We start from the raw sequence: 141,172 nt of genomic DNA, 5'->3' as shown, positions 1-141,172 counted from the left end.
GTCTGCCAAGGAAGGAGGCACTGCTGACACCCCTTCCTCTGTAAAGAGCTGTTATTGCTACTGAGCCAACACTGCTAGGACTAGGCAGTGTCATTTCAACACCAGGCTTGCCATGGTGTTCGTCTAGCCCTTTGGAGTCAGATGGGCTGTTGGTGGTCATAACTTTGCTCTTGCTTCACCCAAGAGAGGAGCAACTCTCACTTGGAAAGCCTGGCACACTGGCTCTGCAACACCAGCATGGCATCCTGCCCCTTGCCTGTACCTCTAATTGCAGATTAAGGCTGACAGGACCATCCAGGTTCTGGCCGTAGTGCACGGTCAGGGAGCAGGACACACTCCGCATCACCACTGGGATGTGTCCACGGCACAGGGTGGGAGAGGAGGAACAGAACCATTAAGACATTCACAGGCAGTGGGGCAAAAACGTATGGCTGAGGGCCACAGCCACTGTGCAAGCAAGCGTTTGCTGGTTTGGGACCCAGAGGTATAAACATGCTCACAGACAGAGTGTGCGCTGCTGGATGCACCCACAATCATTTTGTTACGTCCACCCATGCCTCAAGTCCAGGAGACCTTTTCTGTTTGGTGGCAACTTCCAAGGGTTTGAACGGCACTTTTGTGCTAACTGGAGCAAGACATTGAGAATGGTTCTTACCTCCTGAAATCATGCTGAAATGTCCATTTGCTGACTGAAAGAAGAATGACGTGCTGCAGGAAAGCTGGACTGGTTCCTGGGGCTTTTTTCTTTTTCTTTTCCCCCAGGCCAGGATGTTCTCAGCATTGCCAGCGGGGCTGGATCCTTTGCCTGTCAGACAGGCTGTCTGTGTAGGATAGAGGGGTCATAAGTGCAAATCCCTACTTTATCAGGCAGAAAATTTATTCCTAAGTCATGCAAAACAAGGATTTCATCATTCTGAGACACTGACATGTCTGTCCTTGTTGCTTTTTAAGTTATTCCTGGAAAACCATTGCTGAAACGGATGTGCTTACACAGAATTCTTCCATTCCAGTGAAAAAACATTCTTCCATTAAGCCAATCTGAGTAAAAAAAAAAAGCTCTGATCGGTCTTGTTTAAAAGCTGCCCTCAACCCCTCCCCTTGGGATTATATTTTCTTTTGGATACCGTATTCTGATCAAAATGCACAAGAGTGATGGTAAGAGCATTTTCATTGCTGATTCAGAAAATGCTTTTCATCAGCTTCTTAAAGATACATCAGTACTAAAATATGAAGGGCCAAATTCCTGCCTAATCTAAGCTGGCTTCAGTGAATCTTTACAAATTTATATCCTTGCATGCATCACAGGTTGAGAGGTTTAGGGCCAGAGGGGCCCTTGCTTGCCCTGCAGCTTGGCCTTATGCACGGAATAGGTCAGAATTCCACACACACCCCCCCAACGGCAATTTCAGCAAGCTCAAAGGTACTAGGTGGGATGGGACGTGCCCATCACTGGTTTAGAGGCCAGTATCCCCAGATGTCCCACTGGACCGCACTATGCAAGGGGCACCTCAGCATCACTTTGTGCATGGAGGTCCAGGACCAGCCCCGCTGGGCAGGCAGGAAAGGGCAGCAGCGAGCAGGCTGATGCCTTTCGGAGAGAGCCCAAATCGCCAGGAAAAGTAGCCTCCCCTTTGGCCAGCCTGGCTACCTTTCCGGCGCGCGATGCTCCCAGCAGCCCAGAGCCCATCTTCTCCCTTTCACGCCCCTTGCTGCCTCCCCCCTACCCTCAGGCAGCCGCAGCGACACAGGAGCACACTAAGAAGTCCTGAAATGTGGGGTTTTTTTATTGATTATTACAGACACATCTGCCTCCAGAGGGTTTAATGGTACTTGTAGGCCAGAGCATGGGCCACCACGCCGACCAGCTTCTGCCAAGTGGCCTGGCAGGCAGGGGTGAATTCCTTGCCGAAGTGTGCGGCCAGCACAATGATGAGGATGTCTCCCAGGAGCTGGAGAGGAGAAGGAAGGAAATCAGGTCAGCACAGTGCTGAGCACCCCTTCGCCCTGCAGAGTACCCAGGGATCAGGGGCTGGAGGGAACCCGGCTCTCTGGTGGGTGCTGGGGACTGCGACCCAGGGAACCTCTGTTAGCCAAATTCTCCGTGCAGGAAAATACTCCTGTGCTGACCATATGCACCGGTATCTACCTCCTCTGTCTCTGCTTCATCTCACACTTGCTTTTTTAGCCTCTAGACTTTATTTCCAGACCTTTTCTGTCTTTTTTCTTTTTTTTTTTTTTGTCTGCTGTGAAAACCCATGCCTACTTGAGCAGCGGGTTCGGTCAGTACCTGCTACATCCCCCGAAGTCAGGCTTAAACAGAGACTGAAACAGAGGCCATCAGCCACTTCCAGCCCCCTCAACCCCTTCCAGCCTGAACTGCTCCCACTCTTCACGCACAGTGACTTCTCAGCAGGACTTCCCACCCCCAGCCCCACTCAGCCTCACGGCATCCTTCTCCTGCTTTTCTCAAGCCACGCCTGCACGAGCCTCCAGGGTTTCAGAGCATCTCCCTATATTTGTCCCCAGACCTCTCACAGCCTAGAGCCTGGCATTTCCCTGCCATTATCAAATGCCCAACCTTCCCCTCTTCCCCAGTTTCCACCCAAGCCAGCCCCTTTCTGTTTGGTAACTAAAATACACGTTATTTATGCTTGTATGGAACCCTCCAGGCACTGAGATACTCTGCAGGGTGGAGGGAGAGAGGGTCAAGCCCTGAGCGCAGCTCACCCTGAAGTTCTCGGGGTCCACGTGCAGCTTCTCGCAGTGCAGCTCGGACAGCTTGGCGTAGGTCGCCTTGAGGTTTTCGAGGTTCTTGACGGCTTCCCCGAAGGAGGTGAGCACTTTCTTGCCGTGGGCGCGGACCTTGGGGTTGCCGATGATGGCGGTGGGGCTGGAGAGGTTCCCGAAGTTATCAAAGAACCTCTGGGTCCAGGGGTAGACGATCAGGAGCCTGGGGAGAGACGGAGGGACACAAGCAGACACAGACACTGTTAATGCTCCCAAATGCAATTGCCAGAGCTTCTCTAACCAGGGTGCAGCTGAGCGGATGCCCAGGAGCTGGACCTACCTGGCCAGGGCCTCGGCACCGCATTCCTCCACGTTGACCTTGCCCCAGACGCCGGCGATGAGCTGCTTCTCTTCGGCTGACCAGTGCACCATGGTGGCAGGCGGCTTTGCTCAGAGCTGCAGGAGGACACAGACCCCGTAGCTGAGCTGCAGACCCCACGGAGGCTTTTATCCGCTGCCGGCAGCTCCTCCCCGTCCTGCGCTGTGGGGTCATTGGCTGGGGCCGGGGTGGGGGTCCCCACCAGCGGTGGGTTGGTCTGTCCATGGAGTGGTCAGTCTGCAGTGAGGTGTGGTCTTCAAGGAAAAAGCCCTGTGACTTGCTTAACAGGCAGGCTCAGGACACAATACCTTCTTATCTCCCTCTCCTTCCCCCTGTGACTGCCTGCTCACTGCAGGCATGCACATGCCACCCCATGCCCTGCATCCTGCAGCAGGCACTGACCCACGTGCAAGGAGCTTTACAACAGCTTCATGCTGGCAGCACCCAACCTTTGAGTACTCTGCAGGATTTACAGCCTCTCTAAATTTGAGGGGTATTTCTCTGATGGGATAGATGACCTGATTTATGAACTTAGGCACTCCACAGACCCTTCTGCACAGGAGCACACTCTTGGGGATGCTGAGTGCTCTTGCCCTTGGCTGCAGCTCTGCAGCTCTGGACACACAGGCTCTCAGAGAAGCCCCTCTCCATTTTCCTAGGCAGGCACCTTTCATCAGGAGAAAGTGTGGAAAATATCAGCCTGTCAGTTCAGTTCCTCCACACCTGAACCGTGTGCTGGAGATCCACGGATGTGCAGCCATGCTTGGTGTTAATGAAACAGAGATCACCTCCCTGTGCTCCAGGTTTCGAGGAATACCTGTGTGGGATGCCGGTCCGGGGCAGGCTGTGACTGGGGGCAGGCTCCTCGGCTCTTTTGATGTGCATACAGTATTAACAAGGCAGGCACTTCACTGGCCTTTCCCTGCTGGGAGATTAAATGCCTTGCGCAAGGACAGCAGGACCCACGGTGTTACAGCCAGACCAGCAACATCCATTCCCACCAGCTCAGGGTCTGACCAAAGGCTTTTGGTTGACTCTGGGCGTCACTCTCCCGTTGAACTACACAGGTGTTTTCCTGTTTTTCAGCCTTCAGGTGAAGTTGTGCTCCCATGCTCAGAAAGAGAAAGCCAGGATGCATGAGGTGTAGGGCATCCTGACAAGACCATGGACTTCGGGTCTGTCTGTAGGCAGTCTAGGAGGTTTCATCCAGACCTCTGACCCATCCCAGTTACAGATCGATACTGGTCCATTGATCTCACCGGAGCCACGCTGAGCAGTGGCACAAGCCCGTCACTACGATCCAGTTGTGGCGGTTCACGTCTGCAGTCATGCTTCAGCTCCTTGCCGCAGCGTCCTAGGAGGCATTATTAATTTTTCTGAATTTCTGAATCCTAGGCAAGGCCCACAGGCCCCTTTCAGCAGCAAGCGAGCCGCCAGAGTGCTCTGATAACACAGCGTGGAGCAGAGGCTGCTCAGTGCAGATAAATCTATCGTGCAGGTGGCCAGCGCTTGCTTTAGTTCCTTACCTAAAGAGCAGGCACACGGTCACACGCCTTCAGTTCTTAAGGAGATCTGACGACTTCAGAAGTTGTCAGTTTTCAATAAGACAGGACTCAAAGAGTGAAATCAAATATGTGCAAGCCTAAATTCCCATCATGCAGATATTCCCATCATGCGAGTCAGCCAGCCCATACAACTGAGCACAGAGCTGACCAAAACAGCTGTACGCTCAGCTGGGGGATGACAATAAATGACCTAGCATGGTCTTTTCATTTATAACTTCTCTTGTCCTTTAGTCTGCATTTCCTGGCAGACCCACATTGAAAATAAAATCCAAGCTACATCTGGGTCTATTATTAGCAATGCATTTGCCTCATCTGTGATAGGAGTCTCATTTTCAGCTCTGCAGAGCTGAACTTTAAAAGAGAGAAGATAATGATGCTTTTCTTCTGCATCTGAACCAGCAGCATGAAAAAGCTCAGGGAGGGGTGGCAGAGAGCAGGAGGAGTGTGAAGCTGGGACAAGCGGGACAACATCAAACACAGAGGCTTGGAGGAGAGTATTAACTGCAGTATTAATATTTAAAAAAATGTGATTAATAAGTGCTGGTTTTCTGGACTCTGCAGAAAAGCAGGCACAGACGTTGCCTGTAGCGAGAAACCTGAGGTCCTGGTCCCACGCTTTGACCCGTGCAGGGTCTGGTTTTACCGGTGCAGTTGCGGGAGCAGGACCGCTTCTTCACAGGGTGGTTAATGATGGTCACAAAGAGCTGAGGGAAAGGGGAAGGGGGAAGGCAGAGGAAACAGGAGGAAGAGAGGCTGAAGTCGTTCCAGCTGTTTCATCGAGGCAAGCTCATTTGGTGCTGCTCTTCCGTATTGATTCCTTTTAATGGCTTGTTTTATACCCACAGCAATTCTTTAAACTCTTTAAATCCCATAGGACAGGCACTCATAGAAAGGGAATAATAGCAGGTGAATCAGCCAGCTAATCGGGTTAGGGTCATATCAGAGACTTGTATGCCTCTGGATGTGGACAGTCCATAGTAGCAACGACCTTTTACAGCCAGTCTGGGCTGTAAATTTATATATGAGCTTCAGACTACTCCTACCTCACTCGTCCTTTTGGCTGTGTCCAGTCTAGTACTGGTGCCTTGATTTAACTTGAAGGCCAGAGCTAACTTTCCACCACCACACTGCTAACACAGGTACCCTGTAAAGGCTTGCTCCAGAAAATGGTGCTTGGGACAAAAGGGGACTTCAGGATACCGTCCAGGTGAACCCCAGATTTGGGACCAGAGCAAAGCCTTACATAATGCTCACAGACCAGCAGGAAACCAGGGGAGCAGCTGCTATAAACTCATTCAGGATGTGGTCAAGGACAAATTCAGGGGAATGCAGAGCAGCAGCAGGCTGGTCTGAATCACCATGACTTATACAGCTTTCCCTGGTTGGGACTGTCTGGTTACTAGCCTGAACATGAAAGCCAAGGAGAATTTCTGAAAATGCAATTTTTTTCCTTAGGAGGGAAAGGGAGAATAGGAAAGACCACAAACAGAAGAGCTACGGGTGCACCACGGTGGAGATCCAGAGCAGATTGAAGTTTTGCAGCAAGCAGGCAGAGAGCTTGATGTTATTACCGCGAGGAGAGTTATCTAATTTAGCTGTGGCTCATCGCCCGAGGCACTCTGCTTTCAACACAAAGACATTTCAAATTGTTTCTGTGCCGTAACAATAAACTAAGAGAAAATATAACTGCAGGTTACATGAATGCCTCTCTGCCCCTAACGTGGATCTCTGATTTCAGGATCCAGGTTTAACCCTTTGTACCCTTTAGGTCTGACTCCAAGAGGTGCAGAGCACCCCTTGCTCTGACTGCTCTGGCCTGAATTTCATGCTACATAATGACTTACTTACCATGCAAGCGTGGGCCTCCGTCTTTTAATTGACTTAGAGCCTTTTACTGTATTGCTTTAATTTTGTAGGAAATCTCCTGGGTCTGAAATTTGGGTCTCAGGGGGCACTGTCTGGAGGTTGGGGACTGGTTGCAACAGAAATGCACAGAGGACCTCCAGGGCATGGCAGGAGATGTGACATGACCCTGTTCATACCTCCCTGTCCCTATATCCCTGTAAAGGGATTCACCAGGACATACTCAGCCTTAAAGCCAGGCCAGTGTCATAGGCTGTGGGGTGTTCAGAGCTGAGGAAGGTGAAGGGATGAGAGGCACAAGGTCAGGCGTAAGAGCCAGGATATTCAGGGAAAAGCTAAAGATTTAATTAATCAGCTTCTGAGTTATCCCTCAACACAAGAACTTGGGCAAAAGCAACCCAGAAATAGGCAAAAGCAGCTTTTTTATTCGTGATGAGCTGTCTCCAAGACAGTCTCATTTAAGGCAATGTTTTTCCAGCCTACAACTGAGTTGATGGTTTGCTCTCACGCCTCACCCTCGCTGGGGTATTCATCTGCTCAGCACAAGAGGGACACAGGCTCCTGGCAAGAGGGTCCAGCCCGTGGCCTCCTACCAGAACCTCTGCCCTGGGCTGCAAAACGAGCCCGCGCGGGGTCTGGGCTGGAGGGGACACCCGAGTGGGACAGCTGGAGTGAGGGACGTGGTCGGTGCAGCACTTCCCAGGGTGCAGAGGAGAAGAGCAATGGGGCAGGGGTTGAGGGAGCCTGATGGGGTTTTCCAGCTGTGACCAGGTGTGTGATGAGTCTCCATCGCAGCACAGTGCACACTTTGCTGCTGGACCGTGCTGCACCATCGCAGCACCACTTCTCCCAGAGCAGGGCTCTGCTTCGCTTTGCCGTGCTGCGGCCGGTGTAACATGCCCGGCCACAGCAATGTAGCACAACACCCAACTATCAGCCTGACAGAGGCTGGTTGGGACCCCACCGCCCTGGCCGTGCCCAGCTCCCCCTCTATCACCCATGGGCAGCCCACTGCCGCCCACACCCTGCGAGCCCCGCACCAGATAGCTCCTCGCCACCCTCACTGCAACCCGAGATAAAAGCCAGCGCCCGGCCGTGCTCAAGATGTGACAGGCTGTTTTCTGCCCCTGGATTTAGCAGAAATGAGCTGCATTATTAGTGGGGCTGGGGTCCGGCTCTGCTGCCTGCTGCCGTACGGACAGCCGTACAGACATACCTCCATCCGCACATCAGCTGCTGCCATTTGCTAGTCACACCAGTGTGCAGTCCTGGTATCTATGGGGTAAATTGGGTTGTCCTATCATTTTTTCTTTTAGGGCTGGTGAGAGGTGTTACAGGACAGGATTTCAGGATCTTCTTCATCACTGCCCAGTGCCCAAAGGCAGCATTCACACCAGAGCAAAGTGTGTACCAACACAGCTGGTCAGGAGGGTGGGAGCTGACTCTTAGTCACCAAGCCCTCCCCTCTGCTCCTCTAGCCACATGAGTGTCCCTAAATGTCTGTTCCCCAGGGCCCCTGGGCACTGCCAGAGCAGAAGGTGAGCAGAGGAGAGAGAAAGGGATGGAAAATCAGACCCACAGAAAAGGCCCTTTCTGGGGTCTCCTGCCCATGCAGATGAAATAAGTGATTAACACAGGATAACACAGTGCCATGAATTATGGTGCCCTGGTTAGGAAACCTACAAAGTAAAAAGCTCTCAGGCATTGACGCAGCCCTGCGTGTGACACTGCGTCCCTGTGCTCACACATGAAAATCCTGCAGTGCAGCCGCACTCCTGTCTCCCGCTGGCAACTCAGCTGAACTGTGGCTAATCCGAAAGCCCTGATCCTTGGTGGTTTGCAGTATCCCTGCGGTCCTGTGGGCACAAACAGTGTCTGGAGTTGGGGGCTGTCCCGGTGCCTTTGCCTTCCTGTGACTCCGCAGTCTGGCAGGTCAGTGGGGAATTGCCCTGGACTCAGCTTTTTTGCAAATGCAGCTCTGCTGATGCAGGGCTCAAACTCACAGCTGTCAATTCAGGAGAGCAGAAAGTGGCCAGAAAGACCCATTGCCCAGGGCTGAACCCTGGGTTCTTTACAGGCCCAGGAAGGGAAGAGGCACAGAGCTGAATAGGTGCTGGCAGAGGAGGTCAGGATCAGCCTGTGGAGCACAGAGGGTCCGGGCTCGCCTGTTGTGGGACGGGCTGGGGAGGGAAACCCCCGCAGGAGGGAGGCCAGCAGTGCCAGGCAGGTTGGAGGCCATCCTCAGCACCTTAGACAAGAAGCGTGAAACCTCTGGCTCTGAAGATCATGGGACTTTTGCAGTGCTCTCAAGGCACGCGTGGCTCCAAATCTCAAGAGCAGGCACCAGCCGCCTCCTTCGCTCAGCTGCTAATGGTGTCCAACTCTGCCTTCCTCCAACACTTACCACAGCCCTTGCCCATGCTCGTGCCTTGGGCAGCGCTCACGCCTGAAAGGTAAGGCTGCTCTTCTGGCCTCCGCACATCTGTCCTCACCTGCGGTCACTAAGGGAGCCCAGGGCTCCTTGGACAAAATGAGCCGAGTCTTGCTGCGAGACAAGCAGAGGAGCCCGCTGCTCCGGGAAGATGCTTGGTTGTACCCGCGCTGGGCAGAAGTACAGCATGGAGAGTAGGTACCTCTCCACACATTTAAACCCCAGAGACTTCAGAGTAAGGGCAAATGGCCTCACTTCCCCCCCTAACAAGACTGCAGCATCCTTTTTTCTAAGGAGCAGGTTAGCTCCAAGGGACCTAGCCAGTCCTCCCAGCACTATGCCTGCTGCAGGTCTAGCTGGCTCTGCCCGTCTTTGCTTTGCAGAGGCTCCCTTAGCACAGACCCCCCCAAAAAAGCCCCCAGCACTGGATGGGAACCACGAGAGCTGTGTCACAGACCTTACAGTCCCAGGGCGCTTGCTAATGAAAGGTGGCCCTGTGAGCAAGGAAGGTTCCTATGGGACCAAGAAGTGGATTGCTGAGCTCAGACATGGACTTTTCTCCTCCTGTTTGTGGCATAGGACCAGCTGGGTCAGGGACACATTTTCTGTATGGGTTACGTTCCCCTGATGCCTTTCAAAATGTTAATGCTGGCAATGGACAGAGCCAGACCTGTTTCTCTGCCGGGACTTGGTTTTAGGAAGTCAGAAAGGGAGACTGGACACCAACCTGGCCCCCACTGCTTATTCAAGTAGAAGAAGTGGCTCTGGAAATGGGATGGCACCTGGGGCAATCCCTTTGCAGCCACTGAGCAGCTGTTTGAGGGCTGCCTGTACCATGTACCCCTCACAAGGGAAAGCAGCCCCATGCCCTGCCTGGTGCACCAAAATCCTGTGTGTGGGGCAGCCCTTAGAGAGCCTCTCTCCAGCTGTCCCAGCAGAGGCCCTGGTGTTCGGCAGCTCATCCCAGCACCTCTGTGGTTGCAGAACCTGTGGGTGAACCAGGGACTGGCCTGAAGGTTGTTACTGATGATGGTTGGACTTGATGATCTTACAGGTCTTTTCCAACCTTAGTGATTCTGTGATTCCGCAATTTTGCTCAGGTCCCCACCGCACCAAGCCATCATCCCAGCGTCATGCACTAGGCAGAGCCCCTTTCTCCCAGGGAGTCCCAAGTAACAGCATCTCTGAAGGGCTGAGCTGAGACCGAGGTCGGGGAACGTCCCACAGACCCTGTCTCACCCCAGCCCAGAGGGACACGTTATTTCGAGGCTCCTCTTCAGACATCCAGGCAAAAAGGCAGCTCTGACGCCAGCATCGCCTGCCTAGCAGTCTCAGACGTGGCTCTCACTCACATGCCCGGGACTCAAGCCTGTTTTCTGCAGCGGGATGTTTTAGCTATTTCTGCCGTATTGCTGTGGTGGGCTTTCCCATCATAAATCGAGTGCAATGAGTTTGCACCCGCGGCAGGGTGCTGAGTCACGGCAGCCTCTCCCAGCCCGGCTGCAGCACGGGGCTGCGGCGGGGCGATAACTTGCGCGGCACAAACAGGAGCCCGTCTGTGCAGAGATAAGGCAGCCCTTGGCTGAGGAGCAGCATTCCCTTTTATGCTGTGTCAGACTTCTGACGCGGCAGAAAATATTTCTGCTGAGGCAGTGTGGCAACCAGCTGAAAAATATATAGATTTTTTTTTATTATTATTCTTAGCAGAACCAGGAGAGAGAGGGAGGCTCTGGGTCACCTGGGCAAGTGTGGGCTGCTCACCCCCGCAGCAACGTGGTTTTCATGACTGCCCTCCATCCCTGGGCAGAGCCCATGGCAGGCTCAGGTGACTCATATTCCCAAAGGGACGGTGGGACATGTCCTGATAACCAGCCCCTCTTCTCCATCCTCCCCTCTTGCCCTGTTGCAAGTCTGTGTGTTGGCAGAGGGAGTGAAATGCGCCAGCTGCTTTTGAAACCTTTCCTATTTCCATAGGAGAGGGAAGCACACCACTTTGCCTCCCCTCCCAGGGAAAGGCGGGATCAGAGGGCTCCCCTGCTTTCATTTGCACTGGCCGGCAGGCAGAGCTCCTTGCAGGGAAACTGAGGCACCGAGCAGGGCAGCTGCACCCAAAGTGTCACGAAATGCTCGTGGCAGAGCAGCGTCCCCCTCAAGAAAGGGGGATGTTTGCCGTCCCATGCCCGGCTCCTACACCAGGGATACAGCAAGATATAATCTTCCTTAGCCAGACTTTCGTTAGCATTCCAGCTGGAAATTGATGCCAGGCCAATGTGGTGTTTGTGAAATGCCCTCTCGACCGTACTGAGCACGACTCCTTGCAGGCGGGCACTGAGCCTGCTGTGCTCGGGGCAGGCTCTTGCATGTGCCTTAACGCTGGCCTCTTTCACTGGGATTGAGGAGCTGTTGGGTACATGTGGTTTAGGGTGATTCAGAGCACAAAACATTTGCATTCGGAAGCATTACGCTGTCCAGACTGAGCTCCAGTGTATCGTAAGGCACAAAATTCACCTGGGATCTCCTGTCATCCCAGGAGCTGGTGTTTTACATGAGCCCCTTCCAAACAGGCACACAATCAGGATTTCAAGGCACCATTGCTGCCCTGGGAAGCGCCTTTTCCTTCATGTTTGAAATGTGGCACTCCTGGGAGCAACCCCTGTGCCGGTTCATTCCTAAAAAAAGCAACAAACCTTTGGGCTGATGCAAATGAAAGCAAACCCTCTTTTTCCAGGCTGGGAAACTGAGGCACGGGTTTAAGGAAGGGAGGGGGAAAGAAAAGCAAGGCTGGCCAAGCCACCCTGGGAGAGTCGCTGGGGCAGACCCGGCTTGGTCCCCCCAGGACCCTCTGCCTCCCCGCGAGCCCCCTGCGGCACTGCGTGAGTTGTGCATTTGGCTTTGCCCCGGGGAAGGTGCATTGCAGATGCGGGGGCCCGGACCCACAACGGCAGACCCCATGCCCTGCACGGGTCCACAGGCGGGTGCAATTTCGGACTGTGGCAAACCCGCTGCCGTGGGAGGGTTCCTGCTCCCTCTAGTGTCGGTGAAACCCCACGGCGTGCCGAGGCCAAACGGCAGGGCAGGACGGGGTGAGAGGGGAAACTGAGGCACAGCCCTGGACACCCAATTGTGCTGCCAGCCCACGAGCATGGGGCAGGGAGATGCCTGGTGGTACCAGGGCTCCCTCCAGACCATGTTCCCATCAGTCACTGGGATTTCCAGAGGAATCCGGATGGCTTCCTCTGGATTCGGATGCCCCAAATTCCTCTTCCATCCAGAGGATTCGGACGCCCCAAACCCTTCCCCAATCTGGGTGCAGATTTTCCATCCAGGCTGTGTTTGCTGCTAACCACTGCTAATCTGGGGCTTAATCCAAAGCCATTCTGAGAAGTACAACCCAGGTTTGGTTCCCCGTGTGACGAAGGGCCGAGGAGTGCAGAGCAGAGCTGGGGGGAATGAGCTGCCTCACCTACTCCAAGGCTTGACTTATCCCACTGATTTCCAGAATGTTACCAACATGAAGCCAGAGCAGCAGTGCGGCTGCTCCCCAGTGCTTTGCACTCTCATTTGCACACCAGCAAGGTGTGTGAAAGCACCTTGCACCCACCACCCCAAATCACCCGCTGCAGGTCTCCAGCCCACGGGGTCAATCCTCTCGTGGGGACAAAGCAGCATCAGAAACAGCCCAGTGGGGCCGGGGAGGGAGCGGAGAGCCTTGCGAGGGGCTCGCTGCTCCCTGTGCACACAGCAGACCATCCGACTGGGCGTGAATTTTGCTCCTGAGCTGACCTTGGTGATAAAGAAACGGACCTTGGGCATTAGCGTGAGGCACGTGTGCGGGGCCGCCAGCTGAGAAAGGGGTGAGGACGGTGTCTCCCTGCCCCGATAAATGCCTTATTGCCCTATTGCCGGCACAGCATGAAGCTGTGCTGCTTCAGTGAACCCCTTCCCCAGTTTAGTAAAGCTCTCTGCTGGCAAATCCAGTTTTGCCTTCTCGGCAGCTGACTCCCAGGAGGAGGGCTTCACCCCGTCTCCATCAAGAGCAAGACATCTGGCTACTGCATTTTCTGTCTTTTCTGGGCTGGGACCAAGTCCCTTCCCACATCTTCCGGGTCTGAGGAGATGAGCAAGGACAGACTTTTCCCTAGTTCCTCCCTTTTCCTCCCCTGTACCCCTTTCAGCCTTTGTTCTGACCCTGTAGCAGCACTCAGGGACTCTCACATACACCTCTTTTTAATGGGCATCACCCACAGGCACAAGCATTTGAGAGGCTGATACTTTCTCATTGCATGCTCGGCCACAGAGACAGCAGACCCATTTGGAGCTGCTGCGGACTGGGAAAGCTCCAGGTCACCTCCCGGTGCCTTGGTTTACAGAAACTGGCTCAGCTCTGCTGCGCTGTGTGTGTATGCCCTGGCGCAGGTGTGGTTGCCCTTTCAGGGAGTTTATCTGCCACCCCCTAACCCTGCATCTCAACTGGAGGAACTGGGAGCAAGGCGCAGGCACTGGGATGAGGTCCTGGCCGATGCAGTAACCTGCAGCAGGGGTTACCAGTGCTGCAGCAAGTCTGCAGTCAGCCTGCACGGGCTGTGCCTCTGCTCGGCCAGGGCAGAGGGAAAGAAAGGGCTGTACACCGCTGCTGTCCCCTCGGCTGTGAGAAGAGTCAGTGGTGGTGCCTGAGCTAGCGGTGAGCAACATTCCCTCGTGATGGCCCACGTGGACTGCGGTTTTTGTGCGTGGCTGTGTGGAATTTACACCCAGGATGTATCCAGGATGGGAATATGGTCTGCTTATCTCAGTTCCCTCTGAAAATAAGGCATCTGCCACCACTCCTGGGCCACCACAGGACACGCTGCGATCAGTCTCAGAGTCTCGGAGACCTCAGGGCTGGTGCTCAGCGGCAGAGCTGCTGCGGCTGCCGTCTCCAGCCTGGCTTGTTCCCCGCGGTCAGCCGGGGGCTTTCTGATGGCTGCGGTAACAAACCTCCATCAAAATGACTGCACAAATGCAAACGGCTTAGATATTTAAGATTTTCCTAACAGAATTCATCCTTGCAATAAAAACACATTCACCGTATCCCTGTGCACCGTATTTCTTCATTACTATTTTACTGGTGGGGAAAGACAGGCCCCAAAGAATACAGTAATAAATATAACTTTAGATACTGAAATCTGACCATCTTCATCCACGCTGAGGCTCTTGAGCTACAATGTTCAGCACTAAATATTCCATTTCTCCCCCTCACCAACAATGGCTATTAAAGCATTTTGTTCTCATCACTTCCTCTAGCCAAATGAAACCCTCCCAGGCATTTATTTTATTATTATTATTGTTAGTATGTTGTTTTCAAAATGCTTCATCCATCAGTGCACCAAGTGCTGCGGTTAAATCCATTCCAAGATTTAGGAAGACCCCCACGAACCTTCTGCCTCTCACAAGAACCCTTCTGAGGGCTGAGAGATTTAAATCATACCTAGACATGCTGCTGACCTTCCGGATTAAAGTGTAACTGCGACACTGCAGGAGTGTCCGCTGTCACACGATAAGGGCATAGCAAGAGGTCTGTGTGTGGAAAACCCACAAAGAAGTGGTGGGAATGGAGGTGGATGTCCCAGAGCACCTCTTCTGGTCCAGCCCAACTCAGCGTGTCCCCCAGGTGCCTGCTCATGCCCTGGTCCCTGAGGACCATCTCACAGTGCTCACTCGAACCCCATTTCCCTCTCACCGCCCCAGTGGCTGCACTCAGGGGCTCACGATGTGCCACACCCCAAAGCACCCCAACGAGAGGACTGAAAGCTGGGTGAGTTACTGCAGGATCTCAGAGTGACCCAGGGCAGCTGGAGGGAGCTGGGATGCTCAGGGAGGCATTTTGGGGACAGCCAGGGGGGAGGCTGCTGAGTGCAGGCTCATCTGGCCTCACCTGCCAGAGCAGTGCTGGGCTCCAGGGTGCACTGCTTCTAACAGAGCAAGCCAAAACCCCGTGCCAACATGTCCTTGGTCTTCACCCCATACCCAGTGAGGCCAGGGTGGTCCAGGCTGGCCAGCAGGACATGGATGTTGGTCCTGAAACAGTGGGTGAAGGAGAAGAAAGCTGGAAGGTGGAAGAGGACAGAGATGCAGATGTTGGACCATGCTGATGTGGGTCCCACAGGGACCAAAGAGCTTGAGACAGGTGTTCCTGGAAGGCAAACTCGGCACATCTTGGAGAACAAAGATGTGTGACCTGATACTGAAGATAGCATGCTGCACCGGTCAGGAAGGCAGCTGTCACACCATGGACACTGCTTTTGGTTGTGTCAGCACAAGCCACCTTTGAATGGCTCCGAGATGGGTGGCAGGGATCAAGTGTACGCTGTCTCTTCCAGTACAGGAATTAGGAGCCCTCCGAAGAAATGTGTTCAGAACAAGCATAAAGTGGTGGCTCTACATCTTCTTGCCATTATGTGTTGCAGTTACCAAAATTCAAATTCAGGAAGAAAAAGTTCTTCCTGAGCTATTACATATATATGAACCGGTTCTGGCTCAGGAATGCCCTAGACAACAAACTGCTGAGGGCTGGGGAGGTGCTTGAGGAATTACTAAGCACACTTGCTTTGTTCTTACATTCTTTTCTTAGCATCTGCCTAAGGCCACTTTTGGGGACAGGACACAAGGCCATATAGCTCTGGTCTGCTCCAGAGACCAGGGAGCTGTTCCAGGGTTTCCTTCCACATCCACAGAACTGAAGTAGGGCTGGGAACAACATTTAGGACTCATCTGCCAACCACCCTGCCACAGAGCTGGAGCTCCTTTACCCAAACCATGCCTGGCCTGGCTCTCTGGGGAGGGGGGTGCCGGGAGGAGGAGAAGGACATCTCTGGAAGGGGTCTCCAGGGTGCATCCCCTGCCGCCATCAGCAGATGGTGCGGTGCAGAGCTGCATTGCATGCCAGGGTGGACCTGGTGCTGTGGGGGTTAACGCATCTGCTCTGAGCACTGAGAAGAGAAGAGCCCTCCTGCTCCCAGGCCAGCCCTCTCCCACGGGGGGATTGCTCGGGGGTCTTCCATAAATCCTCTGCTGCTGTGAGCCCTGAGGGTCAGGAGCAGGCTGCTTCCTCGCAGCAGAGCCGGTGGGAAGCTCAGGATGGTCGTGAGTGGGGCAGGTGAGTGGGCTCTTTGCTCCGTCGTGGAAGCTTGCACTGTGCCACTGACCAGGGCTCGGTCCCGACTCCTGGCAGACGTGGACGGGGTCCATGATGCTTGCAGCTGCAAACACCCCTCTCACCCTCCTGTGCGCCGGCTCATTTCAGCTACCCGAGGAGGGTGTTGCTCCAAGGAGCTGGGCTCTGTCCCCTTTCAAGAGGGCTGGCACGGAGTCGGGGACCTCTCAGAGATGCCAAACTCTCACGTTTCCCTGCTTGCAAAGGGGAATATGCAGCCCTGCATCTGCTCAGAGAACCACTCTCCATGCTAGAGCAGGGTGCAGCCCCTTTTCCACTCACAGCTTTGTGAGGACACTTGTTCTCAGTGAAATCCTGGGGTGAATCGGTGGAATTTGTCTTTTTCCAGAGTACATAAAACTGTAAGAGTTAAAATGAGTCATCACTTAGAAAAGCAACCAAAAAGATTCACCCTTCTGTTGTGCTCTTCCTGACAGGCTGTGACATGTGAGAGCTTAGTATGGACCTGATCTCAAATTTGGGAAGGTCTTGCATTCTGCCAGTCCAGACCCAGCTCACGCTCTGCCTGCTTAAAATAGCGATACTCCCTTGCTCCAGTGCATGTTGCGGTGGGAGTGTGCCTTTTTGTTGCATAAAATGTGGATGAGACAAGGAGGTTCCCCGGTTCTTCATGCACGCAACTGATGCAGCATCCGTCTAGCACAGTCTGTGTAAAGCACAGTCAGAGCTGTGGAGGAAGAGATGGGGCATACCAGAAATTTAGGGCAATTAAAAATGACCTCTGACAGTTCCTGTACTCTCAGCGTGGAGACTGAACTGGGAATTACGGCTGCTTTAACTGATCCTGTCAGATGTTTGTGTCTGAAGATAACTTTCTCCCATAACTCCTCCTCCTTCCCCTCCATGTAATGTAGGGGATGATCTTTGATAAGCTTCTCTTGAGGACTAGAGAAAACTCCCACACATTGAAGTCTGTAGCCTTGTGCAAGCCCAGGTCGATCCATGGAACTTGTTCTGTCTTTGCAGTTATCCAAGGGTGCTGCACGGGGCCAGAAACCTGTACACTGAGACAGGGAAGGGCAGAGAGATGCTGTGGAATAGAAGCTTTATGAATTTGAGGAAAGAACAACAATATTTCTGCAATTTTTCTGAATGGACAGATAGATCTAGATATTTCTAAAGGTAATGGTTTTACAGTTTTTTGTTTCAAATTCTTTTCTAGACTTACAGGTCGATACCCTGTGGTAGATGGTCCTTCAAAGACAGGCGTGAGGACCCAAGTTAGGCACGCAGCAAAGCCTGCAAGTACCGTGGGGAGAAGACTCTAGAGATTACAGTCCTTGAGTCCTGTCCCCATCCTTCCTGGCAGCATGAGGCAGCATGAGTTTACAGAAAGAAAACTTTCTGTAAAAGCAGATCCATCTCTCCTCCCTGTATTTCTAGTGGGAGGATGTCCAGAGACCTCCTGCTTTGATACAATGTCCTGGTAATTTCCAGCTTACCTTTATCTGTGTACAATTTACACACGTTGCTTTGTGAGTAATCACTATCCGTCAGCTTAAGTAAATCTTTTTCCCTCCGTGTGTTTGTAGATGGCCTGTGTCTTGTTGGTCTAAAAGGGCCAGGCCCTACTGGTCTCCATTCCTAAGGAAGTTGCTATATTTCCACAGGCAGACCAGTATCTGATCCATTATCAGCTCCTCTTCTTTCACTGGAGATTCCCAGCAAAGCACAAAATTCAAGATCAGCCCTCTCTAATTGCAATGTCCCTTCCCTCTCTCAATTTGCATTTACACAAGCACTCATGGACTTTTTTTTTGGTTTTAAGTTGTTTATTCCCCTGCTATACCAGGCAGCCAGAGCTAGATCCTGCCTACACCGGGCATGCAACGCATACATATGTTTTCTGTCTGTGCATGGTTTCTGTGTCAGAGCGTGCATGCAGGGGGAGGTGAGCATGCTCAGACTGTTTCAGTACATCTCCAGCTAAGCTTTGCTGTAGCACAGGTTTTCTGGTCTTGGTGATGCCTCTGATCCAAGGCTTCAGACTGAAGGGCTCCCAGACTGTCCCTATTTCTTACTGCCTGTGCGTGGTTTGTGACCCTGCTGGCTTTCGTTCCAGGGCAGCTATTCAGGGATGAGATGGAGCATCCTTGTTTCATCCCACCCAGGACCAACAGCAGCCAGACCAGGACCCTATCATTCTTTTTGGGTGGCTTTCCAGCATGGGAAACCACTCGGATGTGGTCTGCTGTTCCCCTCTGCTCTACATACCTCCTGGCACTGCTGGGGAACTTGACTGTCCTTTCTATCATCAGGGCAGAGCGGAGCCTCCACACACCCATGTATCTACTCCTTGCTATGGTAGCTGTGGCCGACCTGGGCTTGTCCACGTTCACATTCCCAACCATGCTGAGGATGCTGTGGCTAAAGGCCAAAGAGATCAGTTTTGGCACCTGCCTTGCCCAAATGTTCTTCATTCACTCCTTCACAGATATTGAATCTGCTGTCATTCTGGCGATGGCATTCGATCGCTACGTGGCCATCTGCAACCCCATAGGATATTCCCCCATCCTCACCAACTCAGTGACCACCAAGATATGTGTGGCAATCATTGTGAGGATGGCCCTTGTTCAGTTCCCACTCCCAATCCTGCTGACCCGGCTGTGTTTCACCAGGGTCAGCAAGCTCTCCCATCCCTACTGTTTGCATCCAGACATCTTCAAACATGCAGGCTCAGATTATCTATGGCCTTTTTGTGCTACTCTCCACACTAGGTTTGGACTTGATCTTTGTCCTCCTCTCCTATCTTCTCATCCTTAAGACCATCCTGAAATTGCAACTTGGAGGGAGCGTCTCAAAGCCCTCAACACCTGCATCTCACATATCTGTGCTGTCCTCGTCTTTTTTATCCCCTGATCTGTGTGTCCATGATGCACCGGTTTGGCAAACACGTGTCCCTCCAGGCCTACATTTTCGCAGCCAACATCCGTTTCCTTTTCCAACCCATCCTGAATCCTATCGTTTACAGCGTGAAAACCAAAGCAATCCGTAGACGGATACTGAGGATGATCTGCCAAAGAACGATCCATAAGTCCAGGGTTGCCATTTGTCAGTAAAGCCAATATGATGGTCACTGCCAACTGTCTTATGCAAGGTTCAACCCCCAAGAAGACCAGCCAGGAGAGGGGAACATGCCAGACTTCTGCCAATGTGAGGATATGTGGCAAGTAAAGATATAAGAAAGGTAAAATGTATATGGAAGGTAAAGGATACCTAGATACCTGCAATGTAAGTACCATGGTTTGTAAGGATATCTGGTTAATGGCTCTTCAACAGATAAACAGAGACAAAAGACATGAAAAATAACAAAACACACCTACATACACAAACCCAAAACCCCAGGAGATAACAGAGACAATAACACAGACCACAACCTTCAGGTCAGTGACTGAGGAGTGGATGGAGGTGCCAGGAGAAAAGAGGTTCAAGCAGAACTTCTGAGAAGACGGAAAGAAAATTATCATGGGTCCCCTGAGAAAGAGCAGACTTAGTACTGGATATTCGATGGGGCATGTGTAAAACTTTATATGGGATGATTTAAGGGGCTTGTGAGAATGTGCAAAATGTATTATGGGATGTTTAGGAGAAGGAACAAAGAGGAGGGAAAGGAAGGATCCAGGTGGATTGGGAAGGAACCAGCATGGGAAAATGGAGCGGGACTGGTAAAGGGGCTGATGGAGTCTAAACAAGTTGCTGTTCAATGCACTCTACAGGCCATGCACCTGACCACAGCAGCCTGTCCTGTCTGCTCATTAAACTCACTTCTGGCTCTTTTCTGAGTGACCTCGCTGTCTGTGTACAGGGCTACACGTGTGGGATTTGGTGACAAACAACAAGCTGGACTAACTGATGCATGGGAGGGGACCAGAACCCAGAAAGACCCAAGGCCAGATCTGGGGAGTGGACAAACGAGTCATAGAATCATAGAATCATAAAATCATTTAGGTTGGAAAAGACCTTTAAGATCATCAAGTCTAACCATTAACCTAACCCTGCCAAGTCCACCACTAAATCATGTCCCTAAGTGCCTCATCCACATGTCTTTTAAATACCTCCAGGGATGGTGACTCAACCACCTCCCTGGGCAGCCCATTCCAACGTCTGACAACACTTTCAGTGAAGAACTTTTTCCTAATATCTAGCCTGAACCTCCCCTGGTGCAACTTGAGGCCATTTCCTCTTGTCCTATCACTTGTCACTTGGGAGAAGAGGCCAAAACCCACCTCACCACAACCCCCTTTCAGGCAGTTGTAGAGAGCGATGAGGTCTCCCCTCAGCCTCCTCTTCTCCAGGCTAAACAACCCCAGTTCCCTCAGTCGCTCCTCATCAGACTTGTGCTCCAGACCCTTCACCAGCTTCGTCACCCTTCTCTGGACACGCTCCAGCACCTCAGTGTCCTTCTTGTCGTGAGGGGCCCAAAACTGAACACAGTATTCGAGGGTCCCAGGATCTGGGCATGGATCTGGACAGGCTTCAGGTCTGCTGCAGGGTTCGAGGGACCCACGGACACAAGAGTGACTGTGAACCAAGCGGGTGAGGGTCGTGTCCTGTCCTCACCAGCCATTGAGGAGGAACGGGGCTTGACCGTGCTGGTCATGTCTACGTGAGCACTACTGGTGTCAGTGCGGGTGCCAGGGCAGGCACTGCTCTCTGTGACGGTCCTTTTGGCCACCTGGAACTGTGTGTGACCCCAGGGAGACCAGGCTGGTCACTGGACATTCGGACTTGGTCCATTGTATGTGAGGTGGAGGATGCGGGTGATCAGGAGCAGAGGGGGCCGGGTCTGGCAAGGTTCACCCTCTACGGACACGGCTGGACTGGCATCCCAAACAGGGGGCTGGTAATAGAAGCAGCCCCCCCAGGTCTGCAAGGGGAACCCTCTATATCAAGCAATGGCTTTTGGACTCTCAGATATTAACCAAAAGTATTGTTTTCTCTGTAAAACACAAGTGCTTTCCTCCCTAGGTTTTTCTGTGTTTCACCTGGAGCATTTTGCCTGGGTTAGGTTACAACACCAGATTTCTTGAAATAACTGTCATTCCTGAATTAGCATGAACTAATTAGTATGCTGGAGTTTCCAGAAGGCACTGCAGCACAACGCCTCCTCAGACTGGCTCATTTAGACTTAGAGGATTGATTTCTTCCCACTTGAGCTGATGGGGTAGCGCTGTTTCAAAAGGAGCTGTTCTCTTCCAGCTGAGCCAGAGGTGCGGGCACTGTATGAACTGATGGCCCTTGGAAGGACATTTTGAAACAATTTAAACATTTAAGAACTGTTTTCATGTTTTCTGCCAGTGTTTGTTAGGGACTGTGCACCCAGCACTGTAACAAGTAAGATCAGCATGTCCTTAGGAGCAGTGTTACTGGGAACTATCAGTATTTTAAGAAGTGGTCCAGTGGATTCCCCCAGCCTTTCCAGGCTCAGACCCCTTGGCATACATCTGTATAACCCATGAAGACACATATATGCGTCCTCCTACGTATAATAAAATTGCAAACCCCAACTAAAGACCCTGGAGACCAGTAATTCTGCTTCTTCCAGTATTGAAGTTGTGGGTTGTTCTGGTGAGAGCTTCAATCAGACACCCTTCACCCGAGACCTGCTTGGCAGAGCCTTGCTCATGGGTGAGACCCGCTGCCCTCAACCTCAGAGCTGTCCTCAGACCCTCTCCCTCGGGGAAGAGCTCTGCAGCATGTTGTGGGCAGCAAAGGTTTCTACAAGCTCAAAAAGCAGCAAGACAAATTCACAGGATACCAAAATAGCCTCTCTGGCTGACGAGCCCCTGCGCTCTTCTGTATTGAAGAGCATGGCTGCATGTTTGCCTTGTGCTTAAAGCCCCAGGGATCTGCTGGTGGCCAGGCTGTTGGGTGAGACAGCCCTTGCACTAGCTCCTTGCAGCACTCCCATGTTGGCGCAGGCTGAGCTGAGCTCCGCTGCCCCGGAGCGAGTCCTTCCATCCCGACTTGGGAGCCCAGAGGCACCAGCGCGGCGGGAGCCGGACGCCGTCTCGCCAGCCGAGAGCGTTGGCAGCAGCACTGGGGAGGTGTGAAGCCAGGATCCTGCAAACTCCCACTCCCCTTTCCCCGGGGGGGCTCTGCCACAGCTCAGGCCGACCCCCCCGGGGAGGCTGCGGGCGGGCGGAGCGCGGCTCGTTGCTTCCCTCTGCTGGGTGCTGCGGGGCGGGATGCGGGATGCTCCTGGTCCCTGTCGCCCCCAGGCCCCGGTGGCCTCAGCCCACGGTGGGGAGCTCCTCATGCAAACAAGGAGGGGGGCATATCTCCGCTTTGGAGACCACAAATGAGAGAGCAAATCCATGGGGTCGCGCAGGTTGCCCCATGCCAGAGGCACCCCATAGGTTCTTTGCCCCATGTCAGGACCTTCACGGAAACTTTGTTTCTCCTTTTCTTCTTCCTTTTCTCATTTTCCTCCTTTTTCTGAAGCAGGGAGACAGTCCAGAAGTGAAGTCTCCATGAGAGAGAGAGAGGGTCCTCACCTGAGTGGCTGCTGAAGGCATTTTTCAGAGGAACCCCAGTTAAGCCTCTGTCAGAGAAAGGATGCATGTGCACAGAGACCCCCACACCACGCGCACCCCCGAATACAGCTGCTGCATTCAAAAGGTAGCTGTGCTTTGATTTTGAGAATTTTAGGTTGAAAACCCAAAAGCTGAGGAACTTAAACCCCATGACTGCTTTTCAGTCCTGAGCTTGCCGCCAGTGTGGGACAGGAGAGAGGAACCCCTGAAAGCTGCTGGGCAATGCCAAAACCTGATGTCTTTGGGACTGCTCTAGGTCCTGGTCCCTGCATGCAGGGTGACAGAGAGAAATGAGGTGAGATCAGTCCCCCACCCTGAGACCCTCTGAGAGCCATGTGCCACTGCCTCACCCACAGGGAGGGATACCCAAATTAGGTGTGGGACATAGATAATTCCAGCTTTACCAATACGAAATTGATTTTCAGGCATTAGAAAGCATCAGTCTGCCTATGCCACAAATATGTCAAGTGGATCCCTGAGGCTTGAGGACCTTATTTAATTAAAACCATGAATCCTTACACTAGAGTCAGTCCGAGCCAAGGGTTATGTGCTACAATATCTGTGCTGCAGCTGGACAGCCATAAGGCATGCACATGCCAACAGCTGGTGACAATGACTTTTTGCAAATATCCCAATTTTGGGGGCTTGAAAATCTAATCTTGAAATGTGATTCCCAAGATGTCAGGTCACAATTTTCCTGAGAAAGAATAGGAAAAAAGAAAGAAAGGAGGAAGAAAGGAAAAAGAAAACATCTGGCTGAAAAAGAAAATATCTGGCTAAAGTAAATCTGTCTGGTTTTATTTCAGCAACTAAATCTAGATTTAGTGCTTAATTTAAGGTACCCAAGTTTGACTTTCTTCGTACTTTTATTAGTTTCCATTCCCCCACAACCTCTTTCTGCTCACCCACTTGTTGATCATTCCCACTCTTTGTTAATATTGGATTTTCTTTTTATGCCCCCAAAGAGAGTCCTTGCAGATTACAAGCCAATGCTGAGCGTTCAGACCAGGAATGACAACGAAAGCCTGCTGCAGAGAACGGACACATTTACTGTATTAATCACACTGGTGCTGGAAGCAGCAGGGCTTGAACACCCACAGAGGCAGGCAGAGCAAGGCTAGAGGCAGTGATCGCAGCAGACACTGTGTCATCTCCGTAGGGTTGGCTGGAGGAGGTCAGCATCACTCATCCATGTGTCTTCAGCCATCCCACCTCATCCCAAGCCCGCTGTGAAGGAGATGATACAGCACTCTGAAGGCTTTGTGCGCTCCGTCCCATGCCATAATCTGCGGAGGCAATGGAAGGTAATCTCTCACCAGGCAGCTCACATTAAAGGAGTTCCACTCAAAACCCCAGTAATTTTGTATACTTTCCATCACATTTGTCTGAGCAGCACAGACCAGAGCTCTGCTGCTCCCAGCTGCATGTGAGCCCCATGGGGACTCAAGGGGAGCATATAAATATTGCCACCTCCCTGCCCCTCTCTGCAGGTGTCCCCTCAGGTTCAGCGGCAGATATCCTCATTCCTGGCTGTCACGGGAGCTGGTGAGTTATTTGCAGTAGCTGTCATCTGGCAGGTTTCTGTGGCTGAGGTGTCTGATTTGAACTAGAAGGTGAAATTCTGCAGTTGGGAGAAACTCCCCCAGACCGCTCCAATCTGCAGCTTTAGGCTCTGAGAGGAGAAACACCATTTTCCAGGCAGGGTTTGTCATGTAAATGCTGCTACTTCTGCTCCAGGGTCCTTCTCTGACCTGAAGGTGTGCTACCTGCGGCAGCTACCTGCAGGAGAGTTTCCCAGGCTCCACCTGGATCAATGTTTCATGCAGGAGATCACAGCCTGGCTCCGAAAAGCTGACATATACCTGATGACCTCATGCTGCCTTTCATGTATAATTCCCAATAAGGGGACTGGGATGTGCTTTCAAAGAAGCAGCAGACTATCAGCAAAGGTTTCCGCTATCATCACCAGGCAGATTATTGCCAGTGAAGGCAGCCGGAGACCTAGCCCTGACCACCCATTGTCTGTGAAGGGTTCGTGGCTCTTCTTCACATTTCGACTAGTTTGGCTGATGCTGCTCTCACAGGTGGCTTTGTTATTTCTCTGGAGATATTGCAAATCACCTTCTGGGTAGGGCTGAGCAACTTGCAGAGGAAGGGGAAGCACAGACAAAAGTCCCAAGGTACCACCAAGGAGAAAAGCTGCAGCAGTTCCTGGCATGCCCAGAGAGGACTCTGCACACACAAACCCTGTGCATGTTGGGTCACTGGAGGATTTGGACTTGTTCGGTGCACATCTGGTGGTAGATGTGGCCAGCTGAGGCCAGAATAGGAAGATGAGACACAGTGTGGGGCAGATTACACTAGGGCAGCACTGCTGGGCTGTTATTTTGCCCAGCTGCAGTGCAAATGCCCCCCCACCCCATTATGCTCTGACATGAGCAAACGCTGAGGATCCTGACCTCCTCTGTGCAAACTCTGTGCCAGGATTGCACAGCTTTCCTGTCAACAGCCGTGCTCTGCCTTAGACCTTTGCTTCTGAATTTGCTTTAAAATTCAGCGGCTGTTCTGCCTCCCCGGCACACGGTTGTTCCCTGAGATCACATACTCTGCGGGGTGCTGATCTTCCACTCTGCTTTGTTCTGCACCGGTTCGTGGATCATCCTCTCATATTGATGCGATGCAGCCATCCGTAAACAGCCTTCTTGCCCTGGATGCTGTGCGAGCCTTCCCTGCCTTGCAGGGATCCTAGTCTGCCATCATGTGAAACGTGGTGTGAATGAGTGAGGAGTGAGGTGAGGTGGGTACTGGAAGAAATAGCACGTTGTATAAAATCAGCGTCAGTCAGTCCCAACTTGTCTCCTGCCTCATATGCTTTTGGGTGCTACAGAATAAAAGCACAATAAATAACAGCAGTTGGAGCTAGAGGGGCTGGATTCCTGGGTGCACAAGCTGGTGCCAAGCTTGTGAACTTTGATAAATCCATTTGCTGGATTTCAATATCTGAGTCTACGAAATACGCTTTTTAGTTTATTACTTGATTTGGAGTCAGTGTCTCAAGCACGCTTACCCGGTGTGTGGGGGAGTGATTTTTTAAAACATGTCAGGAGCCAGAGAAATAAAGGGTTCTAGGGACACTCAGGTGGGGTTTTCTGTATTCTGAACTGTGCTTCCCACCTCTTCCCCTATTTTCACTTACAGGGAAGGGAGCCCAAACTAATTCAGGTATCATCCCACCATGGCGACTCTCAATCAAACCAGCTTGCAGCCTGCCTCCTTCCTTCTGCTGGGCATGGCAGGCCTGGAGGACCTGCACACCTGGCTCTCCATCCCGTTCTGCCTGTTGTACATCGCAGCACTCCTTGGCAACTTCATCCTCTTATTTGTCATTGTGACGGAACGAAGCCTGCATGAGCCAATGTACCTCTTCCTGGCCATGTTAGCAGTGGCAGATCTCGTATTATCCTCCTCCACAGTGCCCAAAGCCCTGAGCATATTCTGGCGCCTTTCCAAGGAGACGTCTTTCCACGCCTGCCTTACCCAGATGTTCTTTACACACCTGAGCTTCATTGCAGAGTCGACCATTCTGCTGGCCATGGCATTCGACCGGTACGTGGCCATCTGCAACCCTCTGCGATATGCCGCAGTGTTCACGCACTCGGTGATAGCCAAGGTAGGGCTGGCTGCAATAGCCAGGAGCTTTTGTGTAATGTTCCCAACAATATTCCTCCTTCAGAGGCTGCCATACTGCAGACACAGCATTATGCCACACACCTACTGTGAGCACATGGGCATCGCCCGGTTGGCCTGTGCCGACATCTCCGTTAACATCTGGTACGGCTTTGCCACCACCCTTCTGTCCCCAGGCGTGGACATTGTGCTCATCGGGATATCATACATCCTCATTCTCCGAGCTGTCTTCAGGCTCTCGTCCAAGGATGCCCAGCTCAAGGCAGTTGGCACCTGCAGCTCTCATGCCAGCGTTATATTAATGTTCTACACACCAGCATTTTTCTCATTTTTCACTCATCGATTTGGCCACAATGTCCCCCACCATGTTCACATCCTGTTGGCCAATCTCTATGTGCTCCTGCCACCCATGCTAAACCCCATCATCTACACTATGAAAAACAAACTGATTCGAGAAAAGGTGTCCCAAGTACTCTTCAGGACTGGGCAAATGCGGTGACAGGGATGCTGTTCCTTTGAAAGGAAAGCACGGAGAAATGGTCTGGACCAAAGAAGCAGAGTGTGTGCATGTGAAATAAATAACCAGGTTTCCTACCTTTTTTAGACTCAGCCCAACATCACTGCTGATCAGATTTCCTGCTAGATGTTTCCTCAGACTAAATTGAAACACTAATGAAAAAGGAGAAATTAGTGGGGAACCATAGACCAGAATTCAGGCTGCTGCAACCTGGTCTTATCCCATTACCATCAGAGGTTTATCGATCGGTTTGGTTGGACCTACATGCTGATGAGATGCATGTTTTCTGCTTGGACTCTGCTATGTCCAGCTCCCCATTGAGTGCATATTTCTATATCTTGTATCTCAAATTTTTCAGAAAATATCAAACATTTTCCTAGGTATAAGCTGAGAAAAACATATTGTGTTGGAATAAATGCAGGAATCAGAATCCTTTGACCTCTTCAGTGCAAGCTAGATAAACATAATCAATCCTTTAATTATTACTGGTCTTTCCTACTGCCAAGAGTCAGCACTGATCCCTTTGCACCACTGAATTTTTGCTGATTTGTAATAGTTGGACATCTGCCCCCAAATGAGATCTTTTTCAGGAAAACAAAACCAAAACCAGAAGTTTTAATAAATGGGGTGAATTATTATAAAAAGGTTTGTGGCTCAAGGTTTTGTATCTTCCCAAGAGCCACATGCAAGACCACGCAGGTGAGCTCATCTCTCCCTGCGCGATGGGAGCACCGATGTTTGTCGTCCCCTGCTCTGCATCCCACGTAGCTCCCGATGCTGAGCAGGGGTTGAGCTGCCCCTTCAGACCCTTCCCTCCCACCTGTGGCTGGCAGGATCTCCCTTCTCCAGAGACCTGACTCTTCTCGTTAAACCTGGAGGCTCTTGATATCCCTATGATTGTTCCATCTCTGTCAGACTTGGTGGAAAATAACTGGAAAATGAAGAGCATAGGTGGGAGCTGACAGACAGACAGACACAGACACATACACCTTGCTTTCTTTGATTTACACAGGAAGGTGAATCAGATGTAAAAAAATATGAAAACTGGAAGAAAGGGGAAGTTGATAGGGATTAGTATGAATACTAATGTAGGAAGTGTGGGAAATTCATACAGGGTTTTTTTTTTCACACAGCAAAACCCATAACCAAGAGAAAGAAGGACTCTAAGAGAGAGGTTTTCTAAGCAATAACTGCAAAAAGAGAATTAAGAAATTACTTGGTCACTATATGGACAGTGAAACTGTCAGTCAGGGTAGAAATGCTCAGGAAATGTTTGCCTTGAGGAAAAAGCCAGATGCTAAAGGTTTACCGTATGCAAATGATGGAATATTTTCCCTCTAGGAGTCTCAAAAGAAGGCGTTAAAACAATAAGCACAGGAAGTTTCAGAGATCTGCAGATGATTGGCATTGAAGAGTTTTAAAAGACGCTGCCCAGGGACAAGGATTGCTCACACACAACTGAGTGCAGGCTCGTGTCAGAAAGCACACTTGCTTTCCTGCTCAGCAGGTCCCCTTGGTCCCTGTTGGTTTCTGATTTGATTGCAATATTGCCGAGCAGAGACATTGTCCAACAGGCAAAACAAGGCAAAAAAGGCAAAAAACCCATATAAATTCCTCCCATTTGTGGGGCAGGAGCTGAGGCAGAGAATTACGGAGAATTACGTCATGTCTGCAGGTGATGGAGAGCTTCTGAGGAAAGAGGGCAGCTCTGGCAATTTTCTGGAGGTGCTGCAGCCCGGGGCTGGGTAGGTGGAAAGGAGAAGGTGGAGCAGCAGGTCACAGGGCCAGGAGAAGCAGCTGGAGCAGAGTGTGTTGGGAAGGGAAGGTGGGAAGCCCACACTTGGGACTAGTAAGCATCCCTGGGCAGCCCGGATTTCCTAGAGACATTTTTGAAGTTCTGCTGGGATGGGGAAGGGCTGGGGCGAGACCCCACTTCGGACTGGAAGTCTCTCCCACTTGTGGACCAGAAAATCCTTTGTTTCACCATCCCCAACAGAAGCAGATACAAGAAACTCCCCAGTCACCATCGGCATGGTGATGAGAAATCTCGTGGACCTAGGACAAGCAGGATTGGTCACGTAAGGCAGGGCTGTATGATGAGTAGGGCTAGATCACAGCAGGGAACTTGGGGTGATAAAACAACTCCCTGAAATTCATAGATACATAAGGATCAGCCAGAGACCTCTGTGTGTTAATCCAGCTCTGCCTTCAGCATCCAACGTGAAATGAATGAAAGTGCCCCTGAGCAACCAGAGCCCGAGGAATTCCTCTTTCCCTTGAAGGCATGCAATTAGTAGACCGCTAATGCTCTTCCAGGATGTATCTTGACCTTGTATATGTCTTGTCCTTGCTACTATTTCTGTCCCACAAAGTTGTGCATCAGCTCATCCTTTCAGGGTCTTGAGGAGAAAAACAGCGTGAAGTATGGTTCAGCCTTCCCATGGCACATGCCAGGAGATGGCAGACGCAGAGCCTTTGCTCAGAAAGGTGTCTGGAGGCAAAACTTGATGAGCTCACACCAGCATAATGGGTGTAAAATGCTGGTGGAATGGGACATTTGAGTGCCAGGCAGCAAAATTAACTCCCCTCTGCTCCAAACCCTGTTTGGTTTTTTGTTCACATGAAAATAGAAATACATGATAAATTCATGGATTAATCATGCATGCATTACTAAGGGAGGAAGATCCCCAGTTCTCTGTGGGCTGACAGCCCATCCTGTGCACAGGCAGCAGGGTTTGGCATGCCCTGGAAACACCGGGCTCATGGTGCAGTTATATACCTTTACTTCTGTGCATGAAACCCCGGGTAGACCTATGGCAAACCCATCCTTGTGGTGGGTCTCACAGCTTATCGAGTCTGTCTGAGATGATTCATCCAGCAGAAATGCCACCTCGAGGACTTCCCTTGTCAGCTCCTCTGCAGACGCACAGAGCTGGCTCTTAAAACTGCCTATCTCATGATAGCCTACATTTGCTTTTGCTGGTTAGTCTTTAACTCTCCTTTGTACCCACTGAGAATAACCATTCTTACTGATAACGCCTTTCTGACCCTTGTGATGGCTGTGTTCCCTAATTAACTGATACAAATTGCTGGTACTCCTAGCATAATATTGGTAGATATATCCAGTACTCTGCTGCAGCATTTTAAACTTTATTGAAGTATTTATTCCTTCTTTTTTTTTTACGAAAGCAAGCAGACAGAACATCATTCTCCATTAGACATTATTGTAAGAGGAAAATCAGTAGAGGAAATTATGTTTGGTTAAAATATTTATGCAGTTACAACACTCAGAGTTATATGCATTTCTTCTAATTAATAACATCTTACGTGTGCAATGCAAGAAGCCGCATCTGACCATGAAAATGGCACACCTTTCAACTGGAATTTTATTGCCCGAGTCTTAGCAGTTATTCAAGTTGTCACCAGGTGATGAGTTTGCCCTTAAAATTTTAACCTAATTCTCATTACCTTTCCGAACTGTGTGACTCCACTGCCACCTGCAAGGCTTTACCCACCCACCTGTGCAATCACCGTCAGACCCCTCAGCTCCGATGCAGCTCACACCATGACTGTAGAGTCACATCTGGCTTCTTGCAGCTTTCTGGTGGTCCAGGTACAGATCTGTTTGGTTTTCACACTGTACACAATCAGGTTCATCATGGTGGGACCAGCAAGCAGATGTTGGCCATGTGGATGCGAACAGTGGAGAACCATTTTTTCCCGAACTTGTGAATCATGTACAATCTGATCACTGCGACGTCAAAGATTAGGACAGCACAGATATGGGAGGTGCAGATGTTCAAGGCCCTGGACCACTCCTCCTTGGATGCAATACTCAAGACAGTCTTAAGGATCATGATGTACGACAGAACAAGTAACAGTGAGTCTAACGCCATTGAGAAAAGAGCAAACAGTTAAGCCATAAATGCTGCTGTCTCATAAATGTCAAATAAATGTGACTGAGCCACACTGATGATATCCTGATGTAGACAAGAAAGAGTGCAAGAGATCATTTACCCAGCGATATTGCAGCATCTTCAGGAGAAAGGAGGCCGGGAACACCAGATGGATGGTCAAGCCCATTCCAGTCTTGGTGCCATGGAGTTTGTCAGGAGGGATGCATGCCTCAGGGGTTGCAGATCGTGACAGAGAGGTCAAAAGTCACAGCCATGAGCAGAGCAGATTTGATGGTGGAGGAGGTGTGGGTGAAATACTTCTAGTTGAGGTATGCGTCAAAGTGGACGGCTTGGTAATAAAACCCACGCAGCCCGGGTTCCAGCATCTCCAGTCTGTCACTGTCTGCTGTACTTGGAGACCCAAACTGGACCCAGTGCCCAGACATGGTCTCACCAGTGCTGAACTGTTGGGGAACCGCTGCCCTGCACAGCCTGCGTGCCCCAGCACCCCCAAAGACCCACCACCGGCCACCTTCACTGCAAGGTCTCCTGGTGATGTTGGGGTAACTTGCACCCATCAGGACCCCAGGCTCTTTTCCACAGATCTCCTTTCTGGCCAGACAGTCCTCATGCAGAATAAAAACACCAATTATAATGAAATTTAAAACAAAATCTGTGAGACAAATCTATTCAGACCCAAGGCCATCTGTGGCAACAGCACACTACGTCCTCAAGCACCTGGTTTTGTTTGTGCTAATTATCGTTAATAATAACTGACTGTTACAACTCAGCTGTATATTCGAACTCTGGGGGATTTACTTTCTAAGCAACCTCACATTTCATAATCCTTGAAACATTCTGATTTCAGTGAGAGTATCAACCCACAACCATTTCTATTTACAGTCCTACTGTCTCAGCCATCCCAAATAGCTTTGACGCCCACTTACAGCCTCCTCTTCAGGCGCTGTGATCCACATAAGTCACAGCTAGCAACCCTCTCATGGAAATGCCTCACCCACCTCAGTTGGGAGTCCCTCTGTTACATATAGTAAAGCGATTTTTTTTTCTTTTCTGGAATTTCCCATGGAATGAAAAAAAAGTCTCCTGCCAGGCTTGATTGTCAATCAGTTTTGAAAGCCTTTTTGTCAGAAGTGTGATATCCATCCTTCCCAGAGAGACAGACACGCAGATAACCATTCATAAAACACCTAGCATTTCCAGTAGCACTCACAAAATTAATACAGCCGGCTGCTGTATTTTTCACCAAATCATACAGTTCACATCTGAAGTGGGGTTGAAATCTAAATACTTAGAGTTCAGTTTATCTTATAATCCATGAGAAAGTAAAAACGGAAAAGCTGAGGAAATGAGTCAGTAATCAGATCACATCTCTCGTAGAGCGATCGCGCACGTCTCACAGGTGAAGTTGCTCTGGATGCATCCCAGCGCGACGTCCCTCCTCACAACACAGAAAGAGCTTCTGCTTCTGCTCTTTCCTCCCTCCCTCCCCATGGCATCTGAACAGCAGCAAAGAGGTGAAATTTCTTTCTTTAGTAATACTTGAGGCTGAGATGAGATCAGTCATCAACCTCAGTATATTACTGTGAAATAGAAACGGTACTGTTGCCTTTAACAGAGTTTCTCCAGATTCACGCTAGCTTCACTGAACAGTATCACGGTCTAAATGTGAATAAGGGAGGACAGGCTATGCCTGTCACTTCAGGTCCCACCATGCTCAAATGACAGAGCACGCTCCAAACTCTTCAAGTAATTGGGAAAAGTTTCAAGAGCAAGATATTAGTTAGCTTTCTGTTGATGACTAAGAGCAAAGTGAAGAATCTGGAAGATAAAACACATCAATAGAGTGAATTTTAAGCAAAAATCTGGAGAGATGGCTGCCTAGACAGATGTTTTCTTACACAAATAACGGAGTGCCTGCTGTGGCCAATGCAGCAGAATCAAAGCCTTCTGCTTGTCGTGATCTTGGTGTTGTCACTAATGGGTGATGTAGGCCACTTAAAGAATCACCATCAAAGCTATTAGCAAAAGTGGTTTTAATATGATGTTGTAAAAGTGCGACTTAACAAAGTTCGATGGCAAGGTTCACTCTCTTACTGCATGGAAGAAACATACAAAGGAGAACTGAGTTACACTCGAGTTAGAATGATTCGCAGAGAGACCCGAGATGCGAAGTGAGGAAGACCCTCCCTTTGAGTCACAAGGTTCAGAGTGGACCCCCTTGCTTTCTAAACTCCTTCTCAGAGAGGAGACTAGGTGCATCTGTGTCCAAACCTAGTCTCAGACTTGGTCAACCGTTTATGTCTAAAGGATTATATATGCAAAGTTTATGTAATGTTTCATTAGCATCAACTCAGCATGCAATCAAAGTTACCAAGGCAAAATCAAAGTTACCATACTACAAGGTTTTGCACAATATCGGTCACTTACCAAAGATCTGCCATTGATGAAAGGTCTCTCTGCCTCGAGGAGCAACCTTGAGGGCGTCCCAGCTCAAGGGGAGATCGCCGCCATGCAGCCACACTGCCTAGCAGGGAGAGCTCAAAGAAGGCTCACTTAGGCTGTCATATTTATGGGGTAAAGTGGTTGGCTCGTAGTCAAATTACATGTGATGGGGAAGGGATGCATGAGACTCCTTGTACCCACAACTTTCTTTGTTCCTTGATAAACGAGTCTTGGAAAAGCCACCTGCTATTCATGTGTTAATGGCATGACGGGTGTTCCAAGCTCATATGCATCGATGCTCACTGTGTCACCTGCTCCTTTGTGGGTTTTCGGAGAACAGATTGAAACTAGAGGAGTTCACAGCCTGGCTACAGCTCAGGCCTTTACCTCCTCTGGAGCCCGCACCAAACCACCACCACTCTGGTCAAGGGGTCAAGCGCACCCGTCACAGGCGTAGCACTAAAAATCCCTTAAATGCGTTTTATATGAGAGGTGTATGGACTCCTGAGGAAGGATTTATCACATAGCATGCCAGTCTCTGTAGTGATTTACTCAGCTGGGAGTCTCAGCTGATATTTATTGCTTTAAATTGCGGATCACCTTTAACATTGCACAAGCAGTGAAACACTCCCTGTGTTCATTCAGTCTGGAACAGTCTTTGCCTGTTTCAACTTCTGTGCTTAATTTCTTTTAATCTCGTTGATTGCGAAAGACAGAAATGGATGAACCCACTTTACAACAGACTGTCAGTGGTTCACAAGTACCCTCCAGCTGAAGGGGGGCTGTGGCAAGGCACACCAGGCACTGGCCCTCTTTAAACAGAAAAGCAAACATTGTTATACACTTACGCATCTTCCCGATACAAACCTCCCATGTTAACGGTTTCAATAACACTAATAAATCCAAGGAGTGCAGACTTCAGATCTTCCAAGCCTTTTATATACATATATGTAAACGCAGTAGTCGGATCACCAGATAAAATTCTGTCCTTTATGGTATTTACAGGTACAGCCCTTCTGCTGGACCCTGAATCACCACCGCAGGGGCCAGGTTCCTCTTTTAGGCTCACAGCAGGCAAAGCGCTCCTACCTGCACATCAGGAGGATGCTTTGCTGCATGCACGATCTCTCCCCCACCATGTCCCCTCCATCCCCTGGGGTGGGTGTCTGCCAGCCTCCCTCCTCCTGTCTTTTGGGGAAACCAGCAATGTGCAGCAGGTAGACAAATGCTGGGGTCTCTGCACGTTGGCTTCCCACGTTAAGATCAAAGCAATCTTTAAATCTAAATACAGGTTGAGAAGAAGAACGCTGAGATGAGCGGCTGGGTCTGTTGCTCCCTTCCTGCCTGTGGTGGGCTGTCAGCATTCTGTGGGCTGTACACCTCACCCCAGAGAGGCCCCCGAGCTGGTCCCACAACCTGTCCTGCCCTCCCAAGGTGCAGAAGGCAGCTGGACCCCATCATGGCACACAGCATTAACTGCCAAAGTGACCCGCAGTGACGGAGATGGGACAGAGTACAGCTTAAGTTGCCTAAATGGGAGAGGGACAGACAGAGCTGCAGGCTGTGGCCAGGAAGGACCCAGATGTTGCATATCCAGCTGCCAGGCTTGGGACACTTGCTGCAACATCTGTACAGGGATTTGCACAGCTGTCCCACGGACCAGCAGATGTCTGGTGTGGGAGGTTGGATCAGCCATGAGGGTTCTGGTCCCCCAGCTCCTCTGCTGGAGGAGCCCCCCACGCTGCGGTGGCACTGGAAGGAGGCAGAGGGTCTCGCAAGGGAGCTGCTGGTCTCATCATGCTCCTCAACCTCCTGCTCTGCCAGCGTGGACTCACCTCTGCCATGCCATGCTGATAGCTCGCGCGGGGAGCAGCACCAGCCTGACCGCAGCCATCCCCCGTGTCTGCCTGTCTGTCTTTTTGTAGGCTGCACTGAAAAGAGCAGAGGTGGAGAACTCACTGCTGTGCGTTTCCCCAGGGACGTGGATGGGTCTTGCACCACAGGAGGCTCCCCCAGGTCCTGCTCATCCCTCTGTCCTTTGCTGATGTTCAGGGGCAATGAGGCGGGTGGACATGCTCCTTTTTGTGCATGTTGGGGTGTGGCAGAACCTGTCCAGGGAGGGAGGAACGTTTCTGCCATTGCATTTCAGCAGGTAATCACCTTGTGTTCAAAGCAAATGGAAAACCTCCAGCTGCAGCGGTTGAGAGGCAGGGATATCTACTGCCATGTTTCTGTGCGTGGCACCACGGCCATGCCAGTGCCTGCAAACCCAGTGTGTTCAGGGTGGAGAAGGAGCCCGGTCACGCCTGAGTTACAGACACCAAAGGGGCTGCACGGTCACGTCCCGCTGCGTGCACAGCTCCCTGGGACGCCATCCTGAGCCAGGCTTCTGGGGTGGGTGGCTGCTGATTTAGGTAGCTGCTGCACTGAATATTTTTCCTACAGCTCCTGCCTTGGGAATGGTTACTAAAGACATAGCATCCCTCCTGCACTGGCAATGTACATCCATCCCCGAGGCTATGAACCCGGTACTGGTCTCTATCAACAGCCCCTTGTACCGTCAAGGATGAACAGAAAAACTTTACTGGGTTGGAGCTGGGACCACTGGGAGGACATGGTGTGGCACCCTGGAGGGCTCCTTGGCTGGCTCCTGGGATGTGGCCGGGGGCCACAGGGCAGCTGTGTCCTCCGGAGCCTCTCACACATGTGCACCAGGGTCTGGAGGATGGGGAGCCCAGCAGCTGCTCAGAGCTTCCTGGGAGCGGTGGTGGCACACATCTGCCCCGCAGCCCCAAAGGCAGCCGTCCTGAACAAACGTGGGAAAGCAGAGGAAACCTCACCTTATCTCAAAGCTGGATTTCAAGGCAACCAGCAAAACACCATAAAAAATGCAAACTCCTGATTGCACTGGATGCTAAAAACGGGCACTAAACAGAAATGTGAGATGTGTGCCATAAATCTCAGAGCCGTTCTTCTTAAGCTATATTTAGCTGTGAAGATTGCTACCTTTCAGACTGGAAGAACAGCTTGTGAGTTTGAAAGATTTTTATAGTTTTCCTGACTGTAAGTTCATCTAATAAAAGGCAGCACCTCTCACCACAAACTATATTTGTCTGACTTATTTGCAGCTACATGCTTACAGTAGCTGCGTATTTATAATGATATTTTTACAGCTACAACAAACACTGCCTCTGCTAGCTCTGCCCTCGGAGTTTCTGCAGTCCGACCGGTGTAGCCGCCAGCCGTCCTGCCCGTAGTTTCCCGAAGGCTCCAGAGTCTTTCTGGGGGACTTGTGTCCAGCAGTTTGCTTTGCACTTGCTGGTGCAGGATGCTTTGGTTGTCCTCAAGGATAAAGCATGTTGACTGATGCTCAGGAAGGAGTCATATGTGTTTCATGTTCATTTTGGTTAGGGACTATTAGGGAGGGAAGGGACGCGCATCTTTTGTTTCCCAGTTTCTTCCTAGCTTGGGATGTGTGGCCTTCTTGTGAAACAGGACTGGAGACCTGAGAAGAAGTGTAAACAGACCTGGTGGACATGAGGTTTGAAATCTTGCTTTCAATTCTGCCCTGAGATGCAGAGAATTAATTTTGCTTTAAAATGCTGTGCTGAAAAATGCTATTAATCAGTATGCAGGCTTTCCTTGGGACATATGCTTTCTAAAATGGCTAGAAATGTCTAACATAATGAGTTAGAACTATTAAAAAATAAAAAAAGCATTAGTGGAAAAAGGCAGTATGACTAAAGGATAAGACTTGGTTATTATCCTTGATGGCAATCAGGGTACATGTGATGGTGAAAGCATTTCCAGCAGGCAGTGATGCTTTGCCACTTATGATTTTACCTGAGTGAATAATTTTTCAATAAAGCGTAATGAAAAATCCATGCATTATTCAAAATGTTGTACTGCCATTTCAGTGTGGTTTTAATAAGTGAACGAAGTAGTGAACAAAGTACAGAGATCGGGTGTTTCTCCTTCTCAGACGTGACCTAGGGCGTACAGCACCATGCAGCAATGATGCATTGACCTTCTCCTCCACGCTCTTGGCCCATCCAGGGACGATGGTCTCTGTCTCTGGTCTGTACCAAAGAACACATTCTGGGAAAACGGGGACCCTCCGAGTCCCAGCAGGATATCAAAGCTGGACAGGATGTTCCTTGTCCTGGTGGGACTACAGCTATTTCAAGGAAAGAAAAAATACCAATCTGTATCTGCAGGCATGAGTTAACTCCCCATCGAGTTCCCACCAGCTGGGCAAGGGAGCGACAAAGGTGGTCATTGATTCAGGGAGTGCACAAGAAAATCAAGGCAGCCTTAAATCTGAAATTCTCTCCAGAATGAGCTGCAAGATGCAGGGGTGATACAGAAAGTGCTTTACGCAGCCCTGAACCACCATCACCGTGGGATGGGCAGAATGGAGAATTAGGGCAAGCCACTCCCAGGATCATTGTCCAACACACGAGTTTCCCTTGTGCTTTGAGGCTTTGTGTATTAAACAGAGCAGGTCTGCTAATTTTTTACACTGAAGGGCTGGTGCGCATTTGCTTGTGAGATGACATTTTAATGTCGCCTGTTGGCAAATCCAAAATGGCTTTAGGATTTACCTTTCAAGGTAAAACAAGGTGTGGTTTTTAACTGTGACTATAACTCACTGCTGGAACAAGTGACCACAGATGGTGGTGAACTCTGTCCCTGAAGGTGTTTCATCCAGGCTCTTCCTAAAAGCTCTCCATGCCACAAAATAGTTTGTGTGGAGCGCAGAGACTTTGGGGGAAACGTTAGAGTTGAGGTAACAGATGACGTCAGACCCATCATCTCAGCTGGCTTTAAAAGCTGTGTCCTGCACGTCAGAAAGAAAAAGCATGTCTAATACAGAGGAAAAGGAACAGAAAGAGGGGAAGTTGCTGAAAAACGCCTGCCCTGGGAACCCTCTCAGCCCTTTCACTCACACAGCTTTCCTGAGCTTGGAGAAATCACTCTTTTGAAGCTCAAAGGGGTTGCATTATTGGTAGGAAAAGTTTCCTGACTGAATTTTAGAGATATGGATAGTGTTTTGCAGCTGGCTGCACACAAGCTACAGAGTGTGTCTGCTGCAGCTATGAAACACATATGATGATAAATATAGTTGTCTCTTTTACCCAGCAATTCAATATTTCTACAAGCCCTTTGTCATGATTTAACCCCGGCGGGCAGCTCAGCCCCACACAGCCGCTCACTCACCCCACCCCAGTGGGATGGGGGAGAGAACTGGAAGCGGAAAAGTGTGAAAACTCGTTGGTTGAGATAAAGACAGTTTAATAGGTAAATTAAACGTATCCTCCTTCTTCCCCCATCTTTTATTGCTGAGCACATCATATGGTACAGAATATCCCTTTGGTCATTCGGGGTCAGCTGTCCCGGCTGTGCCCCCTCCCAGCTCCCTGTGCACCCCAAGGCCACTCGCTGGTGGGGCAGGGTGAGAAGCAAAAAAGGCCTTGAGGTCGTGCAAGCAGTGCTCAGCAATAACTAAAACATCCCTGTGTTATCAACACTGTTTTCATCACAAGTCCAAAACATAGCCCCATACAAGCTGCTATGAAGAAAATTAATTCTATCCCAGCCAAAACCAGTACACCCTTCTTATTTCTGTCTATGTAAACACAGTTCCACAGGTAGACGCTGTTCTGGCATGCAGTATTTTGCCAGAAATACCATTATCAATGGGATAAGTGCTTGGGTCCCTCCTGTAAAACGAGCAGTAACACAAAATGTCCTATCACCTTGTTGTCCTTCGAACATCCACCCTTCTCCTGCCCCATTCTTTGTCTGTCGCTCCCTCCTCGACTGCCGCAGTCTTCCGCTGAGATGCCTCAATGACCATTCTCAATGTTCTCCACAACACTCTCAATGTTGTCTTCACCCCTTTCTCAACCACCTCAGCTTTTTGCTCCCTGTTTTTCCCATCACTAATCTCTCCAAAGAGATTCCTACTTACCAGCCCAAGCCTGAGAAGAGCTCTTTCTTACCCTAAGTATATGCTGTTAATTCAGGACATGTCACATACTATGAGCAGAAACCTTTCCTTTTGGTGTGTCCAGTTCCTTTGCTTGCCAGTGCTCTCAGGAGTTTCCAACACTTGTTTCTCTTTCCAGCCCTCTCAGTAGGCTAAAGAATTAAGAACTGTATTTTCCCAAGTGACAGAGCTGTCTTCGAACCACAGACATTAAATAATTATTTCATTCATGGGATAACACTTGGCTGATCCATACAAATTAAGATATAGACATACCATCAAAGTGGCACACAAGTCCAGCACTGATATTTATTTATCTGAAATTTTGCAGTTGAAAGTGTAATAGTTTTTGTTGTTGTTATTTAACATTTTTGTTGTTATTTAGCATCTCAGTCATGTAGCCCAGGAAAAGAAGCAATTGGTAGCAGTAGTATTTAGTATCTGTACCTTTGCTATACATTGAAGCACAGATCAGATACTTTAATATAATACTAGAGGTGTAGAATGAAAAGACAATCCCCGCTGCCAAGAGCTTCAAATCTAAGGACAGGAAAGGAGAAAGAAATGAGGGGACAAAAAGAACAATAAACAGCATGGGTCATCATGAGAGGCTGCAGGAGCTGTACGTGTCACTGTAGGATACCAGGCAAACAAGAGGATATACTGCAAATGATGGATTTCATGAACAGAATCAGCTGGAAAACAGAGGAGGTTGAGATTATTTAAATTTCCATTTTCATGTTGTTCCTCTTATCAAAATCATCTGGAACAGATGAAACTTATATGCAGTAAAACAGCAAGACAAATATCAAATAATGATCCTTGACTATTGTACTGTCACTGAAACTGGCTTGTGACTGATTGTGCAGCCTTTAGATGGAACAGAGCATTATTCAGGTGCTCAGAGTGAAAAACATATGAAGGAGTCAAAGGACAGGGATAACTACAAGAAACCATGGGCTATAAAATGCTCTAACAGTCAGCTAAAATCTGGTGACCTGAGAAAACTCCTGGCTGCTCCTCATCAGGGGCAAGGGGACAGACCCAAGTGGCAGCTGTGACCCACTCCACACGATGCGATTTCTGATTAGTTGGTTTTAACGTCTGGATATCAATAATAACTGTTAATACCTTCATTGAGCAGATGCCCCCCATGACGCAAAGCAAATGTACTTTCCAAATGATGAACTGACATCCGCATCATTGTGTTAAGTGAGTGTTTCGCAGAGCAGTGATGTCTGCCAGGGACATCTCTCAGGTCCCACAGTGTCATGGGGAGAAGCTCCTTCTTGGCCTAAGGACCCTGAGGATGCCCCTGAGATCTGTTTAGTTGTTATGCTGTGGATGATGGGACTCAGCACGGGAGGAACAAGCAGGTGGACGTTGGCCGTGACGACATGAACAAGAGGGGAAGCATGCTTGCCATACTGGTGAACCATGGACAAACCAACCAGGGGGATGTACAGGATGAGGACTGCCAGGATACGGGACAGGCAGTTGTTCAAAGCTTGAGATGCTACCTCTGGGATGCGATGCTCAGAATGGCCCTAGCAATATATGGCATGAAAATGAGGATGAGGTCAAAAGTCAGAAAGAGAACAGCTACAGCAAGCCATCGCAGTTACTGAACGTGATGTCTGCACACCTGCTTGAGCAGACAGCAGGTGAAGGCAGCACGCCTAAGAGACATCTGCGCAGAGCAGCCAGCCCAATCCTGCCTACTCTGGCACGGGTGAGGATGCGGGAGTATCTCAGTGGGTAGCAGATGGCCACAGGGTGATCAAAGGCCATGGCCAGAAGCACCGAGGACTCCATAAAGGAGAAGGAAAGAATGAAGTGACCCTGAGCAAAACAGGCTCCGAAACTGATTTCCTTGTAGTTCACCCAGAAAACACTCATCACAGCTGGTGTTGTAGAGAGGGACAAATCCAAATGGGTGATGGCTGGCACGGAGAGGAAACAGTACATGAGCTCATGGAGGCTCAGATCAGTCCTGATGACAGAGAGGATCGTGCAGTCCCCCACAAGTGATGCAATGGAAATGCAAGTGAAAGGGATGGAGAGCCAGACATGGGCAGCCTCCAGCCCCGGGACATCTGTCAGGGTGAACAGTATGAGAGGAATAGAATCATAGACTCATACAACCATTTAGGTCAGAAAAGACCTTTAAGATCATCAAGTCTAACTGTAAACTAACCCTGCTAAGTCCACCACTAAACCATGTCCCTAAAATGAGAGGCATTGGTTCTGCTGCAACATGACACGATGAGCTGAAGCACAAAAAGTCAAGGTAAACCTGTAATCGTGAACCAAAGAAAAAACACGTACTAGAAATGATCCAATATCATAAATCTGCCAAATCTAAGCAAACAGATTTATGTTATACACTCTGGCTCTCTCTGAGTGCTGCAGTACAAACTCTTATTTAAATGAGAGCTTGATGATACAGAAACATACCATTAAAGATTTGAACATTGCACTTTGCTATGGCAAGAATAAATACTGCATACCTGTAAGCCTGATAATGTCTTCATTTACCTGTTACTGTGATAAGTATCAACATGCAATGCTACTGTTATTATAAACATCTTTAAGGAAAAGGGAGGAAAGTTTGCAGTTTTTTCCCAGATAAATAGCTACTAATCAAACATACTGGGTGAAGCAAAGACATTTGTGCCAACTTCACACACACCCGTGGCATTTCAGGGCTTCTGCTATATGGCGTTGAGAGACCCTTGCATCATTGATACAGTTCTTCACTCCAGAAATAAGTAGGAGCCTCTCTTTACATGATGACTTTGGCAGTGCTGCCAAGTTGTCTAGACTCTGCCTGGTCTGCTTCCAGTCCCGCTGATGGAGGAGATGTGGTTTCGTGCCAGCTGTGGCTCTGCTCTCCTCTCCTCCCTCTTCCCACACAACACACGCTCCGATGCCTTGGTTTCAGAGATCCCAGCTCAGCTGAGGAAGCACATGTCCAGGTGCCACTATATCACACACTCTCCGCTCACCTAAACGCAGCCAGGGAATATCATCCAAGTCTTCACACTGATTGCCCATGCTTTACAACAGACTCTTGGAGAAACAGCTGACAGGAGAGCTGAGCTGCTTTTGTAAATACACTCTGCATCCACACTGAGACACCACAGAAATTCTGCATGTTCATTTCACCCATGGAGAATTTCCTAAGTGCCTGGCAGATGCCCAAGATTTCTAGTCTGAATATCTTTTAAACACCAGTAAAGCCTAACAAGACATAGCAACATAAATTTGAATAATTCATACTAGACACCAGGTTCTGATTTTATGCTGAGCACGTGAAACTGACTTAAGAGACAGAGGATTTGCCGTTGTGGTTGGGAAGCAGGTTTCTGAAAACAGAGCACGCTTTGAGGTAGCGGGGGAGATAGGAGAAGTCTTAGCTGCTGAAGGCAGAAAGGTTTGGTAGCTCAATCAAAACCGGGAGCACATTTTTAGCCGTGATTTTGCATTATCCAGTGCCTGTTACCAATGTATTAATGCAGGGCGCCAGCCCTGGGTCTCTTACCTGAGTTAAAGTCTGAGCTCGCTCTCTCGGTGCCCGTGAAGTGCTGTGGAGCACAACAGGAGACTGCAAAGCAGGGCCAGGGTTTGCAGGTTGAACCTTTTGTTTCGCTTCCTGCTCAGCAGCTCCTGAGCAGCGCTCAGAAGGATTTAAAGGAAAAAACCCAAACTGAATGCTAATAGTGGTTAGGACTGGAAGCAACAACAGGGAACAGCCCTTATTCTGCTGCACGAACCTGACGTTCACTCAGATCTCATGCACTTCTGGTTCCTTCACCTCAAAAAGGGCAGAGGGAACCGGGCTGTCTCGCTTACCAGTGATCCTGGGTGCGTGGTGTGGCAGGGGCAGGCACTTCGGACTTCACCTCGCTGGTTTCTTCCCCATTCCCTCGGTTATTTACTTCCAAATAGAAACAGACTGTAACAGCAAGTGAAAATAGCACGCTAGCTATCGCACCCAGTCAGAGCAGAGTGAATGTCAGGAGAACCCTTCAAATACTTTGGCCGACTGAAGGTGTACTTCTGTGGTTGGACACTAGCTCCAGCTTCTTTCTGACCATATGCTTCCCTTTCTTGATCATAATCACCCATTTTTCCACTAGCCGTTCAAGCCAACAATGACTCTCAGCCGAGACCCGAGGGACCATCAGCAGCAAGAATGTCCCCCTCACCTGGATGCTGGCCCACAGGACAGCACTGGTGTTGCTGGAGATGAGATAAACACATGTTGCTGCTGCTGTGGAAGGCTTTCCAAGAAGTTTTCACGTATCTCCATGCTCACCTAGTCTAATAATTGCAATATTGTGTAACCATGCATAAAGTAGCTTCACACTGACATTACCTTGGCAGTTTGTCTGGCAAAACATCACTTTTTCTGCAGACGTGGCAGTGAAAGACTGCTGCCAGTCTGGCCTTGGTAGAAGATGTATGAGACTATGAAATATTGGGCTGAATGCACAGCAGCCACTCACCAGTACTAAAACTGCTTGAAACTAGTAGGAAAAGAGTTTGACACAGAGAAAAATACTTTTACAGAGCAGTTTCTGGAGCTTGTTTTCACACTCGGTTATGAAGGAGGACAGCATCAGGGAGTTTAAAAGGTGATGATACAAATTAATGAGTAATGGGTTCATAAACATATATTCTAGGGAGCAGTCAGGGACATGACCTCTATTGTCACTAGTAAAACAGTAATGGAAGTTGGGATGCTATGAGGGGAATGGACTGCAGAAATTGGCCAAAGTCGTGTGCCCTCCCTATTCAGATCCCAGCAACCTTCCCTGGGGAGATTTGCAATTTGATAGCTGCTCTGCAAGGGAAAAGCAGAACCATTGCAACAGGCTGTCGCAGTCAACCCTCTCAGGGAGGACACAAAGCAAGGAGCGACGGCCTTGGTCTGCCACCCATGTGTGCCCACTGGGGAAGAGCTGACCTGCCGCGGCTCGGATACCGACGGTACTCGAGGCTTTGGGCGTGAAAGCTGCCTCCGAGCGGAGGAAATGCAGCCGAGCTGAGAGCAGCGTAAGAACAGAGATACACACAGAGGCGAAATGAGGAGTTATATACTTCATTGCGGATATTCAGGGATGATCTTGGGTCCAATTTAATCTCACTTCAGTGTTAAAACGTATTCCCGCGCAGCGAGGAAGCTTGCTCCAAGGCTGGTTTGCATGATGCGCTGAGCAAGCACTGGGCCAAGATAGAGGAACAAACCCCCTGCCATTCCGCAGTGCACATCTGGATAACATCACCATGCTAACACTAATCTACTGCAGAAGAGTCAAAATGCAGAATTTAGCAGTTGGATGAGCTTAGCAGCTTTCTTCAGCTTTTCTCCTGAGCTGCCTTCCCCCTGCATTTCCCCAGCACTCCCATGTGCACGGGGGTTTACGTTCCCAGCCTCTGTGTTCAGAGGCCAATTTCCATCTTGTTTCGAGGCTCCCAAAGAGATTCTGCCCTTGCCATGGGTCTGAGACAACGCGTCTGTAACCTCCGTGGGAAGTCCCTGAGGCTGTTGAGACATTTCGTTGTCAGCTAGGAACTTTAATTTTTAAGAAAGATCACTCTGTGGCTCCGTCTTCATTCACATAACTCTCACTATCATATCCTTTTTTTTTTAAATCCTTCCTTGTTTTCTATTCTCAGGTTTTTCTTCTTTCTTGGTTCACGTGTAACTTACTTCTATATGTATAGCCTCTTCATTCAGGGATATTGCAGTACTTTATCAAAAAGAGGCAGTTTCTCTTCCTAACCTTCCAGCAAGCAGAGCATGTGAGTGTGTTACCCAGTAAAATAAATAATCGGATTTTTTGTTGCAGAGCAGCAGCAGAACAAACTAGCCGTTGCAGTCTCTCTATCTGTATCTGACGTTTCTCCAACATCACCTCCTCATCCCGAGGCATCTGAGTGCCCAGCATCCTTTTGAACAGCAAAGATAACTCCTTTTCCCATCTGAGCTATCCACCTAGGCAGATCTATATTGCTTATTCTCCACAAGCAATGCTGACAACGTCCGCAGACCCGAACAGTTCACCAAGGTGCCCTGGTGTGCAGGGGACCAGAAAACTTCTTATTCCCTGTTACAAGACCAAGGTGATCCAAGTCTGATGGAATCTCTGATTTCAGTTTTAACAACCACCTTCAAAATCCTGAATTTTTTAGACAAAAAAAATTTTGATGGATGGAACAATCAAGTATTTGAAATTAAAAGTCTGAAGCAACAGTATCTGTCCAATGTAAAATATATCACCTTTTTTCCCTTTCCTTCTGTGTGCATCAAGAAATCCCCTGCTTACACTCACTTTTAAAGTGCATTTTAAGTAATTTTTTCAGGGAAACGAAGAAAGCATTACATGTTCGCTCAGGGACCCTGGGGTTATCTCTGCTCTTCTTGTAGCCGAACGCTGATTCACTCCTGAAGGACTCGAGGACTAAGACGCAGCTCCAGCATGAGACGGTTACACACGGGTGCCTCTGCGGAGGTGTCTCCTTCTGCTGGTGGTGGGTGTCTCTCGGGAAGGGTCCCCATCTGCATGGGGTGACCCCAGCAGCCAGTGGCGATCCAGGGCTCAGCTTGGTTGCCCCCCCTTTGGTGCTGAGTCCCACTCAAGATGTCCTCAGCATCCGCCTGGCTGGGCAGCTGTGACACAGGTCCTGTACGCTGACCCCGTAGCCCCATACACAGCATGGCCACTGCTGGCCACAGGCTTTGTGCTGAGTTTGCAAGGTCTCAGGACTGAGGCGTGCCAGGTTTGCTCTCTTTGAACTTGTCCTGACCTGCCTGGAGCTCTGTTTTTACCAGATTTATCAGTAATGGCAGTTTTTATTCTGACTGTGGCTATGGCTTTTTTGCTTACCATTGTATAGTGCAACCATAGTTTCAGTTTTATGCAGATAGTAGCAAAAAGCAGCTATTCTGTGCTGAATACGATATTTATGACTTCAACATAATGGGGTAGTGCTGAGAAATAGGCGTCTGGCAGGATGGCAGGGGCCTTGAGAAGTGGCAACACGGGATGCGACACAGAGGAGCGCAGGCATGAGGTGATAAGAGATGGGGCACAGGCTGGTACTGGAGACCTCATGGCTATGAACAACTCAGGAATGGTCAGTTAAAGAAGTGCAAGCTTGGAGCTGGACAAGAATGGTTTTGGGGTGACAAAGAGAGCAAAGAACAAGTATCTAACATGCATAAAATGCACCGTACTTAGGAAATCTGCATGTATCATGGACTTGCAGACCAATGAAGAGAAAACAAGGTGTAAAAGCATGTTGTCAAACATAAAAAAGACACAAATGGACACTAGAGTGAGGAAGAAGTAGCCATGAACATCCATATCATACTCCCTGGGAAGGACTCCAGATTTTGACGATTTGATGTAACATCCACCACCACGACCAAACTAAAGTCACTAACCTTAGGACCCAGAGGAACAGTGAAAGGGTGAGCATGACCGCAGGGAAGAGGTAGAAATTGGGAAGTGTGAGTATAACATTTTGAATTTATTATTACTACTACTACTACTACTTTTTCTGTAGGGAAATACCAATTTCTTTCTTTTTTTCTGTAATAACTGGATCTGGACTAACAATGATTCTTGTATTAGCCTGTTTTCAATTACACTAACAATTAATTCTTGGCTTTATACATAAAGTGCTTTTTGCCTGTAAATGAGATTCTGATCATAACAACACACACGGCCCTTTGTGGCAGTGGCAGTGGGAAGCCACGTGGGACACCGTCAGGCATCTCCAATGAGATCTGTGATCTCCAGTGGCACTAAGCAACGATCCGTAGGCAAGTGCATTGAGCCCCCGGCTAATGCAGACCCTGGGGTGCCCAGAGGCACTCCGCACACCCTAAAGCTGTTACCCAGCAGCTGCTCACCCAAATCTGACCCCAGGGAAGAAGTATCCAATGCAATTTGATGCCAGACCCTGGAGACAGTTTGCACAAGGCAAATCAGCTGGATGGAGCAAATGCGGGTGCAGCCACCCACCCACCCATCCCATTAAGTATGAGGATATGGGCAGGACTACAGTGAGAGGGAGAGAGTTTCCCCATTTTCTCCACTGTCACATGTACAAGTACCCTCTGCAAGGACAAGGTCTACACGTTCACATGGGACACCTTAAAAGGCTTTCTGGAGAGACCAAGGGATCTGCACAGCCATGAATGTGGTACCTGTGTGGGAAAAGGTCGCGGAAAATGTCATAAAGGTCTGAATCCATAAGCAGATGGATAAGTATGCCATATGGCTCTTCTAACATGCAGACAAGACTCCCTAACATATTGCAAGTCTTCCAAGGGCTGGAAAGGATTCTGGCTTGGGGAGATCCAGGTGATAGAGTCTACCTGGATTCCCAAGGGCTCGGAGCAAGGTCCCCACCAAAGGTCATCAAATAAGCAGCCATGAAATGAGAGTAAAGTTCCACACACCACTGAATAATTGAATCATAAAATAAAGGTGCATGGCTATCCTTTGCAGTGAACCCCTAAAGGAACCTGTACTGGGATTTCCACTTTTCAACCAATTTTGTCTGGGAAAGGGAGGGGAACAGCAAGGCAACCAAGTTTCTGATGATATTAAATTACTCCAGGAACAGGAGAACCAGCTGCGAAAAACTGCAGAAGACGCTGATAAGACTGAGTCACTGAACAATAAAACAACAGATAAAAGAAAAAGCAGTTGAGATAAACATACAGTGATGCACCTGGGGAAAAAATGGAACACTTCAGATGATAGAAAATGACAGGCTGGTGGCTAACAATTATCTCTCAGGAACAAGCTGTCACAGTTATGATAGTGTTACGACAACACAGTTCAGTGATCAGCAGTTCCAAAAACAAACTAGATACTAGAAATTCCTAGGCAAGGACCAGAAAACAAGGCCAGGACATCGTTGTGCATCTGAAATACTGCTGCAGTCCTGATGCCTCGGGAGCAAAACACTTGCCGCGGGAAATGAGTGAGCAGACCGTGGCTTCAGTTGGAAAGAGGCAACGGAGGGGAGATATAACAGAGGTGGCAAAGGCTCAAAGATGGGTGGGGGAAGATCTGCTCGTTGTCACTTCCAGTACGAGAGCTAGAAGCATGAGAAATTAAAACAGCACGCGTCTGGTTCAGAACGAACATGCAGGGGTCATTTTTCATGCAGCGTGCCGTTAGACTGTGGAAATCACTACAGCAGGGTCTCCTAGAGCCTAAAGTGTTCATGCATTAAATTTAGGAAGATGAACTCCTTAGGCAAGTGAGTTAATCACCAAGACATCAGTGAAGTGATTGAAGAAAAGAGCAAAGCAGCCCCAAAACCTGTGCTGTTCCAGGGGGAAGACTCTGCCCCTTTGCTGAGTGTGACGGCTTTCCCAGGGGTCCTGTGAGCAAACCCTAGCTTTTAGCTTCAATTATTCTTCTCAGTCTTTTGCAACAAGGTGCACTGTTTCCCCTCATCAGCTAGCATTTATTTTTTGTGTTGGGAGTTATTATTCTTCCTTCTGAGACAATAGCACTCATTCCTATATGTAATTTTTTTGTGATGAGCATTAGACCTTTTGTATTTATTCTTGTGCATGGCAGAATCCTGGATCTGTCCCTCCTTGGCTTTTTTGTCTCATGCAATAGTGCAAGTCAAAACTGCCTGGTGTAAGGCAAGTAGAGGAAAAAGGTCTTGTTAGGAATAGCCAAGGCTGATAAGAGACCTGCCTTTTGAAAAAATCCACTGGATTGTTTCCCAGGCAAGAGGGTGTTGCTTGTGAAAGAGGCTGGACAAGCTGGTTGTCACCAAAACAACTGCTTCTAAGGTAACAAATGCTGTCAGAAGTTAAACCTCGTTAAACATATTAGGAAGGTCCTTTCAAGTGCCAGCACCTGTGTTAGAAGGCTTTCCTATTAAAGCTGACCCCAGGAAGTTGCTGTGCTGGGTGTTTTTAAGGTGTTACAGAGGGTTGAGAGGCTGTCTGGGCTGGTAAGGTTGATACCTGTTTTTTAGGGGGTTTTGTTGGTTATGTGTCTATAGTTATGATCCAAGTTAGCTACTTATTAGTCCTCAGATTTATGTGTCTGCTTCCTTAGTTCTGTAATTGCTGACTTTTGTGTTGTTTTATGCTATTTTAATGCTGTAAATGGTTTGTCTTGCTCCTGTGTTTTGCAAAAGAATTCTTAAAAGGTGACTGTTTTAGATCCTTATGCTGTATTGACAAGGAATGTGAGGGAGTACTGCAGTGGGCTTGTTTGGTTGGGTTTGGGGGTTTTTCTTCTTGTGGCTTTTTGGATTGTGGTTTTGTTGGGAGTTTTGGGGGGTTTGTTGGTTTTTTTTAGTAAATGACTACAGAAGTCCTATCAACTTCTAGGTAGGCAGAGGAGGCTAAGGCATGATTATGTGAAGTGTCTTTTATTGCTCAAGTCAGGTATCCTTTGGAGACCTCAGCTGTGGGTCTCCAAAGGCCCAGATGCAGATAAGCGAAAGAAAATGCCTTCCTCTTTTGAAAACAAGGTGGGCCTCCTGCAGCTCATGGTCCGCACAAGATGTCAGTGTGCTAGTGCATTTAACTACCTCCTCTGAACTGCTAACTAAAGAGATCCCTTAACTAGCCATGTCTAGCTGCAAAAAGTTCAGGAGCTGAAAGCTCTGCACTGCAATGGTGGGGTGGCTTAATGCAAAAGGACCCCTATTTGAATGGGTCTCACACAGCATCCCCTTTCCAAAAAGGGATGGTTTGAGGTTAACCATTGAACAGCCCAAGCACTAAAAGGGCTGTTTTTCTCTGATATGGTGCTGTCCAGAGGATAACGTGTGGCTGACCCCGCAGCCTTGCTTGGGGGGGGCTGCACTTGTGTCCTTGGTGCTGTGAGTCACTGATGGTCTGCTGGTGTGTCCTCAGGAGTGCTTGGACACCACAACACCTTGTTTGCTGCTTCCTGTGGCAAAGCCCTTCCTGTGCTGTCCCCTTTCTGTACAGCTCCATCACCTCCCAGCTCCCCAATCCGACTGGGCTGGCTGTGGGGATGGGAGTGGGGCAGGCGCTGCTCGTGCTGTTGGCTGCCTACATGGTGATGCCCGCGAAGGACCCGTTGCTGAACATCTGTATGGATGCTAAACACCACAAAACCAAGCCTGGCCCAGAGGGGATGCTGCATGACCAGGTATGACTCTGCTGATGTGTTAAGTGGGATTGTCTGGGTCCCTGGTACCTCCCTCCCCAGGTGATACATGCACGTTTGTGCTTTGGGCTTAGCAACCACTTGCCTGAGGAAGAAAGCCTGTGCTGGGAATGAGGCCTGTTTGTTTGCTGCTTTCTTCCAGCAAATGGCTAGGGCAGATGCAGTGGTGTGAGGATTTCTGTTAGCTCAGTGTCATCCTGCTTTAACCAGGAGGTCTCACCTTCCCAAAGCTTAGGTACCCCAGATCAGAACAAGGTAAAGGATGGCAAGGAAAGCCACTCTTATCCACCCCCTCTCTTGGTATTAGAGATTCTTATTGCTAATCGAAGTGCTTTGCCCCCAGGTCAAAGCAGTGGTGGAGATGGTTGGTGGAGATGGTGCTAAGAGCAATCTGGGGTGCAAGAGAAGGGAGAAGGGTGCAAGAGAAAATCTTCCTGCTGCTGAAGGCTTCTTGCTGTAGGCTATGCAGGGAGCTGGCACCTGCAGCGTCCTCCGACTCCCCCGAGCTGCCGCCTGACCAGCCTGTCTCGTACTCTGTTGTAGTGTGCTCCCTGGAAGGACAACGCCTGCTGCACAGCCAACACCAGTTCAGAAGCCCACAAAGACCAATCCAACCTGTACAACTTCAACTGGAACCATTGTGGGCTGATGCCACCCAAGTGCAAGCGCCACTTCATCCAGGACACATGCTTGTATGAATGCTCACCCAACTTGGGGCCCTGGATTGACCAGGTAGGATCAGATCAGCTGCGATTAAGACAACAGGGCTTATGCTGGCCACATGACACATCATATGCTGGTCCCCCATACAGTATACCCCAGCATGTATGGGAGTGTGCTTTCCAGGGATACTGCAAACTTTCCTACTGGGTGGAAAGTTTCAAAGGACTTTGCTAGCCTCTGCTTAGGTAATCAGGCTGATGGAAGAATTGATTGTTGTCAAGGCATGTCTCTGCTGGAGCTGAAACTCTTCTGAGATCAGCTCTGGAGCCCAATGGAAGGGTCTGGCGGGGAATCTGGGATGTTGCAGATCCTGCCCCTTAACTTTCAAGGGCCACCAGCAGTGTGCATGGTCCTGTTCCCTTGCAGGCTGACAGCAGCTGGCGTCGGGAGAGGATTCTTCATGTGCCACTCTGCAAAGAGGACTGCGAGGAGTGGTGGGAGGACTGCAAGGACTATGTCACATGCAAAGAGAACTGGCACAAGGGCTGGAACTGGGCAACAGGTTGGTGGGCTGCATGGCACAAGCCTCCCCTCAGCCCTGCAGGCAAGCCCCTGGCAGTGTCACTGCTGCCTGCCTGGAACCAAGACCCCTAATTGCTCTCGCCGGTCTGTGAGGTTGTCAACTAGAAGGTGGCCAAGCCACCATCCATCTGCTAAGGTGCAGCAATGGGCTGTAGGCAGGTGGCCCGATCCCCCCAGGTGAAAGGACATGAGTGAAGTGTGCTAGCTCATGTTTTCTTTTGTGGTGCTCTCTGTCTTCAGGAACGAACCGCTGTCCTTGGGGCTCCATGTGCAGACCCTTCAGCCATGTCTTCCCCCGACCAAAAGACCTGTGCGAGAAAATCTGGTCCAACTCCTACAAATACACCACAGAGCACCGGGGCAGTGGACGCTGCATCCAGATGTGGTTTGACCCTGCCCAGGGAAACCCCAATGTGGTTGTGGCAAAGTACTATGCCTGGAAAAAGAGATCCTCCCCTGCTTGGATGGAAAAGGTGACTCCTGACACCGACAAAGCTGTGTGTGCTCTGCCATGGCCTGTCCTGGTGCTGCTGCTTCTGGTCCTTGTGGCACTCCCTGAGGGAGCTGGGCGATGTGGATCCCGTGGATGGGGGTCCCTGTGACTGCTCCCTGAAAGGACATGGCTTGGCCTGCTCCAGCTGCCCTACAAGAGGAGCTGGCATAGGTAACTTAGGTCTGTCTGTTCAAACTGGTCACACACCCCAATAAGTGCTTGGCATGAGTTATGTTGTTGGACCTCGATACCTGCCTCTACTTTCAGCTGCTGACAAAGGCAGTTATTTTCTTGCGATCCTAGGAAGGGCAATGCTATCTTTGCTCTGATGTAGAAACTCCTTCACATCTGTTCCCACCTCAGGGCTGAGTGCTGGGTTGGCAGTGCTTGTTCAAGGTCCTTGGCTGAGCTCTGGTGTCTGGTCCTTCAGGCTGCTCTGTCTCCCTGAAGGGTGGGGATGGTAATAAAATATTCCTCTGAATCATCAGCCTTGCTGTACTGAAGTTGAGTACTGTTGAGGAGGTAGAAGTCCTCTGGGGGTGGAACAAGGCTGCTGGTCTGGACTTGGGTGGTGGTGGGTGTGGGGATCTCTACACGTAGAAGTCTGCCTGGGGGGTAGGAAAGATATGGCTTCCTGGGTCAGTGTGGATCTCCTGGGCACCGACAGCTCCTTAGCTGCTCTGCTTTGCTGGAGAAGGTGCAGAGTTGCCTGCATGTCCACACCGGGACTCCTGCAGCAGACACAGCTGGCCAGAAGAAGTGCCTGCAGTGTCTCCTCCCTAGTCACAGCCCCTCTTCTGTGCTTCTTCCTCTTCCCTCTGAGCCAGGTCTCTCAATGCCAGGTGCAGTAGTGGTCTGACCTGGGTTGCTGGAGCTAAAAGCAAATGGCTGGTGCAAGCAGCACCTGCTTTCCCAGCCCAGCAAGGGCCTCTGAGGAGCATCTTAGCAGAACTGTCCTTGTCCTGTAGCTCTCCTTTGTATGTGGAAAGGTCCCTCTCCTTCGCTACAGCTGTGCAGTTCAGGTTGACTGGTACAGCTTTCCTCCTCCTGCTTATGACCTGGTTTTGGCTGTGTACCTGTGTTGCTTCAAAACTTTCTCTTCCCCTGGGGGCAATGGTTCACAGCCTCCCACATGGGCCTTGCAGACGTCATAAGTAGCTGTGCAAAGGCTCACTGCTGTGCTTGGGGTTTTTTTTTCTTCCTCAGAAGTGAGAACAAGCCTGTGGCAAAACTTCAGCAACTTTTGAAAGGAATGGCAAAGGGGAGGGCAATGGGGAAATGCACAGGGCTGCTCAGGTTAGGCAAAGTCCACAGCTGTCCAGTCTGCAGAGATTTATAGTACTTCAGATACTTCAAGGAGTCTTTAGATCAAAGCAGCTGTTCCCAGAGGTTTCTCTGGCTTACTGGATTTTTAAAGTGCTTCTAATGATACAGCCTCTATTGTAGATGGTTACTTATTCCTTGCCTTTATATGAAACACAGAAGCACTTTTTTTTTCCCTCTCTAACTTCAATGTGTTGTCTGCAAAAGCTGAAGCTGTCCTGACCCCAGCTAAATTCAAAAATGTCTTCTAGTCTATGTGTAGGGTATGGGTTTGCCTTGCCTGACCCAGCTAGGGATGCAGGAGAGGAAGCACCTGGAGCTGATTCCTTTGATGGTGATCTCCATAAAGGACAAAAATAAAACAGCTCTAGAGGCAAGGCTGCTTGAGTTTAAGGAAAATCCCATTCAGGCAGCTCCCACTGTCCACAGGCTTGTTGTCTAGGCAGGTTCTGCTTGGCTCTGCCACTGTGTCTAAATAATGCCTGGGTACTTGTCTCTTAGAAGCATGCTGGGATCCCCTTTGGGGCTGGTGTGAAGTCCTCCCATCCCACACCAGTGTGACAACCCTGCCTGCAAGCCTGTCCATGGAGGGGAACCTGACCTAGCTGTTTCCAACCGCTGATAGTTCTGTCCTTTGACAGTTGCTTTGGGATTAGCTGCAAGCGATACTGCATCCAGCATCTCTTCTTTAGGAGAAACTTCTGGTTGTAGACACTTGCTCCCTGGTCACTTCACTGGCATTGCTGGGATGGAAGATAGTTGCAGCTTGCTCTCTATCCCATTTTCTTCTACTTATCCTCTGTCGCTTGTGGGGAACTGCACAACCCTGTTTATCACCAGGACTGACTTAAGCCTCCATGAGACCCTGTGTCAATTCCTATCTGTGCTGTCATGACTAGTTTGGGTTTGTCTCTAAAATACCAACAGTAATGAGTGTTTTGTGGTTTGATACCAGGCAGGTTAGTCTTGATACTTGGCTTGCTCAGTCTTTCTCAACTCATTCTTTCTCCTTCATGGAGTCCTCTGTGCTTCCAGCCATGACCTTTGATCACTATGTGGCCACTGGCTGAGATAATCCTCCACGATAGGCAGGATCAGGCCGGTGTCCTAGGCTGGTCCAGGTATCTCATCAAGCATTCCACCACTTCTTTGTGGTGGAATTAAGGTTAACATTATTGCCTGCATCAGGACCTGATCAAGCTGGTGTATGCAGACATCACGTTCAGTAACTGGTATGGCTTTGCCATAGCCGTTCCCTTTCTGACTCTTGACCTCATTTTCATGCCATATATTGCTAGGGCCATTCTGAGCATCGCAACCCGGAGGGAACACCTCAAGCTTTGAACAACTGCCTGTCCCGTATCCTGGCAGTCCTGATGCTGGTTGTCTTGTCCATGGTTCACCAGTATGGCAAGCATGCTTCCCCCTCTCATTCCCATCATCATGGACAACGTCTACCTCCTGGTCCCCCCCATGCTGAACTCCATCATCTACAGCATAAAAACTAAACAGACGCACAGGATCTGCCTCTCAGTGGCAGCTCTGCCTCAGACAGAGACAGCAATGTCTGACCGAGAGAGTAGTCGAGGGGATGGGGTGACTGCAGGCTAGAGGCAGCTCGCCTGTGTCACTGCTTTAGCCGTTCCTTGCATTGGGGATAATTTGGATGGGGACGTCTTCAGTTATCATGTGGTATCTGTTGGGCTATAGTGATTTGGATCACCCTGGATACTGTGGGCATGCTGGGCTGACAATTCTAAAACCCTCTGAAAATATCCTGGGTAATGTTATTGTGTGGGTTGGGGGTCAGGAGGGGGTTCAGCTGTGTTGTGGGTCTCCTTAATCACACTGCAGAGAGGACTGGGACTTGCATCTCCTTCCTACTCCACAGCCCTTCAGGGTCTCCTTAGAAGAGCCTATAAATACCTCCAGGTCTGCTCAGGCAGCAGATCCTTCACTGTCAGCTCCCTGCCAGCCCCTCCATCAGGGACCCGCCGTCCTCGCAGGAGCAGGCCACCCGGACCATAAAGTCAAAGAATCGTGTAGCTTGGGAAGGGAGGTCTGGGGGCCTGTAGTCCAACACCCCACTCAAACCACAGTCCCTTGGAGTGAGATATTTAATATGTTAACATGTTTTAACAACATCTCTCATTTTTCCAGCACTGACACCTGTTTCAACAAAATCTATTCAGGTTCTTCACAAGTCATTGCCTTTAAAAGAATTTTAGAAGTCTGTTTTCATGCCCTCTCCTTTGCCAGCTCACCCGCTCTGTCTGGGCCATCCAAGGGTGAGTTGCACAGATTGCATGTGCATGGGGAGGTGGCAGGAGCACACTGGCCCCGTAGCTGCTGAACCGCAGCGTTCACAGGGTGGTAGCACCATGTCCCTCTGCTCAGCATGAAGCTGCTAACGAGGGTGATGTAAGCTCCTGGCTGGGCTCATGCCAAGCCAGACCATCACTTGGAGACCTGGCTCTGCTGCCTTGAAAGCACATGCAGGAGTCCTCCCTATGTCCCGTGCAGCCCCATGAGCTGTTGCCTGGTCCGTGGACCCAGCAATCTGCAGGCTGTTGGCAGGGGGGGTCTCAAGAGGGGCCGGGCAGGCTGCTGCAGGCTTGCCTATTGTTCACGACCTGGCTGGCCCATCGCCCAGGGCTGGCACGGGAATGCTGGGCTGCCCACGGGGCTTTCACAGAGCAGTTATAAGCAGCCGCGTGCTGGCAGACCAGTGAGGGGGGCTGGCAGTGACTCCCTCCCCTCTTTCCAAACCCTGCTCACCCGGCAGATCTTCGGGAAGGCGTGAGCTGCAAGGTGAAAGCACCAGGCTAGAAGAAGGAGCTCTTCCTACCGCACCTTCGTGCTGGATCCTGCTGCTCTGTCTTTTGGCACTCTCCTCACCACAGACAGGCTGCGTGAGCAAACGCTTGGAGGAGCTTGTCCCCACTTCGGATGTTTGTACTAATTTCTGTCATCAGCGGTGGTGTTCTTGTCGTCAGAGAGGTGGAGACTGTACATCTGCAGGGGTTTCAGGTACCTGCCGGCTCTGCGTGACTATAGCCAAGGCTGTGGGGTGTTGGCAACTCAAGCTTGCAATGTGCCCCCTCATTTTCTCGGAGGGGGACCTGATCTTGGAGACAGATTTCCAGTCCTGACTTCGCTTACAGGGAAGTCATCTTGCTATTCAGATGAGGACCCTGGAAATGTGCTCCTGAAACAGCTAAAAATTAGCTCTGCAATTCGAGGCTCAGCTTGTCAAACTTTAGGCTCCAGTCATGACCCTTTGCTGCTGTTGCTGCTGCTGCATCTTCAGACTGGGAATCTCCTCTTTTCCAAACAGCTCTTCTGGACCATGATTTCTTATACATGGTAAGGTAAATTGCCTGCACTAATCAGTGCCTTGGCCCAGGGCATGAGGAGCCCAGACTCCCCTCAATCTGAGAGCACAGCAGCATCACGCCACTTTCCTGTCTGCTCTTGCTGTGTCACAGGATGCTTCCAAGCTGGCTGCGGGTTTGTTTATTGTTTTCTATGGAGTTTTGAGCGCATGTACGTAACTGATTGCTGCAGCCTGAGGGGTCCTCGCTGTGGTTACATACAGCCAAGATCACCTGGAAGGAGGGCTCTGCGTTAGAGGTGGTTCCTGGGTCTGAGGAGCTAACGGCAAGAGCTGGAAAGCAGAGAGGGGACATCAGCCAGATGGGGGATGTTTGACTCCTTTTGCTCTCCAGTCTACAGAGAAGGTACCAGTAGAGTTGACAAGATACTGCTGTAGCTCTAGCTATGATGGTCTGCTACAAGTTCATAACATCTCTTTTTGTCCTCCTAATATAGAATAGAATATTTCAGTTGGAAAGGGGAGACCTTATCGCTCTCTACAACTACCTGAAAGGGGGTTGCAGAGAGGTGGGTGTTGGTCTCTTCTCCCAAGTGACTAGTGACAGGACTAGAGGAAATGGCCTCAAGTTGCGACAGGGGAGGTTCAGGCTAGACATTAGGAAAAAGTTCTTCACTGAGAGAGTGGTGAAACACTGGAATAGGCTGCCCAGGGAGGTGGTAGAGTCACCCTCCCTGGAGGTATTCAAGGAGCGTGTGGATGTGGCATTGTGGGATGTAGCTTGATGGACATGGTGCTGTGTGGTGTTGGGTGGGTTGTGGCTTGTTATTGTTGTTGTGTGGCGTGGGTTTTGTGGTTTGGTTTTTTTTTTTTTTTTTCCTTTTCTTTTGTGGGTTTTTTGATGTTGTGTGGTTTTTTTTCTTTTTTTTTTTTTTTTTTTTTTTTTCCCCCCCAGGTTGGACTCGATGATCTTACAGGTCTTTTCCAACCGTACTGATTCTGTGATTCTGTGTGATCATCTAGTCCAACTTCTATTCGTAGAAGAAAGGCATGCTTTGGGGCACACAAAGCTTTCTGCATGTCTCATAAAGAAGCCAGACGCTCGAACTGGGGACTAGAGGCAGAAGAAGGCTTGGAGGAGCCCAGTGCACAGCAAGACCCCATAGAGTTCTAAATGAGGAGCCCCAGCACAGCAGAGGTTTCCAGTCCTGAGCATCAACCTGCAGTTAAGCACTTGCATGCCAGGTGGCTGGCAGTGCCCTTTCAACTGCAAGGGCAGCTTGGAGACTGGGAATGCCACCAGCTTACATGTGGACATTTGTCGGTAGGGCTCTTGGTCAGAGAGATGCTGGAGGGTCTGGCTTCCGACCAAAGGAGCCCTCTTCTCACAGCCTACGTGCAAGGCACAGGGGGAAAACAACTTTCCGCTGAGCCCTCTGCCAGAGGACTCTATCCAGCACCCTGGGCGGTTGGCACAGAGAGGCCTGTTGCTCTGCCTGCCTCCGCAGCAAGTGCTGGCCAAAGCAGGGAGGATGAAGGAAGGGTCAGCTGCATTGGCAGGAAGCCCTGCGGGTGCTGCCAGGGCTCCCCAGGGACTCCAAGGGCTGCTCCGTGCTGCTGGATCAATGTGTAAAAGGGAACTTTTCTCACCCAATTATAGACCTACTGCCAAGATCGTAGTCTTCATCCAACTGCTTAGAGCAAGAAAACTGCAAGAGCTCTTTGGTGCCAATCAGTGAACTAGGGTTTTTGTAAAATTGTGATATGACACAGGTACGTTTTTCAAATCTCCCATATTTAGTATGTGCAGAACTATTTAATAAGCAGCAGACTCTCTCTGAAAACTACATTACAATTCTGCAGCTCATGTGATGCAGAGAAGGAGAACCCCAAAATGAGCTGCTTTATAGATGTCTTTTGTCTATGACCTTACCTTAAGATAACTGAACACCCATCTGCTGGGCTCTCCAGGACCTGAAGTTTGTGGTGTCTGGTCCATGTCCCTATTTGACATTTATGTTCTTTCAGCTTTGACTTCACATCTGTCACATTTACATGTGTTTGCCATGCCCTCTTAGACTTGCTACTTTGATTTTTTTGATATTCCCTTTTCACTGCAGGCCATCTCTGGTACATCATGGCTCTCAAGAAGTCCACCTCCACAGCAGTCACATTTATCCTTATGGGCATCTGAGAGCTGGAAACTGTCGGCATCTGGCTCTTTTCCCTTCACCTTCATTTGTGTTGTGTCGCTTCTGGGGAACATCACAATCCTGTTTGTTATCAGGACTGATCCAAGCCTCTATGAGTCCATGTACCAATTCCTCTCCATCCTAGCCAACATCAGTTTGGGTTTGTCTCTGTCTACAATACCAACCTTGATAAGAGTATTCTGGTTTGATGCCAGGCAGGTTAGTCTTGATGTTTGTTTTGCTCAAGCTTTTTTAATTCATTCATCCTCATTCATGAAGTCCTCTGTGCTTCTGGCCATGGCCTTTGATCATTATGTGGCCATCTGCTACCTGCTGAGATACTCCTGCATCCTCACCAGTGCCAGGATAGGCAGGATTGGGCTGGCTGCCCTGTGTAGATGTGCCTTACCAACAGTCCCCCCATTTGTGGTATTAAAAGGTTTGCCCTTCTGCCAGTCCCATGTGTCCTCCCATGCCTACTATCTGCATCAGGACTGATTGAGCTGGTGTGTGCAGCCATCATGTTCAATAACTGCTAGGGCTTCACTTTAGCCAGTCTCTTTCTGATGTTCATCCTCATCTTCATGTCATATATACTGATTGCTAGGGCCATTCTGAGCATCACATCCCAGAGGGAACATCTCAAGCTGCCTGTCCCATATCCTGGCAGTCCTGATGCCGGTTGTCTTGTCCATGGTTCACCAGTATGGCAAGCATGCTTCCCCTCTCATTCCCATCATCATGGACAACGTCTACCTCCTAGTCCCCCCCCATGCTGACCCCCATCATCTACAGCATAAAAACTAAACAGACGCACAGGATCTGCCTCTCAGTGGCAGCTCTGCCTCAGACAGAGACAGCAACATCTGACCGAGGGAGTAGTCGAGGGGATGGGGTGACTGCAGGCTAGAGGCAGCTCGCCTGTATCACTGCTTTAGCCGTTCCTTGCATTGGGGATATTTTGGATGGGGACTTCTTCAGTTATCATGTGGTATCTGTTGGGCTATAGTGGTTTGTTGTGTCTGGTGAGCAGAGTCAACAATTCAACATTTTCACCTGAGCTGGGATCATTCATTGCATTCATTACCTGAAAGGGTGTTGTGGTGAGGTGTGTGTTGGTCTCTTCTCCCAAGTGACAAGTGATAGGACAAGAGGAAATGGCCTCAAGTTGTGCCAAGGGAGGTTTGGGTATTAGGAAAAATTACTTTACTGAGAGAGTGGTGAAGCACTGGAAGAGGCTGCTCAGGGAGGTGGTGGAGTCACCATCACTGGAGGTGTTCAAGGAACGTGTGGATGTGACACTACGGGATATGGTTTAGTGGGCATGCTGGTGTTGTGTTGATCGTTGGACTTGATGATCTTACAGGTCTTTTCCAACCTTAGTGATTTCTGTGATTCTGTACTATAGAAAGGTTTTGCTTTAGGAAGTTATTCTAGAAAGAGGCATCCTTAAAGAGAAGAGGCTGATTAGATCAGCTGTCCATTTCTTATCACAGTCTAAGTTCATCTGCTGAGCCCTGAGTTGAGCTAAAAGGTTAAAGGTTTCACCTTTGCTGTTCTCTGTATTTGTTTCTTGTGATAGACTTTGACTCTGCAATCATTCGTGCATTAATCCTAGCATGCTAAATATCACCATTCACTTGTTATTTCAATTATGCTGTTTTCAAAGAAAATCTCTTGAAGTCCAGAAATGGAGAGAATTGAAGAGAATTTTACAAATAGCAAAAACACCCAGCTGACAAAGGTTTAGCTCCTTAACTACTGGAAGACTCACCAGTCAAGATATTCAGGGAAATGCCAGTGCAGCAGAGATGTCAAAGGTTTGCCGTGGGTGAGGGGAAGATGAAAGGGCAGCAAGCACATCCACAGCAGTCTGAGCAGTGTGGGTGGGTGTCCCAGGGGGGCAGTGCTGCCGATGCCCCCCGGGCATCCTCCTGCAGTGGTGCTGTGCAGCGGGAGCAGAGTGCGGCAGGCGACGATCCTCTCACCTCCGACTGCAGATGAACCGCTGCTTCATCTGCCTGGGAGAGCCAAAGTGACCTGGGCTGGGGCAGATCTGGAAAAACCTGGCTCTGCAGGCCATTTTCTGGGGTGTGGAAGGAGAAAGTCAGTGAATCTGGCTGTGCTGGCAGTTGTGCTTTGGTTTGTGCAGCTTTCTGAAAGGATGTGATGATTGCTGGAGACCTTGCAGGACAACAAATTCTAAGGGTTGAATGTTTTCACCAATTTCTCCCAGATCTGATTGGTTTTCATCCCAGAAATGGTCGGGTTTAGTGCAGGTGGGAGCTGCACACACAGGTTGTCCAGGAAAATGTGAACAGGCTGAGGAACATTGTGCCCAAACCAATGGGTTGAGAAGGAGAAGGCGGCTGGTCTGCAAAAGACTGCTGTGACCCAGGTCGTTGGATGAGCAATGTTCTGGGAATGTTGTTAGAGCTGAGGATGAGACCGGCAGCACAGAGGGGATGATGCGCACAGTCTCGGGCAAGCTGTGCCCTGCAAGGATCACCAGGAGCGGAGCCGCAGTGGCAACCGGGACTGCGGCGTGCCGGAGCAGGAGCAGATGGAGAGCCAGAGGTGGGCAGCTGCAAGCAGAGAGGGAGAATTTGGTAGGAAGATGAAGAGAAACTGTTTGGTCTCAGCCCTGTCCCAAAATACCTTTCACCCCCCTGTAATATTTGACTTTTGTCAAGGGCTTATGGCTTTGCCCAAACAAGAGCTCTATAGACATGTACAGGAATATTACATTTCCCATGGTGTCCATGGTAATTATTTCAAGGAAAGAAGCAGTGCCACTGAACAGAACTACAACTTTTTAAAGGTCTTTATTCTGCAGGGGTTTAATTTGCTTTTTTTGTTTGCTTGTGTGTTTTTTGTAGTTGAAAGCACTGGACTTCAGCAAAGTGGACTTGGTAAAACTGAGATAGCAATATCTCATGATGAAAATATCTAGGAGAATATTTTTCAGGAAGCTATGTAGTTCATTAAAGATGCGATAAAAAGAGCTTTTTTTTTCAAAACCCATCAGTAGAATGAATAAACAAGAAGGGCATTAAAAATCTTCATGCATAAATCACCACCTTTGCAGTGATCCTTAGCATGAGAAAAAAACATGAGCTTTTGAGCTTGGTCAAACTAGTAATGATTTACAGAACGAAATCGCAAGAGCATATAAAGCAAAAACAGAAAGGAAAGGGAAGGCAAAAAGCAATTTGTGTTTAGTTAGACACATAGACTAATCTAAGAATTGCTTTGTCATTCAAATGCCAGGGAAGCATATTGAATGATGAATGATATGAACATGCATGACATTTATTATTTTTTTAAATTATAAATTACTTTTCCCTGAAATTGTCTGACATCATCAACAAAGTAAGAAATCAGGGAAACAGGGGAAAAAAAAGTTTAAAAGTTAATAGAAAAAATGGCTTTAAATTACAAGGGCAGTGTAAGGGCAGGGTGACGTTCCCCTTAGAGTACTTAGAGAGCGGGCAGGAGCAGTCCAAAGGTTGTTGGCAGGTATCTTTGAGAATGGACAGAAGATAAATGAGAAAGAAAACCAGACTGGAAGAAGGTAACCCTAGGGCCTGACTTCAGAAAGGTGGAAAAGGGTAAAGAAGTGATAGGGAATTAGAAACCAGTAAGATTAACATGTATTTCCTCAAAAATACTGAAACAGACAAACCAAATATTTACGGAGCACGCATGGCATATAAAGGAAATAAGTAGCAGTGACCATGAATTTCTTAGGAACGAATTGTGACAAAGCAATCTAATTTTTCCTTTAGATAGGGTAACATGCCTTGCTTACAGGGAAGAAACAGAAAATTAAGTCTGCCTTGACTGTAATTATGCTTTTGACACATTTCACATAACGTGTTCAGAAACAAGAAAGGGGAGAATGATCTAAATGAAACTACCACAAAGTGAAGGCAAAACTCATCGGAAAAAAGACTTTTTCAAAGAAAAGTGGTCGATTATTCATTGTCAAAGATGAAGCAAACAGGGATTTGAAGGAAGCTGTCTTATTTCTGCAGTTATTCTCTTTTTTCATTAATGAGCTTTTAAGAAAACAGGTTTCTTTGGGTCTGAATGTAGTTGTCATCATGTCATTGTGGGTACATAGATCTGACCTTGCTTAAAAGATCTGGCCTTTAATCACTGTATTCCATATGAATGTACCAGACTGACGTCATCTTTATTATTCTGCCTGACTATTTAAAATTTTTGGTGTAACTCCAGCATCCTTCTGGTGATTGGATAGGGAATCTGCTTATTAATTTGTCAGTGAGAACAAGGAGGAAGGACTGAAAGTACAATGGGGAGAAGGCTGGAATTCAAAACTGTTCTGACACGCTGGATGCGAAACTAGAAATGCAGTTCACACCGTTGAGCTGGTAAGAATGGGAGGATTTACGTCAGTAAACACTAGTATCAAACTGGTTAGTCTGGCAGTAATATTAATCTGTAGGGGTTTTAATGTTATTTTTTCAAAATAGAAATAGAGTAGGCAGCACCTCTACAACAAAGCTTTGGGAAGTACCCAAGATGACAAGGCAAACATTAGTCAACAATGTCACAGTTTGCTAAAATAAACAAGAAAATAAAACCCGAAGTGAAGACTATGTCAGAAAGTATGAGTAGGAGTGTTGTACCCAGGGCACGCGGCGTAACCTTCCCCTTCTTCTCAGCATCAAACGGACAGGTGGGGGCACCTTCTGTAAAGGAACACAAAGACCTGTTAGGAAAAGGAGAGCAACAAAATAATTTAAAGGCCACACGATATGAAGCATGAGGACTCCTTTCACGCATGAGATTTTTTGGAGAGCTATGGAGGTGCCATCCAGGAATGTTAGAACAGACTTACTAAATACCCTTCTGGGTTGGTTTGGGTAAACTGTCGCCTTTTAGGGTGGCAGATGGACTACAAGATCTCTTGAGGTTCCTTCTATTACTACTTTTCATGTTTCCATCAAAAATTTCACATTAGATGTATATTTTCTACCACTGTCCTATGCATCTCATTTGTTGTACATGTATTTTGATATTTCTTATCTACATACAGGATAGCATCTTCTGCCTAGTGATATGTTGATCTTCACTCAGCAGTGATATGGGAGTTTGAACTCCATGGTATTATTTCAGTTATAATAAATACTTGGTAGAGACCCACCATCACTCTTGGCCTTCCTGTATTTTTGTCAGCAAATTATATGGGCAGACTGGATTTCTCAGCTATTAAACATAAAGGTGTATTCGTTTGTTTTTCTTGAACATTCTGGATTTAAGCCAGACTTCGCGTGCGATGAGTTTCTCATCTAGGCTCAATCTGAGGACGTGACTGACTTGGAGTAGAAATGTTACTACAGTAATATTTTATGTTATTACTGGATGCACACAGATTTTTCCCATCAGAAACACCCATGCAGACAAGGTTTCCCCTTCTGACCCCTCTCTGTGTGAAGCCATGAGGACCCGTAAAAACACAAATTATAAAGCAGAGAGGGGTAGTAGCTAAGTGTGATCAGAGGCTGATATTTACATCAGCATATATTATAGAAAGAAGGCTCTTCTGCAAGCTTCATCTTCTAACTACATCCTTTGGGCTAATAAATTATATCTCTTCTGTAACAAAAGGCAGGGTCAGCGAGCTAACATCTGATAAAACCACATTTTTCAGAAAAATGCGTCATTAATGGTTGTTTTTTGCTGGAGGTAAAAATGGCCCAGCATTAAAGCGATTAGCTTTTCAAAAAATTATACATGACCATTTTCTAATACTGAATCCATTGCTCCCAACAGCAAAACTGTGTTCTTCTGATGAATGAAGATGAAATAATTACTGGTGTGGAAGCTATATCCTTTTCTAACAACGGGTGAGTCACCTTGATCTGATGACTGTCAGTGTCCAGGGCACTGCAGAGGTCAGCAATAAATGTCGTTGCGGCCCCATGAGGGTTTATTTCCCAGAATTTGGTGTAATTACGAGATAAGTTGGATAATAAAACGCTGACCAGTTGGACACAGATCATCCTTCAGCTGGATATGTCATTGCACCTGGAAGGAAAGGCAGAAATAGCAGTTAAGCATTGAATTTGAAAGTGGTCAAAAGCAGGTTTTCTATACCCAAGGAAGTACTTCAGAAAACTCACCCTGCTATCTTAGACATGATCTTACTATCCAATATCTCTTCTATTTTCTCATCAGATTGGTTTGCTTCAGCACTGCCCATTTCTTGACAAATACAACACGTAGCAGGAAACTTCTCCCTTGGTTCTGTCAACTAGCACTAGCAGCCCCCAGTCTGGCTGTCAGAGCAAATTACACCAAGCAGTCAGGTTATTGAATGTGGCCCAAATCTTAGTATTCCATATGCAAAACAACTGGCATTCATTGCTCCAGGAGGAGCAACACACTCTGTGACTACCCAATTCAGTCTGGGTCACAGAACAACCTTGAAGGGTATGAATTGCAGCCCACCAAAAGCAAAGCTCTTGATTTCCAAAAAGGGAATGTGATTAAAAAGAAGAGCCTGGGAACAATGTGAATGCACCCTGGTTTTGAGATTTTTTTTTCCCTTGTGCCAGGTGCCATCTGGGATTTTCCTGGAGGTTTCCCTAGTCCTGAACACTGAGAGTCCAACTCCACTGTGCTCTGCTTCGCAGCTTCTGCTTTTCAGATTGGCTTTTCGCCTGGGTTACACTGGGAACCTGCTTATCCAGTCTAAGCTGAATTCACCTTGGACAGATTGTAAAAGTCACCGATTTGAACAAACAGGCTGAAAACAGGAACAAACACATTCATGGTGCATAGATCCACCAACATCTATTAACTGTGCTTGGGATGAAAGAGCCAGCTTGTGAGGCTTCTGCATTATAGCATGGCAGGTGCTGTACTCTCATTTTCTTGTCAATAAAGTATGCTAGAAATAACAATCTCTGATTGCACAAAATGGAAAAAAAAGGATTTGGGAAAAAACTCACTTGTTCGGCGCCAAATGCCGTAAGCCTCTAAAAGATGTCCACCTAGTTGCATATAGTCACCTTCCTTACCCAGTGGAGAGTCAGACGTTGCCAGGAGCTTACCTGGTCTCTGCTATGCATCTTAGGAAGGGACAAACAATCCCTCAGCAATGCTTATTTCTCCCCCATCATAACTATAAAGGAGGCAGTTAGCCCCACGCCAGAAGAGTGGTGTGGTTGATGCTGTGTTTTTAATAGATTTCTTCTATGCTAAAGAATGCATATAAGATACTAATATCCATCCTGTCTTGGTGAGATGGTAATAGTTTAAGGTGAAAAAGTTCCTAAGCATAATAGATACCCAAAAGAGCAACTCTGGACTGAGACATCCAGGTCCCAAACGGCCCCATCGCTGCAGCAGGCACAGACCTACCTGGCATCTCGCCTGCTCGATGTGCTTCAAATGCTCAAAGGGGTGCCCAGCTGAGGCTCCATTCTGACCACTGGCATCCTCAAAGCCATCCTGTCTAACTCTGCTCCTTCAGCTTGAAGATGTTTCGTCACTGCGTCTGCATGTCCATGCCTGCACATACACACAGGTCCAGCCGAGACTGTCTGTGCAGCCGGGAAAACACCTCTGCTCAGCCAAAATCCCCAGCGTCTGGGGAGCTGAGCTGCTCTCCAGGCACTAACACCTGTGCGGATCTCCACTAGACCTTCTCCAGATGCAGCTTAGGCACCCAGGGCACTTCTCGGGCACCACAGGTGGGTTTCTATAATCTGCAGGTGTATCTACACCCAGTGACAGGGACCCCAAGGAGACTCAGCACCTCCTCCAGCATCCAGCCAGCCCTCATCTCCTGCTGTGTACCCAATGCTGAGGGCAGCCTGGGGAAACGAAGGGAAGATCTGCATGGCCGCTCGCAGGACACGATGTGAGCAGATGTGAGCTCCCTGCTCCGTGCTATGCCGCGGATGTCACGCAAGCATGTGCACAAGACATCAGTGATAGAGGACACGTGCCCTGCGAGGATGGAGGTCTGCAGGTGTGTTTATAGCACTGGCGCGGCTGTCACTGCAGCTTGGCATAGGCATGGCTTAACAGCCTTCCAGCTAGCATTTGGCATTTTGTGACAGCGTGGAGGTCGCTGCAGGCAGAGAGTGTCTCCTGAGAAGCTGGGAGCAGTCAGGCAGTCAGCTCCGGTGAGCTCAGTTTTGTCAAGGCTAGACTTGCCCCGGTACCCAAGCTGTCTGATTTCCTCTGTCTGTGCTGTGCAGAAGTTGCTCTCAGGAAGACAGACACATGAACCAAGGATGAGAGGGCTCAGGGGAGTGGGAATCTGATTTTTTCATCTGGTTTCAGTCATAAGGTTCACTTATTCCTCTGCACAAGGGACAAGACGTTTTTTCATGCGATGCATCACGTTAAACCCAAATGCTTCTCTCGTTCACATCGCTGTAACTCCCAAACCCCACCAGCCACATTAATTTCACTCTGTATTTAAACCCATACTGCGGAAATCGGCACAACAGCTCACTACCTTCTCTGCAGAGTTCAAAAGCAACCCCACCAGGGAGGGATTTCGCTGGGTGAGTTTGCTTTCCACCCGTTTCCAGCATAACAAAAGAGTCCCATGATGGAGGTCAAAAAGCAGTTTTCTTCGGAGTCTACGTAAGTAGGTGCATGTTATGCAATGGTATTTAACCACTGGAAGAAGTTAGTGGAAACATTAGGAACATGCTGAATTTTCCAGATTTGAGTTTTTTAGAATTTGACTGAATAAATTTTTGCAAGATGCTTTGGAGAAAAACCAGCTGCTGCGTTCAATACAGCGTATGTTAATGGTCAGAGAGAGCATATGGGACAATGACCAGCCTAGAAGGGTTTCTGGCATATACCAAATGTAGTTTCTGCCAGTTTCCCTATATGACTGTAAGCCAAGATCCACCGAGAAACAATATTGAAAGTGTTTTTGGATGGGGGCCCAGAGCTTACGTGTGGCTTTTAACAATTAAGGGAATGGTCAAGGAAATATTTCAGGAATAGTATGTCAAGGGTATGTTAACAGTATGTTAAGGAGTAGCATTTTAAGTATTCTCAGCGATTTCTCCCAGATCTGATTGATTGGTTTTCATCCCAGAAATGGTGAGATTTAGTGCAGGTGGAAGCTGCATGCACAGGTTGTCCAGGAAAATGAGAACAGGCTGAGGAACATTGTGCCCAAACCAGGACTGGAGACCAGCAGCACAGAGGGGAGGTGTACATGAAACAGCGTATCCTCTCAACGAGCTCAGGCAGAAAACCGTGAGGTTGCAGAACTCTCGCTCTGACCCATAGCTCACTTTCCATCGTCCTGTGTAGCCTTCAATAGACTTTATTGCCCACAGCAGCCCACACCTGTGGTAGCCGGTCACTTGCTGAACGGGTCTCAGGTGCCACCGAGCTGCGACGGCTGCTGTTGGGCTGCTGCTGCACATCACCTCTGGTCTGCGCAGCCGAAACAGGGGGCAGCACGGATCCTGCAGTCTGCTCCGGTGTTTGACCTCTGTGCGGCTGCAGTCAGCCCCTTTTGTACTCCATCCCTTTGATTTCGACCCTTCTCCTGAGGGTTCCTTTATCGGTTTTGCACAGTCCCACAGGACCCTCAGTCATCCCGAGTCCTCTCGTCCATCATTTCCCGCTTCTTATCAGCTACGGAGGCCGGGCTGACCCTCTCCAAAGCTGAGGCTGGAGTTTCCTAATGGCCCGTCAACTAGTGGCTGAAGAGTTTTGGTCTTTGCTGTTGTCTCCATTATCTATCAATCAGGTTTGTTCCTCTGTGTGTTTTGTGTCTTTCCCTCTTACTTACTCTTCCCTTAGAGCTGCAAACGTCATGATCTGACAACCTCAATGAAGCAGATGCTCTCTCCTTCCACATACCCTTGCAGGGACTAGAAGGATTTTGGGAAGAGGCAACAAAAACAGCCAAAGGCCTAAAATAATTTCCATGCAAGGAAGAGCTGGGTGAACCACGACTCTCCAGTCTGGAAGAGGGATGACTGAAGGGGTGAGGAAGGGCTCTGTAAAATCGTGCGTGACTTGAAGAGGACATTCAGGTGTAATTGCTCACTGTCTCTTTTAATACAAGAACTAAGACACATTAAATAAAATAGCAGGTGGCAAATTTAAAACCAATTACAGGAGCTGTTTTTCACTCAACAGGATTAAGCTTTGGAACATTTTGTCAGAGTGAACTGCAAACACCAAAAGTCTGCAGGGGCTTAACCAAGCAGTAAGACAAATCCACAGGAAAAAAAAATCCATTAAGGAATATTCAACACAAAACACTGCTCTTGGTTCAGGAAGTTCTGGAGCCTCAGATCGATAGAGGTTAGCAGAGAAATGATCCCCTTGTGCTTGCCATGCGCTTATTCCTTTCCTGAACACTGCCCAGGTCACAGAGTCTGCTGGCCGGACCTTCGAGCTCTCCCCAACAAGCACAGAGCTTCCTCGGGGGCTGTTCACCTCCCCAGGGAGCAGCAGACCATTCTGCAACCACACCACCTCCCATCCCAAACCCAGGACAGTGAGAGAGAAGCTGCCTGGAGCCTGGAGGGGGGTCCAGCCCCATGGAGCATCACCAAGTGTGTGGCAAGGAGACAGGACATCAGGCTAGGAGAGTCTATGGAATTTGAAAGGTGGGAGTCCTTCGCTGTCATCTCACCCTGGACAACCACGGTGAAATAGCCTCCTTGCCGCTGCATCCTCTCACCTTGCAGGGAGGAGTTTTGCACCAGCAGCAGCTCATCTGTGGCGACCCCCATGCCAGAAAGGCGCTCAGACCCTGTAAAGCATCATTTAAAATGCTATTTATTAGAGCTAACACTATAAAGAAAGAGAGGACAGCATTAATAATCCTTTCAGATGCTGGGAACTCCGAGTTGTGTAGGGTGGAATGGGTCTCCGGTCAGCATGCAGCATGCTGTGCAGACCTCATCCAAGAAAGGGCTACCCCATTTTGGTCATTTGAGCTATTATAAGAAAATCTGTTCCCACAACCCAAGTTTCAGCAAAGAAACCTTGACGCAGGAGGAAGAAAGGGCAAGCAAGGTGGTGAGGACTGTGGAGCCACAGAAGGCAACATTGCATTTCCTATCCATCCCATTACAAATCTGGCGCTTTCTCCCCTTGTGAACACATTAGAGGAAGAACCTTTGCAATAAGAGCCAAAAAAAAGCAGGATCCATGTGTAAGTTTGAGACAGCCTGTCAGAGGACCAGCCAGGATCCGCATGTGACATTCCACAGTGCATTTTGCAGACACTTCACCCAAGAATGTCTCCTCCAGCAGAGCTGGGACCAAGTGCTGGGTCACTGCACGTACGAACATGGGGTGACTGCTGTCCTTGGAGGGTCCAGCTGCCACTGTGTAAAACCAGTGTGGGCATGGTCTTCTTTCAAATGACCAGTGGACAGATGCTGCAGAGTGGGTAAGACACAAAATGGGAGAAACAGATTAAGGGTGCCTGCATTACTGCTACCCACACCACAGCACATCTCTGCTTGGCAGCAAAGAGGAGATACGTAACATATTTGTGTGCAGCAATACCACTCATACAGCTGGCATGCAGCTGACTTGCAGGTGATCAGAGCAGATAAATACACCAGTCTCCTCTGGCCACAACACATGAATGAACTTGAAATGCCATGCAGACCCAAGAGCAGGTGGGACTAGTCATAGCTCTGCCCACCCCAGGCTTCAGCTCCCAACCCCCAGCAGGTCGTGAGCATCACCCAGCAGACTGCAGCAATCTTCCATGCATGCACAGGCAAAGCCAGGGCTCAAGAAACTTATTTCTTATATAGACCCAATGCTATCTTGTGTTGCATGAGTGCAACGCAGAGAAGGAGGTTTCTCTAGCGTGTGTCTGTACAGCTCCTTGCACAGGGTGGGGCTTGATCTTCAATGTTTGTGACCTGAAGGCAGATTTGACTCTGATTCCCGGTCATTTGTCTGTTCCCCGGAGCCCCTTTATTCAAGATCCCTGGGGGTGGTTTCAGAGACCTCATAAGCAGCTGTTTGTGGAATCGGTGAGTCTGGCTCAGGCTTTCTCACCACAGTCAAAACTGAGCCTCAGCAACAGAAAAATTTGGTAAGTTTCCAAAATGCAAAGGGTAGGAACGTTGCCATGAGGTTTCGTACCTCAGACAGCACTTGCAGAGCCTGATCTTGATGCTTAGAGTTTTGACTATATGGTACTCAAGGGCAAAGTAAGGAAATAGTGTTTAATCCCTTCTCTCTGTTTTAATTAATATGTTAATTCATGTGGGTTTTTTTCCAAGTTACAGGAGAGTTAGAAAATATTAGATCTAGAACGTATCACTGTGATGATTTGTTCTGACATCCTGCATCACACTTCCAGAAGAGTTTCATAACCAATTTATTCATCAAGCCCATCGTATGCGCTTCAGGCAAAGCATACGTCTCAGAAGAATTTCTGTTCTTAGCTTTACAGTTCCAAAAGATGAAGAATTTGTCATCTGTCAGTTTTTATTTTCAGATTTGCAAACTAGCAGTGTCTCATTTAATCCAATTTCTGTCTAACTTCAGTTTCCAGTCACTGGGTCACGTTGTGCTTGTAGGTTATATTGAAGAGTCGTCACTGTCAACCACGCACCGAATGGTGGACAATTTTTACATCAATTCAGCTTTTCTTTTGCCAATCACGTAGTCTAAACTAAATAAGTCCTTCAGTAAGAGACTTGTTTCCCCAGAGAATAAGAAAAAACTCTCTCCTTTGATATGGACTAGATTATCGCTGTAGGTCCCTTCCAACTGAAATAGTCTATTCTATTCTATATAATTCTGCAAGATTTTATCTTATATAGTGTTCATTGTCAGTGCTCTTCCTGAAGTTTCTGGATCTCCATTTCCCTGGAAAGATCTCTTATTTGTAGCAGTGGCTCTGTTGTCATGCAGAGATTCAAGGGTTTCCATTCGGGAGAGATTAAGCAGCAAGCATTGTGTCTCCGGTTCCCTGTCTCACACACAAGCACCAGCTGCCTTGTCCAGACTATTCCATGTCGTACGTGGCAGACTCTGCATTTCCACAAGATTTATTCATACAGCTCTCTTTCTCTGGAAGCTCTTTCTCTCTGCTGATACCTCAGGTGAAATTTGCATTAAATTTATATTTCAGGTTTTTTCCAAAACTTTATTCAATTCATATCTATTGGATGAACAATTACAGGTTTTGTTGGACAACAAGTTATATTTACCATGAAAATAAATTAAAATATCCTCAGCCCTGTAATCCACCTTCCCAAGACAAAATCTGGATCACAGGGGGTGCAAAAGTCTAACTCACTGCCGGATGGACTTGTGTGATCTAATCATGATTTATGACTTCAAAGCAGTAGTATTTAAAAAACAAACATTGCTGTTAGGAACTTCTAACATATTGAGGTAGCTGATAAATTTCACAACTCCTTGATGCTTTTGTCTAAATTTTTATCTCATTCATGAAAATTTTATCCCATAGTCATAAATGAAAAAGGAAAAATAATCAGCAGCACATTCATTAAACACTGCTATGAACCTGGGTAATTTATGAAATTTGTATCATCTGCATATATAAATATACATATGTCTGTTTTCTGGTTTGTGGGCACTACACTTATTTGTTGAGGTTTTTTTATTTCAGTGTAGATGCTCCCTGGTCCATCATGTAGTTGTCAACAGCTCCAACTCCGCCCGTTACACGTTCATCCTGGCAGACATCCCGGGGATGGAGGTTTCCCACGTCTGGCTCTACACCCCTTTCACTTGCATTTACATTGCATCCCTCGCAGGGAACAATCCTCTTTGTCATCAGGACCGATCCGAGCCTCCATGAGGCCAGGTACCAATTCCTCTCCATGCTGGCCATCACCAATTTGGGTTTGTGTCTGTCCAGAGTAACAGCCGGGCCACTCTGCACTTGACCTCTATATCTGGAGCAGAACCAAAATCCAAAACCCATGCCACAAGAGCCAAAGCTGTTCCTGTGCTCAGGAGGACTAGGGGAGGCAGTCTACTTTCCCTGGCTGATGGAGAATACCTGGGTGAATGGATCAGGCATCCTGGTACCACCTTGTCAGCATCTGACCAACACTTCCAAACAGAATGGTTGCTAAATGGCTTGCTTTAATGGTACACCGTAAATATTCTTAAATCATGAAGCTATGATTGCCATGTTATAAAGCCATGCAGATGTGCGCTCACTCTCCCTATGTAAAGAGGACACTATCCATCGCTTCTACCTCCATGTGTCTGATACGCACTTTAGCAAGAAGAAATACTGTGCGGCAGACCTTGGGTGGCTGAGTCTCCAAAGAATGCCCTAGCTAACAAAATCTATGAGGCACATGTGTTCCTGCTCTTAAACTATTTTAATGACATATCTAATACCTTTGTACCCTTTAAGCGAGAAAATCGGTCACTTGAGAGATTAAGTGCCTCTGAGAACTCCCAACAGTGGCAGATATATGAGAAAGAATGTACTGAAGCAGTTACCAGTCATGATTGTCAAGGATAGAAAGTTAAAATGGGAAACAAGTTTTTATAGTTGAAACCTATAATGTCCTTAAGAGTAAACATGCTTCCAGTCTGAAGAATGAGCACTGGGTACATCCAGCATCCTGCACCTGAAGTATTTAACAGCACAAATTTATCTTAGACTTGTAATCTGATAGAAGAGTTTCTTTTGGAAAGCTACGCATACTCATTAATACAGCTGGGAATTGGGATGGTGTTACTGTGGGTCCTCTGAAGTGTAGATTCCCTGATGTCTGTGGCATTATGCGGGGGCACATTTGTGAGGGTCTGGGCAGGGGGTTGACTCCATACACATTTTGTTGGAGAACTGTCTGCCTTCGTTTATTTTCCCCCAGCACGTTAAATGTGCCAGCGCAAAATGAATGTATACAGTTCAGTTAACTGGCTAAGAGCCTTCATGTCTGCTTAGATCAGGTTTCTCTGACCCTTGTCCCATGGAGTTTCTAAAATTTCCAATTTTAAAATTTTGAACTGATCTCCCACCCCCATGAGGAAGAATTGTTCCTCTATTGTCCAGCCGATTTTTCCCCATTGCAACTTTTGTACTCACCCTCTTGTCTTTTCACCTCTGATGAGTCTGACTCCATTTTATCTGTAATCTCTTTCAGGTATCAGAAGACTTTAATTAGAAACCTCTTTTGCCTTCTTTTCTTCTGGTTAAAAAACCCCAGTTGCTTCAACCTCTCCTTGTATGTTGTGAGCTCCAGCCACCTGACCGTCTTAGTGCTCTCACCTGGACTTGCTCCCATATATCATTAATTTTGCCTGTATGGAAGGATCCACAACTGGCCAAAGTAATCCAGATGCAGTCACACACATGCTGATTAAAGGGAAAAATCTCTTCCCTTGACCTGGAGGTTGCTCTCTCACAAATGCAGTCCAGTCCGCAGTTGGTCTTCATTGCTGCAAGGGCACGCCAAGGACTCATGTCCGACCTGCTGTCCACCGGGCCCTTTCTGAAGAGCTGCTCTCCAGCTGGGCAGTCAGTCAGCACCAATGCAGGGGACGTTCCATCACAGGGGCAGGAATCTGCATTTTTTTCGTGAACCTCATGGAATGCAGTTGAGAATTTCCAGGTGCAATTTCTCACTGTTTAGACAGGGCTCAACCACGAAGCGCTAGGTGCCCAGACCTGACGCAGTGGCTCATAAATGCCCCGCCAGAGTTAGGTGAGTGCCTAAGTACTTTAAGCAACCCACCTCCTGAGCCCACATCTCTCTCCACACGTCATATGTCCAGGTAATGAAGTCACTCTGAACTGAAGCAACATCAAATCCTGCGAGTCTTAGCGTGCCCCAGGGTGGGGAGATGCTGAGACTGGGTGTGAGTCCAGCAGCTCCTCTGTAAGGACCATGTTATTTCAGGCGTCTCTTAGGCACACGGACATGCATATATGCCTTAGTCACAATGATAGTCACACTTGATACAGAATCAAAAAATGAGCAAATTTTAATTCTGGAAGAAATTATTCATTAGCATAAGACCATTATTTATTGCTGTCATGATGTTGCCTAAAAGGAATGCAACAGGCTCTATTTCAACGTATATTTGCTCTCTACTTGCGCGGGGAGGTTTAATAAGGTCTATTGCCTAGCAGCCAGTGGAATGAAAGGCTTGGTACCTAAAGTCCCCTGAAAATCTCTGTCTAAAATGTGAAAGCCACAACACTGCTAATTGGCAAGCTTCATACACAAAGGGGAAACCTCTGAAAGAATACTGCAAGCCGTTCTCTAGTTCTTGCATCCATTTCAACTAAGCTGACACTGAAATTAATAGAAGACGTCTGTCTGCTTCCCTTCTACAGGCAAAGTGCAGTCCTCTCGAGTGGTCGTGATTTAAGCTTTCTCAGTTAGACTAAGACATCCTTGAGCTGAAGGTGGTAGCTCAAACCTCCAGGAAAAAAGAAAAAAGCAGAATAGTTAAAGGTTTGTGGGCTGCACCCACTCTACCCATCCATTTGTTGGGGATCTCCTTTGGGAACGAGCCCAGAGACCTGAGCTCACAGCCTGAAGAAGTGGCTGGAGGCTGATCCATCCCATTTGAATCTGTTCCCCAGGAGCACTTGCCCTTTTTGCTCTGTGCGTTTCTGACTGAGGTTCTGTGATTTTACACATCTTCCCCCTTTTCTAATGACAGGTTGACCTGCGTATGTGTTTTGTTTTCACGGAGCAGCTTGTGCAACCACTGCTTGTCGTGACAGCCCTTAGCGTCAGAATCGTCCAGCCTGCCAAGCTGCACCTTGGAGGGATGGAGCTGTGTGTGAGAATGACAGCAATCTGCCTCAATCTGAAGAGCATCTTCTTTTCTAGGTACCTTGGCTGAAGAACAGACGAGCTGTATCTTCCAAGTGCAGAAGTTCCTGGTGATTTAGGGTGGATTAACGTTACAGTACTCAAACTGAAACATTGCTCTGTGATACAATGCTGAAGACAGACCCAAGTGCTTTTTTGAAAACCAACATACATGAAGAATTTTCAAGCCGAGTACCAAAACAATGAGGTAGCAAATATTTCTAATCACATTTGAACATTTAGGCCATTATATGACCACAGAGAACATTAAAACCCAGCAATAATAACAAAATCCGGAGCTTCATGAAATTAATTCTGTACCTTCTGTGCATTGCCTGACGCAGGGGTTGCTAAGTTCAAACATATAACTACTGTATGCTCATGTATCTTCAGTTTCCCCACGCATAATATCGCTGGAAATAAAGTCAGAATACACCAAGATAACAGATACAGACAACCTCATGTCTATAGGGTAAGCCTAGAGTCCAGGCTTACAAAATGATAGGTACCCAAGGGAAAGGACCCAGAAAGGGTTAACACTTGCTCTAGGACTAGATTCATGGTGGGGATTTTACATGTGGAAGCACCAGGCTCTCCCGAAGTTCCCATTGGACTCCAATCCCCAAGGTGTTGTTTCAAGGATGTTACGAATGTGAGAGTCACCAAGCTGAAAGATGATGTCTGAGAGGCCAGGTCAGCTGTTCGCTCAGGTTTATTTCTTGCGTAATGACTGCAACAGCCAAATCACCTTGGTAGGTGAGATAAGGGGCTTGGTTTATTGACACTTCTAATTCTGGCTTTCAACAGGAGTAAGGAGCACTTCAGCTGGAAGATGGTTTTGCTTTGTTCTTAAAGCTCATAATCAGGACGCGAAAAAAAGGATTTACCTTTCATCAGGAAACTTTTTCCCAGGTCAGACTGCAGGTGGGTGCCTTGCCTTCACTTCTCTGGGAGGGTTTGTTTAAAACTGCCTGTCGTCCCCTCTTCTCAGCTTTTTAATGTCTGCCAGGTAAACCATCCTGGGAAAAGGCAGTGCAGCCTTGCAAAGCCAGCAAACCTCTCTAGTCCTTTTAGACTAAAAACCAGAGGTCAGTTTGTAGATGAGGCACAGTCTGCGCAGTACAAAGCTTCCTCGTCCCAGGCACTAGAAGTCAGGTTATGCTCCAGTGTCTTTTCCCCTCCCTGCTCTTGAGACCTACACTGCTGGGCTCTTTGCATGGTCACCAGACTCTTCCAGGATGAGGAAGGTTCAGGATAGCTCATTATCTTTCTTCCTCTTTTCTTTCAGGCTAGGTGACTGCTGAACCAAAGGAAGGTGTGTGGATGTGGCATTGTGGGATGTAGCTTGATGGACATGGTGCTGTGTGGTGTTGGGTGGGTTGTGGCTTGCTGTTGTTGTTGTGTGGCGTGGGTTTTGTGGTTTTTCTTTTTGTGGGTGTGGGGTTTTTTTTGTTTTGTTTTTTTTTTTTTTCCAGGTTGGACTCGATGATCTTACAGGTCTTTTCCAACCGTACTGATTCTGTGATTCTGATTCTGTGAAGGTGAGTGATGGGTGGTAAGTGGATCCTTCCCATGGGATGGTAGTGTGCCTGGTGGGAGCAGGGAAGATTGGAGTCCCTGCTTCCCTGAGGGACAGGAGCTGCTCCAGGGCACAACCCTGGGTCTGGAGACCGCAGGGTGCAGAGAAGGATCCAGGTGAAGCACAGACGGAGCTGGGGCTCGCGCTGCGGGAGGAGGGCAGGGACATTTGGTGCAGCAGGAGGGTGGGAGCAGAGGCCCTGGGTCCTCTTTTAAAAGGGTGCATGGTAAGGCACAAGGCTCATGTCTTATTTGGGGAATAAGAGGGGACTAGTCCTGGCTTGGTAATTCAGGGGATGCATGTGCACTGCTTGGCGAGACGGGTCTGCTGCTGCTGCAGCTGCTAGTGATACCCAAGAGAGCTAATTCAGGTATCACTGTGGCAGGGAGTACACCTCAGCCAGCTCATCTGGCTTCCACAGCATGCACACACGCACGCGCGCACACACATACGCGTGCATGTGATGTCCTCACCATCCCTTGCTGCATGCTGGAAAACTTGGGGCACACTCTGCCCACAAGGACACGCGGCTGTAGCCTCTGCAGGTCCAAAGGACTGACACGCCGTGTTCCCGGGTCAGCCTGGCTTTCAGCCTGCCTGTGTCTGAGAGCAGAGGCATTTTCCTTCATTTCTGTGTAAAACTAGAGCACGCACTGGCTCCACGAGGAAGAAAGCCCATGTTAATGACTGCTGTGTTTCTTTAACAGCGTTTCGGGAGACAAACACTCTATGTGACAGACATCTCAGAAGCAGGTTCAATGTTGGGACTGGATTGGCTCAGCAACCCCCAACACCTCCGATGCACTTGTATTCCCTGGGACAGGTCTGCTGTAAACACAGAGGTACTGGGCGATTGTAAAAGTCGTAGAGTGAAAGGGCTGGAAGATGCTTCATCTGCTAACCAGACCCCCCAGGGTCTTGGGACGTGCCCCTCCAGCCTCCTGGAGAAGATCTTCCTGGGAACAACTCCCTCCTGCTGCAGGGACACCCTCTGAGTGCAGGTCTTCAACTCATGATGGCTTTCCTTTTAATCCCATCACACCAGCACTCACACCCATAGCTTGTTGTTGTGGGGAGATCTTGTGCAACCAGCTCAGCCGCTGCTTGCGATGACAGCCCTCAACGTCCCCATCATCCAGTCTGCTGCATCCCTCAGTCATCCTTGACCTGGAGGCTGTCCACATCTGGCTTGGTCTCCTTGTCTGCACCCTCTACACCATCTCCATTTTAGGGAACTGCACCACTCTCTGCATCTTACTAGAAGACCAACATCTCCATCAACTTATGTACTTCTTCCTTTGCATGATGTCCCTCAACGACCTTGAGGTCTCACTCTCCATGCTGCTCACAGTGCTCACCACCTTCTGTTTTGACTCCCGAGGAGTTGGCTTCAGCGCCTGTTCAGCCCAGATGTTTTTCATCCACTCCATCTCCTTAAGTCAGGGCTGATGCTGACCATGTCCTTCCATTGCTTCATTGCCATCTGTAACCCACTGCACGGCCGCCCTTGCCGGCACCAGGATCCTGGGCATCAGGCTGGCTGCCGCAGTGAGAGGCTTTGGTGTGATATTGCCCTTGGCTTTTCTTCCTAAGCGCTTGCCTTTCTGCTGTGCCAAAGTCCTCTCTCATCCTTACTGTCTGCACACAGACATAATGAAGCAACCACGTGCAGACATTTCTCTCCATGTTTTGATTGGTCTGTGTGCTGTTACCCTATTCTTTGGAATAGACTCATTGCTCATTGTCATCTCTATGTTATGATTTGGACAACCATCATCAGTACCACATCTCAAGGGCAGCGTCTCAAAGCCCTGTGGACCTGTGTCTCCCACGTCTCTGCTGTTCTAATATTCTGCGTCCCAACGGTGGCTGTCTCCACCATACACTGGTTTGGGGAGGACCTTCCTCTTCTTCTGATGTCCAGTATTTACCTCTCTGTGCCTCCTATTCTCAACTCCCTCGTTTACAGTGTGAACAACAAAGACATTTGAAAGGACATCCTCGGAACGATCTCCAGGCAGCAGACCTAAACTGCCTGAGATTTAGGAGTGCAAGTTTGGAAGGATTCAAGTAATTCAGCCTAGACCCTTTCTGTCACAGAGAACCACAGACCATAGGCCTTCTTATAACGAGATAGAATGCCACCTTGAACAATTGGGATTTTTGGCCCTACTACTCCCCTGGGAAGCTGTCTCTAACCAACAGAGGAGAGAGAGTTTGTAATTCTCGTTCATAACAGTCTGCTCAATCAATAGTTTTGTACTGCTCCTGTCTGGCTGGGTAAGTGGTGAGCAGATAGGATCTATACATCTTCATGCAGAGTTCACCTTCAAAGAAATAAAACCTGTTGTGCTGTCCTGAACTTGTCTGGACAGCCATGGAAGGGGCAGGAGGCACATGGCTGCAAACCAGACTGCAAACTTCTCTTGGTCTTTAGACTCAGCCATTAGACAGCAGCATTATTTGTATTTCTTTCTATAGTGCAGAGATCATTTGGTTTCAATGTGTATTTTATCACTACTTTATACTATTGAATACTGGGAGATGTGAAATACTACAGCTGCCTTGTACATCAAATCAATGTAAACACAATGAGAATATGACAGGAGAGGATGAATGTGGGTGGTAAGTTATTAACCAATATTTCCTGTATGATTTCTAGAGCCAGAACCTATTTGTTTATTTATTTTTGTTACATTACCTGAAAGACTGCACTGAAAAATTCAGAGTGGCATACTACCCAGGAAATTGATACCTGTTGCACACCGTTTTCTCCTCAGTGGAAAAATTTCACATTTTATTGCCCAAGATGTTGACTCTGTGATGCCAGCTTTTATGTCTTTCCTTTACACGGTTTGTGAAGTGTGTTAATCATACAACACATAAAAGGTGTTAAAAAAGAGAAAAGAAGACAAAATGAAAAATATTGTTGCATTGCCTGTTAGATAGCAGATCTGAAGGAAAAATTGGCTTTTCATTTCAAGGAGCATAATTTTACTGTTTGACAAAATATAAATTGAAAGAGTTTAACACAAAGATTGTTTGAACTTCTTTTTCTGAAAACAAGAATGCTGGAAACATTTAAAGTATCCCAAAATATTTGATTTAACTTGCAATGATAAGAAATTGCAGCATCATAAACAATGTTGACAAGAGAACTTAAGGCAGTCTGTAGTAGGTGATTTCAGTGTTCTTTCCTTGACCACTTAATATACTTCGAAGGATACTTGGATCAACTTTGTACAATTCCTAGAGACTTCAGAGAAGTAAACTGCTGCACAGTGTGCACAACCATGCTCTTTATCAGTACCATTTGTGGAGTGTTTGGGTCTTATGTCCATGATCTATGGTATCTAATCTAGTCTTCACAATGAGCAAGGAAGGCAGCAGTTGCTTTTGCATTTGGCAATTTGCACAATTTTTTACATCCTGGTTGAAAAAGACCTGTAAGATCATCAAGTCCAACCATCAACCAACACCACCATGCCCACTAAACCATGTCCTGCAATGCCACATCCACACGTTCCTTGAACATCTCCAGGGATGGTGACTCCACCACCTCCCTGGGCAGCCTCTTCCAGTGCTTCACCACTCTCTCAGGAAAGAATTTTTTCCTAATATCCAGCCTGAACCTCCCCTGGTGCAACGTGAGGCCATTTCCTCTAGTCCTGTCACTAGTCACTTGGGAGAAGAGACCAACACCCACCTCATCACAACCCCCTTTCAGGTAGTTGTAGGGAGCGATAAGGTCTCCCCTCAGCCTCCTCTTCTCCAGATGGAACAACCCCAGTTCCCTCAGCCGCTCCTCATAAGACTTGTGCTCCAGACCCCTCACCAGCTTCAGTAATTCAAGTAATTATGGACTAAGTAGAAATAGGGCATAATTTATCTTAGCATTGGCTCAGGAACTATTCCAATTTAGCAGCTGTCTGGGTGAGCAAAATTGCTTTCCCACGCACAGAGCTACGCACCTCGCTGAGGGAGCCAGGACTGGCATTTCTCGAGGTGTCAATAGCATTGCAAATTAAGGCCCAGGGTTTGATTTCACCTGAGTTTTGACCTCTATTGATTCAAACCACTCGTAGAGTTGAGATGGAAGTGGATTTGCATTAATCTGCTGAAGCAGTGCTGGTGACCCAAGGACCCCAGTGATGTTTCATACAGTTGCTCCATAAGTCCAGGCTCAGTGGGATCCCACTGGTGAGACCCTGCCAGGCCATCCACATACTCCACTCACTCGGAAAACGCAGGAAACCATTTCTCCTGAACATTTCTGCAGAGGCTGTTTGGTCAGTGACACGGCTGTATCTGCTGGCAATTAGACTGCCACAGGTTCACCAGCTGAATTTAAAGGGTTTTATTGATCCGCGAAGTGTTGTTTATTCAAGCCTCCAGCCATCCAGGAAAATGGATCCTTTATTATTCTGTAAAGGAGCAATGTTCAGGACGGGACACACATTCCTAAAACAAACCTACTGCAAAATATCAGCCCAGATGTGACACATACATGCAAAGAGATTATCGTGTTTTTTATGAAGATGGCCAACATGCAGAATTTTCAGTATAAATTAAACCCAAATTAGTAGCTTGACCTAATGCAACTCAAACACTGGAAACCAAAGCCAAACTTAGATTTGTTTTTTACCTCAAAACTATATAGAATCAGTGATTCCTGGCAAAAAAAAAAAAAGCGTCATCTCTATCTTACGGGGGGAACCGTGACAATGCTGTAAATGTGCCGTTTGCTGAGTGTTGTAGCACTAGTTTCTTTCTCCCTGGCAGCTTTTGTGACCGTGCTGGATCATCTTCACAGCAATCTTGCAAGGTTAGGAGCCAAGTGAGACTTGATTGGTTTTGGAACTGAGACAGTTTCTTTTTTAATTATTTGCTGAAATCTGGGATACGTAGCAAGACAAGGAAAGTCAAGATCTGCACCAACAGAAAAGAAAGATATTAAGTACTAAAACAAGAGTTTGGGGGTAGTTTTCATTACAACAGACCAGGTCTAAGGCAGAGCAGCTGCTGGATTTAGATGGTTTCTCAACCACTTGTTTAGCACTGACTATTCCTTGAGTTGTAGAATATTTTCAGACAAAAAAGCATTTCTGCGTTGTGAAACAAGACCTAGGCAGCAGACCAGGTGCACTTTGAAGGCTCTTTAGATATCTTTCTTCAAAAGCCAAGACCTGAGGTGCCTTCAGAGACTTTTGAGGATCTAAGTCAATCAACATTAGCTGTGGTTTTGGTCTTTTCTATTTTGTATATGGCCACTGACTGCCCATTGTCTGATCCACTCTGTGGGTGTCAGAGGCAAGTGCATCACAGCTTCAGACTGGTTGAGGCTGGCAGGGGCCTCTTGAGGTCATCTGGGCCAACTCCCTGCTCAAGTAGGGCCACCCAGAGCAGTTGACCAGGACCACATCCAGACAGCTTTTGAATAGGTCCAAGGATGGAGACTCCACAACCTCCCCGGCAACCTGTGCCAGTGCTTGACATCCCCCACAGTAAAAAGGTGTTTACTTGTGTTTAAAAGGACTTTTCTGTATTTCAGCTTGTGCCCATTACCTCCTGTTGTATCATTGGACACCACTGAAAAGAGTCTGGTGCCCTCATCTTCATTCTCTCCTACCTGATATTTATACACATAGATAAGATACCCCTGAGCCTTATCCTCTCCAGGCTGAACAGTCCCAGCTCTCTCAGCCTCTCATAGGTGTTACCTTGGTGGCCCTTTGCTGGACTCAGTCCAGTATGTCCATATCTCGCTTGTACTGGGAAGCCCAGAAGTGGAAACAGCACTCCAGGTGTAGCCTCACCAGTGCTGAGCAGAGGGGAAGGATCCTCTCCATCACTGGTCTTCCTGGTCCCAACCCCAGCAACAGGGAAGAGCTGGCTGAAAGTGTTAACATTACAGTAAATTGCTCATGAATAGTTTTATACAAAAAATATATATAGGTAACAATGTGAATAACACGAGTAAAATTAAGAATTAAAGTGTGCCACTAGGTCCCATCAAGGTTGAAGTAACATCTGCTTACTCCAAAACTCAAGAAGCAGACACAAAAGGGCCTTTTGGAGAGACGAACTATGTAGGGAACTTGAGCATAATGAAGCAACCTCCAAGTATTACTAAGAAAGGATGGCCAAGACACAAGTTAAACTGAAGGAGTTGATGGAAGTTCTGGGAGGTACCATAACTGTGAAGCAAAACTAAATCATCCACAGCTGTCTTTCTACTGCTAAAATTCAGAACAATAGTTTATGCACCACAAGTGCTAGCACAAAATTAACATCAGTATTCTCAAATACAGGAGAAAGCTTTGGTTTATTCTGTAGGAGCAATTAATGTCATGCCTTTATTGATAGGAAACCAGTATTAGCAGAAACTAACTATAAAAAAACTCATTGGCAAGAACAATGGAAGAAAACACTCCAAGTGTGTGATCTGCAAATCAAATAAATACTCAGGATGGCGTTGGTATTTGCCGACACTCTGTCTAGACCTTCTGCAACAATGCAACACCTCTAAAGCCGCGATAAGGTCTGGTGCCTGTCAAGCTGCTAATGGAAGGCTCAGTTCAGCTCTGGGGAGATGTTGTCCAGCCCTTTCTCTCTCCAGGACCAGCATTCCTCCTGTGTCACTCCTAATGCTGCTGATGTGAGCATGACCCTTTAGGTTGTGACAGATGCTCAGGCACCGCTGGCCATGGCTTTCAATCCACACGTGAGCTATGTCCCATCCTGGCCATGCCAGAGAGAACCAAAATGGGATTATCCATTCTCGGGGTTTCTGCTCCTGACCTGAAGCTGGAGTGGATGCAGTCCTGCAGGTTGTGTGTGATCCACCACTCATAGGACAACCTTGCAGGTATCACCATGCTGGCCTGCACAAACACCTTCAGAGGATCTAAGAACTGTTTCTGAAGACAGCGCTCTCACCACCCCATGTTCCCATCCTCAGCCTCCTGCCCATGCCCATGTACTTCAAGACCACATCTGAATCCTATAGGTGTTTTATATTTCGCCTCCTTTTCCCCTTCCTACCCCTAACTGCAGTTTCTTGAGCAACTTCCAGTTATTTAGGTCAGCCAGGGGGGTGGCGTTACACCACGATATAAATCCTAAAGATATCCAGAAGGGCAACGTGGCCTCACCTGTCAAAACTGAAACCTGGCATGTTTCTAATCAAGCTTTCCTTAGAAGTCTTGCTAGTGGCAGTCACAAACAGCTCCGAGTAGCCTCTCTCCACCCAAACCCCACTGAGGAGATGGGGATGGTCAGGGAGTCACACATCATTGTTCTCCTCCCTATTTCAAATTAACCAGTGGCAGTAAGGGCTGAAAGATGGCCTGAAATATTTCCGTGGTTCCAAAACAGTGCAAGATGCTCAAGCAGCATCCCTTGCAAGCCATGGAGACAGCAGCCTTAGCCCCAGGCTGTCAGATTCCCTTTTGAACTAGCCTGATTCTGCCCTTTCACATTTCTGATTTGCAGCACACTTTGTGCAATCAGCCCTGTGTATTAGTAGAAGACTAGGAACGGCAAAATTATTCATGTTGCAATGCTTGAATGAGACTGCTTCTTCAGGCAAACATATTCTTTATGGGTATTTAAACTTGCAACCATTATCAGTTTCAAGCTAAGTGCAGTTAAAATTAAAAACACGCATTCTTCATTTGACTTTCTGCATAAAAAAAAGAAAAAATTATATAGTGAATGACAAGAAAAGGTAAGGTGAGGTTTGGCCCCAAAGAATTTGGCACAGCACCATCAGACAGGCTGTTTTCTCAGAAAGATGAAGTTTGGTTCTGCTGGGAAGGTTAGTGCTAATGTCTCACCAGAGGAATGGCACTTGTTTGCAGGAGGCAAAGGTTTTCCAGGACATGTTTTGCACACACATTTCATGTCTGTCTGTGATGCGGTCCAGGTGTTGTGTTCCCATTTTAGCACATATGCTGCTAAACCTGGAAACAGGACTTTGGCATACACATCTTTTTTGCACCCTGAGCCCGTGGCAGCCATGCCGCGGGCGATGCGGTAGCACACCTTGCTGGCGCAGAGGCATCGGCGGGAGGTTTGCTGTTGAGTTAGGCAAGAGCAGAGCTGGCAGGGAGACTGGCGGGGCGCAAGCAGCACTGGCTTAGAAAAAGAGACCTTGCCATGAAAGACCTTAATCCCATTTAGCTTTCTGAAGGGAGGCTTGATATGCCTCAGGGAAATCCCTTAACCTAACTTTGCTGCTCAAAATGAGAATAAATAACACTTCTTTCCTTCTGTCTTCATAAACTGACAGGTTCGTAGAGACTACAAACCCCCTAGGTCTCTCGTTAGGAGACTATGTCATAGTTTGGACAATACAGACATGATTTCTACTGTAACATTAAGCTGTTACCATCAAATGAATGATAAAGTAATGATTAATTAAATACACATTGCTACAGAGATAACAATAAATTATACATGCACCTGCTACTGGAACCTCCTCTGACTTGGCGGCAAGCATCAGCTTTCTGATTCCCGACAGCCAGCTTTAAACAAGTAGCATGGGTCGTATTTTTTACTTATAATTTCTTCATTAAATAACAATCCCATGCATTATCTATGTGTAACAAGAAATTAAGTCAAACTACTGAAAGAAAACTATTATTTTCCACCTTAGAATGGCATTAAATATTTTTTGGCTATTTTTAGATATAGGAACTCAAATGAAAAGGGCATTTTAGCAACAAAAGAGCTGACAGTAAATGTGATCAGTCATACAACTAGCTGCACGAGGCTACTCCAAGATGCTCTGCACCCTCTGTCCAAGTCTGCAGCTCTGCTTTGGGGAACACGTTGCTCCGATTCCTCCAGCTGCTGTTGCAAAGTGACACCCAAGAGATTTTTAAGCTCTTGGCCAGATACCCCAGGAAAGCACTCTGGAGCAAGAATATTTTTAGGATTTGATAACAATAATTTGATAACAATAATTTGTTTCAATGCTTAGTTATCCTCTACTTTCTAGATACCAGAGTTTTCTCTAACCTATGAATGCACCACTATTCATTCCTGAAATAGAAGATCGGTGGCCCATAAATGTCCATCATTCTCTCAAATAGTTTGAAATTACCCTCTCCATTCTCATTGGTATGTGTAGCTCTTCTTTGCTGCTGCTGCTAGTGCACTGTTTGCTGGTTGCAGGACTCAGTTTCGCAGCATCACTGCCAGACACCCAGTCATCCCAGTGTGGCTATGGGTGACCCTGAGCCTGTTGAAAGCGTTTTGCCCACACTCACCTACTGACGTGCTTCTGACACAGCGAGGGACATGGGGATGCGTTTGCCTGGTGACTGGTTTCACTCAGCTAATGGCAGCAAGGTTTGCTGTTTGATTGACAACAAAAGGTAAGGTGAGATTTGGCCCCAAAGAATTTGGCACAACACCATCAGACACGCTGTTTTCTTAGGGAAATGAGGTTCGGTGTTGCTAGGAAGGTTAGTGCTAATGTCTCACTAGAGGAATGGTGCCTGCTTGCAGGAGGCAAAGGTTTTCCACGACAGTTTTGCACACACGTTTCGTGTCTTGTCATGATGCGGTCCATGTGTCATGTTCCCGTTTTAGCACATATGCCACTAAACCTGAAAACAGGACGTTGGCGTACACTGAGTGCCAGCGGTGACGGCACATGCCACCAAAGGCAGGACACTTCGCTGCATCACTGAGACTTCCACCGGCTCCCTGCTCTGGCAGCTGTACCCCGAAATGAGTGCCCAGCACTGAGCTCCCCAAGGTGCTGGTGGGGTTTGGGCATCAGCAAAAACATCTGGTTAGCAACAAATATCCAGAAAGGATCCTCTGCTGGGGCGACGTTTTCAAGCTGCTCATTTTTAGCCACAGGGAGGGTGTCTGGTACCTCGGTGGCCTCACCAGGCTATTCGCCTCCGGCCATGCACACACCTGGGAGAGGCGGGAAGGAGAAGCCGTTCCCCTCTGGCCTGGCTGCATTTCTGTCTTCCAACCCCACAGGAGCTGCTGCCACCGTCCCACAGGTTCAGCCCCAGGGCCGAGGACCATTGCCCTCCTGCACTTTCCTAGTGCAAGGAAGCGGCTTATCTTTCTCTGCAGCTGTGATCCCTCTGTCTTGCTCTGACCCATCACTGAGCTCTCAGCTCCTCTAAAAAAGGCAGAGGCAGCGGCTTTCTCACGGGGACAGCTTTTTGGGGTCCATGAGGACAGGACACTCAGAGCACTAGAGGAGTTTGCCTGAGCAGAGACTGACGCTTCTAGAGCCAAAGGTACAGCTGGGATGCCTGATCTGATGCCTCTGAAGCATCCCCCTCCTCTGTTAAAACCTCTCTTATTAAAAAATAAATTTTCAGAGGTTCTTTCAGGAACAGTTTTTCACCTACATGTTCACTCAAAGTATAGTCAAATAATATAGTTAAGGAATAAAGACACCCCATGCACGCTAACGTACAACACTTGCTTTTATTTCTGTGTTATTCCTTTTGGAGACTTTTTCAATACTATGAATTTTAATAAAGAAGCAGTTCCTAAAATGAACTCTGTTACACACCTGTTATTCAGAAGAACAAGTTCATTACATGTCTTTTCACCTGACCCCGGAGAAAACGGCTGAGATGTAGATTTATTGTCACACTACAGTGAAATCAGCCTGCCTCCACCTTGTAGGGGATTTCCCACAAGTGCCATACCTGGGATAGGTTCTCCTTTCTTTGATCACTCTCCCTCCAACACCAATTAGAGATCCTGACTTTTGTCTTTGTCTTACATTTTCCACAAACTGTTGGGGAAAGTGATGCGGGGATGTCGGGTGTTCTGTATTTGACTGTGATGGCAGAAGACTTAGGCATGTTGTCTGACACAGTGCAAAGAGGGCATTTAGGGTAGGGAGCTTGGAGTCCCACCAAGGTGTTCATCACTTTCTGATAGTGACATCTCATTCTTATTCTTGCAGAAAATTACTCTTGGGGCAGATGAACACTTTCACAACCTTCTCTCTTATCTCTTGTGTTCGCACACCATAGACGATGGGGTTTAGCAGTGGGGGGAAGAGCACGTACAGGTTGGCCAGCAGAATGTGGACGTGGTGGGGGATTTCCCGACCAAAGCGGTGTGTTAAAATGGTGAAAAAAGCAGGAATATAGAAAAGTAATATAACACAGATATGAGAGCCACAGGTGTTGAAAGCCTTGTGACGGGCAGTCCTGGAAGGGAGTCTGAATAATGCCAGAAGAATTAAGACATAGGAGACAGCAATGAGTACAACATCTACCACTATTGCTGCAAAAGGCACTGCGAGACCATACAAGATATTGATGGAGATGTCGGCACAGGCCAGCCGGGCGATGCCCATGTGCTCGCAGTAGGTGTGCGGGATGACGTTGTGCCCGCAGAACGGCAGCCTTTTCAAAAGAAATATACATGGAAAAATTATGCAGAAACTTCTCAGCAAAGCCACCATCCCGGTTTTGACAACGGCTGACTGGGTCAGCATTGCCGCATACTGCAGGGGATAACAGATGGCCACAAACCGATCAAATGCCATGGCCAGCAGGATCACCGACTCTGCCGAGAAGCTGAAATGCAGGAAGAACATCTGGGTCAGGCAGCCACTGAAGGAAATCTCCCCAGCGCTGAACCAGAACAGAGCCAGCATCTTGGGCAGAGTCGTGGTTGACAGCATCAGGTCAGCGATGGCCAGCATGGACAGGAAGAGGTACATGGGCTGGTGGAGGCTACGTTCTGTCCTTATGACAAACAACAGGACACCATTTCCTAGCAGGGACGCCAGATACATGGAGCAGAACGGGATCGAGATCCAGATGTGCAACTTCTCCATGCCTGGGATGCCAGCCAGGTTGAATGTTGCTGGCCTCAAGCTGGTAAGGTTGAATAGTGGCATGTTTCACCTGAAAGCAAAGGCAGAAGACACTGCAGAACATTATTTTAGATGCTTAAGCTCTTCCATCACTACCAAATGCCTTGTATCACCTTCTCTGGCCTGCTAAGAGCCACAGCCAGAGGTATGAACCCAAATTAAAAAGACACATGATCTGCAATGTATTGCAACATGTCCTTACACTCCTATTATGTGTAAACGGCAATGTCCAAATTCTCTCCTCACTTGATTTTAACATGATGTAAGTGTATTTTTCTTCCAAGTACTTCCACTTAGACCAGCGTGAATGGAGACAGAATCAACCCTTATTGCACAAATACCCTAAATCGATGTTCTGTAAGTCCAGAGTAGAAGAAAGAAGCCGGGCAACAAGAGAGGAAAGGTCAAGTGTTTGCAGGAATGCACAAGATGTCTTCAGACATCGGGAACTGCAGAGGGGATAATTGGGAGTTTTAAGGTACCTGGACTCACGCTAGGTTAGAGAACAAAATTAGCTCTAGGTTTGAAGTTGGCTGCCTGTGTTGCTTCCTTATCTCCAAACTTCTCTCTCCCTTTCCTTTTGGTTCTGGGACCCAGCTCAACTTGCTTTGCACCTCTTTTTCAGTGCAAATCTAGCAGAAACAGAATTTAACCAGGCACTTGGAAAGACCTTTGTGTCAGGGGAAAACCTGTGTGAGATGGAGTTCCCCCACCAGTCAAAGAAAGGGATGCACTGCTGCCCTGGAGAGGTCTAAAGAGCACTGGAGGCTGGATCAGGCCCAGACTCACACAAGCTAGAATGGGATGCGACTTTTTTTCAGCAGCTCCTGCAATAACAGTCAGCTCTTACATATCAAAACTTAAAATAGGAATTACCCATAATGCAACTGAGATGAGAAAGTGATGCAAGTTCTTAAAAACAAAACCGTGAGGTTGCTGCATACCAAAATATTAACTCCATGTATGAGAAAACAACAGATTTGATTCCCTGTTCACACTCAGTGAGGCAGTCCAAGAAGCCTGCTCCATAGAAACAAAACATGCCAGTGGACTGTCTTTAAAAATAAAATTAGTCAAAAAAATATCTAATTCTGTAAATTATTCAAAACAATTCAGTATAAATATTGCATGAAATAAAAATATCTGTGATGTATTAACAGACAAAATATTATTAGTGCTGATATATTCTGTGCTGCCATACCAAAAAGTAGTCATCTCTTGCAAAATGCAAATGTTAAACTGCAAATAAACAAGGATCCACTGTACCTGCAGGTGGGAATCTCAGTACAACCAGGAGCTCCGCACCAGAGGAGCCTTTCAGCATCAGACCCCTCCCTCCATAATCTAATCGCCACTGTAAAACTGTATTAATACAGATACAGCTCTAAGGATGCATCTCCTACAGCTACCCCTCAGCAGTCCTTTGTATTCTTCTTTCCTAAAATCTTTTAATCCTAATTTAAACTAAACACCATAGCCTAGAAAAAAATCACATTCCTACAGAGCTGCCTAAGGATTACAGAAAGGTCTGCAGAAGTCTGTTGGCATCACTGCAGAAGGCTTTAGCTGCAAGCACCTCTGTTTTACCCTGCACGTCCCCGGCACCCAGCGCAAGGGCTCTGGCCGAGGATACGGCTTCCCGGTGCTGTGGACGGTGAGGGAATGGAGCCCCGTTCGCTGCCATCCATGCGGGCAGCCTGCTCCCCCAAATAATCAGCCTTCAGGAGAGAGACTAGGGAAACAAAAACAGAGTGGGAGAGAAAGGTTTCATTGGTGATTCATTGTCTCCTAACAAGAGAATGAAAATAATAGAGGTATTTCTCTTGCATGGCCTGAGCACGTCCGCAGCTCTCCCGCGGGAGCAAGATGTGGGATGCTGCAGCTGACCCAGGCGAGTTGCGGGCACCGGCCGGGGCAGCCCGTGCTGGTACTGCCTTCCTGTACATCCCCCCATGTGTGGTTTACTCCTGCCTGCTCGTGCTGCCCTGTCGTCTTTAACTTAACAACCCCAGCTCTCAAAACCACATCGTCTCCGTCAGAGAGTGGCTGATCTCACAGGTGGGCAAGGGAAGGCTCTTCACATGATTATTGTTGATCAGGAGTTTGGCGTCTTTCCGTCAGACTGTCAACATCCCAGAGATCCTTCTGGCCCCAAATCCACAATGCAAACAGCTCACCAGATCCCTGACCTTAAGAGGAACGCGGGTCCCTGGCTGCACTCCAGGCAGGGGCTGCAGTGCCGGAGCCAGAGCGGTGGGGGCTCTTGTACTTCTCTGCAGGATCCCAGAGGACGGAGGAAGCGCTGTGCCCTGCTCAGCAGCTCCGTAAGTGCCCTCCAGCTGAGGAGACGTGCCCTGGGATGTCGTCCCCCCACTCCTCCAGCCCCACCTGTGCACCACACGCATTATAAGCGTGTTGCTCTCTGCAGACACACAGGCAGGTCCCTAATGCGTGGCTCTGCGTCTGCCCTGCCTCCCTTCCCACCAAGCGCACAATTATACCCGCGCTGCTTTGTACCTCCTGTCCTTGGGGCCCTGGTTGGACTGACGTGATGTAGCTGCAGGTTGTGGCAAGACACAGTCAAGCTTTGGAAAAACAGGTATGATGAGTCCTAAAAAAGCAATCTGACTTATCAAAAGTGCCAAGCATCCAGACGTACAAACTCAAAGCAATTACTTTTGCAAATATCTTAGCACGTATGTATAAATAGCAATCCCTCTTTTGAATAGATTATTGAGCGTGATACATAACATTCTTGGTGATTAACGCAATAAAAGGGATTTGAAAGAGTTTCCCCGTAGCAATGAGAGAGGCAATCTGTGGGCTGTGCTCCTCTAGGGAATGGGAGAAAGAGTTTGGGGCTTAGGAACCCTCCTTGGATGAATGACTGGACACTGGCCCCAGTTCCCGGGTCAGTCGGTGGCCACCCCTCCCTTCAGCCCCTCAGGAATCTCACCATACATAGGGTTAGAAACACATTAGTCTGCAGGAATTATCTTCTGCAGGCTGAAACATTTCAGTACAAATTAGCCTCTGAGCAGAGGCAGCTGTGGATGTCACAGGCTCAGCAGCACACCGACATCTGAAGAAACACAGGAAAAAAATCATTCCATAAGAGCAATTGTGGAGCACAGCATTCAACACGCATAAAACCCCCAAGACAGAAGTCCCACCGTGCTAAGACTTGTTCAGGATCGCAGGCACTGCCGGTACTTGGGATTGCTACACAAAATAAGACATGATGCTTGGCTGTGTCAGAGCTCAGGGCCAGTACAGGTGGCCGAGAGCGCTGCAGGATGGATGGATCGATGCTGCAGTGGCATCGCTGCTTCAGGGACCTAGAAAAGCAAAGTGCTACCATGAACATGCACAGTCACACATGGGGTCTGCCACAAGAGAGGGGCATTTTCCAGCCACGGTCTATGGAGCACCAAGCCCATCGCCCCAGCACCAATCCTCCAATCACCTCCAGAAAGGTGAAAAAAGAAGGTGGGGGGAGAAAGGAGGAACAAGATGCAAAATAGCAAGGAGAGCTAGGGCACAAAAAGTCTGAATTTGGCATAAGAAGAATGGCTGAAGAACCATAAATGGGGCAGGTGGGGGAGGAGGTGAAAGAAACAGGTAGAAAACCTCTCACTGGACATATTGTAAGGGAAGGATGCCGGGAGAGACAAATGCTTGCAGAAGAAATGAGTGGGAAACCCAGAGCAGGAAGAAGGAGACTCAGAGCTTGGTGGCAGCGCAGAGGGGACGGGTGAGGAGCAGGAAGGAAGGGATGTGATGGGACTGGTGGAAAACTGGACAGAGGGGCCAAAGGAAAGGGGTCTGGGCTGATCCTGACCTTGTCCACACCTGGCAGGGTTGGGAGAAGGGAAGAAGGTCCAGAGGAGCACAGCCAGCCCCAGCTGCTCCATCTCCCCTGCGGCGGCAGCAGGGCTGGCCAGGATGTGGTTTTGAGACGTTATGGGTAGGTCTGCAGCAGCAAACCTTGAACGCCTAAAGCTCGCAATCAGTTGTCACAGTTTGTGTTACAGAGACAAGGCTCTGAAGGTCGTTATGGCTGCATATGGCACAACCCCGTTCACAGCCTCAGATTCGCACACAGCAAAACAAAGGAGATAAGACTTGCCAAGACACTCAGCTCTGGTCCTGAGGAAGGGTCTGGAAAAGATGCCTTAATCCCTAGTCCCATGTGTGACATTGACGAAAGCACGAAGGGTTTAGGATTTGCTAATGGGAGAAGCTCTGAACTGGTGCTTGAAACTAAAAACTTCTGTGCAACAATAGGTGGGTAAAAACCAATTGTGAACATATTCAGGATGAAAATCTGACTTACAGCCATCACTGATGGTGACCATAACCCTCACGGACTTCACACCCATAGGAGAAGCAGTGGCAGAAATGACAGACTGACTTTCAAAACAGCATTCGTTCAGTTGAGGAAAGGCTGATGTGTGCAGTGACTGGAATTAGATAGCTCACATACTCCCTGCCTCTCTTCCGTAGGGCCAGATTTCAGAAAAAAAGAAGCTGTGCCACTGTTTGGTTTGGAGTCCAAACAGGAGCCAAGCTCATTTATCATCTGGTCTTCAGCGTCTCTGGATCTCAGTTCCTAACCTGTAAAAAAAGATAATTTTCCCTCTCTGGTGCCGTGTCTTGGCATGTTTTTTTTCCTTGCATACCTGGATCACAGGGTCTCTGTAAAGGGGTAGGACCACATTCGGGTAGGGCCTGCCCTCACATTTTCACAACACAGAAAGCTCCTCGTGTCTATTGCTTTTGAATGCAAGAAATCCTTGCAGCCAAGAGGAAATAAATGCTTATAAGCTGGAAAAATGCTACAGCACACAACGTCTTAATATGCACCCTGTTGCTTTTAGTGTGTGATGAGACTGAAATACAACCAGCAACAAATGAGGTACTATAACTGGTTCATTTGGACAAACCAGTTATGGTGTCTTGTTTGACGATGGTGCTTTTGCCAGTATCTCTGCTGCTGCACTGACGTCTCCTTCTGCATCAATCAGTGCCTGCAAGTTTGCACTTTGGTCCTGGAAACCCATGGCACTGAGCTGCTCCATTTGTCTCTTAAATCTGGTCTGAGGTGCCTCCTCATCCATCTCCATCCGACCTTCTGCTTCATCCTCATCTGACACCAAAATTGCATCGTCCTCTGACTCACTGCTTTGTGCCGAGTCGTCCACGCTTTCCAGATCCAGCTCCACATGTGAGTCCTCCAAACTCAGTATAAAATCTGGTACTTCCATTGAGAGGGTCTGTAATCCCAGTTGGATCTGTAGCAATGCCTCCAGTGCTCTGGGATTTCTCAGCAAGGACGAAATCTCAGCGTTCTCCATCTCCGGTGGCAGCTGCTGTGCCCATTGATCTTGAGGTGGAGAATTTCCATCGCTTGATATATGAGTGCTATTCAGCAGCGTTTGTGCTGGGCTGTTGGGGTTTGTTAACGCACTCTCCAGGTTGTGCATGAGTTCTGGGTTTCCTGTTAGCTGCTGAACCATGTTCTGAACCTCCCCTGAGTTGGGTACCACTGCGCTTGCTGCAGGACCCAAACTCAGCGAGGCAAAGCTGTTGCCTGCGCTGCTGCTGGCAAATTGGCCATCAGTGTCATCTGCATTATCACTGACTGTGTTGGACCGTGGAGCCCAAGGGTTGGGTAATGGCCTCCGGTTTTCGGTATGGGCTGGTAGCCTGGCTCCACTCAGGGGTGCGTTATTGTCCGAGGAAGCAAATGGGTTGTTGCCCAGCTGTGCCTGCACAGCATCCAAGATGGGCTCCTCAATTTCCCTGTACAGCTGCTCCAGAGCTCTGTACCCACCAGGGATGCTTTCGAGGTTGTTCATGGCCATGTCGTGGTTCCTTATCATCTCTTGCATTACGGCAGGACTTCTGGAGGCCTCTAATATTTCTCTGATAGTATGTGGATTGGTGAGAATCTGACTGATCTCGGGATTTCCTTCAGCCAGCTGCTGCATCTGAGGGTTGGACATGATGAAATCCCTGACATGATCGGCATTGTCAAGGATGTTTTGCACAAAGGTGCTCTGCACCATCTCGCTTATTAAGCTGTGCATAGACACACCTTGTTCTTGAATGCTACTCACCAAGTCCAACATGTCTGTTGAGTCTAGGCCTAGGAGATGTACACCTGTCACCCCAAGGAGGAACCCTAGCAAAAATGCGTTGTTGTTGATGGTGTTCAGGTCCAGGCCTGTACTGAGGATCCTAGACAAGAGGTTCTCCATGGTCTGGGCCACTATTTCCTGGCTGGAGGTCAACAGCTCAGACAAGTTATGATGGATCAAGCATGGGTTTTGCGGATCAGCTGTGCTTCCCAAGTAGAATAAGTTGGAATTACTGTGGATGGGAGGTTGCATCAGGGTGGTCGCTCTTCCTTGATCTGCCAGGCTGTCCTGCAGTCTCTTTTGGGACCTGATGACCACATGGATGTTGACCCCACTCTGAACTCCATGCTGGCTCAAAGTGTCTTGATCCTTGAGGACTTTCCCAGCAAATATCAGGACCAGCAGATCAGGGGGTGCTTTGAAACGCTTGGCAACTTCTTCCTTAAACTCCTGGATGGTGCTGCTCTGAGCAACCTCAAACTGCTCCTTCTGCTTGAGGGTCTTCACAGTCACTTTGATGATATTTGAAGAACCTATGGTGTCAACAGGTTGACTAGTCTCCGCTGCCCCTTTGCTTTCAGACATGGTGGCTCTGAGACCTGGACTGCGCTTTGGTCTGTTGAAAAGCAGAGGTGTTGGCAGGTGGGAAGCAACAGTGGGCAATGGCTGCCAGCTGAAACAGGGGGGTGGCTGTTGCCCCCGCTACGGTGACAGCTGCCGGGAGGGAGCAGTAACGCAGGGACATGGACTGCCTCGCCCCGCAGTGCAGACCGAATGCACATACCAGCCAGATGTTGCACAGCTGCTCAGTTCGCTCACCACCCAAGCAGTCCCCCCATGTTCCTTGTCCTGCTGTGGCCTTCTGCCCACATAGAATTGCCATGCAGACGTCCCTGTGCTGTGACATCACTGCTGATGTCAGAATGAGCAGCAATGGCCTGGAGAGGGGGCACCACCCTTGGAGCTGAGCTCGGGCTTCCTCGCCTCCATGGTCCCTAGCCAACCTAGTCCCTGGGGCACAGGGCGGACCATGACATGGGAAAATCTGGGCTCCGGGGACTCCAGGACTATTTCCATTTGAGAAGAGCACCGCACCCATCCACTTGCAGGCTGGCATCGCCAACCCCATTTCAAAGCTCCCAGGCACCTATCCTCCCTGCTCCGGACCTTGCTCCCCTGTCTCAGTGAACACCCTTCTTCTGTCAGGTTTGCTTCAGAGAGGCAAAGCACCTGAAGCTTCACATCCCATCCCCATCAGCCTTTGGGTCCTTATGTGGTTTTGCTGCCAGCCCTGCACACCCACACCTAGGGTCAGTTCTCTCCTCTTGCAGTGCCTCCGCGCCTGCCGCCTTCCCGACACCCCTGATCTCAGCCATCTGAGAAGGAAATATCCCCCTTCTTCATCCCGGACCCAGGAGCACTCTCCCCTTTTCAACCAGGAAACACCACCGCCACAGAGTGTGCTGGGAGCTTTTCTTAGTTTTATGCCCGAGATTGCTCCGATGCAGATGTTCCCGGGTAAGGGTTACGCAGGCTGTGCAATTTCAACACACTTTGCACCAGGACGTTTTAACAGCATCCACATTTAATGACATGTTCACCAAGCAAACACACTCCAGCACCATTAGCCGAACAAACCTCTCCTTCACCCAGCTGAGAAAGCTGAAGTTTGTTTCAAAACAAAGCCAAAAGGAGGTAAATTTGTCTTAGCATCCCATGTTTTATTTCTTGTTTGTGTGATGCTTGGAAAAAAATTTCACAGTCCCCAGGTTGGTTCTCAATCTCTTCATCTGCAAAATTCAAAGACTAACTTTCATGGAGCCAATATAAAAATCCAGGTGCACACCATAACAGCTTCATTCGTTTAGCCTTTTTTCATAGCTTTCAGGTTATTTGATGTTGATATTAATTTTCTAAATTACAAAAGTCTTCTTTTAATCAAAAATCTTCTGATCCATTCGCAGAGTCCTTATTTCGTATCTGCTAATCATGCCACACAGTAACTCCCTGAAGGACATGGTATGATTTCTGTTTCCAGACAGCATGCCAAGAGAAGAGCACTTCCAAAGCTCCAGCACTCTTGTCTGCAGTAACAAAGAAAGAGCTCCTCTGCAATTAGTTGTTTGGACAAAATACATTGGCATGCACACCCGTGCCAGTACAGCAATGCCAGACTGCTCTCTCCCACCATGATCCATCCCTCCATCACTGCAACCAACAACCCCTCTCCCAGCTGGGTGCAGCAGCAGGAGCACAGGGCACCCGTCCCTCTGCGTGGCCCCACAGCCCTCTCATCATCACTGGCTGCAGCTCTGGCTCCAGTTCACTGAGAACTGATGGAAAAATAGTGCTAAATATAGCGATGGTGGGTTTGATCACTCTTTCCTCTGTTGGTTGAGTCTCAGAGCATGGACACAAGAAACAGGAAGGGTCCTCCTTCTCCACTGGGGACATCAGTCAGATTCTCACCAACCAGTGGGATTTTCAGGATTTCTCACTGCTCGGAGTTGATACTGGTATCTGCTGGAAGGACAATGCAGCAGGACTCAAGCAATAGAGGAGATTTATACATATGTTGATGACAACTTCCTGGCACAGGTGATGAAGGAGCCAACAAGTAAAGGGGCTCTGCCGGACCTGATAATTTGAAACAAGGATGAACTGACCAGGGATGTGAATGTTGGAGGCAGCCTTGGTCACAGTGACCATGAGATGGGGGAGGTCAGGATCCGGGGAGGAGGGAGCAGGGCCTGGTCCCCTCCAGTGGCATTGCCACGAGAGATGGGAAGGAGAACACAGATGGGGCAGGGTGATAGGGAAGAGGTAGGACAGGCACTGTGGCTGCCAACAAGTCTCATCACCATGCACTAGAGAAGATGATGTCTCTGGCCTCAAAGTGCCATCAGCATCTATCCTTGCTTAGAAGAGCCCTTCCAAAGAGAATGGGCAGGGGCATCGCAGAAATATCACAAATTATCACATTGCAAACATGCGCATATATGGAGCTGGAGGCCAAAACAGGCATGTGGACTGCTTCTCAGTCCTCCACCACTCTGGAAGCCAAAGATCTCACTGAGGAAACAGCTTTGTACCCAATAACTTCCACTCTCCACATGAGCACATATATATGGGTATAGTCACTGTTGGAAAATCTACTGTTGCTCTCATGAGCTTCTCACAGCAGTTAATTATTCTCATTATTCAAAATAAGGCTTTTATTTCTAATCAGAATATGTCTGGCTTCATTTTCCATTCATTCAAATTCATCCTTCTCAAGGGCATTACAATGATCCTTAGCATCAGATGTTTCCTCCTGAGACTTCCACCGTGCAATGAAGATGCCTCTACAGCTCTTTAAAAATTAATATGTTTTGCACCCTTTATAGATCAAGTATTTTCTCCAGCACTTGAATAATACGTCTGTTCTGTCTCCCTCCTCTCCAGACTTCTTTGCTATCTTTTAAAACATTGACCCCAAACCAGAGGGCAGGAGCAGCACCACTCTCACCGTGAGCAAGCCCACCCCTCACTGCACTGCACGACTGACATTAACCTGCTCCTCCCTCACTCCCTCGCAATTCGTTTTAAGGCTAAAACAGACTGTGGATTAGTACGAGCCCCAGCTAGGTCAGCCAAGCCAAAAGCCAACAGCTTATCCTCCACTGAGCCCAGCAGTGGGTATTTTTTACAGGTCTTTACTCTAAAATGCCTCTGGTCAGATGTGCTTTATTCCCTGATCTTGTGTCGCACAAGACAGAGCATCCCCTGGGGTACACCCCAGCCCTCAAGAGGCTGCACTAAAGCACTCCTAACAGCCAAGAACTGCCGGAGCAGACCTCTGGATCCGACCCTCCCTCTGCACTTACCTGCTGCTCCGGGAGGGTTTGCTGCTGCCCATTTCTGCCTTCAGCTAGGGCAGCGCAGCTTCCACACACTGTGCCACTGATCACCGGCGAGATTGTTCTCCTGTCTTTATTAGCCAGCAGGTTCACTCCAGCAGGCTTTTAGATGAAATGTCTCCTTCCACATTAACCTGCATTAAGCACAGCACACACCATAACTAACCCGTGGGCGCACGTATAGGAAGCCACTGCGCAAATGCAAACATCAAAACTTCTTGTTTGCAAACCATCAAAACGTTGATGTTTGCAAACCACTTCGGCTGGCGGTGCTGTGCCACACTGCAGCTCTGGAGCAGATTGGATTTAGGGCATGGGCAAAAGCCGAGTGCATCTGCTCCTGCCTCTCCCTGCCGGCCCCGGAGCCCTCCCCTGCTCGTAGGGGAAACCTTTGGGAAGGGGACGATTTCCTCCACTCCCACCCTCCCCACCCCATATCGATGCACAGCAAATAGTGACTGCACCACAAGGCTGCATTTTGTCCCTCTTCTTCCCATCAGCACAGACGTCTGGGTGGGAAGACTGTGACAGCCCACAGAAGACAGCGTTTTCCTCACCTGCTTTATACATCATGTAAGAAAAGCCTGTCTGGCCTCTGGGGCTGGTCAGCACAGCTGAGGGGGGGCACCCCACTGGTTCCCCGAGAAAGGCATGTCTGAGGGACTAAAAAGAAAGGACAAAACAAACTTTAGTGTTACAGGTCTTGAATACACGTGCTCACAAGCTCACTGACACTGCCAGAAGACCTAATCCATAACAACCACTCAGGGAGTCGGAGAACTGTGGAGCAATCCAGGCTGGACAGGACCTTGGGAGGTCTCTGCTCCAACCTCCTGCACAAAGCAGGGTCAGGTAAGGGCTTTATCCAGCTGAGTCTCAAAAACCTCCAAGGATGGAGACTGCGCAAGCTCTCTGGGCAACTTGTTCCGGTTTATGCACTGGGGCTGTAAATCAGTCAGCCCTGCACAACCGCAGACCAGCCTTCCCTGCGGACCGACGGGAGGTGGATGCCCTCAGGGTGGTACCAGGGCATCCTCCTCCAAGTCTGCACAGGGAGATCCTGTTTCCCCCTCCTCCTCTACCCGTCTGATCCTGGCACGAGACAGCTCTTGCCTAATAGGCGTTGGGAGAGTGCAAAGGTCCGGCCAAGCGCGGGCGCCTGCAGGGAGGAAAGCCAGGACAGGCTCAAACGCTGTCTAACCAGGCAGCGGCTTTCTGACACAAAGTCAGGCAGCACATTGCTGAGCCTTTGGCAGTGACACAGGCTTCCTGCCTGCCACAGCAGATGTAATTTTAATTTCAACATTTCCGCAGGTATATCTTCCTAAAAGCCCAGGAATTTGCTCACTCAGCACAAGCAACTCACCAGTTTCCTGCCCCAGCCACGAGTGAGGGTTTTCTGCCCGCAGCCCTCAGGCAGGGACATGCAGGTACCAGGGAATCTGCTCTCACAACAAGGGATGGGGCTATTTACAGAGCCTCTCTGTGAGCCCCGGGGGACCCGCACCCAGGAGACAGCTCACTTTGCTTCCGTCCATCCCCACCCCATCTCAGAATGTAAGTCTTGATGTGAAGAAACAGCAAATTAACACTTTTTCTCATTTCAGCTGATTATTTTCACCCTCTTACATTGTTCAGTGAGAGCTGTGATATTGGGCAGATGTTGTAGACACCTCTCTTGCAGTTTTGTAGAGGAAATTCTCCAGATGGTGCTCATGATCCAAAGATGGCCATGGCTCAAAACACAGGCTTTTGCTCTTCTTGATTCATCAGACAAGGAGAAGCATATTTTATGACAGAAATGCTAAAATAGGTAAAGGAAATTCACTGCTTCATATCCCACCACTGGGGGAAGACTGTGCTTCTTAGTTTCAAGCTAGCACCCCACATCTCACGTGAAGTCACCAGATGGCCTCCCATCTGCTCAGCAGACACTCAGAGGAGCTTGTCGTGACCTCCAGCAGTTCCTAGGACCAAAGGCTTATTTTTCACAGCCTTTAACACCACTGAGGACTGCTGTGATCACCCAATTTCACCCCCTTCATAACACCATAAAGAATCTGGAAGATGCTTTCCTTTCATTTTCTTTGAAAGGGGAAAGTGAACCAACTCTTAGCCATTATTGTAGCTGAGCAAAGTTGGATCAAAGTGCTGGTTCCTCCTGATTTTCTCCCCCTCGTCTTATCCCCGTCACTATTGCAGCGGTGGAAGAGGTGTTTCACAGGGACTGGGCAGCACTGGCATGTGCCAGGGGAAAGAGCAGGACCTCTCCTGGAAGCCAGCATGACTCCAGCCTCCCCTGGTCCCTCCCCATCCCGCCAAGAGAGTGCAGCATGCACTGAGCGACCCTCCCAGCTTGCCGTACGTTTTCAAAAATGCTGACCTCAGGACTGGGTGAAGTATTTGAGAACAAGCCAAGGGGAACATGGACCTGCATTGCCCACCGCCACCCCTGCTCAGCTACGGGCACACACTGGCACCCTCACATTGGCCCATTGGCCAAGCGTCACCCAAAGTATCCCCACCAAAATGCTCCTTCCCTTGGATGCCTGAGCTTCTCTGGAGCCACCTCTGCTGGGACTGTAGCCCCCCTCTCTGGTACAGCCTGTACCCCTCCTCCTTAGGAGTATGACTTTACATTCACCTCTATTAAATTAGCTGTCTTTGCATCATCTAAAAACCTTATTAGCAACGATTTTATACTTGCTTCTACACAACTGATAACAATCATATATAGCATCAGACTCAGCATCCAATCAATCCCTGCTGAATGTCCCCAGAAATATATGGAAAACTAGCTCTCAGTGAGGAGCTGTCACTGAAATAAGACTTTGCAGTTAGCCAAACTCCATTAACATCTGCTTTACTTATTATTTATTTATTTGTTTGTTTGTTATAATGTTCACAATGTTGTGAAAATAAAAAATAAAATACTCACTGTTGTATGCAGCCTTCAGGTAACTTTATCACCCAAATGTGGAAGTCATCAGAAAATGAAATGACATGATTCTACGGAAGCTAAACATCAAAGATAAGTACTGATTGCCATTAATCACATTCTTGCCCTTTTTACACTTTATTGATCAAGTCTCATATTCACTTTTCCATTATTTTGTCTGGTGCTAATGTCAAACTGAGCAGTTTCAAATTTCTCCAATAATGCCATTTCTCCTTTTTAATATTAGCACATGTCAGGAAGGGTTTCTTTTTTCTTTTTTTTTTTTTTTTCACTAGTTTTGCCAAGCCTGGGGATACTTGAGGAAGACTTGCAGGCCTGGTGGCTCCTCCACCGGCTCTTCTGGACCCTTCAGGCACACATTATCCAGACCTGCTGATTTCCATTTGCCTGAGTCCAGTTCCCAAAGGCTATGGGAAAAATGTGAATGGAAATATTCACAGGCAAAATCTGAATTGAAAGGTGCACCACAGTATAAAGAAGTCTGAGGTGCACTGGAGACTTCGGGGTTGCTGGAGGTGTCTGTAAAATTCAGCAAAACTTAGTCAGCAGGCATGCGCCAGAAATACTGCCGTGGGTGACTTATGTCGAGGCAGAAGAGAAGTGCCGAGGACAGGGACAGTCTCCATCCCCACCCTGCGGGCACAGTCAGGCTCTGGGGGGACACCTCTGCCATCCCCTCCCTTCACAGACCTAAAACAGGTCCCTTTTCCTTGAAAACAGCACGGAGAGGAGGCACCCCCTAGTAAAACTGCCCATTCATTGGGGTGTGACATTGGGAACGGGGGGACGCAGACCTGTGGTCCATGCTCATGGGCCAGCAGCTCAGCCCCAAAGCCTCCAAGACCGGCCCACGCTATGGATCACCCCGGCATTACACCCCTGCTCTGGCCACCAGGTCCCACCAGGCTGGCTGGTTGCTTTGTCCACACCCGAGGTCCAAGTCCAGCAGGCCAGCAGCAGACACTTCCAGGTGGACATACCTCCTAGCAGCGAGCAGGTTTGGGGCTTCTCTGAGATAGAGCTGGCACCCAAGTCTAGAGCTAGCCCGTTCTGGGTGCAGAAGGGGATGGAGAAGGGGCCTAGAAATTCAAACCAAGATGTAGAGAGAGAAAAGGGATGGTTCTTGTATTTGCTAGCACCACTACACAGGCTTCAAAACCATTATCTCAGCTTTCACCAACATAAACGCTATGTCACTGCCCATGCCTCTATTCCTCTAGCAACCCACGCCATCTTCCGCATCCTTAGGCAATGGGCTGGTCACGCTTCCCTTTTTCAGTAGATGTGGCCCTACTAGAGAAAATATACTAACGACCAGCTTACCGGTGCTACTAGTGAGAATATGAGCATTTGCAAAACACTTTGAGATCCTTGACAGAGGAGTACTGATGGTGGGTAAAGTAACTTTTTTTTTTTATTGCCACAGCTGATGTTATATCAAGATTTGCTCCCGGTTTTGCTCCCAGTTTCCTTCCTAGCTGGCTGCCCCAAGACAGACCTATGTGGAAATGTTAGGAGAGGAGTTTTGGGGAGCTGGAGGCCCCCATCCTGCTGGGCTTGGCTCAGTTACACCCAGTGTGTGGGATCAGGGCTGCTTCTCTGTGCAAACATGTTGTACTTCAGTTGCATCCACATTAGCTAGCAGGGGTTTTCCTCATGCTTGGAAGCCGGGCTGCCTCTGCGCGTCCCCTGGGAGTCCAGAGACAGAGATGCTAAGACAGGACCTGGATGTCTCCTCTTACCACTGACTCCCCCTTGACCCCAAAGTTCCCAGCTCAGCCAGAAGACATCAGATCTTCCCGTCCTTGCCCACAGCACAGCTGAATGCACAGATCCGAGGAGCAACAGTGAAGCAAACCCACGCTGTTGGCAGCAAAGCCTGCAGCTCATAGCCGGGGAGGGACACGGGGACCTGATCATCTGGGGGCCTGGCAAGCCACCTCCCTGCTGTCAGGCTGCCCAGATGCAGCTGGCTCTGGTGCGAACAGCCGAGCAGGGCAGAGGAGCAGTGTTCCCACCATCTCTGTGTCCCTGCAGCCTCCTGAGAGGGCATCAGGAGAGAGGAGACCCAATGGGTGCTCCCAGACCTGAGTGCCTGCAGGGAGCATCACTGCCCCAGCCATGTCTGTTCCCATCCCACGGAGATGATACGCAGCTCAAGCAGAGACGTTTCTATACTGACATAACAGGCACACACGTTATATATACCTCTTTAATGTTTTCTGTTTCATAAGATCCTCAACAGCACCTTTAAGAGCAGCCGAACTACACCTGGGATACGAAGGGGAGCTGAACTCATGATTAGCATTGCATATGGCGCAGACACTTAAACTTCCGAACCACATTATATCTGGAAATGTTAAATATTGGGCAATTTGCTCCATCAGTGTTCCCCTCCACTATTCAGGTCCCTTCATCTCGGCTAGGTACTGTCATTTCTGCTGTTTGAGTCTTTGAAATAAGGAGAGTCTTCTGGCTGCATCTGCCTGCAGCTGCTGGGAACTAGAGCAAAATATACAGGGGATTCACTCTTGGAACGGTGGTCGCATAAATCTGGTTGACACACTTGGATGTGACCACCATTTATGCTGCAATTGAGAAATCTCCAGGGTTGGAAATATATTAAGGAAAATTCTCTAGTCTCCCGTGACTGCCACAAAGAAGGCACATGCAGTGCTCATCCTGCTCCGGGACGCCCAGCTTTAGTGATTCAGAGCTGTTTGAAAGCTACTTACGAAATCAGGACACAAGGAGCTTGGTTCGGTCCTGTCCTTCTCAGGACTTTGCCTGCCCATATCAACCCCTACAAAAGGTCTGTCTCTGTGCGTGAGCTCGCTCCACCAAGAGCAAGGCGAGTGAAAGGCAGGGGAGAGCCCCTTTCATCCCAAAAGCTCTGCTTCGTAAGAGCCCCAGACAGCAGCGTCCGATCACCCAGGTATCTGGAGAAATTCTCTTGTAAGATATGCCAGGAGACAAAACTAAAAGCCACCAGCAGCAGGGCATTATCAAAATGTCCAGGGTCTAAAGGGGGATTTACAGTGCCATGAGGAGTAACCAGCTGTGTGTCAGGAGCTGCCACCTTATGCATTACGTCCATAGAGCACGAACCAGGGCTCTGAGCTGCTCCTGGATTGCCGAGTGCTACTGAGCCAGGGCAAAATAAGTAATGAAACCCTCTGAACTCTCTGGCAGGGGGGACTACTGTTTTAGAGAATACGGAAAAGTATAGGCAAACTTCTGTCCTAGCTCCCACCCAGTGCACTTTAAGTATTAGAAGAACACAAGTCCATTCTCGCTCCAAGTGAAATCCCTTTACATCCACTATGTCTAGAAGAACTGAGCAGGAGGAGCCTGCTACTTCCATCCCGTTGAGAAACACACTGCCCAGTGCCCTCCCTACCATGCTCATGCAAGGCATTTGGGATAACGCAGCCAGAACCGCTGCCAGGAAATATTTATGTATCTCTGGCAGTGGTATCACACAATAAATCCTGCATGGACCCCTACCATCTTCCCATCTCTCTAATCCATCTCTACCTCAGCAAACCCAGTTGAAACAAGAGTGCTGTGACCCAGCCAACTCACCCACCTCCTGTGCCAGCAATGGGATCCATCTCGGATGGAGCCTGAGCCTGGGGCGTTTATACAGCATCCGGAGAGCACCCTGGGGCACTGCAGGGCACGGATGGTGGTGCTCGTACCCCGATGCTGGTGGCGAAGAGCATCAGGGATGCCACCAGTTCATTTTCCCTGGGTATTTCTGACAACTGTGCTAACTGTGTGGGGATTGCACAAGCCCTGCAGACCTTCAGGTTGTCCCCGAAGCAACCTCAGTGAATCCTCACCACCCCATCACTCATCACCACCCCAACCACAGTAAATTCTGCAAAATTCATTGCCTCGTCCTGGATCCCAAAGGGATTCCCAGAGCTGTGCCTGAGCCAGCCTGGGTCAAGCAGGGACCTGTCAATCAGGTGCGAGTTTTACCCTTGTCCTAGCCCTAGACTGAAAGTGCTTTGGGATCGGGACCTGTTTTGCCTTTTTGTGAACCATGACGGAGAGGAATTTGGGAGCTCTGAGACAGAGATCATCAGATATTTCTGCTATAAACCTTTTAGCTGATTTTGTCCTCATTTCTGATTTTAGAAGAGAGCAGTGGATTTGTTAGGCTACTGTTCCTCCTCTAGAAACCTGCAGAGACCCTGAGCAGGCTGTGTAGTGGGGTCAGGGGAACTGCAATCAGCAGCTTCCCGACTGCCACGACCCTTCAGGGGAGCTATCAGGGACCTTTGGGGACCGGCAGGAACCTCTAATATATGAGAGCAAACCAGTCAACCAATAACTCCGTCCTGGCTGCTGAGTTACCATCTCATTTTAGGCAGGACAGCTTACAAGGATGTGCTATTTATTATCTGCCTGTATGTGTAGTGGGGATTTTTATTAATTAACATTTGCTAAGACATTATGATGATGGAGGTGAGAAGTAAAATCATTAAGCTTTGCTACTTAATTTATTACCCACAGAGCTCTGCAGATGAAGAACAATTAATAAAGCACCATTGTTCATAAACAGCAATAAAACCGAATGGAAATGTGGTACTTGAAGTCGGAACACTCAAGGCTTTGTTCATGATGAAAGCCATGCTTGTCTCTGTCTATTCAGCAAAGCATTCAAATACAGCTGAAGAGCATTTTCCTTTAAAGCATATGCTTAGAGCTTGACTCAGCACAAACCTGAAGCATGATCTCCACTTCAGGCACAGGCTTGACTCCTTCTCAGTGCACATAAGCATGAAAAGCCTGCCCACACATTCACTGAGGACAGAGGAGTGTTTCTTACAGTGACTCCATTGACTTCCACTTATCTCCCAAAGTGTTTGAGATTTCATTTCCTTTTTGCATGCGCTATGTGGATGCCGTGAAAAAATTTCAGTCAAAATCCCTTCCTCCTCCCCAGGAAAGTGTCCTTGCAATCCAAACATGCCTACAAATAGCCTACGACATCAACTGAGCTAAAAAAAAATAGGTCTTTCAAGAGTGGGAAATTAAATATAAAGTGCAGAAGTTCTGGTTTCAGATCTCGTGTGTTATTAAGCTAACATTTTAACCACATTAGAAATATAAATCTTCCTGATCAGCTGGCTAATAGCCCATTATGCATGCCCCTTTGGACATTAATTGCTAAGCTAGTGATTCATTGACTCAGGGACATTTGCCTGTGCAGTTTGCTCCCTGACCCGGCCGCCACATCCATCCAAGGCGCAGAGCAGCGCAAGGGCTGTGAGTTTAAAACTGCCTCCTCGGTTGTATAAAACTGTTCTTGGAAACCCAGAGAAGCAGAAGGATCCACGAGATGCACTCATCTGGTACAATGACACACAGCCCGTCCCAGCCAAGCTAGCTGCTAAAATGTGGGTGAAAATGTGGGTGCCTGCAGGAATCACCCCTGAGAGAGGATCCCCTGCATGCTGAGGACCACTCACCGGAGTAACGTCACCCCAAGCAAAGTGCCAGTGGGTGAGTGCAGTAACGTAGCATGCAGGCCAGCACTGTCCTATTATTGCCATTCCCTACCCGTTTTCCATTATTTATACTTGGTTTGGAAGCAATTTGGAGGGAGGTCTTTTGTTTTGCATTTGTGCACCACCTGCTCAGGGAGATCCTACCTCCCACTAGCTCCACAATGAAGATGATGATGGCACAAGACTCCTGGGCATTTATAAAAGGGTCCCTTCTCAGCACCCTTCCCTGAGCACGTACGCTCATTTTAGCTGCACTGCTGTTGTGCTCAGAGTTAAGTACGTGCCTAATTTATGACTGAGAAGAGGCCGAAGGGGAGAAGAAGTGAAGAAGGCGGCAGAAATAACTGTGTGAGTTAAAGCGTGTAACAGAGACACCAGTAAGCGATACTGTTCTTTAATATTGACAAATTTTGATGGCAGCTCAATTGTTATTAGAGCTGGCCAAAAGGCTTTCAGGAGAAAACTCTTCAGCAGAGGGTTGCTTTGTCAACAAGTTCTTGTTTTCAGGCAGGAAGGCAGGGCTGGAGGAGATCTTCTGAATTGCAAACAAGTCTCTTGCAGTCACGGGCTGTCTCGCATCTCACCTACCCCAAATCTGCTGTAACCCTTGTGACAGCTGCTGTGCAGCTGCTCCAGGTCCTCTATGCCCTAAAGACCTTAAAGCATCTATTTCAGTCTAAATGTTTTCATGTGCTGCCTATAATGACTTGCTCTCCTGACACATTTTCTTTCTCACAGCTCCGTCTCCTATCAGAAATCACGTGGACCGCTCTGTGTAAATACTCTTTCTTTTGCTAAGAAAGCCAACACAAACACAAAGGTTTTGAGGACATTAAAAAAAATCCAACCATATGAGCAGCTTTTGTAACCAGCTCCGTTATCTTCACTGTTAAGCAAACAGCTTTTAATGAACAGACTTTCATTTCCCCTGTGCCTGCCACAGGGTTCCCACCTTTGATGAAATCAGAAAAAAAAAGAAGAAAAAAAGAAATATGTTGAAAGAGTTAAGAACTTTTGGAAGGTTTTTGGTCTGGAATCGTTAATCTCTTTCTTTCCCTTTTCTTTTGAAGTTGTAGCAGCATTACTGGGATGACTGGAGCAGAGCAGGGTTTTGGTTGCCTACCGGTGGATGACACCTACTGGTGTCATCTCCTTGTCGTTCAGCTGTAAACAAGCTTGGTCCCGGAGAGCGCTCATTGCTCCTGCTCTCAATCAGGGACGTTGGGCTTGATCAGCCCCAACCAGAGCCCTCAGCAACCTGCTCGCTCCCAGCCCTGATGCAGGGCACGACATTTCATGGAGCCTGGAGCTAGGGATAGCCGTTCCCCAGCATCTCCAGGGTCACCAGCCCCTCCAAGGGAGGCACCTCCGAGGTCCAGGCGTGCGGCAGTGGCTGCCTTCGTGGCAGCTTCCCCACCACAGGCAGGTCAGTCATGTCGTGGGCTTGGCAAGTGCCCTCCGCCCCCTTGGTCAAGGAAAATAAAGATGTTCTGCAGAAATGGCTGGATGATCTGCTCCGCCTTGTGCCTGTCAACATGAACATACCAGACCTTTCATCAGGTCTCACAGCTGACACAGGGTCAGAGCATCCCGGCCCCTGACATTGCTGTGACTGCAGAGCAAGAGCCTTCAGAAAGGGCTGTCTAATTGCTGCAGTCAAAAGACTCTGGTTGCTGCCTGGATGAGGAAGAGTTATACTGGCCCAACCCAAGGAAGCCCCTGAGCTCAGGAAGGGACCAAAAAGTGCCCAGACCCTTATGCCTCAGAGTGGTGTGTAAGAGAGAAGTGCAGCCGACAGTAGGTATGATGCAGAGAGGAGAAGCAAGCATTTGTCTCAGCATCCCCCCCAGTAGAACATGAAGGAAAGGTCTCGGGGCTCTACTGCATTCCCTCCTCTTCCTCATCCCAGAGTTCCTTCCCACGGTGGAAAGGAAACTGCTGCCGCAGCTTTGAAGGATACTGGTGGTTTAGTGCTTGACAACCCCTGGGAGCCACCACAGCCAGAGGAGCTCGTGGAGGGGCAGCAGTGGGGCCTCTTCAACCCTGTGTGTTGGTCAAGCCGGGGCTGCGCAGGGAGCAGGCTCAGCCGCTCCCAGGACCGCGCTGCCCGACCTCCCTGGAGGACGTCCTGAGACCTGCTGCAGCCATCCCTGTTCTCTGGAGACCTGAGCAAGCACCAAGAGCATCGCCAACTCGGAGCCAACAGCAACTCACATTGCAATTTTTGCAATGGGTTACAGAAGCCTTGGCATTTAAGAGCTGAGCCAGAATGGCCACCAGGACGCTGCTGTCGGGATGAGAAGACAGACTGGTCCCATCTGAGCGGGTGCTGCCCACCAAGTCAATGCTATGCAGAGCACTGGGCAATGTTATGCAGAGCAAAAGGACCTTTGTGCTCTGGTGATGAGCGCTAGGCAGATGGGAACACTGCTGTGACTTTTCCATGGGACTGAGAATCTCCAGCCATGTGGGAACAGCCCATTCCTGCTGTAGTCCAGGCTGCAGGAACCAGAAGACTCATGACAGGACTGTGGCTGCTGGTGTCAGTATCTCCACGGTCCTCCACGCTCTAATGATGCAACAAAAACCCACCTTGAAAGCGGTGTAGAGCACACTGACCTTCCAGCAGAGACCTGACTTTCCGGCAAGCTTCCCCCTGAGGTCTCCAGGGCTGCCTCCACTCCCTTCTTCCCATGGGTCTTTATGTGCACCTGGGACACTTCAGCAGTGCTGGTGCTCTCTGCACTGAGATGAGAGTCTCCCCTCTTTCTGACCTTGCCACTCATGAGATGTGGGACAGGATTTAATGGGCATGGTGGTGTTTGTTGGTTGATGGTTGGACTTGATGATCTTACAGGTCTTTTCCAACCTTAGTGATTCTGTGATTCTGTGAGATTCACCAAAGCAAAGACAGCAGATGAGTTTACTCTGACAGCCTGCATTGCTGTCTTTGCTGAGGAAGGGAGAGGTAAGGAAAAGGGCTCTCCTTGCTGGTTGGATTGATGATGAAGTTAAACTCAGACTGTATATAGATGCACAGAACTGTCCTTGCTGCTCCTCCAATATGTAGCGCTCACTCTTCATGTTTGCACTGCTTTTCACAGTTGCCTGAGGCAGACTGCCACCTACTTCAGGGAGAGTAAGGTATTATTGATGCACCTGCTACATACACCGATGAGAGGAACAAGAAAAAGTTCAATAAAGCTATTTTGGTGTTGAAGGATAAATTAAATGTACAGCAACAAAGTGGTGGGTAATCAGCCAGCCGTACGGGCAGAAAAGGATCTTGAGGTGCAATGTACTTCACACTGAGCACTGCTCAACAGTACAGTGTTCTTGCAAAGACAGAAAACATCCCTGTGGGGTGTGTAGGATGTAGGAGACCATTGTCCCTTCACACTCCACTCCAAAGGCTTGAATTCGGTTTTGGACATCATGGTTTAAGGGATATGTTTCCCTTTAACACAGGACAGTAAAGCCTTTCCCAACCTCACAGGGCTCTTCAGCATGTAAACACCTTCAGCATCAAGAGGTGCCAGGGTCCCTCAGCAACACAAGCTACACCCATGAAGACAGGAGGATAGACCATCCTCTGTGCCATGGTAAACAGCACTTTTCCCATCTAGCTATAGTTCGTGTACCACGCTCTGGTCTGATGACCAATGAGGTGTTCACGGTCAAGGCACTGAGGTAACAGGTGAAGGAACAAACAGAAATGGAGCTGTAGGACAGCAAACAAAATCAGCAGCAGTAGGTGATGGTAAATCAGCAGATGGAAGAGCCTTGATGCTCCTCAGCTGAACTCTGCCCAGTCTCTGCTAGATGGACCATTCAGGGGAAGCATCTCTAGGAGAAACCGGTAGCAATGAAGGGGCTGATGACCCAAGCCCACATTTCCAGAAATCCCACCACCCTCAGCTTCTCTTGAACCTCTTGGGCAAACCTGTTCCTCCAGGGCGAGAAGTGCTGCAGTGCTTGGTGCTGCTTTCCAGATCCTGTCCCACGTCCCCCTTCCCTCCGGCAGCACTCAGCACCTGCTCCCCCAGACAGGGCAGGGGCACTCCCCCACAGGGCAGAAGAGACGGACGACGCGTTCCCGGATCTGCCTTGTCCTCACCCCATACACGATGGGGTTGAGCATCGGTGGGACCACAACGTAGAGGTTGGCCAGGAGGATGTGAACGTGACTTGGGATGTGGTGGCCAAACCGGTGTGTGAGAAAGGAGAAAAAGGCGGGCACGTAGAACATGAGGATCACACAGATGTGGGAGCCGCAAGTGCTCAGTGTTTTGAGACGAGCCTCTGGGGATGGGAGCCGAAAGACGGTCCTGAGGATCAAAGCGTAAGAGACAGCGATGAGCACGACATCCAGGCCAGAGGAGAGAAGAGCCGTTGTCAGCCCGTACCAGACGTTGGCTTTTATGTCGGCGCAGGCCAGGCGGGCTATGCCCATGTGCTCGCAGTAGGTGTGGGGCATGACGTTGTGTCCGCAGTACGGCAGCCGCTTCAGGAGGAAGATGGGTGGGAACATGATGCAGAAACCTCGGACAATGGCAGTCACGGCTATTTTCCCGATCACCGAGGGCGTTAAGGTTGAAGAGTACCGCAGCGGGTCACAGACGGCCACGTACCGGTCAAATGCCATCGCCAGCAGAACGGACGATTCCACAATGAAGCTGAAATGGGTGAAGAACATCTGTGTAATGCAGGCATCAAAGGAAATTTCCCTGGCACTGAACCAGAAGATCGCCAGCATTTTGGGCACCGTCGTGGTCGAAAGCATGAGGTCAGAAACAGCCAGCATAGCGAGGAAGAGGTACATGGGCTCGTGGAGGCTCCTGTCCGTGATGATGACAAAGAGAATGACAGAGTTGCCAAACACCGCAGTGATGTACATCAGACAGAAGGGGACGGAGATCCAGATCTGGGACTCCTCCATGCCCGGGATGCCTGTCAGGACGAAGGTGATGGGATCGAAGCTGCTTTCGTTGAGCTCATACATGGTACTTCAGTGCTCTGTGTCAGCCTGACTCTGCTCTGTTGAAGAAAGAGAAGGGATAAATAACGCCTGGTGAGCCTGGTGTTAGCCCGTGACCACCTGCAAATGTGTACAAATTGGTGCATACAATGTCCTATTTGCAAGTGCCTTCCAGCCTGAAACATTTCTGAAGGCCAAGGGGTTGGCTTGCTGTGTTTTGCTGTACAAAGGAATCTATTCGTTCTTTCCTATCAACCCTACAAACTGTGTCTGTGAGAAAAACATCTCTGTCCCTCCATTCACACTGCAAAACAGGACAGGTCCTTTTCTATCTCTGCTTTATCCACTGTCACACAAAGGCTTGTAAAAGTCATAATTACTTGTCACTGTTGGTGGCCTTTGTATCTGTGTGCACCTGGAAAGCCGTGTGTCTTTGTTAGGACTGTGTGTTTCTTCAGGGAGATGAAATAATGCAATGTCTTGCTCTGCTCAGATCAGTGACCAGTTCATTTCTGAGACCTCCTTGTGCAAACCATTAAGATAGGAATAAAAACTGTACTAGTATCAACACTGATAAGGGGCTTGGATGTGGTTGACATTCAACTATCACCTCTGAAGGTTGTGACGACCCCTGAAACTTCTGCTGGACATGTTACTCCCTGTATTTCCACCCGTATAAACATGTTCACCCATTTGCAAAGACTGCAAAGTGCTTTTTGTGCCTCTTCCCCCATCCCATAGGGATTTCAGAGACCGAAACACTGGCAAACACCAAGGGGGAAAGGGGAGAGCTAGGCTGGACTTTCAGCCCATGCCCAGACTTTCTGGAGCAACTTTCTCAGCTGGCAGAGTCCCCGCCTGCCCAGGGAGATGCTAGCTCATGCCTTTACCTCTCCTTTGCAAAAAGTGGCAAAGACCGGATATTAGGAAAATTTTCTTTACTGAGAGAATGGTGAGACACTGGAATAAACTGCCCAGGGAAGTGGTGGAGTCACTATCACTGGAGGTGTTCAAGGAATGAGGGACATGGTTTAATGGGCATGGTGGTGTTTGTTGGTTGATGGTTGGACTTGATGATCTTACAGGTCTTTTCCAACCTTAGGGATTCTGTGATTCTGTGACACAGCATGATCTTCGGACAAAGAAATGCTGGCCCAGAATGCAAGGCAACAAGTGCTATCAGGGCAGCCAAGTCATGGTAATACTCTGGAGAGATCGCCCAAGAGCAGACTTCTGCACGGGTGCCCAGCCAACACGGGAACCTTTCCAGCATCTGAGCTCAACCTCCTGCAGTTTTCCCAGTTCCCAAATTGCCAGGGTAGCCTGAATGTGGAGCACAGTCCCATGACGGGCTGATCAGCCTGAGGGTGCTTTGGAGATTTGAATAATGCAAACAAGCCAAGCTTGCAGAGTCCTCTGTGGCCCCTTTGCCATGACAAGGGCTTTGAGGAGAAGGAACGATGCAGGACTGCTGGGTTTATGTGCTTCCCCCCATTTTGCCCCTGATTGTAGCCCCATCCCCATGTATCATACTCTAGAAAAAGCCTAGGCCAGGGTTGGGATGCAGGAAAATTAGTTTAATTTGTACCAAAGATAAACCTTCGTTCTTCAACCAGCTTGCAGCGTTTTATTTGTATTGCAAGCTGCAGGTATCTGAGTGCAAGACGTGTTTGCATTTCTAAGTGTTTCCATTAAGAAGGATTCTTGTCCTCTATGAACCTAAACTCCACTGAAAACATCAGTCAGTACAGAAAAGATCTTCAGCTCATCACAAATATTTATCCAATTGCCTCTTCCACTTTTAAAACCACGTAATTCAACAGAAGTGAATAAAGATATGCTAGGTCTATAATTGTAAATTAAATCAGCCTGGGAACATTCCCAGGCACCAATGCCAGCCAGTGCCTGATTGCATATGGTTTGCAAAAGCAATTCAGCAAGACTCTACACCTCCACTCCTTAGTGATATGGAAATATATTTCTCTCACCTGCAGCTTTACTTCCTTTCATTCTTTTCAAACAAGAAAGCAGTGCCCCAAACACCGGTGTTTAATATAAAATATGACTCACCGAGGGCCAGCCCCAAAGATGAACGAGGAACCTCAGCCCTGATCAGTGCAGAGATGCAGGGGAGCGCAAATCCCTATCCGTGCTGCCAAGGGCTGGTGATATTAATCCTTCCCCTCCCGAATCTCAGAAGGAACATCAGCCCCTCGACTTGTGGAAGTTTAAATTGCTAGCGCATTAAAGATTAACAGCAGTTAGCACTCCAAGGTGAGTCAAGATATTTCCTGCCTTTCCGTCATTTGCATTGCAAGTGTTTTTACGCTGTCGCTGCCCGGGCACCGCTATGTCTCCTGACCGCGGCGAGGACTTGCGAGGGAGACCAGCGCAGCGCGCTGCCCAAGCAGGGCTCCCAGGCTCCAGAGGAGCATCTCTCATGCCCAGGAATGTTTTATCCCCCACAGAGCGAAAATTGCCTTGTTACACGGGTGAAACCTCCCAAAACAGCCTCTGAGTTTTGCTCCTGCTGCCATGTGCCTCTGTGGGAGGGGTTCCTCTGTCCGGCCAACTCCAGGCCATGGTCAATGATCTACAAATGACGAAGCCGGTGACTGGCTGCGAGCACAAAGCTGCCTTGATGGCGTTGCAAAACAGAGGAGGCTGCAGAGATTTCTACCCAGATTGAAGTGCGAGTCTGAACTGGCACCAACTGGAAAAACAGAAACACCACAATTGCATAATTTATAATCTACTGTTATTGCAAAATAATTTTTAAAGTACATGATTGTGTCAAAAAAAAAAAAAGAACTGAAACAATAGCTCTGTCTGTTCAAAGGATGCAAAAATTAATTAAAAGATGATCTGCCTGCAACCAACATGTTGAAAATCCATCAACGCAGCAGAAAAAAGGGTCTGAACACATAGGACCATATGAATTAATGATTTTTTTTTTCATCCCAGGACCAAATCAAAATGATTGAAAGTAATTGTATTTTTTTTATGAAACAAAGGAGTATGAATTCTATATAACTTGGCCTGCAGTGAAATGTTCATCATTCGATGATTTGTTGTTTTGTTTCAGTGCTGTAGTGCCTCAGGTTCAGGAATAATATGTAACCAATACAGTCAGACAGAACAGAGATGCCTCTCTGGATTTTTAGCAGTCATATATAAGGACAGATCGTCTCCCTCTGCCAAACTGCCCTGCCCTGCGCATCGTGCGCTGAGCCCTCGCTGCTGGAGCTCCAGATTTTATCTACCTGGAAAACACCCAGGGAGTTTTTGGATGCTGCTTATGCCATTAATAACAGCGATCACACTCGCTCCTGCCCAAGTCCCTGTCAATATTTTTGCTCCGGAAGGTGTATTTGCTTCTGAAATATTGCAGTTATTCCCAATTTATCATCTCGTGCCAGAGAGAGGCCAGATCCCTGCAGCGCCCGCTGGGACGGGCAGGGAGGGGACACGAATACCCCGGGACTGGGGGCTGCCCGTGCCCCTGGGGCGTCGATGCCAGTCCAGGGGGACGGACCCCGGTGCCTCATCGGGGCTTGGGCAGTCCTCGCTGCTGCGGCAGGAGAAAACCTGCGGTGTGAAGGGCAGGGAGCCTGCAAACAGGGACAAGATATCCCCAGGGAATTCAACGTGGAGCCACGGCGGGGGGGATAAGCCTTGCCCAGGCAGAGCTTGTGGTTCTGCACCGCCAGTCACTCCTGCAGCAGCCCGAGCCCTCGGCCGGGGATGCTGGGGAGGAGGACAGGACGTGCCCGTCCGTCCCGGGAGCAGGGAGCACCGTCCCTTGCAGAGGTTGACCTGGGGCTTTCCCATGTTAATGCTATCGTCCTGCCGTATGATGGACCACAGCGTGAAGTGTTTGAGGGCATCCCGAGGAAACTTGGTTTCTGTGGGAATGGCCCAACACTCCTGAATATCTCGGTGTTTGCAGGACCTAGGACAAGTCTTGAGGAGGGCTTCTCTGCGAGAAAACCCACCCGTTTTCTGTCGTGGAAAGTTCATCTTATCAGTGTGTGGCTTTTAATTTCCTTGTCATTTCCCTCACTGTGGTTTCTATGGAACAGAGCTGGCCCAAAGCCTTTCAGACCAAGGAAGAGCCATTCCACTTCTCAGCTGTTAGAAATGGGGAGGAATTTGGATTTCATAGATTTTACATCAGAAGGTATTTTTAAGAAAAGGTGGGGTACTCTTCGTTAATTGAAGAGGAAGCTGAAAATTCAGGTGTCTTCCCAAAAAATGTCTCTCTCCCCACTGCTAGTGAGAGATAACACGCCTCAGGAGGACGCTACAAAAATGTTAAAGCTACAGGTTAAAAATGTTTTCTTCTTGCCAAAACCCGTACACATAAGGGCAGACACCAGAGAAGAGAAGAGCCTGCCTTGTCCTCTGCCTCCCAGGGACCCAGCAAACAGGGGGGACAACCGAGCCACCGCCATGCCTTGACGGTGGATGCAGCCTGCCGAGCGCGACGCCAGCGAGGAGCTCCAGCCCAGGCAGGGGCTGCAGGCGCAACCCGCCCTCCCGGCAGCAGAGCCCAGGCTGCCAGCGCCTTCACGTTCCGGCGGTTGCCCCAAAGCTGCCGTGCACCAGCAGTAAGCACCGAACAGCCGCCAGTGCTGCGGGGTCCGAATTGCCGGTTCCACCTCAGGTACCGGGAAACCCTTCCTTTATACTGCAATTATTTGTTGTCTAGACAGGAGGAGATGTGATAACAGCCTGCAAATGTGTGACAGGTTACTGTGAACAGGCAGGGGTATTCGCAGGGTGATCCTGGGGGAGGCCAGAAAGAAAGAACAGTATTGATTACTGGGATCAGACACTGGGAAAACACTAGGAAGTTAAATTCAGAGGTAAGCAACTTCCAGAGGGACTGGAGTATCCCTCTCTGGGGATTTAAAACTAGGTTAGGCAAATGCTGATCAGGAATGTCATAAAATTGAAAGCAGAGACAAACACAAGTCAGAGGTCTCCACGGTGGAAACTTGTATTTTGGCTGCCAAGCAAGCCAGGCATGCAGAAGGACAGAGAGGCAAGTTCTCCATGCCAGCCCCTTGCCCTATCTGTTCGTCAACGTTACCTGATTCTGTCATGGCACTTGCCGGATGCTGCCTGATGAACCGACTCACCAAAAGCACGCGGGTGACCTTCGAGGCAGACTGTGGCAGCATGGTGACAGCACAGGCTGCAGGGTCTGTGGCCCAAAAAGCATCACCTCTCGGGCAATGGAGCCTTTCCCCCACCTACAGCGATGCGAGCAATCGTGTAAACATCTGGAGAACTGCAGCAGAAACCATCAGCACAACCCCCGCAACGCGTAGCCTGTGGCTCCGGTCTGACACAGCCATTGCCCCCCCCCCCCGGCTCCTGGCTGGAGGGGGTGCAGCCATGCCAGGGCATCCAACATGCCATGCATCCACACCTTCTCCGGTGTGAGCGGTGGAGCAGGGACGCGCATCGTGTGCTTTTCTGGTTCTTCCACTCTAGTGACAGGACTGCAGGTGAGTGAACAGAAATCACTAAGCCTGTAAAGCTGCAAATGCAGCAGATTCACCCACCCGGCTGCAGACGGCATCACCTGAACCACCTCATCCCCCAACAGCTGGCAGAGAAATAGGGCACAGACAGGGAAGGAGCCGCTGTCTGCAGTAGGAGAAGATTAATAGCTCCTGAAAGTGCTCATTTTCCTCCACTGGTGCCTGAAATTACTAGTTCAGGAAAAAAGATTTTAAGTTAAGTGAGTTTAATCTGTCTCAAATATTCACATGCATATATGGAAGAAGGTTGTGTTCGCTTTCCAAGCTTTTCCCTAGAAAAATTATACCCCAAATTATATCCTCTGTCACACATTTAAACAAACCACAATTTTAAAGAGCAAAGGGTAATCTTGCCAGCTATAAATGGCAATTATATTTATCCCAGAAACTGTTGGGCAGTCATTTATTTCAGCTCTTCAAAACGTTTTAGTAGCTAAAATCTTTCCAACCAAGCGCAACAGTAACCTCATTTTACAGAGTAATCTGAATGCCTTTTCCCTGCCATGTAAAATTACCTCATGTGAAACACTGGGGGTTTTAGTGTTCCCATTATTTCTCTGAAATCTGGTGTAGCAAATGATGGAATGAGTGAGTACACAACCTCTTTTCACTCCTGTAAACCTGCTTTGTTTTTCTTTTCCTACAGCAGCGTGTCACTGGGACACTTCAGGGCTGCACTGCACATCCAGCAGCAGTGGGAAAGTCTCCTCCCAGCCTTAGCTCTGCCAGCTGACCTGCTCCCTCAGCTGCAACGCTTCGCTGCTGCTGGCTTCAGCCTCAATAACACCAAATTAGTGGGTTTTTCACTCAATTCTTGATATAATTGTTAAATTTCTCGCCCAGCAGGAATTGCAGAGTCTACAACAACAGGGAAATTCAAAAAGAAGCTACAAAAAGTAGTTGCGTCCCGTGAAGTGGTTCCTGATTAAAGCCCAGTGACCTAGAGGCAAAGATGGACAGAGTCATCCTGCACGGCGGGCGCAGGAGACGAGAGGCTGCGCAGGGGGAGGGCTCACTGCGGGTGCTGCACCCCAAACTCCTCGCCCCCCCCCCCGACTCGGGGTGGGGGGGTGGTCCCCAGGAGGGTTCCTCGGCCCCGACCCACTCCGGCAGCACCTACTCCGGCATTTAAGGATATTTCTGTGTCCCTGGCAAGGCAGATTCACAGTTCATGCACTTTCCCACACGTATCACTGGTGCAAATCTGCAACCAGGAGAAAGCGTGCCTGAGGAACACAGCTCCTGCCTCCCCGTTTTAACGCATTTCCAGAAACCTGGAGACAACCAACTTCTTCTTGCTCTGCACCTCCCTCTGTCACCAGACCTGCACAGGGGTGCGAAGTGCTGCCGAGCCCAAGCTTTGGTCGCTGCGTTGGTCGGCATCTCTCAGCAGCTCAGCTGTCAGTACCGAACAAGCCGTCTTCCTCCAGTGTTCGCTGTGGAGCGTCGGAGCTCGGGCTTAGCTGGACACAGGGGACACCGGAGGACATCGAGACACGATGCCAAGCAAAGCAACATCTCCTCCAGCAATTCTCACTCCAAAGGCAGCTCTGGGCAACACCCAAGCAAAACAAATGCAACCATCTCCGTCCCTGGAGCACATTCAAAACCAGTCGGTGGCCCTGGCTGTGCCCGGGACCCCATTCCTATTGCAACGCACTGTGCATCTGGAGCAATAAAGCTCCAGATGAGCCGTCACAGGCAGCTGCAGCTCCTTGTACAAGCCTGGGAGGCTCAGATGGTGTCTGCTGTGTCTGCACTGGGGGCTGTTAGCTGATGGACGCAGCTGCAGTACAGAAACGGGCTCCGTTCTACCATACCTGCTGCAGGGCATATCTTTCAGATCAATATTATTTTAGTTCACAGCCCTTTAATTTAGGATGAGCTTTGGCCTCCTGCCTGACACAGCGCTCTCTGAACACGTTCCCAGCACACAACGCTCTCAGCAGCAAAACCCAGGATTTATTTCGTGGAGCCTCTGTCCTCCCCTGTCCTTGTAGGTGCCCTCTGGATGGACATGCAGAGCCACGGGGTCCACGGGGCTCCAAGGGCCCCCGCAGCCAGCAAGGGGATAGCGGAGAGGGGCACGCAGGGTGCACAGGAGCCATCACAGAGACAGGGTCCATCGCCCCCGGGAGCATCCCCCCCACCAAGCCTGGCCTACATGGGGACTCGGTGCTGCCTCCCCATCGCTGTGCACAGTCGTACGTGCACATGGAGCATTCAGGTGCCTCGGTCCTGCCTCTGTCCCCACCTCTGGTCAGTGCCTCTGAGAGATCCCATTCCTCACTGTGGGGTGGAACAGAAGGCTTGTCTACAAGGATGCCTGGCGTGTTAGTCCTGGAGGGGATTTGACACGGGGGTTTTTGGCCAAAATGGGGCAGAAGCAGATTATAAATGTCTAGTGAGAATATGGGCAAACCAAAGGGAGGGGCTGGGCAGGGGTCTGCCTTGCTACTGGTGGGAAATAAAGATCTCAGCACCCACTTTAAAAATGCTCTTGCTCTGCCCCAGATGAGGGCCAGGGGTGCACAGGCAAATGCAGCTGAGTGGTGGGGCGGGGAGAGCGATGTTGCTGCCAGGGAAGTTAACCTGGGGGGCTCAGACCCTCCGCCCACTGTAGGCTTGCACCGGGAGCTTCACAAGCTCATCAGCAAACCACTGCACGCCTGGTTTAGGCCATTTCTATTCAAGGCAATAGAGAAAGATCTGCACTTACTTCTCGCCTCTTGGAAGTGAGTGCAGAGGAATACTGTGGCCAGCTGGAAACCCTGCTAACTATAGTGCTCCGTGGGAACGCACTGTGAATATTTCCCGACACTCTTTACGTAAAGAGCAACACGCAGATGGCGAGATGCATGAACTGGGGGACGATGCTCCCGCCGAGCACAGACAAGGCTGCCGTGCGATTACTGCTTCTGGGTTGCGGCTCGGTCTGGGATGAAATCTCCCCTCATCCCTCCCAAATTTGCAGAGGGTCTGAGCAACCTCCCAGCTCATCACCTCCCCAGGCTGGTACGGCCAGAGCCAGGCTTCACCCTGCGCGGGGAGTCCGGAGTGTTTGAGACTCTAGACTGATTAAAAATGCGAGGATGTTGTTATCTTCCACACCTCTCACAGCTCCCCGGTACACAGAGCTTTGTACCAGCTGAGTGTGGCAAACAGGTCATCAGCTGGTTTCAGGCTTGGGGTGAGTGGTGACCCGTTCAGCCTTGCCAAGCATCCATACAAGAGGGACCTGGCAGACCCAGTGACCGCCTGCACCCCCTCATTCTCCGTGGCACCGTGACAACGCAAAACAAAAGTTTTGCCTTTAAAATCCCCTTCTCTTCGGTAGGATCTTCCATGCAGGTAATGCACGCCTCCTGTTCATCACCCCTGGTCTGACATGGATTAGTGTAGACTTGAGCAGTGCCCTGCAACACCCAGGGACACTGATCCCCAGCCCCTCCATCCCCATCCCTCCAGGCCCTTTTCCCTGGGCCACCTCTCCCGCCTCCCACAGCATGAGGGAATGCCTCCCCATGGCTCCTGGGGTAAGAAGGCAGTGGGAGAGAGAGGCCCTGGGCTTGCAGAAGGATCTAGGATCCTGGGAAGGCAATAGCTCTCTAACAAGGTATCATAACGCCCACAGTAGTCGTGGAAATTTTCAATGGGAGCCATGCAAAGAATCAGAAAAAATTCTTTTGTCTCTCTTCTTATGCATTGTGCATTTCAAAATGCAACATTTAGATTCCCCTCACTTCTCGCTTTAGGAAGGAATTTGAATTATGCTGAGCTACCCAAGGCAAAAGTTGGGTTTCCTCCAGAGTAGGCAGCAATTCCTTCTGCAGCCAGTAACAATGTCCCATCCTCGCTGCCCGCTCTGCCAGCACGGAGCCACCATGTCCTAGCAGAGAGCGGGAGCTGTATGGCAAATGGAGGCTGTGCCTCTGCTACGCGGCAAACATGGGGCTTAAACAAGGAGCTCTGGCTTTCCTCCCCACCCAGGGACAATTCCCACCATGGGCCAGTTTCCAGCTGCTCCCTCTGTGGCCACCCCCTCCCTGCATCCAGTGTTATGGACACCCCAGACTGAGCGGCTGGGTGTCCCCAGGAGACACCCAGCGCAGCCCCCAGCCCTGCCCCAGCCACGTGCCACATCCCGCCCCACGCCAGCACGGGTACCGGGAGGCTTCAGCGGGCAGGACCCCTCCTTGGGGGATGCAGCATGCATCCCTGGGGGATGCCCCAGCATCCAGCATCGCTGGGGTTGCCGGGCTGCGCAGAGACCCAAGAGCAAGGATGGCTTCCCAGAAATAGGGGATGTCACCGGGAGGAGCAGCACGCAGAGGAGGCCCCGGCTCTCCCAGGCAGCTGGGTCACATACAGGAGACGTCTCTGGGGCCGGTCTGAAGGAGGGGAGCGTGCGGCTAGATGAGCACTGAGCCCGACAAACTCATTGCGGTGCTCCAGCTGGTGTAGGAGAGGTGAGTCGTGGACGGCACCGTTCCTATGAGACCGGAGAAGCGCCAAGCCTTGGGGAGGGTGGACTCTAGAGCTCTCTGCAAGGCAAGAAATGCCGCGGCCCTGCGGCCCCGGCAGCCGGGCTCTGCGGGGCTTGTGGTGGCATCGCCCACCCGGGGCCCGGCGGGCAGCAGCCCCGGCCCCGGGGTCAGACCCCGCGGGCACCGGGCAGCTGGTACGGGAGGCGCCGGGAGGGCCCTGCCAGGACTCTGCGCTGCGGAGGAGGGCCAAGGGAGGAGAGGGTGAGGGATGCTCCGCAGCCTGGCACGGAGTGGGGACGCGAGCCCGGTCTGCCGGTCTGTCCTCTCGAACGTGAGGGGTCTCCGAGGCATGTCCCGATGCAGCCCCGCACCGAGACCCCCATCGTCCTCTCTGGGTAAGCCGCGCTGACACCACAGCTAGAGTGAGTTCCGACTTTATCAGAGATTTAAGAAGTACCCCAACACTGCCAAAGCCCTTCAGCTTTCATCCACGCTGCTTTTCCGTGCACCACTACCAAATGGGATGGCTCACACGTGTGTGTGTGCATTTAACGTTGAAGGTCTGCACACGGTTTAACTACAGATGGTTCAGACCCCCTCTGGAGAGACTGCCTGTGCAAAACCTGTGCATCTCTGCAGCCTCTTGGTCTGCTCCCAGGGCTGCGTCTCCCAAGGGGGCACAAAACCTGCACAGGAGCACCAGTGCGCCGTTCTGGTCTCCACGTAAAGGCAAAAGCAGAGACGCTGTGAAGAGGAGTTAAGAAAGCAGCGCTGTGTCTTGTGGGAGAGATCCCAGTCACTCCCTCACCCTGCACTGGGCACAGCTGGTTAAAGCACATCGCCACCGTCTTCACTCTGCCCCATCTCAGTGCACAGAGCAGCTGAGCTGCTCATCACCCCGGGGACGGCAGTGGCAGGACCGAGCCTGGCAGACTGACAGCAAGCGGGCGAGGAGGACGGGTCGGGCTCGGCACAGTCCACGCTCCCTGCCCTGAGCAGGGCGGCCTCACCTGCTCACTTTCCCAGGCTGAGCTCAGCTGGCTCCCACCACAGCCCAGCCAGTCACACTAACACAGCTGCTGTACCATTGTTTCCAAGGTTTTTTTAATCATTTGTATTTATTGCACAGGCCCTTTTCCTCCCAGCACCTGCAACATGGAAGGAAGGGACTTTCCTCCTCCCTCCTCAGTGCACCTGAGTAGAGAAAAACTGACATCTGGCCTGGATTAGACTTGCCCCCCTCTGCGGTGGCTCAGCCCCACCTAAGGAGAGCTCCTCTGGGGTGCTCATGCTTTTGAAGTTTCTCTTCCCCATCCATATGCCAAGCCACGCACATCCTTAACTTGGGGCCGCACACTTTGCTGCCAGACAAAGGAACCTTCGCATTGTCGGAGGATGCTCCCTGCATCCCATGGAGGAGGGTGGCGGAACGATGGTGCTGGTGCTCCAGGTGTGTGGTGATGCGCAAAGCTCTTCCCACAGACCGTGCAGATGAAGGAGCACTCTGCCTGCTCCCGCAGTGATGCCATGACCCCAAACTGCTGCCCGTGGTCAGTGCCAGCCAGCACCAGCACCCCAGCCTCACCCCCAACACAGCCCTTCCCAGGGCCCTCGGAGAACGCATCCTGCCCCCTCCCTGGCTGCCTCCAGCAGCTCTCACCCGGGACCATGCCAGGCTCTGTACAGGGCATCCCTGCCTGCACGGCACGTGCCAAACCACCGTTTGAAGCCCGTCTTCCCCGTTATTTTGCACAGCAGCAGCAGCAGATCATGCCCAGGTGTGACGCTGCATCATGGCCACGTGGAGCAGGAGGGACAACCGGAGCTGAGCTCCCTGCCACCACGAGAGCAGCACCAGCTAATGGAGCGTTGAAGATGCCCCAGCTGTGGTCTGGTTCACATCAGCTTCCCAGGGAACCTGGTGTCCTCCTGACACTGTCAGTTTGGAAATCTCCCCCGGGCAGCCCCGTGCCTTGCGGCCCCCACCTGCACCCCCATCTCTAACAGGGACGCTGAAGGGAGGGACTGTAAAAACCGGGCGGAGATGGGGTATTGAGGCCGAGCGGAGCTCTGAAGTGGGCAGGGCAGGAGTCATTTGGTTTCCACAGAAATGGCGTCTGAGCAGATTTCAGCAGAAATCGACTGCAGCCGCTCTCCCGAAAGTCATCTTTGCAGATCAGCTCCTCACGTCAGCACTGGGCTTTGTTCTTCTTTCATTTCATCTTCAAAACCAGAACACTAAAAATGCCCGTACAGAGATCAGAGGCACACAGAGCTGACCTCTGTATCAACTAAGTTGGGTTTATTTGTTTTTCTTCTGCTCCCCTTTCGGTGAGGGGGGAACAGTTCACACCAGAACACGGGCTCAGGAGGAACCCTCCTGCCTCCGGCTCCGAGGCCAAGGCCGGGCTCTGCGTCCCAGTGGGCAAAGCTGAAATCCTCCCTCCGTTCTTCTCCAAATGCTCAATGTTTGTTTTGTGTTTGTCTTTTCAACTACAGAACCTCACCGAGCGATGGCCAGTATATATTTAACCTTTAAGTGTTTTCTCCCAGGAAGAAGAGCACGGTGAGAGCGGGGACGCAGAACACGATGCTCACAGCTTATAATAGCTCAGTGGCAAACACTGTACATCCCTGAGGTCAAGAGAACAAAGATGCGGAGAAACAGCAGCACTGATGCTCAAAAGCTGTTATTTCTGCTCCCGGATCATCTTCCCTCTGAGAGAGCTTTACCCGCACGAGGTGGATATTGCAGGGCAAAGCCAGGGGATGTCGGGCTGGAGGGCAGGACTGCCACCAGCAAAGGTTCAGCTTTATTTCCTGGCCTCTCCACTCACAAAGTGCCACAACACATTTATCACCCCTGCATACCACGAGCTGCATCAGGTACGAAAGAGCTGCTGTGTGCTGACAGCAGCCGTGCCACAGGCTGAGGACAAGCGGTTGTTATTTATGCAGCACCTCCAAAGCATCGTGCAGTGATGCCATCCCCTGCCCGCACAGGCGCCGGGCAAGCTTCCCTCCCTGCCGCGGCCATGTCCACCTCACCCTCCTCTTCTGCTGTCAAGGCCAGGCCAGGCGTGCTCTGGGGACCCTCTGCAGATGAAGGAGGCGTGAGCCGCTCTCCTTCCCCCTGTCCCCACAAAGGTCCCCATGCGAGGTCTGAGCCGGCTCTGCCCAGCAGCAGGTAAAAGGGTAAAATGAGCATCCCCCTGCCCATCCGCAGCTCGCGAGGGCTGGGACACCGCTGGGAGCATCAGCCTGCCCACAGGCATCAGGCAACTCCACGGGCCAGGACAGCTTTTATTCCCAGTGCTGAGATGCGCGGAGCTGCTTTTGGGCGAGTGGCACCCTGCAAGCATGGCACGGCAGCACGCCAGCGCAGGCTCTGCGCCTGGAAGGGGTTTGTCCGGGGCCAGACCTGAGCCTCAGCTTCTCCCGCTCATCTGCAACACGGTCCCGCAGTGACAGCTCCTCCGCAGAGCCCGGAGCGTCCATGAAGGGGGCTCATCCTGCTCCAACCTTTATCAAAACATCCGAGTGGGAGGCAGGGTACCCTGGCAGGAGAGAGCACAGGGAGCACACCCATCCTCGCTGCCCGCGGGGGCTCGAGCAGCGGGTGCTCCATGGGGTCGGTGCCTTTGCAGAGGAACTGTTTGTTCACTGTCCTCATGCCAAAGGTAAAGCTGGGAGCCCCCAGCCCGCAGCAGCCCCTTGCCCACCGCCAGGCTCTGCAGCACGGCCAGCCCCGGCCACACATCGCAGCCTGCCCTGCCCGAGCCTCGGTGCCCTGGCCATGGGCTCTGCCAGCCCTGCACCTACAGGCACCTCTCCCCACAGCCGGGGCCAATGTTACCCCGTTGTGTAAGAACATCCCTTCCTGTGCTCTAAACCTGCACTGGGCGAGTTTCCTCTTACTACCCCACTCTCCCTCGCATTGCCTTTTCTTTCCCAGTCTTCACTCTTGATTTGTCTTGCGGTTTCAACACCTTCCTCCTTGTTCCACCCACCAGGAGAGCAGCTCATCTCCTTCCTCTTCCCAGGCACCTCCCAAGCCCAGTGTCTGCCCTTCCCCAGCCCAACAACCCCAAATCCTGCCTGCATGACTTCCAGCTCTTTGGCCACTTCCATCACTCTCCTCTGCCCCCCCCGCAGTGGGTCAGTCTGCCTCGGCCGCATGCTGCCCCTCGCTGTGCCACAGCCTCCACCGCAGGGCAGAGGAGCCTCATCTCCCCCCTCCGCAGGATGAGACTCCCGTTCACCCACCCAAGGACGGCATCCGCCTCTCTCACAACACGGCGACCCTGACGATTCACGTCCACCTGGAATCCACCGCCCCTCCAACGCCCCAGCTGAGCACCTGTGTTTGTGCAGCTGACACCCTGCCCTCTGCACCCTCCCGTACACCCCGGCCCTTCCACAGATCATCAGTATTAGCTTGAACGTGCTGACCCCCAGCCCGGGCTGCCTGCAGCGCTCTAAGCACGCACCCATCTCCATCCCCGGGGCCGGCAATGAAACCACTGGCGGGTGGTCATGCCCCAGCCCTGTGGAAGTGTGTGTGTGACCGATAACTGTCCCCTGCGTGCACCAGTCCAAACAGCTTCACTGCAACCACCTCACGGTGCTCTCCACAGCCCGAGCTTCGCCGGCTTTCTGACTGTATGAGGAGAAATTAAAAGGTATTTCTGAATGAAACCAGTGTAGGGAGCCCAGCATCTATCACAACAGGAATTCAGACTGGGTGGATACTGCTTTTTCTCAGCTATTGCCCTAATCACAGATCCCTCCATGTTATTTTCTACAAACTTAGAGAGAGGTTGGCTATTCACTTATTTTTTCCTGGTTTCCCCCATTTCAGGACTGGAAGCCGTCTTTTCCCCTTCCCCATCTTCTGAACTATCTGCCCATTCCCCAGTCTGACCAGTCTGACGGCGCCGTGCCAACAGCCCAAACTGCAGAGTTTGCCAGCCACCAGCAGAGCCAATCCCTGAGGGTCCTGTCCCCTCACCAAATCCCAACAGGTACAGTCGCACCTTTTGGTTCACGTGCATGAAAGGTGAAGCAATACTCAGCCTCCTCTTTTCTACGCTAGACCCACTCCTCCCTCCTGGGACAGGATCAGCCAGGATCTAGAAAGGATCGCCCAGGCAGGGAAGATGGCGATGTCTTCCCTCATACTGAGCAAGGCACAGCTTTGCCTCAGCATTCCACAAGCTCTCGGCTTATTGCAAACCATCGTCATCCCGGGAGCCCAGGTGCCATCACCCACCTGCAGAGCTGTGGGCAGGATGCCCTGCCAGACCCGGGGAGCGGGGAGGGAAATGTGGTTATCACACTTCACCTGCAGCTCACTTGCAGCATGAGGAGGGTTGAACTCACATCCAAGTGCATCTCAGCGGTGGTGTTAAGAAGACTTTTCTGTTTCCCAACCAAGTAGCTTTTCTGAAACCCAGAAGCCTTCACAACAGGGAGGTTAATTCAGCATCAACACCTCTGTCCGGTAAACCAGCAGCCCAAGAAATTATTATTAATAGCAGGTATTTGCAAATCCTGTGCCCTTTGGCATGCACTACACCACCATCACTGGGGAAGGCGATGAATGAAGCTCGATGTTCAGCCTCTTTGCTAACAGCACACGCAATGTCAGCATCGTGCAGGACAGCCAGCACGTGGCTTCCCAGGGGTGAGGCTGTCTGTAGAGCACGAAGGTCCAGAAACCCCAGTGCAGTAGCCGGACCCCGGGCTCAGGGTTAGTCCACCAGCGGAAAATCTACCGCACAGCCCTTTAGCTGGGCTGTCACACCCAGCAGAGCCAGCATCCAGGGAAGGCACCTCAGAGATTCCCCTGGTTGAGACCCCAGCCCGTGCCCCTGGCCCTGCTGGGTGCAGACCAGATACAGCACTGGGCCCACACGCAGAGAGCCGAGCAGGGGGGCAGGCTGAGCATGGGCAACCCTGCCAGGGCCTGCTCAGCACCCCCCAGCCCTGAATAGCATCTGCCCCAGCCCTGCATTGCATCCCTGATCTGGCCTGGCACAGCACCCCCCAGCTGTGTAAAGCATCTTCCCACCCCACAGCCCTGCACAGCACCCCCCACCCCAGCACAGCACAGCACCGCCTGACCATACACAGCACGCCCTGGACCTGCTCAGCACCCCCCCAGCCCCCCTCGACCCTGCACAGTCCCCCCCACCCCCCCCCAGCCCTAGAGCCCTGCACAGCCCCCCCGCCATGCACAGCCCCCCCACGCCGACCATGCACAGTCCCCAACCATGCACAGCCCCCCCCAACCATGCACAGCCCCCCAACCACCCACAGCCCCCCCGCCATGCACAGCCCCCCCCAACAATGCACAGCCCCCCCCAGCCATGCACAGTCCCCCAAACTACCCACAGCCACCCCGCCATGCACAGCCCCCCCACGCCGACCACGCACGGTCCCCAACCATGCACAGCCCCCCCCCAACCATGCACAGCCCCCCCAACCACCCACAGCCCCCCCGCCATGCACAGCCCCCCCCAACCATGCACAACCCCCCCAACCACCCACAGCCCCCCCCACCCATGCACAGCCCCCCCAACCACCCACAGCCCCCCCAGCCATGCACAGCCCCCCCAACCACCCACAGCCCCCCCGCCATGCACAGCCGTCCGGGCCGGGATGGCTGCGGCCCCGCGCATCGCCCGGGAGAGCCCTGAGCGGCGGCGGCACTGCCGCGTCCCGGGGCGGGGGGGCTGTGGGCACCGGGAGCGGGAGCGGGGGGCTGCCGGCACCGGGAACGGGCACCGGGAACGGGGGACTACCGGGAACGCGGATGGGCACCGGGAACGGGGCAGGGCGGACAGCCGGGAACAGGCAGCGGGAATGGGAACGGCGGGCTCCCGGCACCGGGAACGGGCACCGGGAACGGGGGAGGGGGGGACTGCCGGGAACGGGCAGCAGGAACGGGAATGGGGGGCTCCCGCACTGGGAACGGGCACCGGGAAAGGGTACCGGGAATGGGTACCAGGAATCGGGGGACTACTGGGAACGTGAACGGGCACCGGGGCGCTGCTGGCCCCGGGAACAGGAGCAAGAACTGGGAAGGGGAACCGGGAGTGGGAACTGGCACCCATAGCAGGGCACTGGGTGGGGAAGCTCTGCCGGTACTGGGAACCAGGCACTGGGAACTGGGGGGGGGGTCTAATGCCACTGGGCGCTGGGGGTTGGGGGCTGCGAACCAGGCACACGGGGGTGGGTGCATGGGGACGGGGTACATGGGAAAGGGGTACCTGGGGATGGGTGTCCGAGGATGGGGGTCTCTGGAAAGGGGTGGATGGGGATGGGTGCATGGGACAGGGTGCACAGGGAGGGGTACCCAGCTCGCTGTGCCCAGGACAGGGTGCTTGGGGATGGAGTGCTTGGGGACGGGTGCGCAGGACTGGGCCCCTGGGAATGGATGCCCAAGACAGCAACAGCTGGGGCCCTGGATGGCCAGAACTGGGGGGGCTGCTCCAGCTCAGTGCTCCCTGCAAGGTGTGCTGGGCACCTCATCCCCCGCCCGTGTCTGGGGGAGGTGAAGGGCTTTGGGCTGCTGGGGTTCACCTCCTGGCCACCTACACAGGCTTTCCCAGCGGTGTCCCCAACTCCTGCCTGACCTGGAGTTACAGCCAAGGACTCGCTGGCTTTTGCAAAGCAGCGCTGTGCAGCCCCGTGCCTCAGTTTCCCCACCTGTGCAGGGCAGTCTGAGTCCAGCCTGGCCCAGCACTGCTGCCCCCCTCCCCTCCCTGCCTGGGTGAAGAGCACTTGGGAAAAACCTGTGTTATGGCTGTGGTGTACCCAGCTCCCCACTTCAAGTACCCTTGAATTCCTCACGTCTTCCCATCACTCCAGGAGCTAAACCTGACTGCAGCCCCAGAGGGACTTCTCCGAGGAGAAGGAAGAGGATGCTGAGGTCAGCTGAGACAAAAACTTGGCTGGGGGCTGAAACTCCCCATGAATCTGCAGGACTTCCCTTGCTTGCTTCCTCGCTGTTTTCTTTTTCACGGTGGCAGTGTGGAGGATGGGGCCGTTACCACCGACACTGCCCCGCTCTTGGGCTGACCCTGGGCAGTGGTAAGGGGTGACAGAACCAGCATCAGACGCCAGTGCTTCTGCAGAGCTCCCCTTCCCTGAGGGGAATTTTAAAAAAAATGAAAATCAGTTTGACAAAACTGAAAATCAGGTGAAAATCATGATATACAGTCTGCTGCAGTTCACGCCAGTGTCACTTCAATACTGCTGGAAGTTTTTGTGCTGCAATGCGCAGGCTCTTCGCTGCGGCTGAAGGAACGCAGTCACATCCGCAGAGCACAGGGGTGCAGGCACAGTGGAGGCCGTTCCTAACAAACACTGAGGACACGCATAAGTCACGTAACTTCAGAAGAGCAAGTGACAATTCATGTCACATCAAGATGGGACAGCACTGGACACGCTTCTGCGAGTTGCCTTGATGTCCACCCCTTTCCCCTCTGGCACCTGGATGGTGACAAAAGCACGGACAAGGGCGAGACGCTCCTCCCGACTCATCACAAGCAGCACGTTGTGCTGACAGTGAAAATGTTTGCCTAATGCTGCACCGAACACGCAGGGTAAACACAGCCTGGGAATCATTTTTGAATGCCACAGAGAAAGGCTCCTAATGGATCGCCCGCACCTGGGACGAAATATGTCTTTTACCGGAAGAAAAGCAGGAGCAAAGGGCTCACGTTGCTCAAATAACACAGCCCAGGTGGCAGTTTGTGTCGGAAATACTGGGAAGGGGAAGACAGGCATCAGAAGTAAACCACTTGCGGATCCTGTCCCACTTCATGGCCAGGCATTTCCACCGCCGGAGACACAAGGAAGCCGAGGAGGACTCTGCTGAAAAACGGAGCTGTGTTCAGAAAGGTGCTGCACGTTGCCCGTGATGATGAAACACAGCCAGGCAATTTGCTCAAGTGTAAACCTGACAGACAAAAATGGAGGGCTGAAACCAGCAAAGCCCAAAGCAGCGTAAGCCCGAAGGCTTGGACTGAGCAGCGACCGAGCAGCGACCGAGTCCTGCACAGACCTCAGAATCCAGTGGCAACACCAGTGAAGCTGCTCAGCACTGGCTCCAGCATGAAAACGGGACATTTAGCCTCTCTCAGGGAAGAGAGGGGAACAGAGGCTTTGCGGAAGCCTCTCCCGCCCCTGGGCAGGCACGTCACAGAGGCAGGGAAATAAAGGGAGACGGGCACTGGGAGGGCCAAGCCAGCCCGATGGGGGGGGTGTGTTGCATTTATCTAACTAACTAACTATCAAACTGCTTTGTGCAGGAGCAGCAGGATGCCCTCTTTGCCTTGAGCCGCAATGAAGCAGTGTGGGGGCAACACGACCGAGACAACCTCCGAAAAAGGTGTGCGGGACCTGCAGAGCACAGCAGCGAGAGCTTCCGCCAGGCATCGGCTGCCGGCAGCCCGCAGAGAGGAGCTGCCCCAGCATGCGGACCGGGCACTGCACGCTGAGGACCCCGCCGCGTCCAGCACCACGGGCCGTGCTCCCGCCACGCCGGCACAGGCTGGCGGGCAGCCTGACATGAGGACTTCCCCATGCATTTGACATTTGCTTTGCACGCCATCTGACCAGTGGCTTCTCTGGGGCCAAGGAGTCCCCAGGCTGTGCTGGTGCCGTGCCCAGGGCACGGGGGGGTCCTGCTGGGGAAATCCTCTCCCAAAACCACCAGCACAGCCCCAGCCCCGGCTCTGCGGGAGGGCACAGCGGGTGCGACACCAGCACGGCAGCACATCAGACCCCTACAAAAACAAGGGTTCAGGAGAGGCACCACATATTCTTGTTTGGAGTGCATTCAATCAAGAATAGGTTTCACTTCCTTATATTGAGTTTCTTTTCTGACCAAAACATAAAAAATACTTAATAAGGACAAAATATGTATCCTAAGATAGGAAGTATTTACTATTAACAGCATCATTATCACTGTGGAGCTATCCCTCAGCAAAGCTTGAGTTCAATGAAAGCACACAGGTACTGACACTTCAAAAGCAACAGGGATTTACCAGCCTTTTAGATTATACCAGCAGCTGAAATCTCTGGCCATGGCTCATTGCTTTTTGCAGACTGATCCTCCTTGTTCTTTGTTATATCTGGCAATACAAAGTTCTGAATCTATTTATATGGACAAAGCATTCCTTCCACACAGTTAATTTTAGCAACCTGTTTCCCATTGTCATTGCAGATTCCAGTAAAATGGCAAAAACATCCCTCAGCGGTGAGGATGTCACGTTCTGGCGTCCTCTTCTCCACAGGGCTGGGCGAGTGCCACGCTCATGCTCTGCACTGGCAACCTTGCCCGCGCCGTACGCTGCAGATTCAGGCTCAGTCTAGCATCCTCCAAAGCATGGATGGTCTGACACAATTCAGCAGTTCATTTGGCTACTGCTTCCCAGTTCAAGGGTTTGTGAGATGCTTCCTGGGGCGTGACAGGACACAGAGAAGCTGCCCCCAAGGCAGAAGGAAATCCTGTGAAAAAGCAGTGCATTTCCATATCACAGGAGACTAAGTCAGTCATGCTACAGGATGCAGTAGGACACAGTCACAGAGCCAGGACCACCTGGAACAGCAAGGGCTGGGGGTAGAAAACACATCGGCAGGGCAGGCTGGAGGGTAGGAGATGCTCACTCTTTCGCCCTGCAGACCTGCAGGGCTGCTGCTCATGTTTCTCTGCAGTTGCTGCCTGCTGGGATTGTCTTTCTCTGCCCCCCATCAGGAGCCTCATCCCTGCCTTGGAGACCCTTTAACGAGGATAATTTGCGTGGGTGATCCTTGGCATTGGTCCCTGCAGAGCCCAGAGATGAGGGTCGCAGGCTGCGCAGCCTGGAGACTACGCACATCACTGTTTCACCAATCTCTTTGGTTTTCACTCCATAACTGATGGGGTTTAGCACGGGGGAACAGCCACATTGACATTGGCCAGGAGACTGTGCGTGGGGATGCTGTGACCACCAAACCGGTGGCTGAAAAAGGAGAAAACACTGGCGTTTCTACAATGTGTAGAACATCAAAATGATGCCATGGTGGGAGATGCAGGTGCTAATTGCCCAGAGACGGGTACCTGGGGGGACTGGAAGACCCAGAGAATCAGTCTGCAAGAGACAGCGATAATCCCCGCTGTCAGCAGGGCAACTGTTCAACCACACACGACACTGACTTCGCCGCTCGCATGGGCCAGCCCAGCGACACTCAACACTCGCAGCAGGAATGAGGGATAATGCAGCTTCTGCAGCACGGCAGCCGCCTCTGAAGCAGAAAAACGATGAGGAGGATGATGCAGAGGCTGCTGGCAGAGCTTCCAGCTCTATCTCTGTGGGACTGAGTGGGTCAATAGAGTCGTGTATCTCTGGGGATTGCAGATAGCAACATCCCAATCAAACGCCGTGGGCAGCAGAATCGCTGACTCGACAACAAAAGTAAAATGAACAAGAAGCATCCAGGCAAGGCAGGCACCGAAGGAAACATCCCTCACCCTGGTCCAGAAAACAGCTAACGTCCTGGGCACGTGGAGGTCGATAACAGCAAGTCTGCTACAGCTAAGGCAGAAAGGAAAAGGTACATCGGCTTGGGGAGGCTTTGCTATCTTGCTGTGATAGAGAACAAGATGAAGTTGCCTAGAAGTGCAATAATATACATGGAAAAGAAGGGGACAGAGGTGAGACCTCTCCATGCCTGGGAGTCCAACAAGGATGAACATTCTGGGTCCGAAGCCAGTGTGACTGACAGATGCCATAAGGGTCTTTGATACTCTATTTAAAAACACCTAAAGATAAAGTACAGCTCAGCAGCGCTCACTGGGGGTCAGTTCCTCTCTGCTGGACCCAACACGAGTTTTGGCGTTCACACCAGAAGCCCGTCATGATGTGAAGCATCAAGGGAGACAGTGCAGAGCTGGACCCTGGGCTGATTTTGTACGGCAGCTTTTCTGCCTCATGTTGATGAGGGACAAGGAAGCTGGAAGGTGCTGAATCCGTTCCAGGTCACTGGTTTCTGGTGGAGAAAACCAGAAACCTGAGGGTTAGTCTTTCTGTTTGCCCAAGCGGATTAACTCCCGGAGAAGTGACATTGGTGAGGAGTTGGCTGCATGGGCAGTCCTCAGCGGGGTTTCTTCGCTCCAGAAGTCGACAGTTAGCCGGCACCGAGGCTTCACGCCCTGGGGAGGTTCGGAGCAGAGATGTGCCCGGTGCAGCACCGTGACTTCTGGGTGCACCCTCGGGCTCCCAGCGGGAGCTGCGGGCAGGCGAGCACCCAACCACCGCCATCCCAAAGCATTCCTGGGACCAAACCTGGCTGGGAGACCGGGAGCAGAGGAAAGGTGACCAGGTTTGATCCTCCGGGAGAGGAAGGAGCAGATGCCTCTGGGCTCCCTGCCACCCAGGGAGGGGAGGAGACACAGCGATGCTTGAAGGCACTTAAGATTAGGCAAGAGGAAAGAGCGGGAGGAAACTCACCGACAGCCCAGCCTGCAGCGTGGATGTCGATGCTGCAGCAGCAAAGTTCAGAGCAACAAACACAAATGGGAAGAGGGCATTTAAGCCTGCCCTTAGGCAGAGCCTGCTTGGGCGCAGGTGACCCGGCTCATGGAGCAGAGGTCGTCCCCTGTTCAAGTCTGGGTGATGAAATCCAGTGGTTCCCCACAACCTAAATCTCCTGGAGCCTCACGTGTCCCTGCGTCCCTCACTCCGCAGGAGCTGGAGGCCTCTGGCTCTGGGGCAGGGGGTCCATCCTGCTGAGCTGCGGGCAGAAACCACGGCTCACCACTGCCGGTCCCCTTCCAGACGAGGCTGGGAGCATGCCTTGGGACCAGCTCTCCAGCTGTATCCTCCTCTCAGCCACGTCCTTCATCCCATGAAAACTGCAACTAGCCGAGCCTGATGCAGGATATGTCACATCCATCTCAGGAGCTGGCACCTGCCTAAAACATGCACCTTCCTATTACTGTAACATGCAGCATGAGGTCTCTGTTCCAGTGCTGCATCCACCACCTCCACCAGACCCCAACACTCACCCCCCGTTCTGCTACAGAGCACGGCAGCATTGCCTCGTGGATTCACAGCCCCCCTGTTTTGAGGGAGATGGCTCAGAGTCCATCGTGCCATGGCAATAAGGAGCCCTGGAGCCAAGGGCTGAGCAAGGGGACTCACCACCCCTTCCCCGGACCAGGAACGAGCAGCTGCTGTGGGTGACCGTGGCGGAAGATTTGCAGTGGCGATGTCTTAGACTTGGGCACATTTACGCAGCAAGTCCCAGGAGGATGCTTAGGGCCAAGGGGGAGCCACAGGGCCCTGGTCTTCCAGTGCTTGCAGATTCAGGCGATTAAATGCAAATCTGCCAATTAACAACATGGGTGGTGGAAGCAAATCCGTTTGCCCAAATGAGCAGGGGGGAGTGCAGAGAGGAGAAAACCAGTACAAACTATAAATAATAATTTTGGAGGAGTAACTGCTTGCCGTGCGGAGGAAAGGCAGCATCCTGCAGGCAGGAGCTGGCAGAATTTAGTGGGTCAGACAGAGCAGAGCAGAAATGAGACATCTCGCTTTGCTTTCATCACATGCTGCTTGTCTTGGAGCTGGAGCTGTCCTTCTCCATCCATCACTTGTAACAGCCGAGGCAGCCCATCCGGGGCGAGGTGGCAGGGTCATCAAACCCTGTGAACTTCTTACAAATCTAACACCATCTGGTATTTTTCATTATGCGATGATCATGGTTACATTAATATGCAAGATGTAGGAGTGTTTAGACCTTGTGGCTGCTGAGAAAAATATTTTTTCTTTGTCCTCCTGTTTTTGATCTTGCGTGTGTATTTGGCTTGCATTTCAAGCTGTGTTTTCCTTTTTGCCAGCATTTTCTGGGGTGCAGGTCTTTCAGTTCCCGGCTCACATAGAGCCTCTCCCTCTGTCAACCCAACTGACCGGTCCCTCTTGCTTTGGCAGATCCCCACCTGAGCTCTCCATGCCGCACAAAGCAAAGGGTTGCGACACTTCATGGAGGAACAGAGCGAAGTGGAAGCAGCGCCCAGGCGCAGCGGCAGGGTAGGACAATGAGCTGCAGACCCACATGGCTGCAGCACACCATTTGAAGGTGAGCCCTCATCCAGCCGGGTGTCAGGATGGATGCCCAGAGACCGAGCTTTCCCTCCCCTGGGCATGGTGCCTGCCTGCAGCATAATTCAAAGGGAGAAGCACAACTGCTCCAAGAAGTAGAGCCTTTATCTGCCCAGCTCATGCACCAACAGCAACACCAAAGCTCCACCACTGCGGCCAGCTGCCATCACACCTCCTGGGTGAGCAGAGGTTGATGGACCATCCCTCCATCACCTCCCCTTCCGAACACACCACAAACCAGCAAGGACCTGTATGGAATTTGGACTCTGGTGTGAAATCAAGCCCCAGGCATACGCAATGACCTAGATGTAGTGCCAAAGTTAATATCTTGCTCTTGGTCCTCAACAACCCTCTAAAAAATAGCCCTGCTGCTAACGGGCTGACGTTGGTAGACCCATCACATCTACCGATATGCTCACAACCTACTTGACTGTATCCCAAAAAAGGAGCCAACCCCTCCTCTCCCAGCAGACACCACTGATGGGACCGGGAGCCGAGTCACTCATTTTGGGTAAATGAGTTAAACTACCATCTCCCAGACCACAAGTCAACATGCGAGAGGACAACGCGCCACGACAGGGGTGACGGTGGGGGCTGAATGCCGCAGTGACGGCAGGAGGGGACTGCCAAGGGCAGAGGAACAGCCCTACACACACCGGTGTGATTTGTGCATGCAGGGGACAGGGATGCTTCAGGAACCTGAGCAAGTCAGGTCCATCTCCCTGCAAAGAGGTGTCCCATCGCTTCAGTGCCTGCCAGCGTTCACCACTCAGCGGGTTCATCTCCAAGGGGGTACCACCAGCATCCAGTCCCAGCTGTTGTCATACACTAACACGTACCATCTCCAGAGCTCACTTGGGAGAGTTGGGAGTATTTAACAACTTCGCTCCTGAGGAACCAGATCTTCTGACCATTGACATCTTCACTGGAACGGATGCAGCTCGAATTAATCAACTCACAGATTAAGTGGAGAAAGGACTTTTCAGTCCCCCAGCTGCTCCTTCCCCAGGATGAGAGGTTTTCTAAAAGGCATGATTCTGTCCAGCTTCTGGAAGAAAAGTATCCATACTCATTTAAAGAGGGGTCCAGGCAACTGCCTCCCAATGCTCTGCAACCCTGAAATCTGAAAGCACCATCCAAAGCCCTTGAAATCTCCACATGCCACATTCCTGCCCATAAGAAGGGAGGACCCCGCAGCTCATCCTGGACCTTCACAGCATCTCCAGCATTGGTAGCTCAAAGCTGGGTTTGCAGAGAGAAAGCTGGGGCACAGAACCAAGGTGTGATTTCTTCTGCCTTCACATACTTCTCATTTCCAGCCTTCCAGAGGCAGTGGGGGCTTGGGGGTGTCTGCCAGAGAGAGAGGCAAACCCCACATGCACAGAGAGGACTTGCTTTCTGTGTCCAGTGTACCTTAATACAGTGCTGAGGGGCTGTAAAGGTCTATACATACAGCCACAGCAAGATAAGGGCAATGATGAGAAAATCCCATAGGGAAAGTCTCATGGCATGCAGCCGCATGTGAAATGCTGTCTCAGCTTGTGCTGAATTAACTACAGCAAATATTTTCACAGCATACATAAAATGGCAAAGAATTACATATAATTACATGCACATGACTCACTAAAAGTGAAAGCCCTTCTTATCTGCCAGATGCAGATGAAGGGCAGCAGCTTTCCAGAAGTCAGATAAACAGCAATTCCACCACTGAAACCCTCTCAGCCCATGTCTGGAGGCCCCCGAGCTCCTGGCTGCTCCTTGCTGAAGATGGGAGCTCCCTGTCTGGTGTATGCACCCAGGACGTGGACGCAGCAATGGCTGTGGCAGCCAAAGCAGGAGAGAGGACGGTGAAATATGCCGGCAGCACGGGATGATGCCAGCGTGGGATGATGCTGCGGGCATGGAGGGCTTCAAGCTGCATCTCCCTGGTAGGAGTATCTGCACATACGAGGGTCCCAAAAGCAGAGCACTCAGCCAGCTGTGTGTGAGGAGGGGGTTGCTAAGCCGGCGGCATCGCTGGCTGCTGCATCCACCAGGCAGAGTGAGATACCCAGATGCTGCAGCATCACGGGACGCGTAGCACGTCCCCATGCCTGGGCGTGTGGGTGGGCAGGAGTGGTTGGGTGCTGTGGCTGCAAAACAGCTGATTCACCCACACAAACATGGGGTGAAGGAAGACCACCCATGTGAGACAGGCGGGGACGAGGCTCCTGGGGCTCAACCAGAAGACGCACCATGCCCTGGGCACTGCAGCAGCACAGAGGGGAAGGCGAGCGTAGGATCAGGGTGGCTTCGCCCCATTGTTAGAAGGAGAAACAGCCGGGCGTCACGGAGATGCGATAGGCGTGTGGCACAGATGGGGACGGAGACCGCAGCGAGCTGCTCCCCTTGATGGGGCATCAGCTGGGACGTTGGGGCTGGGGTGGGGCAGGGCTGACCTGGGGGCTTGCTGGGAGGATGGACATAAAACCTCTCATTGGGTTTATGGGCAGGGGCTGATGTACCCCAGACGAGCACGTACGGCATCCATAGGGGCCCTGCAGGGGCCATGCTGGTTTTCCCTGTGCCACTCCAGGACCAGGCTGTAGCTCCAGGCTGGGCTCCAGGCTCCCCATGCTGTCCGCTCACAGCAGCACTTGAAGCTTGTGGACCTTCCTGCCACGGCTCATTTTTTAAAAAAATCCATCCTCATTTCTGCCTGAGCAAACCAGAAATCTCAGCTTGATGCTGGACATATGCAGAGCAGCCAGTAAAGAGAAGCAAGCCTTTTTTAATTATCACTTACAAGCTGAATATATTTGCTGCTCCCCGCTGTGCGACACGGCACCCCCCACAACGCCCGCTGAGCAGAGGTAATTTTCCGAGCACATCTGCATTTTGAGAAGATCCTTTCACGTGCCCTGCTCCTCGGAGTGGGAGAGCACTTGCTGGCACCCTCCCCGGCGCAGCAGAGGCCACAGTGATGGGGCTGATGACATTAGAGCTGTAATTTTTTGTTTTAGGGGTGTTTCTCTTCCATGCCCTTTGAAAGCCCCAGCTACCTTCCCACTAGGTATTGTTTGCCAGAACATTTTGGCAACGGCTCCTCTTTGCAGATTTAGCACCCGGCATCTCCGGTCCCCTGTGCCACCCTTGCACCTCCCTCCCAGCACCTCCTTCAACCAGCTCAGCTCACCCCTCTTCTTCTTCTGTCCCCACGCCTGGCTGTGCCCGAGAGTCCCGGGTCCTGCCTGCCCTGTTCAAGACCAAAATGCTCGTTTCTCTTGCAGGTCGTGCTGGCACATCCATTATTCTGTGTGTGATCCTGTAAGCACCCTGCGAAAACATCAGTCTCTGCCCTCCCTCTCCCAAAGCAGGAGACGAACCGTCCATGCAAGGCTGGAGATGTGCAAGTGAGATGGTGCAAGACAGGTTGGAAAAATTATCAGAAAAAAGGGCATGAGGGAGACTTTCACTGGCTGTGGGGTGATGCCACACCATGGGACAGGGCTGGAAAACAACAGCCCAGGCCAGCATGTTACCGAAAATGATGTTCTGTAACAAGCATGCAGCGACAGCCCAGCTACGTAGCTGCTCTGAGCCCTGTCTGAACTGACGTTCAGAAAGGTATGTAAAACTGCACTGGCCTGGGGAGCTGCTTGGGCTGTGTCGGTGGCTGGCAAGGGCTTACAGGCTCGACCACTTTGTCTGCCTGGTGGGACTGTGCCTTGCAGACCCCTCACTTTGCCTTTGGCACCAAACCCACAGGAGGAGGAGAGCGCTGAATCCCACCAGCCCCGGGGGCTCCAGCTGCAGCCCTGGCAGATCGACAGCCTCAGAAACGACTTCTCCTTCCAGCCAGGCTGCGTGCCTGTTGCAGGCGTACGACACCATCCCGGACACACTTCTCACGGGTACGTCCCGAAGTGAGATTTCTCCCTATGGCATGGCAAATTCAACTCTCCCTGTGCCCCTGATGCTGCTGGGCTCTGGCGGTCTGCACAGAAATGCAGCACAAGAAGCAAGGGTCTCCTTCCCAGGCTCTTGCCAAGCCCCGCATAGCTTCTTAACTGCCTTTCACATGCTATTATTTAATGTAAAATTTAATTCTAGCTGCAGGCTGGCTTTTTCCCCTCTTGCCTTTTGCAAAT

At 50.0% G+C, this 141,172-nt stretch overlaps 9 protein-coding genes and 4 pseudogenes across 10 annotated transcripts; 6 read left to right on the top strand and 7 right to left on the bottom strand.

Moving 5' to 3' along the window:
- Positions 1-1,820: 1,820 nt before the first annotated feature.
- Positions 1,821-3,174, bottom strand: LOC104264157 (hemoglobin subunit rho). The gene is made up of 3 exons (XM_009821104.2): positions 3,068-3,174; positions 2,728-2,950; positions 1,821-1,949 (listed from the first exon to the last, which is right to left on the bottom strand). Exons 1-3 carry the CDS (start codon positions 3,157-3,159, stop codon positions 1,821-1,823), a joined length of 444 nt encoding a protein of 147 aa, XP_009819406.2. The 5' UTR covers positions 3,160-3,174.
- A 15,185-nt stretch (positions 3,175-18,359) lies between these two features.
- On the top strand, positions 18,360-19,237 carry LOC104264164 (olfactory receptor 51L1). Its single transcript, XM_009821110.2, is given in 4 exon segments — positions 18,360-18,859; positions 18,861-18,949; positions 18,952-19,032; positions 19,035-19,237. Coding segments are annotated over 4 exon segments (873 nt in total).
- Positions 19,238-25,949: 6,712 nt separating this feature from the next.
- LOC132317847 (olfactory receptor 52B2-like) lies at positions 25,950-26,900 on the top strand. Its single transcript, XM_059823066.1, has one exon. It carries the CDS (start codon positions 25,950-25,952, stop codon positions 26,898-26,900), a length of 951 nt encoding a protein of 316 aa, XP_059679049.1.
- Positions 26,901-30,476: 3,576 nt separating this feature from the next.
- LOC132317846 (olfactory receptor 51L1-like) lies at positions 30,477-35,121 on the bottom strand (annotated as a pseudogene).
- Positions 35,122-40,477: 5,356 nt separating this feature from the next.
- On the bottom strand, positions 40,478-42,326 carry LOC132317841 (olfactory receptor 51Q1-like). The gene is given in 4 exon segments (XM_059822994.1): positions 40,478-40,794; positions 40,797-40,872; positions 40,875-41,404; positions 42,278-42,326. Coding segments are annotated over 4 exon segments (972 nt in total).
- A 7,979-nt stretch (positions 42,327-50,305) lies between these two features.
- LOC104264162 (folate receptor gamma) lies at positions 50,306-52,328 on the top strand. The gene is given in 5 exon segments (XM_009821109.2): positions 50,306-50,452; positions 51,014-51,202; positions 51,560-51,695; positions 51,956-52,291; positions 52,294-52,328. Coding segments are annotated over 5 exon segments (834 nt in total). The 5' UTR covers positions 50,306-50,314.
- Positions 52,329-54,460: 2,132 nt separating this feature from the next.
- LOC132317786 (olfactory receptor 51Q1-like) lies at positions 54,461-55,142 on the top strand (annotated as a pseudogene).
- Positions 55,143-58,629: 3,487 nt separating this feature from the next.
- Positions 58,630-59,967, top strand: LOC104264161 (olfactory receptor 51Q1-like). Its single transcript, XM_009821108.2, is given in 5 exon segments — positions 58,630-58,638; positions 58,986-59,550; positions 59,553-59,703; positions 59,705-59,819; positions 59,821-59,967. Coding segments are annotated over 5 exon segments (987 nt in total).
- Positions 59,968-67,656: 7,689 nt separating this feature from the next.
- On the top strand, positions 67,657-79,456 carry LOC132317761 (olfactory receptor 51I2-like; annotated as a pseudogene).
- An 8,954-nt stretch (positions 79,457-88,410) lies between these two features.
- Positions 88,411-89,370, bottom strand: LOC104264159 (olfactory receptor 52B2). Its single transcript, XM_009821106.2, has one exon. It carries the CDS (start codon positions 89,368-89,370, stop codon positions 88,411-88,413), a length of 960 nt encoding a protein of 319 aa, XP_009819408.2.
- Positions 89,371-94,295: 4,925 nt separating this feature from the next.
- LOC104264158 (ubiquilin-2-like) lies at positions 94,296-96,074 on the bottom strand. Its single transcript, XM_009821105.2, has 2 exons — positions 95,723-96,074; positions 94,296-95,575 (listed from the first exon to the last, which is right to left on the bottom strand). Exons 1-2 carry the CDS (start codon positions 96,072-96,074, stop codon positions 94,296-94,298), a joined length of 1,632 nt encoding a protein of 543 aa, XP_009819407.2.
- A 14,718-nt stretch (positions 96,075-110,792) lies between these two features.
- On the bottom strand, positions 110,793-125,472 carry LOC104255057 (olfactory receptor 52B2-like). Of its 2 annotated transcripts, none has more exons than XM_059815905.1 (2): positions 111,960-112,871; positions 110,793-110,795 (listed from the first exon to the last, which is right to left on the bottom strand). In XM_059815905.1, the coding sequence occupies exons 1-2, from the start codon at positions 112,869-112,871 to the stop codon at positions 110,793-110,795; spliced, it is 915 nt and encodes a 304-aa protein (XP_059671888.1). The 2 variants fall into 2 exon arrangements, with proteins under 2 accessions (XP_059671888.1, XP_059671889.1); XM_059815906.1 differs by lacking the exon at positions 110,793-110,795 and adding an exon at positions 125,389-125,472 and having other exon boundaries at positions 111,897-112,904.
- Positions 125,473-134,074: 8,602 nt separating this feature from the next.
- On the bottom strand, positions 134,075-134,635 carry LOC132317747 (olfactory receptor 52H1-like; annotated as a pseudogene).
- Positions 134,636-141,172: the final 6,537 nt, after the last annotated feature.

The sequence above is a fragment of the Gavia stellata genome, chromosome 1, assembly GCF_030936135.1.
Source record: "Gavia stellata isolate bGavSte3 chromosome 1, bGavSte3.hap2, whole genome shotgun sequence".
NCBI classification, from domain to species: Eukaryota; Metazoa; Chordata; class Aves; order Gaviiformes; family Gaviidae; genus Gavia; species Gavia stellata.
This window is presented reverse-complemented; position numbering and strand designations above follow the sequence as displayed.

Excerpts from the sequence above, each read along its gene's own strand:
- LOC104264157 (XM_009821104.2), bottom strand. The coding sequence starts at position 3,159 with ATGGTGCACTGGTCAGCCGAAGAGAAGCAGCTCATCGCCGGCGTCTGG. Across the intron at positions 2,951-3,067 it reads GGTGCCGAGGCCCTGGCCAG|GCTCCTGATCGTCTACCCCT; the intron begins GTAGGTCCAGCT and ends GTCTCTCCCCAG. Across the intron at positions 1,950-2,727 it reads TGGACCCCGAGAACTTCAGG|CTCCTGGGAGACATCCTCAT; the intron begins GTGAGCTGCGCT and ends TCTCCTCTCCAG.
- LOC132317847 (XM_059823066.1), top strand. The coding sequence starts at position 25,950 with ATGGCGACTCTCAATCAAACCAGCTTGCAGCCTGCCTCCTTCCTTCTG.
- LOC104264159 (XM_009821106.2), bottom strand. The coding sequence starts at position 89,370 with ATGCCACTATTCAACCTTACCAGCTTGAGGCCAGCAACATTCAACCTG.
- LOC104264158 (XM_009821105.2), bottom strand. The coding sequence starts at position 96,074 with ATGTCTGAAAGCAAAGGGGCAGCGGAGACTAGTCAACCTGTTGACACC. Across the intron at positions 95,576-95,722 it reads GATGCAACCTCCCATCCACA|GCCTGGACCTGAACACCATC; the intron begins GTAATTCCAACT and ends TCCTCAGTACAG.
- LOC104255057 (XM_059815906.1), bottom strand. The coding sequence starts at position 112,871 with ATGTATGAGCTCAACGAAAGCAGCTTCGATCCCATCACCTTCGTCCTG.